Source organism: Ahaetulla prasina, chromosome 18 (genome assembly GCF_028640845.1).
Source record: "Ahaetulla prasina isolate Xishuangbanna chromosome 18, ASM2864084v1, whole genome shotgun sequence".
Taxonomy (NCBI): Eukaryota; Metazoa; Chordata; class Lepidosauria; order Squamata; family Colubridae; genus Ahaetulla; species Ahaetulla prasina.
The window spans coordinates 1038167-1159420 of NC_080556.1; the positions used below are offsets into that span (position 1 = coordinate 1038167).

General features: G+C 47.2%; 6 protein-coding genes across 10 annotated transcripts; 2 read left to right on the forward strand and 4 right to left on the reverse strand.

Annotated features, from left to right (window-relative positions):
• Positions 1 to 947: 947 nt before the first annotated feature.
• ICMT (isoprenylcysteine carboxyl methyltransferase) lies at positions 948 to 5599 on the forward strand. The gene is made up of 5 exons (XM_058161244.1): positions 948 to 1210; positions 2226 to 2314; positions 2889 to 3058; positions 3794 to 4011; positions 4650 to 5599. The coding sequence occupies exons 1-5, from the start codon at positions 998 to 1000 to the stop codon at positions 4830 to 4832; spliced, it is 873 nt and encodes a 290-aa protein (XP_058017227.1). The 5' UTR covers positions 948 to 997; the 3' UTR covers positions 4833 to 5599.
• A 1494-nt stretch (positions 5600 to 7093) lies between these two features.
• RNF207 (ring finger protein 207) lies at positions 7094 to 27527 on the reverse strand. 3 transcript variants are annotated; one of them, XM_058161243.1, is made up of 19 exons: positions 24332 to 27527; positions 17532 to 17660; positions 16113 to 16303; positions 15633 to 15762; positions 15113 to 15257; positions 14235 to 14316; positions 13618 to 13693; positions 12523 to 12648; positions 12386 to 12432; positions 11791 to 11863; positions 11565 to 11633; positions 11174 to 11242; positions 10615 to 10736; positions 10010 to 10202; positions 8850 to 9035; positions 8695 to 8746; positions 8458 to 8575; positions 7741 to 7830; positions 7094 to 7336 (listed from the first exon to the last, which is right to left on the reverse strand). In XM_058161243.1, the coding sequence occupies exons 3-19, from the start codon at positions 16301 to 16303 to the stop codon at positions 7144 to 7146; spliced, it is 1962 nt and encodes a 653-aa protein (XP_058017226.1). In that variant the 5' UTR covers positions 17532 to 17660; positions 24332 to 27527; the 3' UTR covers positions 7094 to 7143. The 3 variants fall into 3 exon arrangements, with proteins under 3 accessions (XP_058017226.1, XP_058017224.1, XP_058017225.1); XM_058161241.1 differs by having other exon boundaries at positions 7094 to 7339; XM_058161242.1 differs by lacking the exon at positions 24332 to 27527 and adding an exon at positions 17852 to 17929 and having other exon boundaries at positions 7094 to 7339.
• Positions 27528 to 27536: 9 nt separating this feature from the next.
• On the reverse strand, positions 27537 to 29385 carry HES2 (hes family bHLH transcription factor 2). Its single transcript, XM_058161437.1, has 4 exons — positions 29341 to 29385; positions 29132 to 29227; positions 28288 to 28381; positions 27537 to 27826 (listed from the first exon to the last, which is right to left on the reverse strand). Exons 1-4 carry the CDS (start codon positions 29383 to 29385, stop codon positions 27537 to 27539), a joined length of 525 nt encoding a protein of 174 aa, XP_058017420.1.
• Positions 29386 to 33156: 3771 nt separating this feature from the next.
• On the forward strand, positions 33157 to 68506 carry ESPN (espin). Its single transcript, XM_058161301.1, has 15 exons — positions 33157 to 33471; positions 35767 to 35960; positions 44932 to 45118; positions 45630 to 45812; positions 46786 to 46917; positions 50032 to 50239; positions 50908 to 51242; positions 53646 to 53668; positions 55319 to 55463; positions 56082 to 56268; positions 58925 to 59070; positions 60226 to 60492; positions 66525 to 66604; positions 66928 to 66939; positions 68359 to 68506. Exons 1-15 carry the CDS (start codon positions 33157 to 33159, stop codon positions 68504 to 68506), a joined length of 2562 nt encoding a protein of 853 aa, XP_058017284.1.
• Positions 68507 to 71870: 3364 nt separating this feature from the next.
• On the reverse strand, positions 71871 to 82798 carry TNFRSF25 (TNF receptor superfamily member 25). The gene is made up of 9 exons (XM_058161438.1): positions 82761 to 82798; positions 78443 to 78672; positions 76995 to 77102; positions 76382 to 76537; positions 76107 to 76188; positions 75933 to 75992; positions 74705 to 74745; positions 73689 to 73817; positions 71871 to 72484 (listed from the first exon to the last, which is right to left on the reverse strand). Exons 1-9 carry the CDS (start codon positions 82796 to 82798, stop codon positions 72132 to 72134), a joined length of 1197 nt encoding a protein of 398 aa, XP_058017421.1. The 3' UTR covers positions 71871 to 72131.
• Positions 82799 to 84268: 1470 nt separating this feature from the next.
• PLEKHG5 (pleckstrin homology and RhoGEF domain containing G5) lies at positions 84269 to 118068 on the reverse strand. Of its 3 annotated transcripts, none has more exons than XM_058161295.1 (22): positions 117681 to 118068; positions 113984 to 114060; positions 105399 to 105528; positions 104681 to 104783; positions 104432 to 104486; positions 103843 to 103934; positions 103066 to 103202; positions 102411 to 102574; positions 96478 to 96663; positions 95316 to 95492; positions 94510 to 94605; positions 94251 to 94301; positions 93997 to 94146; positions 93460 to 93570; positions 93132 to 93281; positions 91363 to 91500; positions 90470 to 90589; positions 89427 to 89559; positions 89000 to 89115; positions 88176 to 88369; positions 87215 to 88063; positions 84269 to 85900 (listed from the first exon to the last, which is right to left on the reverse strand). In XM_058161295.1, exons 1-22 carry the CDS (start codon positions 117811 to 117813, stop codon positions 85891 to 85893), a joined length of 3372 nt encoding a protein of 1123 aa, XP_058017278.1. In that variant the 5' UTR covers positions 117814 to 118068; the 3' UTR covers positions 84269 to 85890. The 3 variants fall into 3 exon arrangements, with proteins under 3 accessions (XP_058017278.1, XP_058017280.1, XP_058017281.1); XM_058161297.1 differs by lacking the exons at positions 113984 to 114060; positions 117681 to 118068 and adding exons at positions 105720 to 105889; positions 108612 to 108997; XM_058161298.1 differs by lacking the exons at positions 113984 to 114060; positions 117681 to 118068 and adding an exon at positions 108612 to 108846.
• Positions 118069 to 121254: the final 3186 nt, after the last annotated feature.

Genomic DNA, 121254 nt, shown 5'->3' on the forward strand with positions numbered 1-121254 from the left:
GGAAAGCACCTCCAGATTGCAAAAGGACTCCAACTCCCATGTGCTCCCGGCGTAGCCCCATGGGACTCAAAGCGCTGCGAGGGGGCTCGGAAGGAAACTCAGAAATAGCCCTTGGGCTGCTCTATTCTTTTCGTATCTCTATATTTTTCTTTATCCCTACTTTCCGTCTCTCCAGGAGCAGCTTGGATGAATGAATGCGGGGGCAGCTCTACCCTTTTCATATCTCTATGGTTCTGCTAACTCGCGGCGCTTGCGGGCGGGACAGGGAGGGCCGGCCACGCCCCGCTCGCGCGGGAAGTCTCGCGAGAGCGGGGCGGGGCGGGCCTCGGGCCGTCCGCCATGGCCGGCGAGCAGCGGAGGGCGGGCTGGCTCCGCGGGGCCGAGGCGCGCACCAGCCTGGCCGCCTTCCTGCTGGGCGGCTCCGTGGTGGCCGCCGTGCCGCTCCTGCTCCGGGCCGGCTTCCAAGGCCGAGCAGCGCTGGCCCTCCACGTCGCCGGCGCCAACGCGACGCTCCTATTGGCCTGGGGCCGAGCGCCGGGCGGGATGTACCAGGTGAGGGGCGGGGCTCCGCGAGGCCACGCCCCTGGTCCTTGGAGGGCAGGGCTTAGTGCAGCCAGTCTCCAGGCTGCCAAACACCGCACAACCGTCCAAACTTGCAGGAAAGCACCTCCAGATTGCAAAAGGACTCCAACTCCCATGTGCTCCCGGCGTAGCCCCATGGGACTCAAGGCGCTGCGAGTGGGCTAGGAAGGGAACTCAGAAATAGCCCTTGGGCTGCTCTATTCTTTTCGTATCTCTATATTTTTCTTTATCCCTACTTTCCGTCTCTCCAGGAGCAGCTTGGATGAATGAATGCGGGGGCAGCTCTATACTTTTCATATCTCTATGGTTCTGCTAACTCGCGGCGCTTGCGGGCGGGACAGGGAGGGCCGGCCACGCCCCGCTCGCGCGGGAAGTCTCGCGAGAGCGGGGCGGGGCGGGCCTCGGGCCGTCCGCCATGGCCGGCGAGCAGCGGAGGGCGGGCTGGCTCCGCGGGGCCGAGGCGCGCACCAGCCTGGCCGCCTTCCTGCTGGGCGGCTCCGTGGTGGCCGCCGTGCCGCTCCTGCTCCGGGCCGGCTTCCAAGGCCGAGCAGCGCTGGCCCTCCACGTCGCCGGCGCCAACGCGACGCTCCTATTGGCCTGGGGCCGAGCGCCGGGCGGGATGTACCAGGTGAGGGGCGGGGCTCCGCGAGGCCACGCCCCCTGGTCCTTGGAGGGGCGGGGCTTAGTGCATCTTGGCTGTTTTTTGCTTGAATGGATTATTTGCCTTGGAATGGGAGGGCGGGGTCTCCTGAGCATGTACAGAGATTCTTTTGACTCCAGGCTTCGCAACCCCCGCAAGGAATGGGTCAGAACCAAAATGGAGAGGGAGGGGTTTAGAGCATCTTTTTCTCTGCTGTTTCCTGCCTGAATGGATTATTTGCCTTGGAATGGGAGGGGGGGCTCCTGAGCATGTACAGAGGATTCTTTTCCAGACTTTGTAACTCCCACAAGGAGTGGGTCAGATCCAAAATGGGGAGGGAGGGGCTTAATTTTGGCTTAGTTTAACTCCCCGGGGGTTGGGCTAGATGACCTCGGTGGTCCCTTTCAAATATTCCAGTTTAGGATTCAGCTTGTTAAAAGGGATTCCTGCACTGGGGGAAGGTGGGGCTGGGCTAGATGACCTCACAGACCCCTTGTAAATGTTCTAGACTAGGATTCTCTTTTATGTTTTGGGGGATTCCTGCACTGGGCAGAGAGGGGTTGGGCTAGATGACCTCTGAGGTCCCTTCTAAATATGACTGTTTCTCACACTTAGCAACCGTTGCAGCATCCCTGCAATCACGTGATCAGATGCTTGGCAACTGTCTCATATTTGTGACGGCTGCGGTTGCCCTTGGGTCACAGCGATCCCTTTTTTGTATAATAATTGCAGTATTCATTTAAATGTGGCCAGAAAGGTCGCAAAAGTCCTTAACAACGTTGTCACTTTGCAATAGTAATGTTCAGCTCAATGGCAGTCATAAGTCAAGGACTGCCTGTACACATTGTAAGTCAAGGACTGTACAACTTGGCTAGACCAAAGAAGCCGAATCGCCTAATTTGAGGCACGTAGTGTTGACTTAATGCATCCTGTTTGCCTACAATCCTTCCCACCAGCTGCCTTAAGTAGCTCTACTGGTACCATAGCAGCCTCTTTCTTGCAGATAGCAATCCGGGCCTGTTTCCTGGGCTTTGCATTCGGCTGCGGCTTGCTGCTCAGCTTCAGACAGTCTTCATGGAAACATTTTGGCTGGTAAGAATAACCATTTTTGGGGACTAGGGGATTTGGGCAGGGAGCTGGATTATAAGATCTCCCTTCCAGCCCTAGGATTCTATAGTCTCTTTAAGATCCCTTTCTCTTTGAAACTTTCAAGTCTAGGATTGTAAATCGAGGACTATCTGTAATAAAAAAAATTACATTTGTGCTTATCTGTTACTGCAAACTGGTGTTATAAGCACAAGAAAACTTGAACCAAGTGGGTGTTTTAACATCCAAATAACAAAATGATCATTATGATTATCACCCAGGCTGTGTGGCTGGATAAGAGAACCCTCAAAGTGTCACAAATCGACACTAAACGAAACTGCCCTAGGTCGCCTTGCAACAAGAGTGGCGGCAAACAAATTTAATAAATAAACAAATAAATCACGTGATACTCAAACTAGATTTTAATAAAAGCTGGTTGATTAATTGCTGATCCTATTGTTGACAATACAGGAAAACCTGGCTGGATTTTTTGGGGCAGGGGGGGAGCGGATTTTCTTGAAGTTTAAAAGAGATTTATTTTCTCAATTGTGCTTCACTTTCTTTGCCTCCCTCTTTGCAGGTACATGTGTTCGTTGTCTCTATTCCATTATTCAGAATATTTGGTCACGGCAGTCAACAACCCCCGAAGCCTCTCTCTGGATTCCTTCCTGCTCAACCACAGTTTCGAATATAACGTGGCTGCTCTTTCCTCGTGGATCGAGTTCACCGTGGAAAAATTCATTTTCCCAGGTGGATACTTGGATTTATCATAATAGAGAGAGAGAGAGAGGCAGGCAGGCATGGTAGGTAGATAGATGATAGGTAGATGATAGATAGATAGATAGATAGATAGATAGATAGATAGATAGATAGATAGATAGATAGATAGATAGATGATAGATAGATAGATAGATAGATAGATAGATGATAGATAGATAGATAGATAGATAGATAGATAGATGAGAGATAGACAAACAGTGAGACAGTCATGGTAGGTAGGTAAACAGTCATGGTAGGTAGGTTAGAAGATAGATACAGGTGAGACAGACACAATCATGTTAGGTAGGTAGATAGACAGATGGATGGTAGGTAGATAAGTGGATGGATGCATCGTTGATAGATATGGTAGGTAGGTAGGTAGGTAGGTAGGTAGGTAGGTAGGTAGATAGATAGATAGATAGATAGATAGATAGATAGATAGATAGAGTTAGACAGACGGGTGGATGGTAGGTAGGTAGATGGAGGGATGGATGATAGATAAATAGAGACAGACAGACAAATGGTTGGTAGACAGACAGATAGATAGGATAGACAGATGACAGATGAGAGAGAGAGATACACACACCAGCAAGATAACAAAACGCTTTTCCTTTGTTTTCCAAATCAGCAAAGTCCTTTCTCTGCCGTTTGTAACTCTGAGCTGTCACTAAACAGACTCTTGTAAGTCGAGGCCCATTTTTTGAAACGCCCATCTCTGTTTTACAGAAATGAAGCAGGTGGCTTGGCTCAGCTCCGCCGGGCTGCTAATGGTCGTGTTGGGCGACTTCTTACGCAAAGCGGCCATGCTGACCGCTGGCTCGAATTTCAACCACATCGTCCAGAACGAGAAAGCGGAGTCGCACCGGCTGGTGACACGGGGTGTGTACGGCTGGTGTCGGCACCCTTCATACGTCGGGTGGTTCTCCTGGAGCATCGGAACTCAGGTAGGGTCAGATCGCCGTAAAAAAAATGGGATTTGTTTAACAAATTAATCGCAGGCGGTCCTCCACTTAACAGCTGTTCATTTAGTGACTGTCCGAAGTTACAACAATGTCAGGTTTCTGACGGATGCCCTAATTAAATCATGAGTCTCAGCCAAGCTTCAAAAGAAATCCAGTTATTTATTAGGAGCTTCATGTCGGCACATTCCCAAGTGAAGCCAGTGGGAAGCCAGCTGTGACCCTATGTAATTTACGCTCCAATCATGACCCTGTTTCACCCCTTCCCCCAGGGTGTGTCAGCAATCACATTCGCCAACAGAGCACTTTCTGTAAAGGTCACTCTCCTCGGCTGCTGTAGGTAACCCTGGGATACAGCCTTGAGAGAGATAAGCGTGGAATGTGCATCTATCTTTGACTGCTGTGTTATTTCACAGGTTTCCCATCCCCGTGGCCTATGACAACTCTAGAGCAGGCCCGGGATGCTTTGCGAGTTGAGAGGCCACATTGAAAAAAGTGACTTACGACCAATTTTCGCACTTATGACCGTTTCAACATCCCCTTGAGGATGCCAATCCAGAAGAGAATCCCCCCCCCCAAAAAAAACCCCACCATTTTTTCCTCTCATTTTTTCTCACTTTCAGGTACTTCTCTGCAACCCCGTCTGCCTGATCGGCTACACCCTGGTTTCCTGGCGTTTTTTCCGCGACCGGGTAGAAGAGGAAGAACGGGCCCTGATCCACTTTTTCGGAGAAGAATATTTAGCCTATAAGGAGAAGGTGCCCTCCGGACTCCCGTTTATCCATGGCTTCAAAATCGAACTTTGAGACACGAGACATCCCGTAACGCTGGCATGGGGTGGGGGGGCCTACATCCTGCCTCGGTTTTCGCTAAGCCTGGGGAAAATCCTCTGAGCACGTGCAGAGGGCTCAAAAAAGTCTAGAGCAGGGGTCTCCAACCTTGGCAACTTTAAGACTTGTGGATTTCAACTCCCAGAATTCCTCAGCCAGCTTTGCTTACTCTCTTGCAATCCCTTCCTCTGGAATCTCTCCACTTTGGAAGGTAAGAGAAAAAGAAACACACACACATCTGGCTGAGGAATTCTGGGAGTTGAAGTCCACAAGTCTTAAAGTTGCCAAGGTTGGAGACCCCCTGCTCTAGTGATTCCTTTTAAAAAAAAACAACTTTGTTGGAGGATTTACGGGGCTGCCTAGAGTTCTCCTGACCGAGCCATAAGTATTTTTTTTCTTTTTTTAAAAAAAAAGAAAATTTGCTATTCGTCACTTACATCTCGCCCCGAGTTCAAATCCCAGCTTAGATCAAAAGATTACTGAGGAAAAAAAATTCCTGCAGATTATATTTCCCTCCCCCCACAAAAAAAATCATGAAAATCTCAAATCTTTTCCCCTTTGCCCTTCTTACGGCCGTTTGACACTGTTTGAAACCTGATCTTAAAATCTTTTGTAAAAAATATATATATAAATTAGTTTTTATATAAGTTGTGAAATTCGCATCCGGCCGTTTGAAGCCTGATCTTAAAACTCTTTTGGGAAAATTATTAATTTTATAAGTTATAAAATTTGCATCCAGCTGACTTGCAGCATAAAATCTCTATTTTTTTCCCTTCCTCTAACCACCTGCAATAATTTTGGTCTCCCCCCCAAAAGAGAATTTTTTGTGGGGGGGAAAAGCAACTTTTGGGTTTTTTCCCCCATCACTTATGCAAAACTTTGATGGCAAATCTGATATACGTGTCGATTTCTACACCTGTTTCCTTCCTTGTTTTTTAAAAATTATATTATCGTTATTTTGGCTTTTTTTTTTTTTTTGACATTCCTTGCTGTTCCTGGAACCTCCGTTTCTCTTTTTTCCATTTTAATTTCATTTACTTGTCCATGTCAACTTTTCCGTAAAAGGCCACGGTGAATTTTTTTTCTAACTTTGCACAAACACAAGTTGGTAATAACCGAACGCACCTCCTTTTCTTCCTCAAAACTTTTCCTATGGCACAGTTCTGTTCTGGTTACAAACCAAAGATAAATTTATTACGTTTTTTGGGGGAGGGAGTTATTCTGTTCGTGGTGGTTATTATCGGGAGAGGAGTGGCGGCGGGGGCTTTAAAAGCTAGCAAAATTATCGCTTGGGTAGATTTTAGCGCAGTCTGTTGCAATAGAGTTTTTAATAGACACCCACTGTCTGTCTCTCTTAATGACGCCCGAGGTACGTTTGAAATGAAGAGAAACGGGGGTGGAGGCCTTTTTGTGTGATGGTGAAACTTGTAGGAGGAAGCAATTTTAAGATTTTTTCTTTAACTAAATCTAATTTTCGCTTTTTCACTTTCCTTTCTTCTTGTTGTTGGTTTTTTTCCCAGTCAGGTTGCAAGGATGACAAAAGCTAAAAGAAATAATTTTTTTTTAATGTCTTGCAACTGGAAAATGCCGGGTGGGAATTAGAAGCTCTCTTAACGAAGGAGATCAGGTCAGCCTTGCCTTGGGAAATCTTAATACCTTAATCCAAAAACACCAGGCTAATTTAATTTTAGCAGCGGAACCCAAGAGGTCAGGCGGATGGGGAGACCGGTTTTAAGACCCCACCGCCTGTAGATTTTCTAAATTGCAAAAATGATGTTTCGAAATCTTTTAAATTGCAAATTGTCGAGCAAGGCCAGGAAAAGGCCAGCAAGGGCCTCTGTGGCTCAGACTGGTAAGACAGTCTGTTATTAACAGCAGCTGCCTGCAATTACTGCAGGTTCTAGTCCCTCCAGGCCCAAGGTTGACTCAGCCTTCCATCCTTTATAAGGTAGGTAAAATGAGGACCCAGATTTTTGGGGGGGCAATAAGTTGACTTTGTATATAAATATACAAATAGAATGAAGACTATTGCTAACATAGTGTAAGCCACCCTGAGTCTTCGGAGAAGGGCGGGATATAAATGCAAATTTTTTTTAAAAATTGCTCCTAAAAGCTCCTAGAAGCACGAAGCTGATAACACCAGCCTGAAGATGACGAATGAGACTTCGTTGAAACGTCGCCAAGACACTTCCAATTTTATACAGGAGAAAACCCGAATAACCAAAGACCTACATAAATAGATATATATATATATATATATTTCCTCCAAAAGGAAAATTTTGCACCCTCAACGCAAAAGAAGCTGCGTCTCCAGGTCTCCTTCCTTGGTTAGACTTGCAGGGGCTCCGGTGGGCTCCGAGAGGGTCTCGGCCCTGGTTTTCAACTTGTTTTTGAAGCCCTCGGTGCTTTTCGGCTGCGGGTCCATGGCGGACGGGCCGAGCATCTGTGCTTCTGGCTTAGGTGCCCACTCTCTGCCGGTGCTACTGAGATTGTTCCGCAGAAAGGAGAAAAAAAGACGAGGCAAGAATCAAGCCAAAGATAGGTAGTCCTTGACTTACAACCGTTCGTTTAGTGACTGAAATTCAGGCGTTTGGGGAAACTGACCCGTATTTATGACGGCTGCAGTGTCCCCCACCTTTGGCGACCTTCTGACCAGCAAAGTCAAAGGAGGAAAGCCCAATTCGCTTAACGGCCGTGTTGCTAACTGAACGACCGCAGTGAATCGCTTAGCAACGGTGGTAAGATGGGGCCAAACTTGCCCCACAACTGTCTCGCTTAGCCATGGAAATTTCGGGCTCCGTGGTGGTCCTAAGTCGAGGACTACCTGTGTGTTTCAAATAAAGCACGGACAAGGTTCATGGATTCCCTCGGATCGATCGATTACCTGGGTGGAGCCTCGGCTGGGAGGGGTCCGTCTTCGTAGATTTTGAGCAGGCTCTCCAGCTGATCTGGTTTCTCTTTCCACTCCTGGAACCTGGGAAACGGAAGGGGGGGAGGTCCGAGTGAACCCCAGGGGAGCTTCCCACCGGCCCGGAAAAGACCCCCAAGAAGTCACAAAGACCACTGCACTTGGTTGCCCAGGGAATGAGTGGGTGGGATGGGTGCCACAAATGATGCGAAGGGGTGGGCGGGCATTCACAGTGGGGGCTCTGATCCTTCAATTAATGGAGAATGAGGGAGAGGGGGGAAGAATGAAAGAAAGAGGAAGGAAAGGAAAAGAACATAGAAAAAGATGAGAGAAAAAGAGATGGATGGATATATGCAGGAGGGAGGGAAGGGAAGAAAGGAAAGCAGAAGTAAGGGAAGGAGGAAAGAGATGGAGAGAAAAGGAGGAAAGGAAGGAGAGAAGGGAGGAAAGGAAAAAAGGAAGAGATGGGAGGAAAGGATGGAAGGAGAGAAGGGAAAGAACAGGAGGAAAGGAAATGAGAGAAGGAGGAAAGGAGAGAGGGGAGGAGAGAAGGAAGGAAGGAAGAGGGGAGGAAAGGATGGAAGGAGAAAGAAGGAAAGGAAGCACAAAGCAGACCACCAGCCATGGGCCAGGAGCTGAGTTGATTGATTGATTGATTGATCAACCCGGTGGGGGAGGGGTGGGTCTCCTCACCTGGGCTCCAGCCGCTGCTTGACCCTGGCGATGGAGCGGACATAGGGGGCGATCTGCTTGGTGATGGCCGTCAGGTAGCTGTTCTCCTGTCTCAGCTGCAGCAGGTCATGGAGCTGGGCTGGAGGAGAGAAGTTTCCTTCCTGAGGCTTTGCGCCCCCCCCCCACATCACCAACTCTGCACGTGCTCAGAGGAACCTCTGTCCAAGAGGAAGGTCTTGAGGTCGAGAGACCCCTCACCTTCGTAAATCTCTTGCTCGTTGGCCACCCGCTGGTAGGTTTCCTCCCAGGTCTGCGGCGAGAAGAAGAGAGAAAAGGGAAGGGAGAGAATTCAGCCAAGGCGGTGAGTTCGAGAGTTGCCACAAAAGGGAATTAAAGAGCCAGGGATGGAGTACCTCTTCAAACTCGGTCCGTCTCATTTCCACGGAGGAGAATTCGGACGCGATCTGGACGTCCATCTGGAGGGATTTCTGCAGGATTTCCCCCATGTTCTCCGTCTTGATGAGGGAGTGGTGTTTGGTGAGGTCGCGGTGGAGCTCCTGCACTTGGTCTTTCAAGCTCTGGATCTCGGTCTGTAGCGCCTGTCGAGGGACCACGGCGTGGGGAAAGGGCGGGAAAGGATGTGAAGCCAACCCGAGGCCCGCTAGAATTTTAATCTCTTATTTTAATTTAAAAACTCCCCAAGTTCGGCGCTCCGTCGCGGGAGGATTTCGAGACGAGCCGTTTGAGTGGGATCGTATAAAATCTTTTTTGTCTTAAGCAGCGGGTTGGACTAGATGACCTCCGAGGTCCCTTCCAGCCCTACAATCCTATGTGCTAAACTCTCAAGCCAGTTCTTGCTGGGAAGAACGTTTCAAAGATCCAATTTAACTAAAAAGCAGCCCTCAAATTCCACAAGAGGAATCCCTCTTTGGGATGTGACTCTACGTAGAATCCTACGTTATGAAACGTTATCCCGATATAATACAGGCAGTCCTCGACTTACAACCAACAATTTCCACAGCTGACCAAGCCAGTTGCTAAGTGAGTCAAGCCCAATCCTACAACCTTTTTTTTTTTTTTGTCACCGTTTGGTAGCGAATCACTCAAGTTGTTAAGTGAATCCCGTGGTCATTAAGCGAATCTGCTTCCTGCATTGTCTTCACTCATCGGGAGCTGGCTGGGAAGGTTGCAAATTGGTGATCATATCTCACACACACACACACACACACGAGATGCTACGACCATCATAAATACATGTCAATTGCCAAACACCTGAAATTTGGATCAGGTCATCATGGGGGTGCAACCGTCGTAAATGCGAGGACTGGCTCCAGGTCATTTTTCAGCACTGTGGTAACTTCGCTAAACAAATGGCCGTAAATTGAGGACTACTTCCATACTTTTCTTCACTTTTTGTACAGGGAGTCCTCAATTTAACGACTGCAATCGAACCTGCGATTGATCGTTCAGTCATCTTGACTGGTTTTACGGCCTTTCTTGCGGCGGTCGTTAAGCGAAGGAGGCAAAGACCCATCGAACGGAAGCGGGGTTTCCCCGGTCCCGCCATCCTTACCCGATACATGTTCTCGTAGTCCCGACAGTGGTCGGTGAAGGGCGACTCTCTCCCTTCGGCTAAAAGGACTTTGGTGCTGATGTATCGGTGCATCGTGGCCTTCCTTACCGGCGATCCAGCCAGGGGCATCTTTTCATGGGACGCCGAACAGCCGGCTACTAAGAGGGTCTTGGAGCCAGGACCCCCAGACATCCTAAAATGCAGAATCGGACACTTTAGACCGAATTTGGCAGGTTTTTTTTCCACCTCTTGACTCCTTCCCAAGTACCTGGGACAGGTAGACGGCTGGGGAATTCTGGGAGTTGAAGTCCAGCCATGGTTAAGAGGCCCTGAATTATCCCAACTCCACTAACTGGCTAACTTAGTCCTCCAAGCAAAAGAGATGATTGGAGAGAGCGGCTACCTAAGTCTTCTTAGTTTCGGGGCGGGGGGGGGGGGAACCTCCTTGCCACATAGACCCTCCCCCCCTACGACTTGAGTGGCTGCCACTGCTTCAGCCGGGTGCCTAGCTATCCAATAAGGAGGAAGCTGAGACGATGCAGTCAGGTCCAGTTGCTGCAATGGGCTAAGTGACCTCTAGGGTGCCCACTGAACAAGAGCCGTACATGTTGCTGTTGCTCAGGCCAGGTCCAATGGCTCCTGCGGTGCCCACCACAGACCGGCGTGGGGACAAGGGCAGTAGAGGCTCCAGGCAGTGGGCAAACTCAGCCCGGTATTCGCTGTTGATCTGGAATGGAAGGGAGGGAGGGAGGAAAAGAAAAGGGAAGAAGAGGGAGGGAGGAAAGAAAAAGGGAGGAAGGGAAAGGAAAGGAAAGAAGAGGGAGGGAGGGAGGGAGGAAAGAAAAAGAGAGGAAGGAAAAGGAAAGGAATGGAGGGAGAAAAGGAAGTGGAGGGAGGGAGGGAGGAAGAAAGGAAAGAAGGGAGGAAGGGAAGGAAGGGAGGAAGCAAAAGGAAGGAAAGAAGGAGGGATGAAAGAAGGAAAGAAAAGGGAGGAAGGAAAGAAGGAAAAGGAAGGAAGGAAAGAAGGAAAGAAAAGGGAGGAAGGAAAGAAAGAAAAGGGAGGGAGGGAGGATGAGAATTTTGCTCAGACAGGCCTGTTAGCTTACCTTCTCTCTCAATAAACCAATTATCAGGGTTTATCTGCAGTATCCAGGTTTATCTCACCTTGCTAGTTTGGGACGGTCTCAACCGATGGGGTTGTTTGACAATCCTTTGCAGGCGCTCCATGAGTTGCTGGAATCAAAAGCAACCCCTCAAATCACAAACCAGCCCCAACATTTATGCGGCTTAAGTGAGAAATTCGTTGAGTGAGTTTGCTTTCCCCCATTTTCACTCCCTTTATCTGGCCATTGTTGCTAAGTGAAATCGCTGCCTTTGTCTGAGTGAGTCACAGGGTTGTTAAGGGAATCCAGCTTCCCCCTCGACTTCGCTGGTCCGAAGGTCACAAAAGGAAATCACGTGACCCCGGGGACTCTGTCCCTTAAGCCTCTCGAAGCCCCGGGTTCAAGTCTCTGCATGTTTCCCGACCCTCCCAGGGAAGGGAAATTCGACTTACGTAGCCCAAATCCAGGAATTCGGCTTTGTTGGCCGAACTGAGAAACGCAGAACAGGTCACCAGGTGCACCTAAAGTCAGAAAATAGGCGCCGTTTGGAAAAAAGAAAAAAAAAAGGAAATTTAAGGGGTTGCAAAAGAGGGAAACGCAAGGGGGGCTTCCTTCCCCGGATATCTTGGTGCAAAGGGGGGAGGCTGGGGGGGGGGGGGGAAATTGGACTATCCTTACCTGGAGGGTTGGCAGCAGAGAAGCCAGGTGTGCCAGCTGCTCCTTAAAAGCTTTTTCCTTTTCTTCGTACTGGCTAGAAATGATTTTTTTTTTTTTTTAAAAAAGCCATTTTTCAGGCTGTTTTCTCTCAAAAAAGAGAGAGCTCTGCAGCAGAGAGCGAGAAGGAAGAGAAGCAGGGAAGGATAGAACGGGAAGGGGACACCGGGAGGTCATCCAGTCCAACCCCTCACCCTAACCCCCTGGTCCTTGCAGTTACAACGGTCGCAGCAAACCCCTGTGTTTGTGAGAATCGTTCAACGCTGCAGCAGTGCTGGAAAAAAGGGACTTGACGACCGGTCGCAAAAAAGGGGGGAACCACGTGACCCCGGGGGTGTGTGTTTCACTGCGACCGTCGTAAGTATGAGTCCATTGCTGAGCGTTTTGATCACAAGGATGCTGCAACGGCAATGGTCGTAAGTGTGAAAAATTGAAGTCTCCTTTTTTTTTTTTTACAGTCCCGCTGCCACTTCGGACGATCACTAAACAGGCGGTCGTAAGTGGAGGACTACCTCCGTAGAGGTCGCTGTCCGGTTCTCCCCGGGGCGCAAATCTTTACCTCTGCACAGCTTTTAGGAGAGTCTTCTTCCTCTCGGCCAGTTTCTCCTAGGAGAAGGAAACGGAAACGAGGAATTGGGCAGGACTGCCAGCCCTGCAGTGTCGGCCACAGGCGACCACAGGGGGGGGCCGCCTCACCTGCATGCTGCTGAAGAGGGCATTGATGGCCGATAACTCCTCGTCTGCGCTGTTCCGGACCTCTTCAATCATGGCTTTGAGGAGGACGATGGCCTCGCGGGTGGACGTCTGCAGCTCCTTCACCGCCTGCCAGGGACGGAACCGTGTGGGACTCGGCTGCCTTCAAAAGCTCCCCGCTCTGTAAGAACAACCTTCCCTGGGGAAGTTTTACGGGGAGCCAGGCTTTGCCAGCCATGGTTGGCTGACTCTCGAACCCGAGTCTTCTGGGTCCTGGCACCCGGAGTTGGCCCTTCGGAGGGGGCCAGGGTGAAGTTTGCAAAAAGGGCCCCGTTTGGGAAACTTTTTCTCGCAAGGGAGGGAAGCCCTGGCGATCACGGAGTGGGGGGAGGAAGGAAGGAAGGAGAAAGAGGGAGGAATGGAGAGAGAGAGGGTGAGAGAGAGGAGGGAAGGAAGGGAGGAAATAAAAGGGAGGAAAGAAGGAAGGAGAAAGAGGGAGGAAGGAATGGAGAGAGACAGGGAGGGAGGAGGGAAGGAAGGGAGGAAATAAACGGGAGGAAGGAAGGAAGGAGAAAGGGAGGGAGGAATGGAGAGAGAGTGGAAGAGAGGGAGGAAGGGGAGAGAAAGGGAGAAAAGAATGGAGAAAGGGAGGGAAGAAGGAAAAGACAAGAGTGGGAAGGAGGAGAGAACAATTGGAAAAGGAAGGAAAGGGGGAGAGAGGAAAGAGAAAAAGAAAATGAAGGAAGAAGAGGAAGGAAGGAAGCGAGGAAAAGTGAGGGAAGAAGGAAAATGGAAGGAAGGAAGAAAAGGGAAAAGGAAATGGAGGAAAGGAAAGTAAGAAGGAAGGAAGGAAGGAAAAATAGGGAGAAAGGAAGGAAGGAAAAACTAAGACATCCAATCGCTTTTCCACGTGTGGTCTCAGCATGGGCTAATCCCAGTTGTGCCACATCCTTCCCGCCCTCGCCAGAGGCTGGACTAGATGCTCTCCAAAGTCATCTCCACCCTCCGACTCTAAAACCTCAGAAACAGAGGCAGGAAGTTTGGCGAATAAAAGCCATTTTCAGCCCCAGAAATATTTCTTAAATCCTCCCTACTTACCATCACAGCCTGGTCCAGCTTCTCACAACCTCGCATGTAGGCCGTCTCGATATCGATGCAGTGAGCTCGGCTCTCCCTGGAAGAGAGTTTGGGGGTGGGGGGGCGGAAATAGAATTATGTGCTTTTTAGGTATTTTTTGGGTGGGCAGCACACTGCTCGCTGCTCGCTCTTTCTCTTAAAAGTCTCACAGATTTTTTTAAAAAATCTGAATATCAAGTGTCGGGAAGTTCCCCTGGCTAACTCTATACACTGTCAGGGCTTACAATTAAAATAGAAATCTTGGTTACAGTCGTAAGTCAAGGACTTCCTCTACAGGTTTCTAAATCTACATGATCCAAAATGATGGTTTTTTTTGTTTCCCTAATGGAACTGGAAAGACCTTCTATTTTTTAAATAGCAGAATATTATACCTGTTGTTTTGTACATGTTTAACAAATAAAATGAAATAAAATATTGGAGGTCTCAGTAATCCAATTACTTGCTCTAGCAGGAGACCCTATAGCCTTTCAGGCTGTCCATTAAAGTTTAAATTTAATTTAATTTTTATGAATTAAATTAAATCCGAATTAAATTTTAAAGCCCTTAAAATGCTTGATTCTGAAAAATTGCAAACTTACACAGGCATATCTCGAAAACAGTTAATGCAAAGCATGGATTTTTTCTCCGTAGAGAACATGATGTACAATTCCTTGTGGAGGGCTGGAAAAGAGAGAAAATGCAACAGAGGATTTATAATTCTGGGTTGCAGCTCCCTCCCCCCCCCAAAAAAAATTGTACTGTAAAATTGGAGCCTCAGAAAAGAAGAACCGAGTGTCAAATGAATTCTCGCTTTGGTTGCAAATTCAGATTCCATTTGAAGATCGTAGATGGAGGACGTGGGAAGCAAAATGTGAACATAATAAGGATGAATTATAAATTATAACAACTCCTGCCTTAGGCAAGGGGTTGGACTAGAAGACCTTCAAAGTTCCCTTCCACCAGCCCTATTTATGATTCTCATTCTATGATTCTACGATTCTTCAATTCTATGATTATGTTTTTATGATTCTACAACCCTATAATTCCATGATTTGAGATTCTATGATTCTACTATTCTGATTCTACAATTCTATGATTCTGATTCTGTAATTCTTACAATTTTATCATCCTACGATTTTACAATTCTATGATTCTGATTCTTATTATTCTACAATTCTATGATTCTGTAATTCTTACGATTTTATGATTCTATGATTTTACAGTTCTATGATTCTGAGTCTGTGAAGCTACGATTTTAAGATTCCATAATTCTACGATTCTACAATTTTACAATTCTGAATTTGATTCAGAGTCATGATTGTGACTCTACAATTCCAGGATTCCAATTCAATGATTCTACAGTTCTACAATTTTAGAATTCCTTTGGTTCTTTCCTGCTGCAAAGAAGTCGGGCTTGGCAGGATTTGGGGGCGAGGGTCAAGGGTCATGCATGAGAACGTAGCCTCTGAGCACGTACGGCATTTCTTATGGACCTCCTTTGCCCGTTTGCTCAGCGAGACAATCTCGTGGCGGGAGAACATCCTGGCCTTGTGGGTCTCGTCGCGGCACTTGGCACACAGCGGCTGGCTGCAAGTATTGCAGAAGTACATGGCGTCTAGCTCCTTCGGAAAGGGGATGATGGGTGTTGGAGGGGATGATGGGAGAGGAGGAGAGACAGGTGTGGTCAAAGGAGGCTGGAAAGGGGCTCTTGGAAGTAATTAGAGCAGCCACTGCTGCTAAGATAGACTGCTCCAGCACAGGGATCCTCTATTGCTGTGTCTCTCAAGCATAGCAATTTGAAAATGAGTGGACTTCAATTCCCAGAATTCCCCAGCTTGTATGGTTAGGGGGTTGGCCTAGATGACCCTCGGGGGGCCCTCATCACCCGCCACTCTACGATCCTGTAAGCCTGGTGGGTGAAACCCCTTATCCCTGCAAAATGCTTCCGGGTGGGACTTGCCCAATCTGGTTGGTGACCGGATCGCATCTCGTCTTACCTGCTTTGTGCTTTGCAGGTCACAATTCGCACACAGGACGCCTTCTTCGTAGTCTCCAGAGCTGTCCACTAGAAATTTGAGCAGCTGGTCTTCGGGAGGGAGCCCGTTCCCTTTCACGACGGACTGGTAGCTGCAAGGAAGACAAACCTGGCCTATCGTTACTCTAAAGTAAGATCTTTTCGGCTCAAGGAGGCTTATTTGCTGCTAACCGTGACAAACCATGATTAAATCCAGAGATGGTGGCAGTTTTCAAGAAGAACCTGGACAATCATTTACAGTCGTCCACTTATCGGAGCTCTCTAATATATTGAGTTTCGAGAAGCTCTTCCTATCTCCCTCCGCAGAAACCATGAGGGCTAGAAACATAGCTTTGCCAAATGTAGAAGGCGGGATCCTAGAGCGGGAAGGGGCCCTGGAGGTCATCTACTCCAACCCTACTGCCCGGTAAGGCGGTCACAAAGCCAGGGAGGCTGCTCTTACCCGCACAGGGGACATGCCAGACGGCTGTCGATGGCTCGTCCCCGCAGGCAGCTGGCACAGAAGTTGTGGTAACAATCCAGGAGGCAGGGGTGCTGGTACTGCTCGTGGCACAGGAAGCACACCAGCGGGTGGCAGTTGGCGTTGTCGAGTTCACACAGGTTCTCCAAGGGGGTGAAGATCCCACCCGACATCTGGAGACCGGGAGAAAAACACCGAATCGATTTTTCTGTCTAGCTGCGGAGACCTGTGTCACCCTGACATCTGCAGATTTATTTTATTTTATTTTTTTAATTTTATTATTTTATCTTGTTTTATTTGTTTTATTTTTGATTCATTATACAGTCATCGGGATATTAAACAGTTTATATTATTATTCTTATTATCTCCTGGGCTGAGAAATATCTGGGATTCACAAATGTTTTCTGTTATTTCGTTTGTAGTCTTTTGTGATGAAGTGCAGCTGTAAACTTGGCGTGTACCAGCGAAGGATTATCTCTGCAATTTGGCATCTCCCGCACAAACATAACCCCAGTTTATTTATAGCTGGTTGCAAAGGACAGGCATATTTATGGATTGCTTTTGTCTGTGAGGTTATTCTTCTTTGCCCCCATGGCTATTGGGGAACTTCATCCCTCTCTAAAAGGGGGATGTTGACTCCCCCTTTCTACTGATGGAAAAAATGGGGATTGGGAACACAAAACTCTTTCTAAATAAAATATTCGGATGGATTATTTCAAGAGTTTCCCTGTAAAATGTTCCAAATAAAAGTTTGCTCACTTTCATGGCGGTCTCTGCTGGCAGAATTCAGAAAGGGAAGGAGGAAGGGAGCAAGGAAGGAAGAAAGGGAGAGAAAGGGAGAGAAAGGGAGGGAGGGAGCAAGGAAGGAAGGAAGGAGAAAGGGAAGAAAGGAGAGAAAGGGAGGAAGGAAATAAGAGAGGGAAGAAAGAAGGAGAGAAAGGGAGGGAGGAAAGAAGGAAAAAGGAGAAATGACCAAAAAAAAAGACAAAGGGAGGGAGGAGAGAGGATAGAAGGAAGAGGAGGAAGAAGGGAGGGAGGAAAGAGGAATAGAAGAAGGGTTGGATAGAAAAGAAAGGAAGAGAGGAATGGAGGGAGGGAAGGAAGGAAGGAAGGACGCTCTTCCGTTTTTGCATTTTTAACATTGCAAATGCTAAAAGAAGATTTCCAAATCTTCCCCCCCCCCTCCCTTGGCCATACAGACCCTCCCTCAATTTCTCTGGGAATCATTTCTGGCATCAACCCAACATCTTGGCTGCCTGGAGTTATTTATAAAAACAACAATTAAAGGCAGGATAAAAATACTTTCCTCTCCTCTCAACCCAACTCCCACCGAGCCGTGCAGAGCTCAAAGCCAAGGAACCTTCTCTGCACCAGGGGGAAAAAAACGTCAAAACCACTTACTTTTCTTTTCCGCTTCTACCTCTTTTTCTGTGAATCCTCGCCCCCTTTTTCGTCCTTGGATCCAGGGGATTTTTCCCCCTCCTCACTTCTGTTCAAAAGCTCTGCGGCTTTTAGCTGGCCAGCCCAGCTCTGAAACAACAAATCAACATCTCTTGATTTTATTATAGTTATTATAATAAATTTATTATTATAGTTTGTTTGTTTGTTTTAAGGAAGATAAATTCTACTGGCTTAAGCCTGGAGGGCCAAAAATAATTTCCTCCCTTCCCGAATTTAAAAATTAAAAACCAGGCAGAGTTGAGAAAGGCAGTGTCCCACACCGACTGAGAAGGGGGGTGTTTTCTCCCCCCACTTGGAGGGCTTCCCAAGCCGTGTTTGGATCTCGGCCTCTGCTGTCACCAAAGCGGTTTTTAAAAGAAAGCCAAACCATTGGTGGGCTGGGCTGGCCAAGTTCCCCCCACCCCTCGGTCAAGGACCGTCCAAGGTCAGATCATGCAACGTTTGATCCCGGAAAGGCATTTGATTCCTTTTGGGTTTGAGAAGCCCTGCAGATGAGGAAGCTGAGCGTTGAAGCACGTAAGGCCACCCGATTCATCGGTTCGGTTTGAAAAAGATGGAGAGGGGGTCCCCCCAGAGGTCTTCTAGATTGACCCCAAAGGGTACACTGGCATGTGATATTTCCTTTGATGGGAGCCTATGAGCCAAGATTTCTGCCTTATACCTGTCTTGTCATCTCTCCTGTCTGTCTGTCTAATTTCTCTCTCTCTCCCCCTCCCTATTTCTATATCTTTCTATATATATCGATCTCTATCTTTCTCTCTCTCTCTCTGTCTATCTATCTTTCTATATATATCGATCTCTATCTTTCTCTCTCTCTCTCTATCTATCTAATTTTATTTAATATCTATCTAATATCTACCATCTATCTCTATCATCCATCCATCAATTTCTATTTATCATCTGTCTGTCTGTCTATCTATCTATCTACTATCATCTATCTATCCATCAATCAATTTCTGTTTATTATCTGTCTGTCTGTCATCTATCTATCATCTATCTATCATATATCATCTGTCTGTCTGTCTGTCTGTCTGTCTGTCTGTCTGTCTATCCTTAAGATTTATACTGACTGTTTCCCTATGACGATCATTAAGTGTTGTACCATATGATTCTTGACAAATGTATCTTGTCTTTTTATTTACACTGACAGCGTATGCACCAAAGACAAATTCCTTGTGTGTCCAATCACACTTGGCCAATAAAGAATTCTATTCTATTCTATTCTATTCTATTCTATTCTATTCTATTCTATTCTATTCTATTCTATCCATTCATCAATTTCTATTTATCCTGTCTGTCTGTCTGTCTATCTATCAGTCCATCTGTCCACCTTTCTATTTCTATTCTTCTGTGTATTATCATTTATCTATCCCTTTGAATCATCTGTATCTATTATCTATATCATCTTTTATTTATTTGAGAAGAAAGTGAGGTTCCCTCAAGGGCGAACCGTGGCCTTGATTGGAACCCAGGACTTGCTGAACCCCAAATGAACTAACTTTATCCCAGCTGAGATTTCCCCTTAACTTGATGGGGCTTTTCAGCGGCTTTTGTTTTTCTACTTTATTATTTTTATTTTTTCGTTCCTGTTTTTTGTGGGTCCTTTTGTAATTCTCTCTCTAATGTCTTGTAGTCTTCTTCTAATGTCCTTTGATTTTGTTTCTTCTTTCTGTTCTGGTTCTGTTCTGTATGTTATCACTAATCCTCTAATATAGCTAAAAAATTAGCTGTACCCCATACATTTTGTTAAAACGGGTCTTCTTTTCTGTACTTCTTTAAAGAAAAAAATCTCGTTCCCTTCCCAAGAATTGAACACATTCCTTTTCCTTTTAATATTTCTTGGTTCTGTGTCTATCTCAATGTTCTTTTTTGCCCCTTCCCTATATTTATTGGATTATGATCCGCCCAGTTACTTCTATTGTGCAAGGATGCAGTTCCTCCCGAGGGAAACTAGGGGTGACTTTCCCAAATGGTAAAGTGGCTTCCCTCCCCCTTCCCTTCCCCCCCCCCCCCCGCACCCCGGCACTTTCCTCTCTTCTCTACTCCCACCCACCCAGGCAAGGCCACAGCAGCAAGCCTGGCTTCTCTCCCGTTGCCAATTCCCACGTCTCGCGTCTTTGGCACACAAAAGCAGTGGGGATTGCCACACTCCCCCGAGACGGGCGGAGAAGTTGGAGGAAGCCCGGGATGACTCACAGCACCTGCTGGGCTGCAGCCAGATCGAAACTGGGAGCCGGCCCTTGCCCGCAGGGCTGAGGAGACGTTCTCGGGCTGCAGGGTGCATACCTCCTCCCGCCTCTGGTGGGAAGCAGCTGGCACCCAGGGCAGCCACTGGGTGGGGTGGGGTGGGGTGGGGAGCCCTGCATCCGGCTTTGGATGGGCGGTGGCTCTCAGGGGAGGGGAGGGGGGGAGGAGAAGGAAGGTTCACCCCTCCTGCATTGAAGGTTGGGCCAGTGCAAAAATACTTGTTTCTTTTCTTGCTTTGTGTTTGCACATTTTTATGTGCACTGAGAGCATATGCACCAAAGACAAATTCCTTGTGTGCCCAATCACACTTGGCCAATAAAGAATTCTTTCTTTCTTTCTTTCTTTCTTTCTTTCTTTCTTTCTTTCTTTTTCTTTCTTTCTTTCTTTCTTTCTTATCTATCTATCTTTCTATCTTTCTATCTATCTATCATCTAAATCTCTGCATTTTGTTTTCTTGTTTCAGTCAATTGGGGATGTCCATTCTCTTCTTTCATCTCACCCACTTTGTTCCATTCTTTTTTTATATTCCTTCACTCTGTACTCCCTTCCTTCTTCTATCCCTCTTCTCTTTCCTTATTTCATCTCTTTCCATCTATCCCCCTTCCCTCCTCCTTTCCTTGCTTCTTTTATTCCTTCCTTTCTTATTATTTCTTTTTTCCATCCTCTTTTTTCCCTTCCTTCTTCCTTCTTCCCTCTCTCCCTTTCTTTTTTATTTGTTTGTTTCAAGCCTCCCTCCCTCCCTTTCTTTTCTTTCTCTCTCTTTCTTTCTTTTTCTTTCAAGCCTTACTTTTTTTTTTTTTTCTTCCTTCTTTTTTTCTTCCTTCTCTTCCTTATTTCATCTCTTTCCATCTATCCCCTTCCTCCTCCTTTCCTTGCTTCTTTTATTCCTTCCTTTCTTATTATTTCTTCCATCCTCTTTTTCCTTCCTTCTTCCTTCTTCCCTCTCTCCTTTCTTTTTATTTGTTTGTTTCAAGCCTCCCTCCCTCCCTTTCTTTTCTTTCTCTCTCTTTCTTTCTTTTTCTTTCAAGCCTTACTTTCTTTTTTTTTTCTTCCTTCTTTTTTTTTTCTTCCTTCTCTCTTCCTTCTTTCCTTTTCCCTTCCTTCCTTCCTCTCTTCCTCCCTTCTGTCCTCCCTCCCTTCATTTGCTCTTTTTTATTCTTTCCATCCTTCCTTCCTTTCTTCCTCCCTCCCCTTCTTTTCTTCCATCTAGCCTTCCTTTCTCTTCTTACATTTAAACTCCAGCCTTCGTAGCTTTTTATTCCACTTTTGTGCACAAGATATTATTTCGGCGTTTCTTCCCCCATATCCCAATCCATCCTTCTGTTTGCAATTTCTCCCATCTTTTTCCCCCTGACACCACCAGCCCTGCGTGCTTCCCTTAACAACCGACCATGTTTTGTGCACCCTTTGGCTCAACGCGCTTCTAAAAACAGGCGAAACCCCTTCAAACCAGCCTGAATTTTTTTTCATTCTAAAGTTTCCAGCTGGAAAATCAGAATTGGAAAATCCCAAAAGGAGCGTGAAACCAACTTGTTTCCAGCTGGGATTTTTATTTTATTTTTATTTATTTTTTTGCTAATTTCAGAGAGCGAATTCAGACAAAAATGCAGGCAGGTGCAAGTGCCAATCTTCCTCCATTTTTTAATTCTCATTTGAAACTCACCCACCCACCCCAGGGACTTGCAAAATAACAACAACCCCCCCCCCACAAAAAAAAACAACCGCAGAGAAACTGTGCAAAGAATTCCTTGCACCCATTTCTGAGCTGTGGGTAAATCCCTTTTCCAAGCAGGATCCCGAGGCCTTGGATCGGGGCCCCATAACTCTCTCCCAGGAATGCCGAGCACATTGTTTGCCTGGGGCCACCTGAGAGAGGCCTCCGCCCAGCCCCACGGAGGGCAAAAAGGGCTGTTTTTCCCACGCTTTTCAAGCAGGAGCGCACGGCCGCCGGGTGCCAGGTTCCCCAGGGCTCGGAGGCCTCGCCCGGTCTCTGTAACCACTCAGCGAAACTGCTTATTCACCCCGCTGCGAGCCATGTGGGTGGCTGAGCTGAGCACGGGGTTTGCGTGGAACAAGTCCAGGCGACTGGCTGGCTTGCGTGTTGCGGCTCGGGCACGTGACTCGGTTTCCCCAAGGTCAGGGAAAAAAGCAAAACCACAAGGAGATGCTACCATCTTGGCTTGATTGATGTGAAAACACACAGAAGCGTCAAAGTGACCTTGGAGGGTTTTTTTAGCCCAACCCCCCCCCTTGCTCCAAGTTGGGGGCTGGACTAGATGACCTCCAGGACTCCACTCTAGGAACCTGCCTTCTACCTTTGGGGAAAGCTAAGTTTCTAGCCCTCATGGTTTCCAGAGAGATACGGAGATAGAATTTCTTGAAAGTCAGTATTAGCTATGATTAAACCACCATTAAACCATGTCCTGCTTCTTGGGGGGTAACAGGCCCCTCTGCAAAGCAGCCAAGATTTGTGTCTCGGTTCAGCAGCTCTGCCAAGTACAGGTAGTTCTCGACTTACAACTGTTCGGGTTTTTTTAATTTGAATTTAGCGGCCATTCGAAATTACACCGCCACAAAAAAGTGACTTGGGACCATTTTTCACACTTATGACCGTTGCAGCATCCCTACAGTCATGAGACACTTTGCAACTGACTCATATTTACAACGGTGGTCCTGGAGTCAAGTGATCCCATTTTGCAACTTTCTGACGAGAAAACTTTTAAAAAAATTTTTTTTACAACTTTTGCTTTCTTTAAAACTTAAGAGAAACTTTTTTAAAAACTTTTTAAAAACTTTTTATAAAAACTTTTTAAAAACTTTTTAAAAACTGTAAAACTTTACAAAATGGTTCCCTGGGAAGGTTCATGAAAATGCCAACCTTAAAAAAAAAAATCGCACAGTTTGTTTTTTTTTGTTCTTTGCTGAAAGGAGAAACTCGCTGCAGCCTGACAAGAAGGCTCAGGTATTTTCCTGGAGCTCCAGTGAAGAAAGAAGGAGGCGTCAACCGGAGGCCAACCGAGATTCTTCTCCCTGCCCTGCGGGGGTATCTAAGGCATCTTCCCCTTGGCAGATGGGCAGGTTCTCAGCAGCTGAAGAGAAACTCCTTCTTGTCTGCCTCGCCAGGTAGATCAGATAAGGGCAGCAGCCAGGAGTGGAAACCAGGTTTTGATTGGAAGGTTACATGGACAGAAAGCCTCAAAGTCCCTCTCTCCCCCCTCCCTCCCCCCTCGCCTTCACAGCCCAAGAAAGTAGGGAGGGTCCCTTCCGAGTCCCTCTGGATTTTTCTTTCTTTCTTTCTATCTATCTATCTATCTATCTATCTATCTATCTATCTATCTATCTATCTATCTATCTATCTATCATCTAACTATCCATTCACTGTTTACCCATCCATCCATCCACCCATCCATTCTCTTTCTCTCTCTATCTGTTGGTCTGTCTGTATCATCTATCCATCCATCCATCGTCTGTCTGTCTGTCTATCATCTATCTATCTATCACCTATTTATCCATCCATCCATTCTCTCTCTCTCTCTCTCTTTATCTATCTGTCTATTCTATCCATCTATCTCTGCCTGTATCTTCTATCTATCTATCTATCTATCTATCTATCTATCTATCTATCTATCTATCTATCTATCTTCTACATATCCATTTTTCTATATATCTATATTATATGTGTATCTATTTATCTATCTATATCTATCTTCTGTTTATCTATCCAGCCATCCATTCTCTCTCTCTCTCTCTCTCTATTTATTTATCTATCTTCATCATTATCTATCAATTTATCCATCCATCCATTCTCTTTCTCTATCCATCTATTCTATCCATCCGTCTATCTGTCTGTATCATCCATTGATCTATCTATCTATCTATCTATCTATCTATCTATCTATCTATCTATCTATCCATCCATCCATCCATCCATCCATCCATCATCTTTATATCATTATCTGTCTGTCATATCTATCTATCTATTATCTATCCATTATCCACCTGTCTGTCTGTCTGTCTATCTAACTATCTTTATCCATCCATCCATCCACCTCCCTCCCTTCCTCCCTCCCTCTCATTCTCTCTCTCCCCCTCTCATTCCCATTCCCTCCTTCTCTCTCTCTAAGGATCCTGATCTACAACGCCAAAGTCTCCTCTGGCCTCCAAACCCAGACGTGGCAAATTCCCCAAAATCAAAAATTGCCGCAGCCGAAAGGGCTTTTGCTCAAATCCCTGCCGAGTATCGCCACTTAAGCCCGGACCCTTCGGGGAGGGGGGGTGCTGAGAGCTTCTTTTTAACTTTTAATTTTCTAATCCTTTTCAACAGGTTCGGTTCCCTCCCTGCTGCCTTTCTGGATTTGAGAAATCTGTTTGCGTCAGCCCAGAGTTTCCAGCCAGTAATTAAAACAATTGTTGACTCTCTTCCCTGGCGCTCGATCTGGCGACAAATTTACATGAGGGGGGAAAAAAATATTTGCCGGGTGTTTTAATCTCACCTGTCATTTGGCTGCAGTCATCCCTCGGTGTCCCAGTTAAGAGGAACCGGATTTGCAGCTCCTAATTGGACGCTTGAAACTTCCCCTGGCTTTGGGTTCACCAGGTTGTCTAAACAGCATTTAAAATGAGCTGGGTCAGCCCCAAAAATTCACCCATGAAACTTTTGCAGGCTGTGAGTTCGAGACGATGGAAAAATCCCCCCCCCCAAAAAAATCAGATTTGAGCCTCAGGTGCCAAAGATCCGAACGGGCTCTCAGGGTGGAAGTGACGCTCCAATTTGTTTTATGTGTATTTAATACACATAATACACATTTATGTGTATTTAATATCAAGGTAGTCCTTGATTTACGGCCACGGTTTTAATCGTGTGACCACTAGGATGCAGCAACGATTGTAAATGTGAAAAGCAGTTCTTAGTCTCTTGTTTCAGAGCCGTTGTCATTTTGAATGGTCACTAAGTGAGCTGTTGTATGTCGAGGATTGTCTGTATTTCCTTAAGAACTTCTGAGAGCAGCCCAGGTGTGCTATTCAACACAGAGAGAGAGAGAGAGAGAAAGACAGAAAGACAGAAAGAGAGAGGCAGAGAAAGAGAGAGACAGAAGGAAAAAGAGAACAAAAGAGAAAGAGAAAAAGAGAAAGAGAGATGGAAAGAGAAAAAGAAAAACAGGGAAAGAGAGAGAGAGAGAAAGAAACAGAAAGAGAAAGAAAGAGAGAGAGAGAGAGAGAGAGAAAAGAGATGGAAAGAGAAAAAGAGAAAGACAGAAAGAAAGAGAAAGTCAGAGAAAGAGAGACAGAAGGAGAAAAAGAAAAACAGAGAAAGAAAGAGTGAGAAAAAGAAAGGCAGAGAAAGACAGAAAGAAAAAGAAAGAAAAAGAAAGATAAAAAGAGAGAGAGGTGGAGAGAAAGAGAAAAACAGAGAAAGAAAGAGAAAAATAAAGATAGAAAGAAGCAGAGACAGAAAGAGACAGAAAGAGAAAGAAAAAGAAAGATAAAAGGAGACAAAAAAGGAAAGAGAGAGAAAGAGAGAAAAAGAAAAAGAAAGACAGAACGAGAGAGGCATAAAAGAAAGAAAAAGAGACAGAAAACAGAGAAATGGAATGTGAGAAAGAGAAAGACGGGGGGGGGGGGTGCGGTTCTTCACCTGAGGCAATTAATTACCTGTCTGCTTTTGAAACCTCCCAAGTGAGCCATCAAAAAGCAATTACAGCCTGTTTCTAGAAAGAGGTGACGGCACACGGTATGCACAAGGAAGGCGGCGTCCGAAAATTCACAAAGCGCCTGCGGAACTGCCCGACACATGCTTGATAAATGGCTGACAGAAGTCCTGACAGCAGGGAAGCGATGGAGAGGGAGATACGTTGGGGTTTTTTGCTAAATGAATGGCTGTTTTTCCAAATTCTCTTTTTACTGTCTCTTTCTCTTTTCATCCATCTTTTTCTTTCTTTCTGTCTGTCTTTCTCTTTTTCTCATTCTCTCTCTCCTCTCTCGTTCTTTCTCTCTGTCTTCCTCTTTCTCTCTTTCCATCCCCTCGCTTCCGCTTCCCCTCTTTTTAAAAAACGTATGCCTCAAATTTATCCGTGCCTTAAATTTTCAATAAACATTTTCTTGTCTCTCTGCCCCCCCCCCCAAGATTAATCTCTAGGTTAATTCAGTTGAACTCTGATTTAGTGGCTTAAAGGAAGCAAAGCAAAAAACCAACGCACAGCAAAATTCCTTCTGTCTTTCATTTATGCTGAACAATTTCCCCACCCACCCCCAAAAAACCCCTATTAAAAACATGAAATCTGGCTAACTTCCAGCTGATTTCTCTCCTCTTCTCAACTTTTCAAAGTTTTTTTTTTTGTTGCTAAAGAATAATTGTGGGTGGATCATCAAAGCTTTTTGTGCAACGGGAATAAATGACATACAAAAGACGCGTTCAGAAGAGTTTTAAAACCCTCATTCAAAACTCATTTTTAGATATCCAAAAAAATGAATGGGAACCAATATTTTTAAGCATCATGTTCTCAGCAACACCTCCGTCTTCCCACTGGCTGAAAAATCAGATTTAAAGCAGTAAACAATTGACAAGGTTTTTTTTAATCAATTTAGACATTTTTATTGGGTATCAAAAATGTACTTATATATATATATATATATACAGAATTAAAGTGCTGTTCAGTCTTTTTGGCACGCACATGTGCCAATTGTTGTGCAAGTTACAAACCAGGGAGAACAAGACAGGGCAATCCTCAAATTACGACCACAGCTGGTGATCAGAATTTCAATTACTAAGCAAAGCTGCCGTTAAGGGGGTCCCACGCGATTTTATGGCCTTTTTGCCATGGTTCTTAAGCGCAGCTGTTAAGTGAACCACACGGTCGTTAAGCAAATCCGGCTTTGCTTGTCGGAAGCCGTTTGGGAAGATCGCTGGTTGACAAGGGCCTGTGATTTGATCACGTGACTGTGGGGTGTTTGGCAATGGTCATATATGCGAGGACTAGTTGCGAGTCACTTTTCTCAGTCACTTTGGTCACTAATGGAACGGTTGCAAGTCAAGGATTTCTTGTAATGCAGCACCCAGGGGGGTTTACTGGCCTGTAGCCCTCTTGTGTAGTAACCACAAAGGAGGTTTTGAGGTTGGGAGAGAGAGAGAGAGAGAGAAAGAGACAGAAAAAAGAGAAAAAGAGAAAGAGACAGGGAGAAAAAAGAGAGTGAAAGAACAGGAGAGGAAGAAAGAGAAAGAAAAAGTGAGAGAAAGAGGAATAAGACAAAAAGAATGACAGAAAGTGAGACAAAGAGAAAGAAAGAGAAAGAGGGAGAAAAGTGAAACAGAGAGAGAGAGAAAGGAGGGAGGGAGGCAGAGATTTCTGGCCCCAGGCAGGGAAGGTCAAAAGTGCCTGGATGTCAAATTATTTTCTCCCAGATTCCAATCTCAGAGTCTAAATGGAACAAAACACCAGATTTCCATGCGGAATTCAGTTAACCGCAAGAACTGACTGATAAGTTTTTGGTTTAAAAGAAAAAAATTGAGCGCAGTTAAAAGTGTCAAAAATATAGAGGAGTCTTAAGGCCGAACGGGAACTCAGAACGGGAACTCCTGCAGGGACGTACCAAACCGTCTTCCATACTCCTGGCACGTACAAATTGTTTTCGGGGGCGGGAGGAGAAGAGAGGAGATTATAAATAAGTCCCAAAGTGAGTAAGGTGAAGATTTTCCCCCCTTTACCAGGGTCTCCACAAAGGGGGAGGCTGTGCGGGCGGGGAGCACCCCCAAAAGTCTTCCTGGTGCCATTGGGCAGCAGGGCACAGGGGTGTCTCCGCCTGTTGCGTTGCGACCAAATCCTTTGTCGAGTGTGTGCAGTTGCGATGCCAACCACAATCTTTGAACGTCTGCTGGAGCCGGGCCAAGAGTTGGTTGCAAGCCTCTGGGCTCAGCAGGTTGTATTTCGGGATCAACGTCGCAAAGTGCGACAGGCAGGTGTGATACCCTTCGCAGTAGCTATCCACCGATCCTGTGGGAAGCAAAAATCTCAAATTATTCCCCGAGACTCCCCGATACAGCTAGTTCATTTAGTGACTGTTGGCACCGACAAGAGTGGCTTAGAGCCGTTAAGTGAATCACTGCAGTTCTTAAATTAGTCACATGGTTGTTAAGCGAATCCCCACAGATTTTGCTTCTCGGAAGGTCGCAAAAAGGGATCACGTGACCCCGGGACAATGCGACTGTCATAAGTCCATGCCAGTTGCCAAGCCTCTGTTTTGATCACGGATGCTGCAACGGTCGTAAGTGTGAAAAATGGCCCTAAGTTTCTTCAAGGCCATTATAACTTCGAACCGTCACTAAACGAATGTAAGTCTATGATGGCCTGTACAACATCCGAGGTTGAGGGATCGCCCTGCTAAACTGTTGATTTTCAAACGTTCCTTCTGTCAACACAAGGACACACAATTGTGCAACCCTTGTCACACTCACCGGGAAGCGTGCCGCAAGACGTGGGCAGGTCCTTGAGGAACTGGACCGTCATCTCCAAAATATCGGCTTTCTCTAGTTTCGAATAGCAGGAATTCTGGAGCGGAATAGAGATTTTTGTGGTTGATTTTGAGGCGCGAAAAAAGATGCAAAATTACACAGGCCACAAATATGTTGCCAAGAAGCCCCTGCAGGGAACGGGAGGGTTGGGGACTTAGCATAAGAGTTGTATGCAAGCTCGCACTACAGGTAGTCCTTGGCTTAGGACCACAATGGAGCCCAAGATTTCTGTCGCTGAGCGAGACAATTAAGTCAGTTCTGCTCCATTTTAAGACCTCTCTTGCCACAGCTGTTAAAGTGAATCCCTTAACAGCAGCAGGCCCTTGATGCCCTCTGAGCTTGGGGCTTTTCTTCATGACCCAACTAGGGAACAACATCAGGGCTAGAAGGGAGGGGGGTTTGCTCTTGGTTGATATGCAGCTCCTGCTGGCCCTGATGATGTTCCCTAGTTGGGTCATGAAATGTCTGCGAGAAAACAACTAAGCTCATTGAGCATGAGGACCCCGCAGTCCTGCTCTCCAGAAGCCCCCCCTTCCCTTCTAGCACTGATGATGTTCCCTAGTTGGGTCATGAAACGTCTGTGAGAACACACCCCGCCTAGCTCAGAGATCCCCCCCATTTCAACCCTGAGGTGCAAATATTCTCCTCTGTTGTTCATCTTAGTCATGTCAAAGCACTCTGCCCCTCTCGGATCCCAGGGGCGGGGAGGGAAGGGCCCCCACAATTTTTTCCCACCAGCCAGGGGGTCCTGGAGGGTCTGGCGTGGGGAGGGGGCGTCGCCACTCACGTCTTTGCCCACCAGGGGAAGGATGAGCGTCTTGAGTTGGCCAAGACTGCAGTTGATGCGCGCTCGGCGGCGTTTCTCCATCAGGGGCTTCAGGCTCTGTAGGGGTGGGGGAGAGAGGAGAGAGGAGGGGTTAGTCCGACGGCTGGACCCCGGGCCCGGTCAGGGGAAGGTGCAAGGGACGCGGCTGGGCCTCCCCCGCTCCGGCTCACCTTCCGCAGCTCGGAAGCTTCCCCGCTTTTCCTTCCAGGACTCATCCCGCCTGTAACGCACAACAGCCCGACGGCGCGGCGGCAGAAGCGGCTACTAGCTCTGCCCCGCCCGGCGGGGGCCTTTTATACCCTCCTTGCCCCGCCCACTTGGAATGCCGGGCCCTCCTCGCCCCGCCCCTTAAGGGCCAGTGCCGCCTGGCCCGCGGAACTCGCCGCCACTTTTGCCAAGCCGGACTGGCTGGCGCTGGGTGGCCCCGGTTATTGGCTGCCCGCTGAGTGCCGGGCCAGATCGGTTGGCCAGGTTGGGAGATGGCCACAGGGAGGGTGGTCTTTCCCCTTCAAGGGGAGGGCGGGGCGAGGAAATGGAAGAGAAATCTGAAATAACATCGAGGAAGAGGGAAGGAAAAAAAATGGGAAGAAAGATATGGAAATAATATATATATATATATATTCCTTTCCTCCCTTCCATCTATCCTCTCCCCCTTTTTATATATAATATGTATGTAATTTTATATATACTTTTTATATATAATTTATATGTAATTCTGATGTTCTCTACAGCAGTAAAGGTAAGTTCCCCTCGCACCTATGTGCTAGTCGTTCCTGACTCTAGGGGGCGGTGCTCGTCTCCGTTTCAAAGCCGAAGAGCCAGCGCTCTCCGAAGACGTCTCCGTTGTCATGTGGCCGGCATGACTCAACGCCAAAGGCGCACGGAACGCTGTTCCTTTCCCACCAAAGGTGGTCCCTATTTTTCTACTTGCATTTTTTACCTGCTTTCGAACTGCTAGGTTGGCAGAAGCTGAGACAAGTCACGGGAGCTCACCCCGTTACGCGGCCCTAGGGATTCGAACCGCTGAAGTGCCGGCCTTTCCATCGACAAGCTCAGCGTCTTAGCCACTGAGCCACCGCATCCCTTCCCTACAGCAGTTATAAATAACCAAAATCTCCTGATAGACACAGACAGACACCCCCCCCCAACCCTCCACACACACACGGCCCCCAACATTTTAGCTTGAGATGCTGCTTTGGGTCTCGGAGGGGCCATTAATATATTTTAAAAAAACCCGCCCCAAGCAGGCTTCACCCCAGCGGCTTAGGGCGGAGCTCCAGCTGTCTCAGCCGCGCGTCTTCAGCACCCTGGAGAGCGGCCGGGAAAGGCGCCACGCGGCGGGGCGAACACTCCTCTTTTCTCCCCCCTCCTCAAATAAATCCCTTGTGTATGTTGTTGACAAGTTGTAGCGGATGCCACAACGGCCTACCCAGCTGCCACGAAACAAGCTGGACCAAAAGACACACAATTTCCCAAACGCAGGTTCGCTTTAACTAGAGACACGCTGCAGGTACGTTTAATGAACCTAAGAATTATTGCATAAATATATGTACTTAGTGAATGAATAAAAATTCAGAAGAATCGGCCTGGGATGGGAGACCACAGGGAAAGTCCAAAAGAACTAGACGAGGAGGGGGGGGGGAGGCTGATAATCAGCTGCACATCTTGTCTGCTGACCCTGGGTTCAAATACAGGAGTTGAAGAGCAAAACAGCAAGCTAGGCTCAAGGTCTTCACTTCCCCCTTCCCACAATTGAGCTGTCATTGTGGTCTGGAGGCTGAGAATTTTTCCTCCTCCCCCCCCCCTCGGAGCTGGGATCGTTGAGGGAGGGTCTTTTGTGCTGTAGAGACCCTTCGGACCATCAAGCTCCAGAGAGCGTCCTCTGTCGCACGTGCTACAGCCAAGCCTTCTGTTGCTCCAACGGCCTTTTTCACAACTGGTAGTGGGCACGAGTGGGCACAGCTGCCGGGGTGCGTGTGTGTCTTAAAGACAATGCAAATGACTGCCAGTCTCTATCAACAAAGCTGGGTCGGGGGTCTGGAGGCTAAACCGTACGAAGAAGAGTTGCAGGACCTGAGTTTGTGTAGTCTAACAAAGAGAAGGACTAGCGGTGATATGATAGCCTTTTCCAATATTTGAGGGCTGCCCCAAAGAAGAGGGGGTCCCTCTGCTCTCCAAAGCCCCTGAAGGCAAGACAAGAAGTAATGGGTGGAAACCAATCAAGGAGAGAAGCAACCTGGAACCTAGGAGGAATTTTCCGACAGTAAGAAAAATTAATCAGAAGTTGTGGGTGCTCCATCGCGGACGGTTTTCAAGAAGACTGGACAGCCATTTGTCTGGAGGCGGTCTAGGGTCTCCTGCTTGAGCAGGGGGCTCGACTAGAAGACCTCCAAAGTCCCTTCCAGCCTTGGGATTCTATGAATTGTGACTGGAACTGTCTCGGTACAAATAACTGAAGCGGCTAACTTGGGTGTTCTTAAGAGGCTGGGCATAAATATTTAACTGTTCTTTAAGTTTATTTTCTAGGCCCTACCTGATTTTTGCAAACCTCCTCCCCTACTTCTTAACAGTGCCCACCCACGCAATTTGAAAGGGAGGGGGCGTGTCTCTTAAAAACTTTTTAATTGCAAAAATAACGGAAGCAGCCGAACTGTTGAGCATGGGGGCTTTTAATAGATGGTCTTTAGCGCCACCTTGTGGTCCAAACGAAGTATTGAAGCTTCCCTAAAAGATCCCCTTACTGGATCTTCTGCAGATCAGAAAAATATTCCTTTTCTTCCTTCACCCAAGAGAGAAAGGGGAAAAAAACGAGGGGTCCTTTCATTCTGGATCTTGTTGTTTTGGAGAGACCTGGCTCCAATTGCGCATTTTCTCTAAACTTGGAGAAGGGTGGACTTCAACTCCCAGAATTCCCTGGATGATTAGTTTATGAGAAGGTTTTAAGCCCAAGTTTACATTATATGAGATAAAACTAATAAATTAATAATAAGGTAAAATAAAAGAACGAAGTGAGATGAAATGAAATAAAGCATAATATAAATATAATATAATATAATATAATAATAATAATAATAATATAAATTATTAAATTAAATAATTAACTAAGTTTCACTTCATGTCCAATTTTGCAAGTTGGGTTTTGTGGTCCTCCCAAGGATTGGTAAGAGATTGGGGAGGGGGTGACAGTATCACAACTTCCCAGAATCCATCTCTATGGGCTGGCATCATCAGCCCCTTTTAACTAAGCCAAGATTAAACCATTTTGCCTTATTATTCTTGCAACGGTCTGTTGGGTGTCCTCCCCCCCTCCGCTTTCTTTCTTGTCCGCGGTTCCAATTTCTCCCTCCTCTTTACTGCCGTGAGGAGTCTGGGAGTTGAAGTCCATGCATGGTGTCTGGAGAATTCTGGGACTTGTAGTCCTTGCATGTTGGCTAGGGAATTCTGGGAGTTGAAGTCCACCTATTTTAAAGCAAACCAGCTTGGGGGTAGGGGGGGGGGGAACGCTGCCCAAAGGCACAACAATTTGCCACGTTTCCTCTCGGAGTCCCTTTCCACCTCCCTCTTCATTCCTGCCCTGCATCTCCGCTTGGTCCCCTTTCCCTCCCTCCTCTCCTCCTCCTCCTCCTCCTCCTCCCTTCCCCAAGCAGTTCCATCCCCTCCTGCGACCCCAGGACCACTTGCAAGGGTGCAAGGGCACCCTCGGAATCAGCATTTTTCGATCCAGCTGCCCCCGAAGGAGTGCGCTCTGTGCATGCTCAGAGGCCGGGCCACCCAGGTGCTGAAGGACAGCTCCCGGAGCTTGCGCTAGGAGTCGGAGCTGGCATACAGGAGGAGGGAGGCGCCGGGGGTGGGTGGGAGAAACCCCCCCTCAAGGCCAAGGAGGGGCGTGGCTTCCCTCTAGGGGGCGGGGCCAGATTCCCCCCTCCCCTCCCTCCCTCCCTCCGGCCGAAGCTCCCGCAGAGCCGGCCGGGCGCCAGGCGAGCGCTATGGCCGGGGAGCGGGCACTACTCGCGGCTCGCCAGGGCGATTTGGAGGCGCTGAAGGCGCTGCTGCCTCCGGCGGCCGAGCGGGGGGTCCCGCTGCTGCCCCCCGCCGCCCCCCGGGACCCCCTGGGCGCCTCGCCCGTCCACCACGCCGCCCGCGCCGGGAAACTGCGCTGCTTGCGCTACCTGGTGGAGGATGCCGCGCTGGATGCGCAGGGGCGGGCGCGCAACGGGGCCACCCCGGCCCACGACGCCGCCGCCACCGGCCACCTGGCCTGCCTGCAGTGGCTGCTCGGGCCCGGCGGCTGCCACGTCCAGGTGAGCCTCTGAGCACGGGCAGAGAGCGGGAGGGGAGGCAGGATCGCGAGGGGGGGACCCCAAGAACCGAAACGGCCGGGTCTCTTTCTTGTTTCCCCCCCCCCCTCTGCCCACCCGGCTTGCATGGGGTGGCTGCCCGGTCCGAGTCCAGGTTAGCCTCTGAGCACGTACAGAGGACGGAGAGCGAAGCGAAGAGGCGGGATCGTGGTGAGATCGCGGGCGCGGGCGCTTCAGGCTGAGGGGGACCCCCAAGGGGGGAAGTGGGGGGGTCTTTTTCTCCACCTGCGGGGTGGCTGTTGGACTTCGGTTCAGGTGAGCCTCTGAGGTCGTGCAGAGGGCAGGAAACGAGGCGGAGGGTCAGGACGGTTGCGGATGAGCGGAGGGGGGGCGTCTTTCCCTCGTTTGCCCTTCCGCCCACCCGCGGTGTCTGCACCGGCTGCCCCACCCGGGTCCAGGTGAGCCTCTGAGCACGTGCAGAGGGCAGCCAGGGAGGCGGGGCAAGAGAGGGGTCGCGTCTGCTTCAGCCCCCATAGCGGGACACTGGGGTCTCTACCCGGACAGGCCGGGAAACGGGGATTCTCCCTCCCGCGTGACTTGTACGAAGGTTGGCGAGAAAAGACCCGTGTTGGATTCACACAATCTCTAACCCCGACTCTGATCGGAAGACACGGGGAGACCCCGGCCAGATTCCCACAACACTTTGAGAACCGCATTGTGGCGTAACTCGCATGTGGGGCCGGTTCAACCTTGGGGCACCGGAGTGGAAAGAAGAGTGAAGAAGCCAGAACTATTATTTCTCCCCACCCCAAAAAAATGTAGCCTATTGTAGAAGGTAAGGGGACCTTAGAGATCATCTAGTCCAGCCCCTCCACTGGGCCGTTTGTAGTCCAGCTTGCTGTGAAATCCAGCCATGGCTTCCGTCCGCTTGGTGCCAGCCTAACTTTTTAACCTCTGTGTTCATTGGACACTATCTCTGAGCATGTGCAGAGTGGGAGTTGCCTGAGCTAAGACAGCAAACCTGATATTTTAAAGTTTTGGTTTTTTTTAACTGGAGCGTTTCTCATCCCATGTCATTCATTGCTTGTCGGAAACGGGACAAAACTGGTGAAATGAATTGGATTTGCCCAATTTTTCAGTAAACCATCTTTAAACCAGATCCTGGTTTAATTTAATGCAGGGTCGAAATCCAGTTACCCCTTCAGGTTTCCCAACATATTTTTGTGTAGTTTTCCAATCTTTTATTTTATTATTCATTTGGTTGCTTTCTTTTTTCTTTTCTTTTCTTTTACTTTAATTTATTTTTTTAACAAAAAAATAAATTAAAGAGTTGGAAGGAACCTTGGAGGTCCTCAAGTCCAACCCTCTGCTCAATTTTATTTTAAAAAATTAGTTTATTTTATTTTAGTTTAATTTAGTTGCTTCCTCTGACTTCCACAAGTCTTTGCTTTCCAAATTTCAGAAAACAACAACAACAAAGAATGAATTAGCTAAAACTTCCTTGCAAGACTTTCCCAACGTCTAACAAGCTTGTTTTGACGGCTTCCATTCACACAACCTTTTAACACTAAATTAAAGCGAGGTTGGGCAGTTGGTGTGTAAGTTGGTGGCCATTCTGGCCATTGATTTTGCTGGTTGGAAGGTCACAAAAGGGGATGGGATACTGCAACAGTCATATATGCAAGTCCATTGCCAAGCCCCCGAATTTGGATCAGTTGACCACTGTGATGGTCGTAAGTGTGAAAAACGGTCCTTAATTTTCCCCCTTTTTTCCCAGCAGTGCTGTAACTTTGAACGGACACTAAGCAAATGGTTGTAAGTCAAGGACTGCCAATATAGGCAAAAATGTCTTTTGCAATTGAGTGGCTGTTTCAGGTGTCAAGCATGACCCAAGTTTTGCTAAATCTCTCTGCCTTCCTTCTTTCCTCCCTTCCTTCCTTCCCTTTTCTCATCCATCCCTCTGTCCTTTCCTCTCTCCTTCCTTTCCTTCCTTCATTTCCTTCCTTCCTTCCCTTTTCTCATTCATCCCACTTTTTCTCCTTCCTTCCTTCCTTCCTTCCCTTTTCCCATCCATCCCTCTTTCCTTCTTTCCCCTCTCCTTTTCCTTCCTTCCTTCCTTCTTTCCTTCCTTCCTTCCCTCCCTTCCTCCTCTTTCCCATCCATCCCTCTTTCCTTCTTTCCCATCTCTCTCTCTCCTTCCTTCCTTCCTTCTTTCCTTTCCTTTCCTTGTCGTGCGTGGCCCACATTTTGCTAAATCGCCTCGGAGTTGTGACGGTCTCGCCATGTCCGTTCTTGCAGGATGCAGATCATTCGGGGGCTACCGTCCTGCACCTGGCGGCCCGCTTCGGCCACCACGACGTCATCGACTGGCTCTTGCGCTTCGGGGGCGGCGACCCGCTGGTGCCCACCGAGACGGGCGCGCTGCCCGTCCATTACGCTGCCACCAAAGGAGATTTCCCTTCCCTGCAGCTGATCCTCGGACACTGTCCCAGGTAAGGGACCACCTCGCTGGGTCGGCGTTACTTTCCCAACACGGAGTTGAGCGTGTGGTTGTTAAAAAGTGAAGCCTCACAGGTAGTCCTTGAGTTACGACCACCACAGAACCCCAAATTTCCTTCACTAAGTGAGGCGGAGGTTGTGTCATTTGCCCTGTTTTACGACCTTTTTTTTGACACCGTTAAGCGAACCGCTGCCGTTCTTAAATGAGTCGCTCGGGCGTTAAGTGAACCCGGCTTCCCCCTTGAAGGTCGCGAAAGTGGATCACGTGACTCTGGGATGCTACGACCGTCATAAATATGAGTCAGCTGCCAAGAGTCTGAATTTTCATCACGTGACCACGGGGATGCTGCGACGGTCATAAGTGGGAAACACGGTCATAAGTCACTTTTTTTTTTGGCTGTTGTAACTTTCAACGGTCATTAAACGAACTTTTGTAAGTCAAGGACCGCCTGTATCTATTTTATTTTGGTTTTTTATTTATTTTGTTTGATTATTTTGTTTCAGATTTGGTTTTATTTTATTCCTCTATTAATTATGATAGTTTTTGCCTCGTCGTTGGTGGGTTTCCTAACACCGGGGGGGGAGGAGGGGGGGGCTTTTTAAAATCTTTCCGAGAGTTGAAAATTTTGTCCCCCTTTGAAAACCTTTTGGCCCCAGTTGGTAAGTGAATCAGTGCAGTTAAATCAGGAACACGGTTGTTAAATGAATCGACTTTGCTGGTCTCAAGGTCACAAAAGTGGATCACGTGATACTGCAACCGTCATAAGTACATGCCAGTTGCCAAGCCTCTGAATTCTGGTCACGTGACCCCCGGGAATTTGGTTCAGCAGGGGGTCCAATTCTATGATTCTGAGACAGATGGATAAGATACAGGACAGAAGGATGGATGGATGAACGGAAGGAAGGAGGGAGGGAGGGAGAGAAGGAAGGAAGATTAGAGGAAGCAAGGAAGATTAGAAGAAGGAAGGAAGGAAGGAAGGAAGGAGAAAGGGAAAAGGGACATTCCCAAGGAGGGAAAGTGGGAGATAGGGAAGGGAAGGGAAGGAAGGAAGGAAGGAAGATTAGAAGAAGGAAGAAAGGAGAGGACATTAAAGGAGTGAAAGAGGGAGGAGAGGGGAGGGTGGGAGGGAGGAGGGAGGGAGGAAGAAAGGAGGGAGGAGAAGTAAGATTTGAGGAAGGAAGGAAGATTAGAAGAAGGAAGGAAGGAGAAAGGGAGGGAAGGAAAAGGGACATTAAAGGAGGGAAAGAGGGAGGGAGGGAGGGAGGAGGAGGAGAAGGAAGGAAGATTAGAGGAAGCAAGGAAGATTAGAAGAAGGAAGGAAGGAAGGAAGGAAGGAGAAAGGGAAAAGGGACATTCCCAAGGAGGGAAAGTGGGAGATAGGGAAGGGAAGGGAAGGAAGGAAGGAAGGAAGATTAGAAGAAGGAAGAAAGGAGAGGACATTAAAGGAGTGAAAGAGGGAGGAGAGGGGAGGGTGGGAGGAGGGAGGGAGGGAGGAAGAAAGGAGGGAGAGAAGTAAGATTTGAGGAAGGAAGGAAGATTAGAAGAAGGAAGGAAGGAGAAAGGGAGGGAAGGAAAAGGGACATTAAAGGAGGGAAAGAGGGAGGGAGGGGAGGGAGGGAGGGAGGGAGAAGGAAGGAAGGAAGGAAGGAAGGAAGGAAGGAAGGAAGGAAGGAAGGAAGGAAGGAAGGAACCAGGAGTTGTGGCTGCTCCATCACTGGAGGTCTTCAAAAGAAGACTGGGCAACCATTTGTCCAGAATGGTCTGGGGGTCTCTTGCTTGAGCAGGGGGTTGGACTAGAAGACCTCCAAGGTCCCTTCCAGCTCTCTGATTATGGATTCTTTCTGACGCATGATTCAATGTGTTATGTTGTCACGATTGTTTATTTATTTATTTTTATTTATTTATTTTGTCAATCACATATAAGATAACAGGTAAAAATATAAACATAATTTGGATACATGAAAAGAGTAAGTAAAAAAAGGAATGTCAGGACAGGGACGGTAGGCAAGCAGGTGCGCTTATGCACACCTATCATGTACCTGTTGGCACCCGGGCAGAAAATGCATCTCCAGATTTCACCATGCGAAAGAGGGTTAGGCTAACCGCCATGTCCTTTGTGCAAAGGAAGTTAGGTTAGGCCAGGGGCTCTGCAAACCACGTTAAGTGCTGGCCAAGTGAGGCCTTTTACACCCAGCCTCAAGGACTGGCCCCGTGCCTCAGTGTCCCCATTGCAGAAAGCCACGTCCGTCCGTTGGTGTCAAGCTGCAACCCCCCCCCCCCCCGCAAAAGGATGTCACAAGCGCCCCGGCCACAATCCTGGCTTGGTTTTGCCCCCTATCCTATCCTGGTTTGTCCATCGTGGCTAGAATTGTCTCTCCTTGGTCCGGCTTGTTTTTGGCATCTTTGACAGCTTTATGGCGGGGGAGGGAGGGGCGCAGGGGAGGGGGGGGGCTTCGGAGATGGAAATAGAGCCCCCGGGGCTTTGCAAAGAGCTGATAACACAGCCGCCTTTGTGTCTGCCTGCGGTCTTATGTAAAGGGATTGTGTGCCAGGCAGGGGCCGGAGGACAGCCAAAATTTGGGTGGGCGGGGAAGGTGGGGGGAGGGCGGCTGGGGAGGGGGGAGGCCTGGGGGAGGGAGATTGAGGGCTCTTCTCCCTGGGAGGAGGGCGAGAGAAGTCTGAGCGCCTGTTTTCCTGGGAGGGTGGAGGTGTGTGTGTGTGTGTGTGTGTGTTGGCCACCGGCCACCTTGGGAGGGTGTGTAAGCTGTCATGTGGGTGTCTTGAGAGACACACAATGTCCTTCCTTCCTTCTCTTTTATCGTCCATCCCTCTTTCCTTCTTTCTCCTCTCTCTCTCCTTCTTTCCTTCTCTTTTCTTTCTCATCCATCCCTCTTTTCTGGTTTTCTCTATCTCTCTCTTTCCTTCCTTCCTTCCTTCCCTTTTCTCATCCATCCCTCTTTTCTGGTTTTCTCTATCTCTCTCTTTCCTTCCTTCCTTCCTTCCTTCCTTCCTTCCTTCCTTCCTTCCTTCCTTCCTTCCCTTTTCTCATCCATCCCTCTTCCCTTACCTCTCTCTCCTTCCTTTCCTTCCTTCTTTCCTTTCCTCCCTTCTCTTTCTCATCCATCCCTCTTTCATTCTTTCCCCTCTCTCTCCTTCTTTCCTTCTCTTTTCTTTCTTTATCTTTTCTTTTCTGGTTTTCTCTATCTCTTTCCTTCCTTCCGTCCTTCCCCCCCTCCCTCCTCCTCCCTCCTCCTCCCTCCCTTCCTTTTCTTTCTCAGACATCCCTCTTTTTTTCTTTCCTCTCTATCTCTTCTCTGCCTCCCTGCCTCCATTCTTTCTTCTTTCCTTCCTTCCTTCCCTCCTTCCTTCCTCTCTCTCTCTTTCTCTCTCTGCCTCCTTCCTTGCCTGCCTGATATATATAATCCATAAATCCAGTTCAATCCCCCCTCTGCGCAGCAACCCAACTCAAAGCGGAATGCAAGTCGTGGAAGGGAACTGAGAGGCCATCTAGCCCAACCCCCGCCCCCTCTGCCCAGGAAAAAAGATCACCAGCGTAGCTTTTCCAGCCAAAGTCCATCCAGTCTCTGCTATATACCTTCCTTAAAATTAAACTCCAGCCGAAGAGCTAATATAAAATCACTCCGGCTGGAAAAATAGGTCAGCGGGATCCTTTGGAATTGCACAAGTACAGTACGTAACAGATTAGAAGGTTTTTAATCTCATTTTCCACGGCGAGCCGGTGTGGTTAGACCACAAATAGCCTTCGGAGCGAAGACACAGCTCCTCGGAAGGGTAATTAAAACCTGCCGGATCCCTTATTCCTGCCAGCCAGAAACCGGCTTTTTTTGAAAAAAAAATAACAGCAACGCAAGGTGTCTTTCAAACTTTGCAGCATGCAAAGTCCAGTCTGCATGCAACAGAAATATCATATTTAACCAAGGGCTCAATCTGCAGAATTAATTTTGGGGACGATGGCTTGGTTTTTGCTCTTGATGGAGAGTTGGGAAGCCAAGCCTCTAAAAATAAATAAATAAAAAAATCAGAAATTTTGGGGCGGCGTTAAAAACAAGCTTCCCTCCCACCTCAAAATGCTAAGCAGCTTTTCAAAAATCTCCGAGAAAAACCAACAAAAGGAGAAAATGAGAGCTGCAAAAATTATTTGGGCTGGTTCTGCCATTCGCTTTGTAAATATTTTGCAATTGTGCCCCCCCAAAAACCCAAAATTTGCTGCAGTTTTCCTTTTTTATGACTGTCATCTTTCTTGGCTGGAGGGCTGAGTCAATCCAGAATGCGACGTATACAGTTAGTCCTCTACTTATGATCACAAGTGGTAGTTTTGGGACTCGTGTCCGATTTTACACCTTTTTTGCCGTAATGGTTAAGGGTGAATTGCTGCTATCGTTAAATGAACCTGGATTCCCCATTGCTTCTCACAAGGTCGTTAAAGGGGGAATCCCCTGACCCCGGGGACATTTTGCAACCGTCGTAAATACATACCGGGCGGTTTCCAATTTTGATCACATGATTGCAACCATCATAACTGCAAGGACTTTAAAAAAACAAAGGGTCATAAGTTGAGGACTTCCCGCATCGATGCCCAAGATCTTTAAATTTAGGGCAAGGTCTCTAAGGGACGTTAAGCAGCCAAGCAAATTTTCTCCCTTTTTCTCCAAATGTCTACATCCTTCGCATCTCTCTCTCGCTCTTTTTTTTTCTCGTAGGAGATCTGAGGATTATGTCCGTTCAAAATCCGGCAAGAATTTGTAAGACCTTGATAAGATTAGCGAATTTATTGGCACGCCATTCTGCCGCGGTTCAAACTATCTTGGTTTGAAATGTTTGCAAGTTTTAGGATCGAGGGATCCAGGTTAGGTCGGTTTGCTTATCTCGTCTTCGCTGGGACCTCAAATAAATACTATTTAAGAAAAAAATAAATTAATTAAATAGGTAGATAGTGCTAAACTTACCAGAGTTCATTTAGGGATTGTTTGGAGTTACAACAACAGAGATAAAAGTGACTTAAGACCATTTTTCAAACACTGGAAGTTTTAAAGAAGATTTTGGATAACCATTTTGTCTGAAGTGGTGTAGGGGTTTCCTGCCTGGGCAGGGGGTTGGACTAGAAGACCGCCAAGGTCTCTTCCAACTCTATTCTATTCTATTCTATTCTATTCTATTCTATTCTATTCTATTCTATTCTATTCTATTCTATTCTATTCTATTCTATTCCACATTTTCTCTTCTCTTCTTCTCTTCCCTTCCCTTCCCTTCCCTTCCATTAGGGTTAGGATTAGAATTAGGGTTAGGGTATTCTATTCTATTCTATTCTATTCTATTCTATTCTATTCTATTCTATTCTATTCTATTCTATTCCATTCCATTCCATTTATTCTATTCCACATTTTCTCTTCTCTTCTTCTCTTCCCTTCCCTTCCCTTCCCTTCCATTAGGGTTAGGATTAGGATTAGAATTAGAATTAGGGTTAGGGTATTCTATTCTATTCTATTCTATTCTATTCTATTCTATTCTATTCTATTCTATTCTATTCTATTCTATACTATTCTATATTCTATATTTTCTATTCTATTCTATATTCTATATTTTCTATTCTATTCTATTTTTTATATTCTATTCTATATTCTATACTCTATATTGTATATTTTATATTCTATTTTATATTCTATTCTATTCTATTCTATTCTATTCTATTCTATTCTATTCTATATTTTATATTCTATTCTATTCTATTCTATTCTATTCTATTCTATTCTATTCTATTCTATTCTATTCTATTCATCTGTTAATTAGACATAACCAATTCCTGCAACCTTTCTTTGGCTATTTTATGCTCTAATTTGAATTTTTCAGAATTATTATTATTATTTTTTTGGTGACCATAAACCAACATGGCTCCGTTCCTCCCATGTTTTTGCCTGTCTTAGTTAACATGAATTATTTACAGCCAGGCAAGAACTATCTTTCAGCGCACCTCCCCTCCCACCCCCACCCCAGTGACAGCTTGATCCCGGACTCGGTTACCGGTTATTGCAACCAGATCCCTCCAAGACTGCCAAGAAACACGGATGGTGGTTTAATCCAAGGAAGGTTTAGCTAAGACAAACCGCTTTCGATTCGCCTTCACTTCTTGGTTTATTCTATGAGTTTAAGTATTATGTAATACTATATATCATTGTATTTTATCCTATAACTATCGTATTTTACCCTACTCTCATTTTAAATTGTTTGTTTAGAATTTTATTGGTAATATGTGTTTGAACCTGTACATTGATATGGCCCTATTCAGTCTAATCAATAAACATATATAATATATATATGTATAATTATATAAATTTAATTATGGATAGGGGTGCAAAAATCTTCCCTTATCTAAAAGAGTTGCAGGTGGTCCTTGACTTGCAACAGTTCGTTTAGTGAGCGTTTGAAGTTAGAACAGCTTTGAAAAAAAGTGAATGGAATAGAATAAACAGAGTCGGAAGGGGCCTTGGAGGTCTTCTAGTCCAACCCCCTGCTCAGGCAGGAAACTCTACACCATTTCAGACAATCGTCCAATCTCTTCTTTAAAAATCCAAGTGTTGGAGCATTCACAACTTCTAGTGGCCAGTTGTTCCACGGGTTAATTGTTCTCAATGTCAGGAAATTCCAGGTTGCTTCTCTCTTTGGTTAGTTCAGGCCATTGATTGAATTAGATGATTATAGGATCGTTTTTCAGACTTACGACCGTTGCAGCATTCCTCGTGGTCACGTGATCAAATTTCAAAGGCTTAGCAACTGGCATGGACTTATGTCGGTTGCAACCTCCCGGGGTCACGTGATCTCCTTTGGCGACCTTCAGACCAGCAAAGTTGATTCATTTAACAACCGTGTGTTCCTGACTTAACTGCGCCGATTCACTTACCCATCGGGGCTGAAAGGTCATGAAATTGGGGGGGGGGTGGAGCAAAACTCAGCGGACAACCGCCTCCCTTAGCCGCAGAAATGTTGCGCCCAACAGCCGTCATAAGTCAAGGACTACCAGCACAATAGAACTCAGAGATTTCACTTGCTTCTCTACGTCAAGCGTTTAGGCGGCTGGACTGGATGCTTTTCGAAACCCCGCTTCCTAAGCGTCACACCATCCTGGCCTTTCACTGGAAACGTGCCTTGGGTTCGGGGGTTGGACTAGATGACCTCCAAGGCGCCCCTTTCCATCTCTCAACATCCTTGACTGCATTTTCTGCCTTCCGGCCGGCCTGGTAGCCATTAAAAATAATCTTTTATTTAAACTCACCAAATCTGCCCGGTGGGGGGGAGGCAGGACCACCCGGGGGTGGTGGGAGGAGGGAAGTGGGGGGAGGAGGGAGAGAGAGACCACCAGGTGTTCCATTGTCCCTGCCTGCTTTTTTTATCGCTGTGTCCTTTTCTGTGTCCCAGTAGCTAATCTGCAGCCTGGCACAATAGCAGCTGCCTGGAGGGATCTGATTTACGACGAAGCCCGCCTCACCAAGCGACGGCCAGATGGTCTGTCTCCTCGGCCCAGATAGTCCTTATCGCTGCCTTTGCAGCTTCCTGGGCGAGGGGGGGGGGTTTCTTCCCCCCCCAACCTGGAACGCCCACCCCTCTGCCCAGAGGAGCGAAGGACGGAAACGCCTGGGAAGAGATTTGCCCTTGCCAGGTGGTCCTCGAGTTACGACCGTCGCCTGTTGCGCCCAAACTTTCCGTGGCAAAGCGAGACAGCTTCTCAGTGAGTTTAGGAGCGGATGGAAAGAGAATAAGGTTGCATAGAACCCGGCATCTCCGAGAGATGCCAATCAATTATTAAAAAGCCCGGCTGAGTTTTTCTTACGTTGCCTTTCTGAAATATTCAAGAGGTTTTTAATTGGGCATTTACAGAGAATTAAAATCGGCAGAGGGCATCCGAGCCACGTGCGAATCCGGATTTTTTCGGGGTTAGAAAAATGAAACTTTCCAGCAATATTAACGCAGGGAAATTCTCTGCTCAATTCCAGATACGTTTGGTTAGAATATTTACGCGTTGCAGGAGGTCCTTGGGTTACGACCACCATGAAACTTCGCTGTTGCTAAGTGAGACATTTATGAAGTGAATTTGGTCCCCTGTTTTCGACCTTTCTTGCCACCGCTGTTAAATGAATCACTGCGGTTGGTAAGTTAGTACAATTGATGGTGGAAAGGCTTAACGATCTGAATGGGGCGGTATCTGTTACGGTCGTTTGTTGAGGACTATCTGCATCGTCTAGCCAGGAAAAATGATTTATTTAATTGGAAGAAAAGGAGGAAGAAAAAAAGAGGGGAGAAAACTCTAGTGGAAAAATGAATTTTTTTTCCCAGTTCTTCGTCAAGATTTGATTACAGATAGTCCCCGACTTACAACAGTTTGCTTGTTTCACGCTTAACGACCGTAACAGCATTCCCCAGGGCCACACGATACCCCTTAAGCGACCTTTGGACCAGCAAAGTCAATGGGGGAAGCTGGATTCGCTTAACGACCGTGTTTAAGAACATTTAAGAATGGCAGCGATTCACTTAATGACAGTCCTAAGCCACTTTTGTGGGTGCCGTTGTGGCTTCAAACGATCCCTTAATGAATTGTTGGAAATCGAGGACTGGGGAGTATTGGGGAGTCGGGGAATCATTTGAGTGATTCCCTTAACAACGGTGCCAAGAAAGGTCTTTAAACGGGGCAACCCATCACTTTAAAAAAAATGCCTCGCTTAGCGACAGAAACGTTGGGCTCAACTGCGGTTGTAGGTCGAGGATCCCCCGTGATTGATTTGATCATTTTTCCAAAAAAAAAAAAAAAAAGGAACTTATTAAACAGAGTCAACAGATTAGAGTTGGAAGGGACCCTGTAGGTCATCTAGTCCAACCCGCTGCCCAGCAACTTGACGGTTTGAATTTGGAAAATCCGAATTGTTTTTCTTTCTTTTTTTCCCCTTTCTTTCCAGTTCGGTCAACGCCCAAACCAAGAACGGTGCCACCCCGCTGTATTTAGCCTGCCAAGAGGGTCACTTGGAGATTGTCCAGTATTTGGTCAAGGAGTGTAAGGCTGACCCTCACCTACGCGCCAACGATGGCATGACGCCCCTCCACGCCGCGGCTCAGATGGGCCACAACACCGTCATTGTCTGGCTGGTGAGCACGGGAGGGGAGGGGAGAGGCATCGTGTGTGTGTGTGTGTGTGTGAGGAATCTTTCCTTACCGTCGTTCACAAACACACGCAGACCCCATGGAGGTAGTCCTTGACTTACGACCGTTCATTTAGCGACCGTCCAAAGCACCGAAAAAGGATCCGTTGTTTTTTTTTTACCTACCTTGTTCATGCAACCAAAATTCAGACAGTTTGGCTGCTGTCTCGTATTTACGACGGTCGCAGCGTCCACGGGGGGAGGGGGTCACCTGACCTCCCTTTGGTGACCTTCTGACAAGCCAGGTTCGCTGAACGACCGTGTCGCTAATCACGGCGGCCGCTCGCCCAGCAACCGCAGCACGAAGGGCCGTTAAAAGCGGAGAGAAACTCACTCGGCCGATGTCTCGCTTAGCGGCGGAAATTTCAGGGCACCCCGCTGTGGTCGTAAGTCGAGGGCTCCCGGTCTTGATCATTTATTTATTTTCATTTTTTTCATTTATCCTGCTGGCTACGCAGATGAGTTTCACCGATGTGAACCTGTCGGAGCAGGACGAAGACGGGGCCACGCCGATGCATTTCGCGGCCAGCCGGGGCCACGCCAAAGTCCTGAGTTGGCTGCTCTTGCACGGAGGGGAGATCGTGGTGGACCAGTGGGGGGGAACCCCCTTGCACGACGCCGCGGAGAACGGGGAGCTGGAGGTGAGAGAAGATTGGTCGGTGGGGGGGATCGCCTCTTGGTGCCCTTTCCCTTGGGAGGAAGGAAGAATTGGAGGCAGCAGCGAGGGAAGGAAGTGCTGGGTTCGGTTCAGCTCAGGGGGAGGCCCTTGTGAGTGTCCCTGCTGGGCCTTAGGAGTGGGAGAACTATAGAAAGATTGGAAGGACCCCAGAGGTCATCAAGTCCAACCCCTGGCTGGGGGAGGAAATCCAAATTAAAATATAGGAGTCTAGAAGAAAAGAGTCGAAAGGGGCCATAGAGGTTGTGTAGTCCGATTCCCTGCCTGGAGGAGGAACACGGAAACCTAAGGCTGGAAGGGATACCACGGGAGGTCATCCAGTCCAACCCCCTGCCCGGTGAACGAATCCAAATTGAAATACAGAAGCCTAAAATGGAAAGGTTGAGAGGGGCTTCAGAGGTTATCCAGCTCAACCGCCCCCCCCGCTTGTGTCGTAATCTCAATGGAAATATAGGAGTCTGGAACAGAAGGGTTGAGAGGGGCCTCAGAGGTCATTCAGTCTAACCCCCTGCCTGGTGAAGGAATCCAAATTGAAATGTACACAACTGGAAGGGTTGAGAGGGACCTCGGAGGTCATCTAACCTAACCCCCTGCCCAATGAAGGAATCCAAATTAAAATATACAACTGGAAAGGTTGAGAGGGGCCTTGGAGGGCATCTAGTCTAGTCCCACCCCCTGCTGGGATATCACAATCCAAACTGAAATTCTAGATTCTACACCCAAATTAAACGAAGGAAGCCTGAAACGGAAGGCTTGAGAAGGTCCTCAGAGGTCATCCAGCCCAACCCGCTGCCTGGTGGGAGGAATCTCAGTCAAAATATAGACGCCTAGAATGAGTGGGAGGGAAGGGGGACCACCGAGGTCATCTAGTTCAACCCCCCAGCTTCCCCTCTCCGCTCATCCACATCCTCTTCTCTCCCACCCACCCCCCATCACAGTGCTGTCAGATCCTCGTGGTTAACGGCGTTGACCTCGGCCTCCGCGACCGAGACGGCTGCACCGCCGCGGACCTTGCCGACTACAACGGCCACTCGCAATGCGCCAAGTACCTGCGGACGGTGGAGAACATGGTGCAGAGGCGTGGCGGGGAGGGTGGCTTAGCCTTGCCAATGTAGGGGGGGAGCATGAAAAGGGGCTGGGATGACTATCGGGGCTCCTAAGGGACATCTAGAGGGCTTCAACCTTGCCTCGGATTTATCCTTTCATCCCACCACGCCTCTTAGTCTTACGACTGTAATCGGGACCAAAAAAACTTCAGCGGTTCCAGTCTTTAAGTGAGGCACCCCTGATTTTAAAACCTTGTTTTGCCATGGTCGTTCAGCGAATCCAGATTCCTGTCTGTCTATCTGTCTGTCTGTCTATCATCTATCATGTCTCTATCATCTGTCTACCTATCATACATTAATTATCTCTCATGTCTCTCTATCTATATCTATCTATCATATATTTTCTGTCTATCTAAGCTAGATAGAAAGAGAGAGTGAGCAATATGATAGATAGATAGAAAGATAGATAGATAGATAGATAGATAGATAGATAGATAGATAGATAGATAGATAGATAATAGATGGAGAGAGAGAGGGAGGGATGGAGGGATAGATAATAGATGGAGAGAGAGAGGGAGGGATGGAGGGATAGATAGATGGGATAGAGGAATAGATGATAGATGAATGGTAGATAGATAGATAGATAGATAGATAGATAGATAGATAGATAGATAGATAGATACAAATAGACAGACAGACAGATATAGAGATATGAAACAGAGAGAGAGAGAGAGATGCTATTTGCATTATTGTATTATTTTTTTCTCTGTTTTCCATTTAATTTTTGGTTTGTTGCATTGCTTTTTAATCTTTTTGTTCTTGTATATATTTTTATGTGTTTTCTATTTCTGTAATGGCACCGATTGTTAACATTTCCATTCCTCCTTCATTTCTTCCTTTCTCCTCCTTTCCTTTCTTCTCCTCGCTCCTCTTTCTGTTCTGTTTACGTTCTGCCCTTGTTCTTTTCCCCCTCCTCTTTTCTCTGTCCTTTTTCCCTGTTTTTTTAAAAAAACTCACATCTTTCCTGTCTCCATTCTTCATTTACTTTCTCCTCTTATGACTGTCCTGTTTTTTCTTCCTCTCTTTTTCTGTTTCTCCTGATATTTCCCCCCCCTTCTTTCCTTCCCTCTGTTTCCTCCTCCCCTCCCTCTCCTGTTGCATTTAAAAACTCCAGAAAAATAACTATCGCCACAATTTTAAAAAACCACCGGTCTTCCACAGAAGCTGGGACAAGGCCACTGATGCCCTGGTCACTTACAAGGAATCCGTGGTACGTGCCACGTCTGTGGCTTCCTTCCGTGCATCTATCTATCTATCTATCTATCTATCTATCTATCTATCTATCTATCTATCTATCTATCTATCTATCTATATCTCTCTGTCTATCTATCTATCTATCTATCATCTATCTATCTATCTATCTAATTTTTCATATCTATCTATCTATCTATCTATCTATCTATCTATCTATCTATCTATCTATCTATCTATCTATCTAATTTTTCATATCTATCTATCTATCTATCTATCTATCTATCTATCTATCTATCTATCTATCTAATTTTTCATATCTATCTATCATCTATCTCTATCTATCTATCTATCATTTATCTATCATCTCTCTCTGTGTCTGTCTATCTATCTATCTATCATCTATATCTATCATGTCTATATTTATCTATCTGTCATCTATCATTATTTATCTATCACATCCGTGGCTTCCTTCCGTGCAAATGTTGCTTTGCAGACCAAAGGCATTGATCCTGGCTCACCTAAAGCGAACCGACGAAATTTCTTTGTCTTTTTAAATTTAATTTTAAATTTTGCATGGGTGATTTCTTTATTTTTTCTCGCCCGTTCCCATGCCGGCTGGCAGTCTGCATCTCCCATTTTCAGGTGTTTCTGGCCCGTTTATTTCAAGGGTGGGGGGAGAGAAATGTGCTTTTTGAAAGCTCTCCAATGCCAGGGGGAATTCACCGGCTGCTGGTTACCCAGGGCACCGGGTGTAAATCCTACCAGGGTGGCTGTGATGTCGCGCAGCCCCCAGGGAGGTAAATAAACCTGTTATTTTACGCTGGATGTTGGTTGAGCTTTGGGCTGCGACAGAAGGAGAGAAGCTCTTTTCCCCCAGCATCATGGGCAACGTAAGAAGGGTCCCTGGGTGGGTGGGAGCCCTTTTAAGGGGGTGCGATCTGCAGGAACGACTTGGGGGGCCGAGGTGGCAATTTCATAGGCACCCATCCTCTTCTTGCTTTAAATCCGGAAGGGAACCTGGCTTGTCTCCAGAAATTGTGGCTGCTTTATCACTGGAGGTTTTTAAGAAGAGACTGGACAGCCATTGGTCCTTAATGGTCTGGGGTCTCCTGCTTGAGCAGGGGGTTGGACTAGAAGACCTCCAAGGTCCCTTCCAGCTCTATGATTCTTAGAGAGATAAGATACATGATAGATAGAGAGAAGGGAGGGAGGGAGGAAAGAAGGAGGGGAGGGAAGGAGGGAGGGAGGGAGGGAGGAAGGAAGGAAGGAAGGAAGGAAGGACAAAATGTAACAGATAGAAACTAATCAAGGAGAAACGCAATCTAGAATTAAGGAGAAATTTCCTGACACTGAGAACAATTAACCAGTGGAACAGCTTGCCACTAGAAATTGTGGGTGCTCTATCATTGGAGGTCTTCAAGAAGAGTTTGGACCAGAATGATCTACGGTCTCCTGCTTGAGCTGTGGGTTGGATTATAACAGCTCAGTGAAGAATCCAGACCAAAATAGAAGATCTTAGAAGGAAAGGGATCCAGGGGGCCATCTACTCCAACCCCCTGCTCAGTGTAAAGGACCCAGGCCAAGGCACGGAATCTTAGAAGGGAAGGGATCTGGGAGGCCATCTAGTCCAACCCCCTACAGAGTTCCGAGTCCGGCAAAAACGGACATCCACATGTCCCTTCTATGCGGGGGCTACAAATTCCTCACTCAACTCGTTGAAAAGATTCTTTGAACGAAAACCCTGAACCCTGAAAATTGGATGGGGTGGGGGACGGACAAAAAGTCCAGGATGAGTTTAACAATCATTTCCTGGGAGGTTCTGGGTTCGAGTGAAGCCACCTCCTACTTCCTGAATGGATCCCTTAACGCCTCGTCTCCCCACAGAGTGTGGAGCACCGAGTGTTGTCCCGAGACCCCTCGGCCGACACAGAACTCAAACAGCCAGATTCCGGCTTGTCCTCTCCCCACACCACCGTCTCAGCCCCCCAGACCCATTTCGACATGGGGTCTCCGAGCAGCATCTTCTCCAACTACGATTCCTCGCACTCGAGTCAGTCCAGCACGGGGGAGAAGAGGAATTACACAGGGCCGCGTAAGCAACCGTCGGGGAACCGCCGCTTCCATGCTCAGCCACCAAGATCTGATGGCTGGCACGACTGGCGTCGCTTCCAGAGCGTGAGACAGATGACTTGTGACGTAAATCGCTGGGTGGTGCCCTTTCCAATCGATCTTACAGAATGTCTTCCGAAATTGCAAGAAGTGGGGAGAGCGAACCTTGCTCTTTAAGGAACGGTTGGCATACTGTCCTGTCTCTGTGCATCTGTAGGTTCCCTAACCACCACCACCCGGTGCTCTGCCAGTGCAGGCTGGGAATGAGGGGTGTTGTAGTCCAGCTAGGGCACCCACTTGGGAAAAAGTTGGCGTGGTTTTGGGAGTCCTGGCTCAGTGACTCTTTAAAGCAGCAGGCCTCATTCTGTGAAGTCAGCCAAGGAGACTTCCGCTTGTTATAAAGCAGAGCTCCCACGAGCATGTGCAGAGTGCCTTTTAGAAATGAGATCTTGGGGGAGGGGGAGAGAAAAAGGCAAGTTCTTACAAAACGTGGTGGGATTTTCCCCACGAAGCAAATGCAACTGGCCAGGACAGTCCCACACCCTTCGAAACAACAGACCGTCATCCAACTGTTACAGATCGTTTGCAAGCTGCTCTACCGGTTGAATATCAATCAACTCTTTTGTTGTTGTTGTTGTTGTGTTGTTCCAGGGGTCCCCGAAACTGCGCTCACCAATATGCAGACCTATATGGACATGCTAAATCCAGAGCTGGCCCCGGGTCCCGCAAAGACAGGGAGGCAAACTTCTCCGCCCCCACCTCCCAATTTCCCGGCGCCTTCTCCCCCTTCCCGCCCCCAGGGCCTCCCCCCACCGCCAGGCTACCCGGCGCCGAACCCCCCCGAAATGCCGCACACCGCAGAGATTTACGTCCAAGCCAAAAATAACCTTCGACATGTGGACAGTGAAACCCTCAAACAAGAGGTAAGGGATTTAAGGGGAGGGTGGGAGGGGCTTAGATGCCCCAGGGGGATTCTGGGACTTGAAGTCATTCCCCACCCACCCTGTTTTCAAGCTGCCATGTTTGAGAAACATGTCCTTGACTTACGACCAAAAACTGAGTGTTGTGACCCAGGCCCAAGTAGGTGATAGGAAACTCAGTCAGTGTAAAAACGAACAAACTTTATTAGAACAGCTGAGAATTACTTCATTCTCAGCGTAGTTCAACTAAATTAAAGCAAATTCCTCCCAACGCAAATTCCTCAGTCCTATCACCAACCTTGGTCCAATTAGGCAAACTGCCAAAGGTCTTTCATGGGCAAAAGTTCAGAAGATACAGATACAAAATAAATGCAAGAAGCCAAAGCTATCAAAGAGCCCAAGAGCCATTGCTGGTCTTTTAAGCCTTATGGGAGGGGCCAATCATCTCTTGGCCCTACTCCTGAGTTGTCCTCTCTGCTTGAGCTGCTCTTGCCTTCTGGCAGCTCTTCTCATGCGTGTATTAGGAACAGGCTCCTCCTCTTCCTCTGCCTCACTACTGTCAGCCTCGGGAGGCTCCGGAGTCTGCACATCACTCCCCAATGGCCCATCTCTGCCTCCGACGCAAAGAGCCCTCATCCAGGCCTTCCCCAGCCTCCAGGACTGGCCCACGCTCTTCCTCAGCCTCATCGCTGCCCGACTCCGCTGCCAACTCTGCAGGCTGCTGGCGGACCACAACCCTGAGCCTGAATTTTTTGTTACTAAGCGGGACAGCTGTTAAGTGAGTCTTCCACCATTTTAGACCTTTCCTGCCACCGTTGTTAAGTGAATCACTGCCATAGTTAGGAACACCGTCGTTGAAGTGAATCGGGCTTCCCAGTTGACTTTGCAAAAGGGGATCATATGACCCCGGGATGCTGCGACCATCATAAATGTGGGTTGGTTGTCAAGAGTCTTAAATTTTGGCCTGCAACGGTCGTAAGTGTGGAAAACGGTCATAAGTCCCTGTTTTCAGGGCCACGGTAACGAAACCATCACTAAACAGACAGTTGTAAGTCGCTGAGGTGCCCTGCCTTGAGGTTGGACAGCTCCGAGTTGTACGAAAGCAAAGAGACCGGACAGGCATCGGTCTGGAATGGATCTCCTGCTTGAGCAGGGGGTTGGACTAGATGACCTCCAAGGTCCTTGTGATTCTGTAATGCCAGATCAACGAATCAGTGGTTTCCTCCAGAAATTGTGGGTGCTCCATCGTTGGGAGGTTTTCGAGAAGGGACCGGACAGCCACGGCACAGAACGGTATGGGGTCTCTTGCTTGAGCAGTGGGTTGGTCTAGATGACCTCTGGGATTCCTTCCAATTCTGGGATTCTGTTAAACTAGGAAAATCCTTGGTTTTTTTTTAAAGAATTCAGCCTTCCTTCGGTCTGTCTGTCTGTCTGTCCGTCCAGCCCTGTTTGCAACTTTGCCAACTTTCATACTATTTTACGCCGGGGTAAAAAAAAGAACCTGGGGTGGACTTTGTATTTTGATATTTTTTTTCTCGCGCGTGTGACGCTCTCACCGTCCCAACGCCGGAGTGGTGAAGCTGGACTTTGCTTGGGTGTGCAAGCAAGCCAGACTCGCCCAGAATCCGAACCCAGATTTCTTTGGGGTCAAAAAGAGGGGAAGTGGGGGGGGGGGATCCAGAATTCCCCTCCTGCGAAAATCCTTTGGGATTTTCCCACGGCTTGGCAGAGACAAACAGACAGAGAGACAGACAGACAGGTGCACGCTAGAGATCCCACGGGGCTGCCATTGGTCCTCCCGTCCAGGTGATGTCACGGGGAGGGGGGTTTGCAGTGGAGGGGTGTTGCTAATGGACTCGAAGGTCCCTGTAACCAGAGAGGCCGGCTCACCTGTCTCAGGTGTGCCATAGGCAGGTATCAGGTGCCTTCTGGCTTTCAAGGCAGCTGAAAAGCAGCTCAGAGAGGCACGTCGCTCTCCTGCCCAGGTAAGAAAACCTGCAACAGTAGAATTATTCATATTTTTTTTAAGGAAAAAAAATACATATTTTCTTTCTGGCTCGCTCAGGTGAGACGAGGAGGATCGGTGATGCAAAAGAGATGCAAACTTTTGAAAACAAAGCAGAAGCGAGCCAGGAAAAATACATATATATATATATTTTTTTAAAAAAAGGTCTTGGAGGCTTTTTTTAGAGCTTTGCCTGGGATTAGAACGAGAGTTAAAGAAAAACATTTTTGTGGCATCAGGAACAGAATCGGGCAGGGATGATGTGCGAGAATGGAAGTGCAAAATAATTCGCAAATAAAGAAAATTGCCAAATGGGTCGATTGATCGACCCTTTTCAACTGATCTGGGGAAAATAGGGAGGGAAGAACGCATTGGTGGGATTTGAAAAGGAGTTTTTTTTTTAATATATATATATATAATCCACTTTTTGTGCTTTGCCAAGTTTTTTTTTTTAACGTGGGCAGTCTGAGTTTCTTTTGCAAAAAAAAGGAGAGAGAGAGAGAGGAAAAACGGAGCGTAGAAGGGATGGAGACGGAAGGCTGCTTGCAAATGGAAAAATGGCAGCTCAAAAGACAATGAATTTTTATTTGGTTTTATTTTATTTGGCATGGTTTTCCCAGCAAAGGCTGCCGAATGGAGAATGAGTGTGCAAACTCCCACTGTTTCACTATTGGTCACTATTATTACAACTAGTCTTCAACTTACAACCGTCCGTTTCAGCGGCACTGAAAAAAAGCGACTTAGGTTCTCACACATACGACCGCCGTAGGTTCCCCATTGGTCACGTGATCAGAATCCGCCCGCTTGGCAACGGACTCATATTTATGACGGTCGCAGAGTCCCGGGGTCACGCGATCCTCTTTTGCAAAACCTGCGGACCAGCAAAGCCAATGGAGGAAGCCCGATTCGCTTAACAACCGGGGCAAGAGAGGTCGCAAAATGGAGCAAAGCTCGCTTAACAACTTAGCAATGGAAATTTCGGCCTCGACGGTTGGTCATAAGTCAAGGACGGCCTGTAAATAGCTTTGGACCCAAACAACGGGACAACTTGGGAGACAGGTGGACTTCAACTCCCAGAATTCCCCCCACAGCGTTTTGGTGGGAAATGATGCCTAGTGGTCAAAGCTGTAGTGGATTCCTACGCTGGACGGGGGGGGCTGGTGTGTCTCTGCGTGAATTATGTGGGGTTTTCGGCCCCTGGGTGGCAGGGCTGCAAAGGAGAATAAGTGACAAGGCCCTGGGCCTCGGTGCGAATTGTGCTGAAAAGACAAAAATGAGCAAATCCAGGGCAGAAAAATTGCCTTCTGATAAACAGAAGGTGGAATTTGGCCCTGCGTGTGGAGAGAAAGGACAATCCCAGCTAGGCTGTAAACGTTTTTTCTAATAACACTTTACATATAGTTGTAGAGAGACTGAGGGAAAGAGAGAAATTGAGAGAGAGACAGAGAAAGATGAGAGAGAGAGAGAGAGAGAGAGGGAGGGATGGATTTTGTATAGGATTATAAACTACAGAAGGGCGAAGAGAAAAACAAAAGGAGGAAAAATATGAAAAGATAAAAAGTGGAAAACAGTACAAGGCAGGCAGGCAGGGAAGGACAGAAGGAACGGGGAGGGAGGGAAAGAAAGAGGGAGGGAGGGAGGCCGGGAAGGAGGGAAGGAAGGAAGGAAGGAAGGGGGAGGAGGAAAGAAAGAAAAGAGGGAGGAGGAAGGAAAGAAAGAAAAGGAAGGAAGGAAGGAAGGAAGGAAGGAAGAGGAAGGAAGGAAGGAAGGAAGGAAGGTAGAGGGAGGGAAGGGAGGGAAAGAAAGAAAAAAGAGGGAGGAAGGGAAAGAAAGAAAGAAAAAGGAAGGAAGGAAGGAAGAGGGAAGGAAGGGAGGTGGAGTTAAGGAAAGAAAGAAAGAGGGAGGGAGGGAGGGAAGGAAGGAAGGGGGAGAGAAGCAGGGAAGGAAGGAAGGAAGGAAGGAAGGAAGGAAGGAAGGAAGGAAGGAAGGAAGGAAGGAAGGAAGGAAGGAAGGAAGGAAAATATAAAATGTGTCCAAAAAATGTCATTTGGTGCAAATCTTTGCCAACTGCCAAAGTGGGTTTCCCTCCCGGCATCCGGGATCCAACTTAACAATTTATTTATTTTTAGCTCACCTGCCAACAACTGCAACGGACGGATTCCAGCAGGAGATCCAGAAGATTCAGCAAACAGCCGAGTACGGGGGATTACTACAAACGTCTGGATAACGGCGGAGGTGGAGAGCAGAACAGGAGAACATCCAGGATGGCCCATAGTGAGGAGGTGAGAATCTGAGGTTTTTTGGGGGGGGATCCAGTGAGGACTGCGGATGGGGGGCCCAGGAGATCTGCAGAACCAGAGCGGATCCCAGTTCTCCACTGGAGTTTTTCTTCAAGCTGGCAAAGCTGCAATCTAGGCCACGGTTAGATAAGAGGCAGCTGAGCCCACAGATAGAAAAGGGACACAGGAAGCATCTCAGAAGGGACCCTCCCTAGTTTCTTAGGCTGTAAAGAGGGGGAAGAAATATAGTTGGTGTGAATGGCCTTGGGAGACAGGAGGAAGAGACACAGACTACATAATAGTTAGACAGAGGCAGCTGAGCCCCCCAGAAGGAAAAGGGTGTGTGTGGGGGGATTAGGGTTGGGGTTGGGGGGGAAGCACCTCAGAAGGGACCCTCCCTAGTTTCTTAGGCTGTAAACACGAGGGCGGAGAAAGGCAACTTTCAGAGTTGTGAGATTCTCTCAACGCAACCTCACATTAAAGTCATAACTAGTACTTCCGAGCGTGCGTCTACTCAGGACTACCTCGCAGGGCTGATAGCAGGATATATGCGTTTTGGGTGGGGAGGGTCCTTTTCATTGCTGAACTTTTCTTTTCATGACCCCACCCCCACCCTCTCAGGCTTCGCTTCTCTCCAGCGAGAAAGTGCACAATGGAAGCGCAGCGGAGAAGACGCCCACCGGAGAGGCCCCTCCGCCCCCTCCACCCCTCCCCGAGGGGGGCTGCTCCCCGCCTCCCCCTCCTCCCCTGCCTGTGGAGCACACACCCCCCTCAACCAGCCAGCGAAGGTCCTCTTCTTCCACCGGAAGTAAGTTTTTTTTTTCCTTTCGGACCCCCCCCCCTCAAAATTTGCGTTCCCCTTGTGCTATCTTAGAAGCAGTCCTGGGTGCAAATTCAGCCACGAAAAGTCCTGCACTCGCAACTCATTCGTTTGGTGAAAGTTTGAAGTTTCACCAGCTCTCGGGGGGAAAAAGTGACTTATGACCTCTCCTCGCCCTTACGACCATTGCAGCATCCCTGGGTCAAATTCTGCCCAGCCCCCCCGTGTCTTTCGGTATGTCAGGTAGACTGCTCCTCCTAAGAAAGAGGCGGGTGATAGATTTGGTTTTCCGTCTTTTGGTTTTGGGGGCAGGTGGTTTCCAGGAACAGAACAAAGAAAATGTCTGTGGGTTTTTTTAGACTGGCTGAGTCATCTTTCTAGGGGGTTTTTCCCCCTTCTCTCTCTTTTTCGCCAAGCAGTCTTGATATGCAAAAACCAGAGAAATTGTTGATGAAGGTCATTATAAGTTTCATTTTCTCAAAAAAACAACCTGTTGGCCAAACCAGAAAACTTACCATGTATTTAAGGTAAAAAACATGAAAACTTTTTTCTTCCTTTCTTTTCCTTTCTTTCTTTTTCTTTCTTTCTTTTTCTTTCCTTCCTTATTTCATTCTTCCTTCCTTCCTTCCTTCCTTCCTTCCCTTCTTCTTTGTTTTTCTTGTTTACTTTCTTTCTCTCCCTCCCTCATCTATTTTCTTTCCTTCCTTCCTTCCTTCCTTCTCTTCCTCCTTTTTTCTTTCTTTTTTCTTTGTCTTTCTTTCTTTCTTTCTTCTTTCCTTCCTTCCTTTCTTCACCCTCCTCCTCCTCCTTTCTTTCTTTCTTCGTTTTGTTTACTTTTTCTTTCTTTCCTTCTTCCCTTCCTTTCTCCTTTTCTTCCTTCCTTTTTTTTTACTTTCTCCCTCCCTCCCTCCCTCTCTCCCTTCCTTTTTTTCTTTCTTTCCCTCTTCCCTCCCTCCTTTCATTGAGCCAGAACCTCCAATCCTGGGTGCCCTTCCTGCTTTCCACCCAAACATTTTTCTCTTCTTTCTCCACCCAGGAGAAATTCACTCAGAGCTCTTTTCTGAGCGTGCTCAGCCAAGGGCCTCGCGTGACATTGTTTTGTTCCCCGGAGCTTCCTGGAGGTCCCAGCTTGGCTGGCATCCCTGCCGTGTGCCAATTAGCCCTGGCATCCAGCCTCGGTTGGCATCTCTTAATGGCATCTCATTTTCCCAAAGTGGACTGTTAATGCCTTCACTCTTTTTGACTTCTGCTGTTTTGAACCTCTCCACCTAGGAGGTTTCGACGCTTGCCGGTATCCAGAGATCTTCTCCCTGCAACAGAGCCCAGGAGGATGGGCTTTGTTGCACTTCCTTGGCAAGCCCAAAACTTGCCATTATAAATGGAGAAATATTTCCCCCACCCTCCTAGGAAGGGTTAGATGTTCTCTCTGATTCATTTTTTCTCTTTCATCATTTCTTTCCTTTCCTTTTCGTTTGCTTTTTTTTTTTTTTTATTCATTTCTGCCTCGATTATGTTTTTTTTACAAATAACTCAAGGTGGCAAACATATCCAACGCCTCTTCCGCTTCTTGTTTTCCCCACCACCACAACAACCCTGCGAGGCGGGCTGGGCTGAGAGAGAGGCCCAGAGTCACCCAGCCGGCTTTCATGCCTAAAGTGGGACTAGAACTCCTAGTCTCGGAATAGAATAGAATAGAATAGGATAATAAAATTTAAAATAGAATAGAATAGAATAGAATAGAATAGAATAGAATAGAATAGAATAGAATAGAATAGAATAGAATAGAGTAGGAACAGAGAAATAGAATAGAATATAGAATATAGAATGAACAGAACAGAACAGAACAGAACAGAATAGAATATTGGAAGGGACCTTGGAGGTCTTCTAGTCCAACCCCCTGCTCAGGCAGGAAACCCTCCTATCCCATTGATTGATTTAAAGTCACCCAGCTGGCTACAGAATGGAAATTGAATTCTTGGGAACTTGCTTTTGAACTTTGCATCCCTGACAGGCTGATTTTCCAACTTCCCTGCAGATCCTGAATCAGTCCAATGCAGACAAAGGTTTCTGATTTGCATAGGTGCCAAAAACAAAACAAAAAAGGTTTAAAATTTGCATTGTTTCCCAGCTGGACCAGCCAGCCTGCCTTGCTTTTAAATTCCGTGTTATTGTTTTAGGGAAATACATCTTTGGCCCTTGAGACAGCCACAGCCCAGCAGCAGAAAAGCAGATTTTCCAATTCTATTCTATTCTTATTTTCTATATTTTCTATTATTCTATTCTATTCTTATTTTCTATATTCTATTCTATTCTTATTATTTTCTGTTCTATTTTCTATTCTATTCTATTCATTATTTATTTTATATATTTTTTAAAAATTTATTTTAGTCTATTTTTATTTTTATTTTTTTCTATACCTGCCCATCTCAGCAAACGACTCCGGGCAACTCAACATTCAGAAGCATATATTGCAATTAAAATCTTTAAAACGCTTAAAAGCAATGAAAACAATAATTTGCATTGCGCAGCCGGTTTTCTGCAGTTTGCCTTCCATTTCCGCCATGCTCCTTCCCGTTTCTTTCCCCGCGCCCTTCCAAAGTGCCCTGATGCCAACCACGGCTCCCTCTCTTCTCCTGCCCCACAGGCACCAAATCTTTTAACATGATGTCCCCAACGGCTGACAATTCGGAGCTGCTAGCCGAAATCAAAGCCGGGAAGAGTTTGAAGCCAACCCCTCAGAGTAAGGGATTCACCACCATCTTCTCCGGCTCTGGCCAAGTGGGCACCAACGTAAGTTCTGCCTGGAAATTGAGTCCTTCTTCATCCGGTCTGTTTTTATTTCTCATCCTTGAGCCTGGAGTACAAATAATTCCTGATTTAGAATCCCTCGTTTAGTGACTATTCAAAGTTACCTGGCTTCCATGGCTAAGGCAGGAAGGTGTTAGTTATATTTGCCACCTTATTTGTAAAAATAACTAAAGGCAGGTTAAGGTATAAATGAATGAGTGAATGAATGAATAAGTGAATGAATGAAAGGAAAGAAGGAAGGAAGGAAGGAAGGAAGGAAGGAAGGAAGGAAGGAAGGAAGGAGAGAGAGAGAGAGAGGGAAAGACAATAAGCCAGAAAAAAAGAAAGAAAGACAATAAACCTGAAAGAAAAAAGAAAGAAGGAAGGAAGGAAGGAAAGAAGGGCCTCTGTGGCTCAGACTGGTAAGACAGTCTGTTATTAACAGCAGCTGCTTGCAATTACTGCAGGTTCTAGTCCCACCAGGCCCAAGGTTGACTCAGCCTTCCATCCTTTATAAGGTAGGTAAAATGAGGACCCAGATTGTTGGGGACAATAAGTTGACTTTGTATATAATATACAAATAGGATGAAGACTATTGCTTGACACAGTGTAAGCTGCCCCGAGTCTTCGGAGAAGGGCGGGATATAAATGCAAATTAAAAAAAGAAAGAAAGAAAGAAAGATAATAAAACAAAGAAAAAAAGGAAGGAAGGAAGACAATAAGAAAGAAAGAAAAAAGGAAGGAAGGAAGGAAGGAAAGAATGAAAGAAAGAAAGGAAAAGAAAGACAATAAGACAGAAAGAAAAAAGGGAAGGAAGGAAGGAAGACAATAAGAAAGAAAGAAAAAGAAAGACAATAAGACAGAAAGAAAAAAGAACGAAGGAAGGAAGGAAGGATGGAAAGAAAGAAAGAAAGAAAGAAAAGAAAATATCAAGCACCCAAATTGTAGTCACATGACTTCAGAGAGAAACTGGGCAGCCATCAGAACTTCATATCCATGTCAAAAGTTCCTCCTAGGTAGGCCCCTCCTAAACTCCAGGCACTAAGTGAGCAGCCGTAAGTGGGGGGCTACTTTTAAAGATAGAAGCTAGAATTATTTCCAAGCGCTGGCTTTGGGCGACGCCTCCCAGCCCTCCTCTTTTTCCTTCTTCTTCAATAGGTTGATTTCCCTACAGCTTCCTCGTCTCCCGCAGAGACGCCAACGCCCCCCTCTACTCCCGAGGAAGCCTCTGGATTCAGAGCGTCCGGCTCGCCCAAGCCGGAGATCAACGGTTCTATGATCCCTTTCGGGACGGGCCACGCGGACCTGGAGGGCCTGATCCCCACGCACGATGAGCAGGCGAGGCCCATCCCAGAGTGGAAACGACAAGTGATGCTGCGTAAGCTACAGCTGAAGATCCAGGAAGAGGAAGAGCAGAGGCGCAAGGTAAACGGCTCGGACACGGGGCAGTCGCTCAGCATGGCGTGATGGTGTGCTGTGGTCCCATTTCCGTGGTGTGTGTGGAACCTCAGTCTGGGCCCCAAGAAAAACACAAATCTAGATCTTGTCTTACAAGCAAATGGCCCAGGAGGAACCCGTGGAGGGTCAAGAACAGCTGGTTCCCGTGGCCAGACTGTTGAGTCCTCTAACATACACTCGTCTCCTGCTGGTTCTGCGGGGTCCTTTGGTGGTCTCTGAGCTTGGGGGTTTTCTTGCAGACGTTTAATTACCCAGCTAGGTATCTCCATCAGTGCTAGAAGGGAGTGGGGTTTGCAGAGAGGAGGAAGAAGAAGAGGAAGAGGAGGAGGAGGAAGAGAGGGAGGAGGAAGAGGAGGAGGAGTTCTGTAGGGTCCTTGGTGTTCTCTGAGCTTGGTTGTTTTCTTGCAGACGATTCATTATCAGACGATCAACTCTGAAGCTCATTACCCAGCTAGGTAATATCATCAGTGCTAGAAGGGAGCGGGGTTTGCAGAGAGGAGGAGGGAGAGGAGGAGGAGGAGGAGAAGGACGACGACTGTAGGGTGATTGGTGTTCTCTGAGCTTAGTTGTTTTCTTGCAGACAATTCATTACCCAGCTAGGTGACGCCATCAGTGCTAGAAGGGAGTGGGGTTTGAAAGGGGGGAGGAGGAGGAAGAGGAGGAGGAGGGCTGTAGGGTCATTAGTTGTTCTCTGAGCTTGGTTGTTTTCTTGCAGGCATTTCATGACCCAATTAGGTAACATCCTCAGTGTTAGAACTGAGTGGGGTTTGCAGGGAGAAGGAGAACTGAAGGCTCCTTGGTGTTCTCTGAGATTGGCAAGCTCTGTGGCACCATAATGAAGATTCACAGTCCGCAATATTTAGAGAAAGTGGGATCCTTCCTTCTGACTCGTCTCTAGTTTGCTTGCGGTGCTACGGCGTATTCTCTGCATGGCTGTGTGTGCTGACCTGGTGTGACCAACTCTGAAGCTCATTTAACCTGCACTATGGGCCAAGCGAGGACTGGTTTGCCCTGCGGCAGTGGTTGTTGCGGTGAAAACGTCTGCCGCAGATATTCGGCGACTTCCAAAATCTTTCCCACCAGATTACCGATTCGATCTGTGCCTCCGAAAGCTCCCTTCAACTCCTTGCTGCCGGATACTGCAGGAATTAAATGCCTTACATGACCGCTTCATGGTGTAACGTGTGAATGCTTCTCGCGGCACCTGCCATTAATGCCGTGGTGTCCTTGCGTGGTTGTCTTGCATGCCTGTCCACCCGAGCGGACAAATATTGGTCTTTCTCTCCCAACACGGCCGTCCAGTTTTCCACCCACCTTCTCCTGGCAGGCTTGTCTCACCGCACGGAGTTTTTAGCCAACCGCTCCGTTCTCATTACACCACGAAGTAACATGTAAGGCGAAGAGGGTGTGCAGAACGTGGATGATATAGTGGCCCGTCCTGAGGGACCCTCCTCGCCCTCTGGGTTGTGCTTTCTTTTTGTCTTGCGTAGCTACGATCTGGGAATTGCTACCCCCAGGAAGGCTGGCGGTATTCCCATGCTCACAATGCCATATTGGGACCTTTCGGGGAACTGATGACCGAAGACGACATCCTTCGTATCGAGAAGCAGATCCAGAACCTTCAAGTCGTGCACAAGGTGCAGAAAGTCGAGACCGAACTGGAACACTTGGAACAGGAGCTGCAGCAGCTGCTGCCTGTCTCGGCTGCCTTAGCGAAGGAACACTTCACCGTCAACCCCAAGTGCATGCACGGCCGGGCGGAGGACCTCCCGGGCTGGTGCAACAAGATCTCCATTCTCTTGAAAAGCATGTCCATCCTGCTGGCCACCCTGGGCGGCAAAGCCACCAGCCTGGCTGAAATGGTAACCTCCGAAGCATTGGCGCAGAAGAGCGAAGATGCCCAGGCGCTCCCTTCCGCAGCTCCAACGTTCAAAGACGGCCCGAGCCACATAGCCCGTTCTCAGTCCTTCAGTTGCACCAGGGAGGAGGTGGAGAAGGAGATCATGCAGTGGGGGGTGTCGGTGAAGAATCTGAAGGCCAATTATGAGGTCCATGTGCAGGCGCAGCTGATCAGCGAAGCAACCAACCGGGTGTACAGAAGGAAGCGTTCTCTGCCGGTGGGAACAGCCCAGTTCGCTCTCGGACGTGAGCCCATTTTGGAAGAAGACTACGTCATGGGCCTGGAGCCATTCACTGTCCTGGAAGATGAGGAAGCCTCCATCGGTGGTCTGGAACCCCCCATTCAGCTGTCCCAGGCGCCTCTTCTGTACGAGGTGGCACCCAGCCCATTCTCCAGAGGAGACTCCTTCGCAGAAACCATGTTCAGCCCTGACCACATGACGAGGAGCCTCCCGGTGCAGACGGACCTGAGTTGCATCCAAGACTACATCGACCTGAGAAAGGAACGGATTGTCTACCTTTTCCTGGAGCACTGGAAGAGGTGGACCTTCACCGATTCGAGCAGGCAGGGCCAGCCAAGGAGGATGAGGGAGATGTCAGATCCCGATTTGGAGGCAGACGACCAAGCGTACAACCGTTCTGCGTTGACAGTCTCAGAGCCGAAACCCAGCGAGGACCACCAACTCTTGTACTTCATGAAGCAGCGTCAAGTGGTGGGCAAGCTGCTCACCCACTGGAGAAGTATCATCAGCCAGGTTCCTACCAGACAGATCCGCCGCCTGAGCCATGTCAACATTTTCTACTGGCCCGAACATTTTTTGCCGCATGTCAATGGCTCACCGGTGGAGTACGATAGCCTCACCTTGGACCTCTTCATGCTAGGTTACTTCCAGCTGCTGGAGATGGACATGAGCCGGGAGGAACGCAAGTTTCGCCACTTGCTCTGCTACGAGATGTTCGACCATCTGGGCAGCCACAGCTGGGACCTCATCCGCCACTTTCACAAAGTGGTGATGGAGGAAGTGGAGGCTGGGAAGCGGGATTGGCTGGATGGCTTTGAGGACCTCAAGCAGAGGTTCTTCAGAGACAACTTGGTGTTGGACCATGGGACCACACCCAGTGTGTATGTCCCGGCCGAAACCCTACATTCTCCCCCTATTCTCTCCCACCAGGAATCCTCTCAGTCCTTGATCAGTAGCGCCCAAGAGCCCACGTCCGTTGGAGACGAGCTAGCTGTTGTCCCAGCTCTAAAGAGTAGGAAGAATTCCATCCAGCTCATTTCAGAGCTTGGAGAATTCAACAACGATGACATTTGCCGCTATATAGACCGTAGCTTCTCGTTTTGGAAAGAGAAGGAGGCCGAGATGTTTGACATCTGAGGGCCCAGCTTTCTGGGTGGTTGGAGAACGTATTTGCAGAAGATAGCTTCTTAAACACGGATCTGTTCAATCTAGAACCGATCCTTCATCAATCCAGAAAGTGACTTTAATTACACTCCCAAATAACCTTGGTAAGACGGTGAGGTTCTCCTAGCTAGGACTTTGGCTGGTCTTGGTGGACCAAGCGAATGGACCACAGTTGAGTTCCCTCAAGATCTGCTGCACCCGATTCTGAGATCAACAAAGAACACCACTACCAAGTTCCAAGTTGCAGCCCTGAACGGAACTCACGCTTCATCTTTGTGGATGTGCTCCTTGCACATACACTGACAGCCACACCCAGGCAGAACTCGTGTGGGACCTTTGGGCAAGTGGAAAAAAAGCTACCATAATCCACTTTGCTACCCAACTCTGAGTAGAAGGAAAAACAAATAGAAGAGCTGAATTGTACAAGGACGCTTAGTTATTGGTGGGGCGCACAATTTGGGGATCAAGAAAGTTTGAAGCAGATAAAGGCATAATCAGACAGGGAGGGTGTTTAGGCCCAAACCAGACCCCGTATCTAGTTTTTTGTTTTAAATCCATTTATGCCAGATGCGCAACACACTCAGTCCCCAACCAAGCAGGATCCCTTGTACCTTAGCCATGTTGTGCAGATTCAACACATGGGATTAATGTGTAGTGCGTAGAGTGTGTACGGACAAGCTTCCACAGGATAGCTTTGTGCACCGTGATGCCAAATGACATCAGGCCTTGTCCACGTAGTTTGCGTGACGATCATGTGTTCCACGCAACATCATTCAGACGTCGCGGTAGAGTTCTACCAAGTGATTTGGCAGCGAATGGGGTGGTTTGAGAGTTGACACGTCAATGTCATTTATTTCAGAAATATTGATTATACTTCCCATAATAGTTCCATCAATTCTTTTCCCAACCCTCACAGAGAAGGATGCAAGGATCCTGAAACAATTTACTTTGCGACAATTTTAATGCAGAGAGAAAAATTGGCATCTGTTTGCCCCCCGAGTGTGCAATTTGTTGGCGTGTTCTCCTATCCTGGCCACAGTGCGATGGCTCCTTTTTCGTGTGTTATTATGCAAGTTTTTTCTAATTAGTTTCTTATGATTATCGTCACTTACTGCTAAAAATAGGGGAATAACCTCAATTAAATTGGGAAACTGGCTTCATTTTGATGAAAATTTGCTCCCCACCCCCTGAAGTTTGTCTGAAGAAATAAAATATGTTGTGTGCAAAAAAATGGGCATTTTTTTTGTCATTGCAGAGAGAGACAAAAGAGCTAAAATGCATCAGGATATTCTCATTTCTACACCCCGTGTTTGTTTAGACTTTAAAAATCTTTATCCTACCCTCCATTCAACAATTGAAGAGCCAAACCCTGTGTAAAAATAATCAGAATAATTAATTTTTGACTCTGCCTTCCAAACACAATGGAAGCGAATTTTAGTGGCATGGATTCTCAACATTTTAAAAGTCTTTTTATTCAGGGGTAAAAAGTGAACGAATTAAAAAAAGCATTTCTTTTTTGTCTAACCTTGAGCCTCAGTGAAATCGATAGCTTTATGTCCAGCGGGAATTTTAATTTCATGTACCATTGTATCGGATCATTGTACGGCGAAGTGTTAAAAGTACCCAACATTTGAAGTATTTTTAAAGTGAAAAAGGAGTCCAACTTGCTTTAAAATAGCATTTTACAACCTTGGCAATTTTAAGAGGTGTGGACTTCAACTCCCAGAATTCCCCAGCTCACAGATCCATCCGGTTTTATGATCTTTTTATATGGTGGTTGTTTAACAAACCCTGCAATTGTTAGGCGAACCCATGATTTGTTAGGATGTGTCTGAATTTTGATCACCTGACCATGGAGAGCTTGCAATGGTCGTAAGTGTGCAAAATGGCTATAAGTCACTTTTGCGGTGCAGTTGTAACTTTTGCTTTTGCAGAATAGCACAGCTGGAAGGGACCTGGGGAGATCTTCTAGTCCAACTCACCTGCTCGATGCAAAGGGGATGTGTATTAGCTAGAAAATCCACGTAACTCAAAAACGAGTCACACCCTGAAAAAGTTGCAGAACGAGCTACGGATAAATAAGAATAAAAACAGATTTGGGTTACCCCACGCTCTCGGCCACGCCAAGAAATTTATTCCCACCCCATCTTCCTCTAAAAAGAAATCCTTCACCGGTAGAGAGAGAGAGACTCTCTACACAGGTAGTCCTCGACTTACGACAACAATGGGGGCCGGAATTTCCCCACCTGTGACTTCCACTACCAGTTTGCCCAAACCGGTCCAAACCTGCAAACTCTGGTTGCAACGTTTGCCCAGATTTGACCATGGGGACGGTAAGTGACGTTTTCCAGGGCTGTTGTAAAGGTTGGTAAATGAATGATTATAAGTCAAGGATTACCTGTATTTTATTGAGATTGGTTATAAGAAGAGAAGAAGCCTAATTGAGCTGAATTTCACCCCCTTATACTTCTGCAGAGCAGGGAGGTGTTTTTCTGAATCGCCTCCAGAATGTTTTCATTTTCTCTGGACTTAAAAAAAAACGTTTCCTCCCTTTTTCATTGACTGAAAGGGCCTTGCATATGTCCGGCAAGGTCCCCGCTCTCCTTTCCAGATCTCCCCTTCTTCTTTTCTCAACGCCTTCCTACTCGGTGGGTCTTGATTCTTCTTCTTCCTTGCTTCATCTTGTCTCTCCAGGAAAGAGAAGACGAGGCGCGTCTGGCTGGCATGCCAGCTTGGAGAAGAGACATTTTCCGGAAAAAGATGGAAGAGGAGAGGTAAGAATTCGATAGAAGGGAAGAATTTGTAGCTCGGGGTTGAACTCGGAGGTCCTTGGTCTTCTCCGGGCTTGGTGGTTTGCCCTGCAGATGTTTCACAACCCAACTAAGTTACATCATTAGGGATGGAAGGTAGTGGTGTTGGAGGAGGAGGAGGAGGAGGAAGAAGAAGAAGAGGAGGAGGAGGAGAACCTGCAGGCTCCTTGGTCCCCTCTGAGCTTGGTGGTTTTCTTGTAAATGTTTCATTACCCAGCTAGGTAACATCCTCAGTATTAGAAGGAAGTAGGGTTTGCAGAAAGGAGGAGGAGGAGGAGGAGGAGGAGGAGACAGAGGAGGTGGACTCCTTATATAATATATTGATATATTATCATCAATTGTGTTGTAAATGTTGTACCTTGATGAACGTATCTTTTCTTTTATGTACACTGAGAGCATATGCACCAAGACAAATTCCTTGTGTGTCCAATCACACTTGGCCAATAAAATTCTATTCTATTCTATTCTATTCTATTCTATTCTTAGTCCCCTCTGAGCTTGATGGTTTCCTTGCAGACGTCTTATGACCCAACTAAGTAACATCATCAGTATTAGAAGGAAGTAGGGTTTGCAGAAAGGAGGAGGAGGAGGAGGAGGAGGAGGAGGAGACAGAGGAGGCGGACTCCTTGGTCCCCTCTGAGCTTGATGGTTTCCTTGCAGACGTCTTATGACCCAACTAAGTAACATCATCAATATTAGAAGGAAGTAGGGTTTGCAGAAAGGAGGAGGAGAAGGAGGAGGAGGAGGAGACAGAGGAGGCTGACTCCTTGGTCCCCTCTGAGCTTGATGGTTTCCTTGCAGATGTCTTATGACCCAACTAGGTAACAGTTTTGCTTTCTTCCAAAACTGATCCGGGAGAAACAAGAAGTGTGCGATTGTTGTTCCCGCGTTTTGCGATAGCATCAAACCTATCAGTCTGTTCCGCGTGGTGTGAAATCACACAAGGCACTTCTGCTTTTCAAGACTAACCTGTCTGTTGTGGTTTGTGTCTTTCTTTTGCAGGTTGCAAAAACGGTGAGTCTCGGTGACGCGGCTGAATTGTTTTGGTTTGCGTGCCCGTTTTCTCTCTGCATAAGGCGTCTGGAGTCCCTGGACCCATCAGGCACAGCCTTGGGCTGAATAGGACGTGGATACAGACGAAAGAGTGTTCGAGGGTGGGAAAACATCACCGCTGGATGGGAAGAAGTTAAAACAGGGCCAGAGTCACCTTGTAGGGGTGATGGGTGCATTAAAAATTCAATTATATATTTATATATGCATATACACACACATATATTTAATTATACATTATATATATGTAGGTCTTTGGTTATTTGGGTTTTCACTACAACGGTCGTAAGGGTGAAAAACGGCCCCAAGTTTCCTTTTTTCAGGACTGTTGTAACTTTGAACGGCCACTAAACGGACCGTTGTAAGTCTAGGACTATTTGCTTTTATTGTGATAGATTAAAAATAAATAAAACCAGGAGCTTTGGGATGTTGCTAACTCTATCGGCCTCTAATTTCTTTTCTTTTTTAATAAAGTTTTATGAATGTTCTACTATTACATGCTTAATAAACATTGTGTTCTCGGGGTTGTTTGGTTTGCTTAACAATGCAAATTATATTCCTAATTTTTTCCCCCCTTTTTCCCCCAGCCGTTGATAAAATAAATTCCATGCTTGGTAGCTTCTTTCTATTTAATCTTCTGTTTCTTCCCCTCGTTTCTTTTCCGACAGACGGGAGGAAGAAAAACTGCGACAGATCGAGGAAGAGAAGGAGAAGGAACAAGCGGAAAAACTAAAGACTCTCGGCTTTGACGAGAACAAACTGACGCCGTGGCAAAGGCAGATTATCCTCAAAAAAGGAGACATGGCGAAATATTAACCCTTCTCCAAGCTTTGGGGTGAGGGGGACATGCCTGTTTCGATCCCGGAGCCTGGCGGCTGCGGGAGAAGCAGAAATTCGTGTTTCCTGATTTGCAGTCTCCAGATCTTCTGCGCTCGTCACCCAGGGTCTCTCCCTCTCGATCCCTCGTTTTGTTAAATTTCTATTTGTTCGATCCCAAATCCATTTTTGGGATCTCTCCCTGTCGATCCCCTCGTTTTGCAAAATGTCCATCAACCCAAACTCAAGATCCTTTCAGCATCTCTCCCTCTCAATCCCTCATTTATCTAAATTTCTTTGTTCGAATGCCGGGTTATTTTTTGTCCGTCCAATACAAGCGACTTTAATCGTCCAACTGCAGAGGGTGGGATTTAATTTTAAACCAACATCTGGTCTGTTCCGAAGATCAACCCTGTCTTAAAAGCAAATTCTGGAAAAAGTAAAAGACAAATTGGCGAATGCCCCAAATTTTCTGTAGCTGGCACTGCTGAGCCAATGCTGGTGAGGTCACTGCAAGTAGTCCTGGACTTACAACCATTCATTTAGTGGCTGTTCGAAGTGACACTGAAAAAAAGTGATTTAGGATCATTTTTCACACTTACGTCCTTTGGTCATGTGATCAAAATTCAAAAGCTTGCAACTGGCATGGACCCAGGACAGTTGCGTTGTCCTGGAAGGTGACGCGATTCCCCTTTTGCGACCTGACCAGCGAAGCCAATGGGGAAGCCAGGTTCGGTTTAACAACTGGGTTACTAACTAAACAACGGCAGGGATTCACTGTGGCAAGCAAGGTCGTAAAACGGGGCAAAACTCCCTTCACAACCGTCTCGCTTAGCAACCGAAATTTCAGGCTCAATTTGCGGTCGTAAGTCGAGGACTACCTGCATGTAAAGCTGACTTCCTGGAAACATCTGCCTTTAAACCAAGATTTGTTTGCATGCAAAGCACGGCTTAACCACGATACAATAGCCTGCCTTAATTCATCACAATTCTTAATTGTGAAAATCCAGGCACCTTGCAGATCAAAGAATTCACAGGTGGGACCAGCAAATGTTTTAAAGTTTATTATTATTATTATTATTATTAAGTGCGTGAGGAGGCACTCCCAAAAGGCTGGAGTTACACACACACACACATACACACACATACATATATGTTATATACATACATACATACATACATACATACATACATACATATATAAATACCGTTTCCCCAAAAATAGGACCCAACCGGAAAATGAATCCTAGCATGATTTTTCAGGAGGCTCGTAATATAAGCCCTTCTCCCAAAATAAGCCCCAGTTAAGATTGTCAGCCAGATGGATGCATTTAGTACCGTATTTTCCCCAAAATTTATTTATTTATTAAATTTTTAAGTTAATAAGACCTAACTGGAAAATAAGCCCTAATGCATCTTTTGGAGCAAAAATTAATATACCACCCAGTCTTATTTTCGGGGAAACACGGTATATAAATAAACTTTTGATCCTTTAAAGAATGAACTGGCCCCAATTCGTAGAATCGTTGCAAACATTGCAATTCCTGAATGAGAAATACTTTGCAAATTGACTGAGGGTGGCAAAAGTTCATAAAAAAATAAAATAAAATAAAAAACAGGGCCGTCCTAAAGGAAAGAATTTGATCTTATAAGAAGCACTTTAGTGTCTGTTTAACAACCTGCAGCCCATCAACTCATCCATTCAGAGAAATTTCCTGATTGGATTTTTCAAAGTCCGCAACAAGGACAGTGATGCTAATGTCCTGAAATAATTTTTTTTTAAAAAATCCAGAACGATACAGGCAATCCTTCACTTATGACTGTTCACTTAGTGACCACTCGAAGCTAACAACGGCGCTGAAAAACAGGACTTACAACCGTTTTTCACACGCTCCCCGTGGTCACGTGGACAAAATTCAGACCCCTGGCAGCCAGCTCGGATTGATGAAGGTCTCAGTGTCCTGAAGTGGGAGGGGTGGGTGTCACGTCATCCCATTTTGCGACCATTTGGCCAGCAAAGTCAAGGAAGGAGCTGGATTCACTTAATGACCGTATTATTAACTGAATGACTGCGGCAGGGATCTACCTTCACAACTGTCTCGCTTAGCAGCGGAAATTTGGTGCTCCCTTGTGGTTGTAGGTCGAGGATTACCTGTAGTCAAAGCTACGTTTGACTTGAAAGCAGTTCCCATTTAAACTATGGCAGAGAGATCAGCAGTGGCCCCCAAAAAACACTTTGCGAAATTGTATTGCCAAATTTCAATTCCACGGGAATCGGCGGGCGGGGGGCTGTCACGGATTTGGGGCGCATTCTGTAAGTTAGTTTATTTGAGGTCCCTCGGTGGAAAAAGTTTTGCCCTGCGATGCAGCGTTTCACCCAGTGAGCCACAACAGAAAGGTTACAAACATTTTAGTCCTATAGAGATAAACAGGCCCATCATTTTCTCTGCAACTTTTCGGAAAATTAGCATTGTGCCCCTTCTGCAGATGGGTAGACTGAGGCCAGTCTGAAGGCCAATCTTTGTCTAAAAAATTTCTGGCGATTCGCAGTAAGAAAAAAACGGTTCTCCAGAATATCGTTGCCTTGTCCGCCTGAAGGACAGATTAAACGTTTATTTAAAAAGCGACATATAATGTCTACTACACCTGCTGCAGTGCCTGAACCCTCCAGAGCGAGCAAGTCTCGAAACCTCATCACAACAGCCCTGTGAGGTAGGCTTGTTAAGCTTGTCGAATGTGAGCCAGCGGGGTTGTCACAGGGAATCAAGGAATACAGATTCACATTTAGAATGGTTCTACGTTGGGAATTACTTGCATTCTGGCATTCAGAACAGAAATACCGTAATAAAATTCAAGTAATACCTCGAATTAGCTAGCGTTATATCGGACTGATCTGTCTCAACGGCAATGCTGATTCTATTTGTTAGGCAAAACAAGATTGTTCGCTCTGCCAGTAAGATAGTGAGTTGCCCACCGGCAGGCAAAATGTTTTTGATGGCTCGGTCGATATCGGTAGCGCGTTGCCCACTGTCCGCTCGTATTTTCCCTTCACAAGGAGAGCTATGGGGTATCATTTGCACAGAAGACGAACGAGCAAGTTGTGAACGAGGCCGAGGGTTCAAGCAACTGGGAACCGTCCATTGGAGTTCGGTCCCGAGCATTTCCAGCTTGGAGCCGTACGTCAGCAACGCTACGCTCGTGGGTCTAGGACAACTCACCACAACCAACTCGCTGCGGAAAAATTCCCCCCCCGCAGGATAACTTAACGCAATAAATGTTATCCGCCACTGTTTCTTCGACATAATTTCTATTTTGCCCATTACCACAAAAATGGAAATAATGTTGAAGAAATAGTGGCGGGTAACATTTATTGTGTTGAGTTATCCTGCGTAGAATTTTCCCGCGGTGACTTGTTCTGCGGCGGGTTTTCTGCACTAAGTTGTCCCGCAGTGAGTTGGCTACAGCAAGATGACCGTGGCGAGTTGGTTGTGGTGAGTGGAGTGCGGCAAGTTGGCTGCGGCGAGATGGTCATAGCCGCACGAGTTGTCCCATTCCGCCGGTCGTACACCGACTCGACCGCGACGTATCTCCCCGTACGAGGACAGCCCCCAGTTCACCGTCAGCCTTACGAGTTGCGCCACAGATGCTCCACCTGCAGCTTCTCCCTCAGTTCCTGGGCGCAGCCGCCCAACTGCATGGCCTCCAGGGTATCCAAAATGGCCTCCAAAGAGGCGCCCCGCTGCTGACACCAGCGTTTCAACATCTCGTACTGCTGCTCACGGAACTGAGAGTGCTCCAGTTCCACCAGCTCGATTTCACCGTCCTGCAGCCCCAGGCCCCTCACAAACTCTTTCCACCGTCGGACGGGCACGGCGTTGATGACGGTGTAGAGATTCCGCCCTTGTTGCAGCGAGCGGGATGGCGGGGGCCCTTTGTCCATCAGCAAGACTGTCTCGGGAAGGGAGGAGACGGGACTGCCTGGAAAACAGCAAGGAATCAGTGCCACTGGCTTACGGAACTGGGGACCCCAGTTTAACACCCCCAATATGAGTCCCTCCGGACGGGTTGGATTACAGAACCCATCAGGCTGGCAGAAGGATGACGGAGGCAGGGTGGGCTGTAAGCCATGAACACTATTTGATCTCCGCTAGCGAAGTCAGGAGCGTTGCATTCTCAAGAGCAACAGGAAGTGCAAAATAGGTAATCCTCAACTTACAAGAATTTGTTTAATTTTTGTTGTTGTTGTTTAATTACTCTGTAATCCCTTATGGGGTGGAGTCTGGGCAGTTGAATGGAGCTGAGGGTTTACTGGCCGGATGCCTTGCCTGTCACCAGTGCAGAGTTTTGTTTGGCAGATACATTTCTCATTGTGCCCAGAGAGAAAACTATCTGCCTCTACCTAGGATCGAACTCACAGCCTCCTGATTGCGAGGGGAGAGCATTTGCCTCTAGGCCACCGCACCACTCGGGCAAGCATTTGTTTAATGACCATTCGAAATGAGAACAGCACTGGAAAAAAAAAAGCCACTTAGGGTCGTTTTTCATACTTAATGACCGTTTTGATCCTCAGGTGATCAAAATTCGGATGCATGGCCACCGACTCGTATTTATGACAGTCGCAGTGTGATTCCCTTTTTGGGACTTTCTGACCGGCAAAGTCAAGTGGGGGGGGGAAGACATATGCTTTGCACTTAACTTGCAGCGATTCGCTTAGCAACCGTGGCAAGAGAGGTCGTAAAATAAGGCAACATTCCCTTATTATTATTATTATTATTATTTACATTTATACCCCGCCCTTCTCCGAAGACTCAGGGCGGCTTACACTGTGTTAAGCAATAGTCTTCATCCTATTTGTATATTATATACAAAGTCAACTTTTATTGCCCCCAACAATCTGGGTCCTCATTTTACCTACCTTATAAAGGATGGAAGGCTGAGTCAACCTGGGGCCTGGTGGGACTTGAACCTGCAATAATTGCAGGCAGCTGTTGTTAATAACAGACTGTTTTTTTAGCAGTCTAGGCCACTCACTTAGCAACTGTCTCGCTTAGAATAAAATCTAAAATAGAGTAAAATCTAAAATGAAACAAAGGCAATGCTGGGGGAGGTCAGTCGGCGGTCGTAAGTGGAAGACTACCTGTAGTGAATAAACAGCAGAACGACAATTGAAAAAAAAAATTACCAAAATGGGGTTTGCTAATGTAGCTATTTGCAGCAGGAATCGACTTCGGAACAGAAGTAATTTTCCTCTTCTTAAAATAGAGAACCAGGGCTCCAGCCAACATGGAAATACACCCACAGGCACCTACGGCTGAGACCAGAAGAAGAGCAAAATAAAGCAAAAATCAATATTTTTCAGATTTTCCAGGAGCAATGGGTCAGCCGATCCACGCCGTATTTGGAGTTGGCTTCTCTGCATAAACGCAGAAAAATTAAATATCAGATCGATTATGCAAACGTGTGTGGGTTGGTTTTTTTTCAAAGCTTGCAAGCCCCCCGGTGTTAAAATGTGTCTCGTTTCATCTTATGAAATTAAAATGAAATAAAACCGAAAGGCAAGGCAATACCACGAAACGAACGTCTAAAATAAAATTCTAAAATAAGATGAAAGTCCAAAGCAAAATAAAAGAAATATATGAAAAGTAAAAATCTAAAATAAAATAAAAAAAAAATAATGTAAAACAAAAAATAAAAAAAAATAAACATGGAAAGGAAAAGTCTAAACTAAGAAGCTAAAGTGAAAGAAAGTAAAAATCTAAAATAAAATAAATATCTGAAATAAAACAAAAGTCTAAAATGAAATAAAATGAGAATCTAACCTAAAGCAAAAATCTAAAGTAAAATAAATATCTAAAATAAAATAGAAATCTAAAATAAAGTAAAAATCTAAGCTAAAATCAAATAAAAATCTATACGAAAAGGAATTAAAAATTTGAACTAGAATGAAATGAAAACCTAAATTAAAATAAAACTGTAAAATAAAATACAGTAAAAACCTAACATTTGAAGGTGTTTTTCAGCTTCAAAGTCTTACCTTTGTCTCTGGGATCTCCTGGTGGTGTCCCATCCCAACCAGACAAATTCGCCTAGGCCTTACCACCCAAAAGCCCTGAATCTCGGCTCTCTTCCTACCTCCGTCAACCACGACTTCAGCGTGCCACAAATGGGAGCAAACAAATAATCACCGAGACCACGTACCGATTTTACAGACCATGTTGCACTGCTCGTTTTTGGAGATGCTAGGAGAGGAAATGGAAATTTAGAAAAAGTAGCATTGCTTTTCAATGGGATGAAGGGGACGGGGTGCGAATCCTACCACACACATTGGGTTGAAGACGGGATTTGCATCCCGGAAAGAATTCAGAGGTTCGCAGGCGGTCCTCGACTTATGACCACAATCGGGAACCAAAACTCCCGTCGCTAAGCGATTAGGCACTTCAATGAGCCGGCCTTAATTTTTACATTGTTTTTTCTGCTCCGGTTGCTAAGTGAATCATCGAGTTTGTTAAGTGAATCCTGCGGTGTTTAAATGAATCACCTGCTTAGCAACTGACTCGTATTTACGACGGTTGCAATTTCCCAGGATCACGTGATTCCCCCTTTGGTAATCTTGTGACGAGCCAAGTCGAGGGGAAAATTCACTTAACGACCGTGTTCTTCCCTTAACAGCTGCAGGGATTCACTGAACAACGGAGGCAAGAGAGGCCGTAAGATGGGGACAAAACTCACTTGATCACTGTCTCGTTTAGCAACGGAGATTTTCGGCTCAATTGTGGTCGTACGGCGGGGACCATCTCTAGTAAAATTTAGTAAATTCGTAAATTTGCAGCTTGAGAGCCAGGCATTTAAGCAATGATTCCTCAAGGCTGGGGGGACCTTGGGGGCTGAGGGAGTTTGGGGGCTGAGGGAGATTGGGGGTCTCGGGAGATGGGGCTGAGGAGACTGGAGATTGGGGTTCTGAGGAAGATCGGGGCTGAAGGAGACTGGGGGCTTTGGGGAAGATTGGGGTTCTGAGGAGATTGGGGTCTGGGGAGATTGGGGGTCTGGGGAAGATGGGGTGGAGGGACTTTGGGGGGCTCGGAAAGATTGGGTGTCTGGGGGAGATTGGGGTGTCTGGGGGAGATTGGGGGTCTCGGGAGATGGGGCTGAGGAGACTGGAGAGATTGGGGTTCTGAGGAAGATCGGGGCTGAAGGAGACTGGGGGCTTTGGGGAAGATTGGGGTTCTGAGGAGATTGGGGTCTGGGGAGATTGGGGTCTGGGGAAGATGGGGTGGAGGGACTTTGGGGGCTCGGAAAGATTGGGTGTCTGGGGAGATTGGGGGGCTGAGGGAGATGGGGGTTCTGAGGGAGATTGGGTGTCTGGGGGAGATTGGGGTGTCTGGGGGAGATTGGGGGTCTGAGGGAGATGGGGGGGCTGTATATTTACCTGGTAGTCAGGCTATCAGGAGCCATCGTGGGGGTGAAAACTTCGATTATGCTTTGTGGTCTTTCTCCAAATAAAATAAATACATTATTAATAAATAAAATACATTATTCTGAGCTCGGGGCACCCTAACTCTTTCCTCTCCCCACCCCAAACTGGCTGGGGGGGAGAGCTTACGTCGGACACGGCCCGCAGGTCTCTCCAGATTCGCAGAAGCCGGCAAAGCAGGATCCGCATTCGGCGTCGGTGTCTCGACGACCTTAAAATATTAAAAAGTTCGGCTTCATTTCTAGCCGCTTTCCCTTAACAACCTGGTTATTCAAGGCAGGGATTCGTTTTAACGACCGTATCAAGGAAGGTTTGCCTATATCTCTAATAATCGTTAAATAATTATTATTATTTTTAAAATCTGAAAAAAAAATCTAAAATTAACGCCGTCCGCATGTACTTACAGGCCTGCAGCGTCTCCCTGCCCAGAAAGCTGCAGTTGGTGCATTTCTTGCAGCTTAATAGATTGGGGACGTTCAGTTCGTCGAAATAGCCTTCCGCGCAACCACACTCGGTGTCCTGGTTGTCTCTGCACTCCCGCACCGAAATTGTGTTAGTGCCTGCAAAACAAAGCATTTTTCGATGGGCGAAAACCTAATCACTAGTGGGATCCAACCGGTTCGGGGCGAACCAGTGGTTGCCACCTGCAATCCCGTCCTACATTGCTGTGTTTTTACCCTGCACACGTGTGTGGGCAGCGCGCGCAAACGAATTGCCTTGTTTTGTGATGCCGCACGCATGTGCAGATGGCGGCAAAGCAAGCATGTATGTGAAGCCCACCTCTGCTCCTAATAACTGTGGGCAGTGGGTGGACGTTGTATTGGGGAGGGGGGGGCGTTTGGAGCCAGTTTCCCAAAATCCCCCTCCGCCTTGCATCGGGTCCGATTTGGCATGCGCGCACATGGACACAAACACACCTTTGGGTGCAAAGTTTGGAAAAACTGAACACTCTCTCCTGCCAATCGCCCCCCACCCCCGTCCCCACCCAGCCCCCCTCCGTCCACGCTCCGTTCTCACCTGTGCAAGATTTGCACTCTGAACAGTTATCACTGTCGTAGTGGTACTTTCCTATGGGGCAGGGGACGGGTTTCGCCGCGCTATCGGCAGGCCTGGAGGAGGAGGGTCCTTGCAGGGGGGAAAAGGGGACAAAGAGCCAGTGAGAAAGATGTTTTTTCTTTTTCTGGAACGGTTGCAGTGAGTAATGCCTATGTTAAAGAGTTTGAAGGTTGTTCTGTCCATCTTTCTATCTATCTATCTTCCCTTCCTTCCTTGCTTGCTTCTTTCATTTCCTTCCTCTTTCCTTCCCTCCATCTGTATGTATGTATGTATGTGTCTGTCTTTCTGTCTGTCTGTCTATCTATCTATCTATCTATCTATCTATCTATCTATCTATCTATCTATCTATCTATCTATCTATCTATCTATCTATCTATCTATCTATCTATCTTATCTCTCTCTCTCCCTCCCTCAACAACTGGAGAAAAAACAATGGCTACCAACCTGCCTTCCATTGAGGACCTATATACTGCACGAGTCAAAAAGAGGGCTGTGAAAATATCTACACACTCCTCACATCCTAGACATAAACTGTTTCAACTCCTACCCTCAAAACGACGCTATAGAGCACTGCACACCTGAACAACTAGACACAAGGACAGTTTTTTTCCGAACGCCATCACTCTGCTAAACAAATAATTCCCACAACACTGTCAAACTATTCATTAAATCTGAACTATAATTAATCTTCTCATCGTTCCCATCACCCATCTCCTTCCACTTATGACTGTATTAACAAAACTTTGTTGCTTGTATCCTTACGATTTATATTGATATTGTTTCCTGATTGCTTATTTGTACCCTATGACTATCATTAAGTGTTGTACCTTATGATTCTTGATGAAGGTATCTTTTATTTTATGTACACTGATAGCATATGCACCAAAGACAAATTCCTTGTGTGTCCAATCACACTTGGCCAATAAAAAATTCTATTCTATTCTATTCTATTCTATTCTATTCTATTCTATTCTATTCTATTCTATTCTATTCTATTCTATTCTATTCTAATTTACTCTGAGAGCTTATGCACCAAGACAAATTCCTTGTGTTTCCAATCACACTTGGCCCATAAAAAAAAATTCTATTCTATTCTATCTATCTTTTTATCCCACCTTCATTTTTACAAATAACTTAAGGTAGCAAACCTATCCAACATACATTCCTCCTCCTATTTTCTCCATAACAACAACCTTGTAAGGTTGGGTTGAGCTGAGAGAGAGAAAAAGAGGAACTGGCCCAAAGTCACCCAGCCAGCTTTCATAGCTAAGGAAGGACTTAGAACTCACAGTCTCCCGCACTCAGCTGACATTCATTTTCATGGACTCTTGTTGAAACAGAACTCAGAGATCATCTAGCCCAACCATGTTTTGTTTAATGGGGTTGGGGGTGGGAATCACATGACTTACCAGGGTTGCTATGATTTTCTGATCCTATGGATCTCAAGCTTTTTTTCCTCCTAAAAGCCGATCCTTCCACTTCTCGGAATATCTTCCTGGCATCCTTCACGCCATCCAGGACTTGCGACCCAGCCGAGAAAAGCAGCAAACTCACCAGAAAGATCTGGTAAAAGGAAAGGAGGGGGAGATGAGGAATCCTGCCTCGGGTTCGGGGTTGGACTAGATGACCTTTAGGGTTCCTTCGAAACCGTCACAATTCCACGAGACGGGAAAGAGGCAGACAGTAATTTTTCTGGCCAAAAAAGAGATGGTTGGAGATTTGTCTAGACCAGCGTTCTCAATTGTAGCAACTCTTAAGATGAACGAACTTCAACTCCCAGAATTCCCTACTCGGCTGACTGAGGGATTCTGGGAACTGAAGTCCACCCATCTTTAGAGTTGCCAAGGTTGATAAATACAAGGTAATCCTTGACTTTAAACCACAACGGAGCCCCAAATTTCCATGGCAAAGCGACACCTTTCTGAAGCGGCTTTTGCGCCCCGTTTTACGGCTTCCCTGGCCACAATCGTTAAGCGAACCATTGCGGTTGCTAAGTGAATCACACCACGGTGAAGAATAACAATCAGCAACCCAACCCATTTTCGCCGTGAGCTAAAAACATACTTATTTATTCAAGCGGGACTGGCTTAATAGTTTTATTAAATTTTAATTGGGGTTTTATTGTTTTAGGGTTTTAAATTTTTTCATTTTTAATGTCGGCCTTTTTGTAATATGCTCTGTTTTAAATTTTTTAATTGTATATACATTGAGTTTTTATCTTTTGGCTGTACACCGCCCTGAGTCCTTCGGGAGAAGGGCGGCATAAAAATTTAATAAATAATAATAATAATAATAATAATAATCCGGCCCTGGTGATTCATTGTTTGTTTGTTTTTTCAATCTTGCTTCCAATTCTATGGCGGTTATTGGGCTATTTAACATTTTTTTTTGCTCTTCTGTAGTTCTATTCATTTTTGTTGCCTCTATGTAGGGTTCGACTTTATCTTCTGCTATATATTCCTGGTTATATAACTTTGAAAAGAAGCTTTGTGTTATTCTCAACTGCGTCCGTCATTTTAAGAGGAAGCAAACGCTGCAACCATTGCAACGTCCCCATGATTACACGGTTAACGTCCAGAAGCTTGGCAACTGTCTCGTATTTATGACGGTCACAGCATCCGGGGTGTGTGTGTGTCACAAGATCTCCTTTTGCGACAAGCATACAAAAAATGGGTAGTGCATGAAAGAAAATGATAGGTATGATGGAATATATACAGAAATAAGGGACAATGGGACAAAAAAATATAATTTAAGGATAAAAAGTAATTAAAAAGTAATAATTAAAGGAAAACGAGAAAGGGAAAAATGTAAATAATAAGAGGAATACCGAAACAAAGCTGATGTAAAGAAGGAATATAAGTTTTATGTTAGTGTTTGTTATGTCTTGTTTTGTTGTTGTTGTTAAAAGATTTTTAAAAAATTAAAAAATGACAGACGCAATCAAAGGTCATTCAATTTGGCACGATCACGTGAGGAGGACCCACTTAAAGACCTGCATGGCTTACGGTCGTTACGTCGAGGACTCCCTACCTTTCCAATGAACTCCACTTCAAACAAAGACCGTTTTGTACCTCGCCGAGAATACTTGCCTCTTTATCCATGCGTCTCCCCAAAATTGCCCGCCTTCCAACTTCTTCTTCCTTTCTAGATTTCTTTTATCGAGACCTTTCTGGAGAAGACAAAAAACCAAGACGCGACAAATAAGGACCCTCCCTCCCCATCCCAAAAACAGGTGCTCCTCATCTTACAACATCTCAGGTTTATTTTTTTTTAGACCCTCGTTTCTTGTGTTCCTCGAGGGTGCCTGCCCGTCTTGCCACGAGACAAATATGTTTCCGTTTGGTTTCACTCTTGCCCTTTCGGTCAGACCCGGTTTGCTCCTCACCACAATAAACACCTGTCGACCTGAACTTCGACTGCATTTTTAAAAAAGAACCCAGTAGGATATAAAATGAGCCACACACACACAAAAAAAATGTTTAAAAGGATGCGTTCTTGCCAGGAAAATTCGGAGCAATTTCGGTAAAGCGGAAACTTTTAGTTGGAGCCGCTCAGGACAAAAAAAACAAAAACCCAGCTGATATTCAGATTTGGTCTTTTTTTCCTTTCTTTCTTCATCCCTCCCCGTCATTTTTCCTTCAGCGCTAGGCATTCAGAAGCGTCAACCTACTTTTCTAACATCACACCAAGAATTCAGAGTTTTTAGAAGACATTTTCCCCCCCCTATACCTGCCCCACCCATCGCTCTGAGCAAGTTTCTAGAGCTATTCGCCCTGCATCAAAGCTGACATCCTATTTCCAAAATAGATTACCCCCTAGGAGCAGCAGCGTGGGCCCTGCCCTAGGAGATTCTTATCGTGGGTACAGTCAGCTCCAGATTAAATCTACTTCCTTTCCCGAAAGACGATCTCCTCCCTCCCCCCCCCTTTTAACCCTTTCCCGCTCAGAAAGGAGGAGGGGAGCACTTTGCACATGCTTGCACATGCTCTCCTGCATGGAACCCAGAGTCTTGTTTTTGCACTTAAACGATCTTCACCTGTTTGCCGGTAGGACAATCCAGGCCTATCTCACTCTGCAAACATTTGAAGGGCATGAAGTGCAAAAAAAAAAGAGCAAAAAAGCAGCAAAAACATGAGGACTAGCATCTTGGCCAGGATTGACGTGGCAGGTCTCCCCATCTGTTACAAACTCCTCATCTCCAATCTCAGGCTGGGACTTGAAATGCCTCCGATAGTTCTTTTTTTTTAAAAAAGAGAATAGGATAGTTTCAAATCTCGGCTGCATTAATCCAGATGACCACCAGGGGGCCAACGGATACCACTTCGATGGCCCTCTAGGGGCCCTCGGTGGAATTGCAACTCCATTCTTGCAACCCTAGGGGAGAAAAGCTAATATTAGGGCACCCAGGTGGCCGTTTGAGGCCTATGCATTAACAACGGCACACACACGCACATAATAATTGTGCGTACAAGCACAACCTACTGCAGGAATAAAATACGCAAGCCTTTTACAGGAACTACATTTAACTGAGGTGGGACAAACCAGAGAACCTCAAAAACAAGGTTAAGATTATGTGTCGCTTAACAACCTGGTTGTTGAAATTAAACTGCCTCTCAGGTTGTCAAAAGACCTTGACACGTGTGTGTGTGTGTTTGTGTGTGTGTGTTTGTGTGTGATCAAATATCTCCAGCTTCCTGACGTTCAATTATCCAACCATGGTAGTTCTCCATCTTTGGTGGCTTGAGAGAAACAGGACTGTCCCTTCTCTTGGAAGGGTTACTGGCTGCCTTGCATGCTACAAAGGGCTGGGCTAGATGATCCTTGGGTGTCCCTTCCAGTTGCACTGTCTTGATTCCCAGTTCTCTGTCCTGCTTCCACTTCACAAGATGTTTGCTTCCTTTGCAAAAAAACCCAAAGTTTTCAGAAAAGGTGGTGCCCTTTAAATATCACTCTCTGTGCACTTATTAAAAGCACCAGAATTCTCCCATGGTGAAAAAAAGAAGTTTTAAAAAGTTTTTAAAGATTCTTAAAAACTTTTAAAAGTTTTTTTTTTTAAAAAAAAGGGTTTTAAAAACGTCTTTAAAGAGTTTTAAATAGTTTTTAAAGATTCTTTAAAACTTTCAAAGTTTTTTTTTTTTAAAAAGCAATTTTTAAAACCTTTTCCCAAGGTATTTTAAGATTTTTTAAGCGTTTTTTTTTAAAAATGGTTTAAAAAGTTTTTTTAAAAAGGTTTTAAAGGTTCTTTAAAAGTTTTAAAAGTTTCAAGTTTAGTTTTAAAGTATTTTTAAAACAGTTTTGAAAGACGGTTTTAAAGTTTTCTTTTTCATTTCAAGTTTTAAAAAAAAAAAGGTATTGGAAAAAGTTCTTACCGACATTTTTAAGAGTGGTTGGTTTTCCGATTCTTTTTCAAAGGAGGAAAGACCCCCCCCCTCCCCAATTAAATTGGGACAGATGGGGAAAACAGGGAAGAAACTCAAACCAATGCTGGAGCCCACCCCATCACTAAGACTCCCCATTCTCAGGGCTCCAGTTAGAACGAGGCAGAAAACCAGAGGCCCCTTTGCGAGAATCAAAGCAAGAAGTGACAGCAAACTCTCACTTACCTGTATGAATGAAGAGAGTTGAGACTTGGCTTCATCAACCCTGTGCCTCGTTCAGAATTAACCCGGCAGTTTCCCCGTCTGCGTAAATGACGTTTTGCAAAATCGGACACCTGCTGGTACTTACCACAGCAGCTGATGCATGAAGAGACCCCCACCGCGCATCGCTCGCATTAAACGTTCAGCCACCACCAGCACCCAAAGGGCTCGGGAAACCAGCCCCCCCTACACCTCCCCCCCCCAAGCCGTGTGCCCTAGATGTCTTCGAAGGAAAGTGAATAGCAACCCACAGAGGCAACCTTTCAGGTCTGTATGGCAGGAAGGAAATGCAATTTTTTTAAAAAAAAAAAGAACCAAAAAAATAAAATAAAATAAATGAAAAGTGTAAGCTCTTTTTTTCAAGCCGAGGGATCCAGCAGGAAATTTTTAAAAAAGTTGGGGGAAGAGCAAGAGAGAGAGAGAAAGAGAGAGAGAGAGAGAGAAAATAATAATTAAAAAAAAACCTTAAGGGTTGGGTGAGGTTGATAAAAATTTCATTCCTTCCTCTCTTTTCAATTTTCTTGAAGATCGAATTCAGGGTGGAAAAAAAAAATTCGGCTGCTTTTAAGGGTTCCAGAGGAAGATTAATAAAAAAAATAGTTACGATTGCCGGAGTTTTTTGTTGTTGTTGTTTTGAGAATGTGATTTGGTGAACTTTGCCGAAGAGTGAGCTTATTTCTCGAAAAAAAAGGGAATGAGAAGAGGGGGAAAAAAACACACACACACCGCCTTTTATGCAAATAGATCAAAGGCTCGGTTTGCAACGCGGCTGAAAGACAAGATGGGAAATTATGAGCGAAGGAGGCAGTGACTGACGCACAGGGCTTAGGGGGGGGGGTTTTCCCCTCCCTCGTAGAAAAAGAGGGGGGCAGTACGGCGATCACCCCAGATAACCGTGGTTAAAAAGAGGCACCGGATTGGCATCTATGGTTATGGGCCGTCCTCGGCTTACGACCAAAACTGGGAGCACAATTCCCATCCTAAGCAAGTGTTTGTTAAACAAGACGCATCCAATTATCCTTTTTTTTTGCCACCGTCATTAAGTGAATCGACTCAGTTGTTAAGTGAATCAGACAGTCATTAAATGAAGCCCGCCTTCCCCATTGGCTTTGCTCGTTAGAAGGTCGCCAAAGGGGAATCACATGACCTCGGAACACTGCGACCGTCGTAAATATGAGCGGGTTGCCAAGAGTCTGAATTTGGCTCACATGATCCCAGCGAAGCTGCGACGGTCATTAAGTGTGAACAGTGGCCCTAAGTCGGCTTTTTTTCAGTGCCGTTGTAACCTCGGTCACTAAATGAATGGTCGGCGGTCGAGGAAAGCCAGTCCCATAGCAATGAAAGTCCACCAAAGGAAACAGGCGAGGCCCCATCTGCAAAAACTCACGCCGATTTGTGTTTCGTATCCATATCTTGGTTTGTGGAGCAAGCCGCCATGGGCTGCATTTCCCACCCTAGTCCAGCAAGCAATGATGGTTTGCTGTCGCACCCAAAACTAGCAACAACACCCCCCACACATCCCTCCTCCACAATTCCGCCCCAGGACAGGAAAAAAAATTCGTAAGATTTAATCGGCCTTTAATGGGGGGGGGGGAACCAATTACGCCAAGCAACCACATTTGCAAAAAGAAAAAGAGGGGGGTGCCAAAATCAAGACCACCCCCTCCCCACAGCGTCTCTGGGGAGGGCAGCCACAAAAGCCACGGTAGGAAAGAAACTGAACTAGTTACACCACCATCCCTTCTCCTGCCCCATTGAAAAACGGGGGCCGATAGGGGACGGGGCCCGCGAGAATACAAGCGTAATAAATAAGCAAGGTTATAAGCCAACGCAAAACGCAACACACCCCGGTTTTAAAAGGGAGGGGGGAGGTTGCAAGGGAAAAAAATGCATCGTTTCGGAGTTACGTCCAGTGGCTGATATATTTGGGGGGTGGGTTTTGCTTCCACCGTCCGAGCGGGGCCCCAATTTAGTTTTTCGTCCATGGAAGAAGTCGGCCTTGGAATCAAACAAGGACAATTGTCATTGGAAGGGCCACCAGCGTCCCCGACAGAAGGGGGGGGGAGGCAGAGGGGCGCCGACGTCCCGAAAGATGACCTCGATCTCGCAATTCGACTCAACAGGCTGCTCTTCCATTTTTCCTTCTTCCGCAAAAACCTGGCAGAAACTTCACCCTTTCCGTTACCGTCCACTTTCCCGATCCTCGGATCCCTTTCGTTATCCTTCTTCGCTCGTTTCCCTTCTCCGACCTTCCGGTTCTTTCTCCTTTCTTTCTTCCTTGCTTGATTTCCGAAAAACAGCCCAACCTCGGCTTGACCCCGGTTCCTTCCCGGTCTCAGGATGCTGGGGTTGGACTAGATGATCTCTACGTTTGTTCTGTACAACGCTTTTCTTGCTGTTGTGTGCACCTCCTTGGCAGGGAAAAAAACACTCCCAAGGCGGGGCGGGGTGGGGGGGAAGGAGGAGTCTTTATTTTTTCTCCTGCTGGATGGGAAGACCCCATACCGCAACGGGAGCAAGGGTGGGGGGTGTGTCATACCCACTGCCCAGGCAGAATAATCAAGGCTGGAAAGTCCCCACCCACCCTCCGATCCTTCTTGGTGCTCCACTGTGCATGGCACGGACCGAGCTCGGATGAGCAAAATTTAGGTCAACTGGAAAGTGGTCGATTTGGGGAGGGGGGGGGGACAACGGCTGATGGGGCCTACGTCCAAGAGGGAGTAACAAGGCTCAATTCCTGATATGGGGAGATTTGGGGTAACGAGGGAGCCTTAGTTAGAGGGAGGAAAAGCCGAGCGAAAAAAACAACGGAGAAAACATCGCACGGGGAGCCACTGGAATGATCCATCTTCATCCTTTGTGTCCAGAGAGGAAAATTGAACGAGGAGGAATGAACAGTGCAAAAGGTAAAACTTGGGCTTCAAATTTGAAATTTCTGGGAAGCTGTTGCTGGGGCAGGGGGGGGGGCCCACCCTCCGGGCCCCCCACTTTTCCTTTGTGTGTCATGTCCTCGGGCCAAGGCCGCACAGTGGCCGCAAACACATCGATTGGAAGCGAGCACGCACGAACAGAGAAATGGTACCCGTTTGGGATGCTGTGCTCTGTCCTTGTGCCCACCCCTTTGGGGTGGCTGGGTGGTCTTGATGCCCACGGAGGATGGGTGGGACCGCAGAACCGGACCTCTGTCTTTGCACTCGGTTCTCTTCTCCCGACGCTTCTCATACCTCCCTGCAAGAGACGAGAATACGGGATATTACAGGTAGTTCTTGACTAGCCATCATTCATTTAGCGAACGAAGTTACAGTGGTACTGAAGAAAGTGACTTGTGACCAATTTTCACACTCACGACCATTTCAGGCTGACGACACCGCAGGTCATGTTAAGCAAGACAGTTGTTAAGTGAGCTTTGCTCCATTTTACGGGCCTTTCTTGCCACCATTAAGTGAATCCCTGCAGCCGTTAGAAGGTCGTCAGAAGGTCTCAAAAGGGGATCACGTGACCCCCCCCTTTTGCTGCGAGCATCATAAATATGAGTCGGTCGACAAGGGTCTGAATGTGGATCACAGGAGCGCAGGGATGCGGCAACGGTCGTAAGCGTGAAAACCGGTCATAAGTCACTTTTTTGTTGTTGTCGCTTCAGTCACTAAACCAATGTTTGTTAGCAGAGAACGTTTGTTAGAGAACAGAATACAGAATAGCCTTGCAACTTTGAACGGTCGCTAAACGAATTGTTGTAAGTCATGAACTATGTATAAAGAAGAATTAATTCATCAGGGTTGTTGTGGTCTGCCAGCAGCCTGCGGAGCTGGCAATGGAGTCGGACAGCGATGAGGCTGAGGAAGAACATGGGCCAGTCCTGGAGGCTGGGGAAGGCCCGGATGAGGGCTCTGCGTCGGAGGCAGAGATAGGGCCAGGGCTATTGGGGAGTGATGTGCGGACTCCGGAGCCTCCAGAGACCAATAGTAGTGAGGCAGAGGAACAGGAGGAGCCTGTTCCTAATGCACGCATGAGAAGAGCTGCCAGAAGGCAAGAGCAGCTCAAGCAAAGAGGACGACTCGGGAGTAAGGCCAGGAGATGATTGGCCCCTCCCATAAGGCTTAAAACAGACCAGCAATGGCGTTTGGGCTTTGCCGGAAAACAACATTGATCGCTTCGTCTTCTTGCATTTATTTTTGTATCGGTGTCTTCTGAACTTTTGCCCATGAAAGGCCTTTGGCAGTTTGCCTAATTGGATCAAGGTTTGCGATAGGACTGAGGAATTTGAATTGGGAGGAATTCGTTTTAATTTGAGTTGAACGACGCTGGGATTGAAGTCATTCTCAGCTGTTCAAATAAAGGTTTTTTTTCATGGACTGAGTTTCCTACTACCTACTGGGTCCTGGGTCACAACAGGGGTATGTTTCCTGCCTGACTATCCTCCAAGGCTGATAGCACCACAATTCAGCATCCTCTCTCCCCCCCCCCCGCACATCCGAGAACAGCCCAGGAGTCCCCTAGCCCGGCTCAAAGTCCCTCCACCACCCTCCCGCCACCCATACTTACGAGGCCGTAAGCGTGGAGTTGAGCAGCAATGTGGTGTGGAGCCGGTACAGCTGGCCCAGAGTCAACTTCCGGTGCTGAATCGCCGGCGGGTCGGAAAACGCCTGCTGCGCCTCCGACAGCTCCTCGCTCGCAGGCTCCTCATCCGGCCAGCATGGCGACGGCGGTCCGCTCGTGACGGCGACCACCAACCCTGGAGAGACGCAGATCCCCGGCGAGGACATCTCCTCCGCTTCAGAGAGTTCGGAAACGCTGCTGTTATTGCTGCTGCTGCTAAAGACCCTGCAGAGGGGCTGGACTTGGGGCTCCTGCATGGAGGGACACCCGGACAGCGTGACGGGAGGAGAAAGTTCGGACAAACTTTGACTCTGGATGAGGAACAGCGAGGGCGATAGCACCTGCGCGAGGTTGGCTTCCGATTTGGACTTCAGCACCTTAGTCTTGGCGGGGAGGAGCTGGACGGGGGTCTGCCGACGCAGTTTTGGGGACCCAGTCTTGGCGACATCCTCCTCCTCTTCTTCCTCCTCCTCCTCCTCCTCGGAAGCCACCGTACCCCCCTGCGGCAGCGGGGGCTCCACCAGTTCGTGTAGCGAGCCGAGCGAGAGGGTCCCGTAGGCGCTGTCGAAAGACGAGCAGCTGCAGGGGCTGGGTTCCGGTTTCGACAAGGGTCCGGGGGTGTCGGGGAGCGGGTCTCCCACCTCCAAGGAGGGCGTGGCGGAATTGGGGAGGGGGCCGATGCTCAATTCCTCCGCTGTGGGGAGGAACTGGCTCCCGTCGAAGGAAGGCGGAAGGAATTCCTCGCCGGTCTCAGCCGCGATCACCGAGATGGTGTCGGTGGAGCCGTCGGAGAGGCTGCAAACCAAGGGAGGAAGTTGGGTGAGGGTCATCTTGCAAGCTGGGTGAGGATCCCCTCCAGTGACGTTTTTAAACACCCACCTCCACCCCCCACCCCCCAGGGACTTACCACTGCTGGGAGTCCAAGCTGCTGGTGCTTTTCCGGAGGGTGGGAGGAGAACTGGCTTCCGAGGAGTCCCTGGTGCCTTCCTGCTCCCCTTCTACTTCCTCCTCCTCTTCCTCTTCCACCTTGGCTTCCTCCGCGACCTGAGGAAGCCGCTGGTTGCGTTGGAGCTCCTGCAGACGCAGCTGCTGCAGCTTATTCTGTGGGAGGGACAGCAGAGCAGGGTCACCAAGATAAGACTTTCTCGGGATAAGGGAGATCGTCTGGTCCCGGAGCCAACGGGTGGATTGGCTCCAGAAGGGAACAGAGGACAGGAAATAAGAGCGTTGAACGGGGGTGGGTGGGGTGGGTGCTCTTGGAAGGAATTTTGGAAGAAAAAAAAAACAAGAACAAGAAAAAAAAGATTTATATAGCCTAATGTATACAGAGGGAGGGAGGGAGTGAGCGAGGGAGGGAGGAAGGAAAGAAGGAAAGAAGGGAGGAAAGGAGGAAGGAAAGAAAGGAGGGAGGGAGGGAGGGAGGAAAGAAGGAAGGAGGAGGAAGGACGGAGGAAAGATCAGAAAAGGAAGGAAGGAAGGAAAGAGGAGGGAGGAAAGAAGGAAGGAAGGAGAAAAAAAGAAAGAGGAGGGAGGGAGGGAGGGAGGAAGAAAAAAGGAAAGAAGGGAGGGAAGGAAGGAAGAAAGAAGAAAAAAGGAAAGGAGGGAGGGAGGATTGTATTATGCTAATGAGAGTTCAGCTAGAGAGGATGTTCTGTGCATCCATGTTAAGACTTTTTATTGTTTTGTTCTGACCTCCCTGGGAAAGAGCCTCCAGAGCCCAGCAGTGCCTACCTGGGCGTTACAGACAGCCTCCACCCAGCTCCGGCACAGCGACTGCCCGCTGGTCTGGAAAGTATAGGCACACACGGCGCTGCCAAACTCATTCAGGTAGATCAACAGGAAGGATCCTTGGGGCGGGAACGGACAAAAAAAAAAAAGAAACCCAAAAAGCTTTAAAAAAAACCCCCCAAACTACAGGCAGTCCCCAACTTACAACCTGTGGCAGGAAAGGTCACAACATGGGGCAAAACTCGCTTAATAGCTGCCTCGCTTAACAAACGTAAATTCTGGGGCACAATTGTGATCGTAAGTCGAGGACGACCGGGGATCAGGATCTCTAATGCGACGAATTAAGAAAAGTTTTTTAAAGTTGGGGATTTCGATGGGGAGCCCGGGAGAGCCTTAGTGTGCCACGTGTGTGTGTGTGTGTGTGTTTTACCTGGATCCCTGAGCGCCCGACACACCAGCTTGTCGATGAGGAGGGGCTGACGGACGACTCGGGTGCGTTCGGCCTTCTTGGCCGGCTTGGTGATGAGGAAGAGGTCGGTGAAGAGGAAGCAGTAGACGTCCATCTGGCCAGAGGGAGAGAGAGCCAAGAGGGGGGTGAGAAGCAGGCGGGGAGGGGGATCTCCTGCCCTGGAGACCCCAGAAGAGGGACAGGAGACCGGTGGGTTTGGGGATGCCTGTGGATGGAAGGATGGATGGGAGGGAGGGTGGGAAGGAGGAAGGAAAAGAAAGGGGAGGGAAGGGAGGAAGGAAATAGGAATGAATGAAAGAAATATAGCAAGGAGGGACAGAGGGAGGAAAGGAGGAAGAAAGAGGGAAGGAAGGAAGGAAGGATCAGAAAGGAGAGGGAGGGAAGGAGGAAAGGAAGAAAGAGGAAAGGAGGGAGAGAGGAATAAGAAAAAGAAAGAAAAGAAAGAATCAGAAAAGAGAGGGAGGGAGAAAAGAAAGAAAGGAAGAAAGGAGGAAGGAGGGAGGGAGGAAAGAATAAGAAACGAAGGAAGGAAGGAAGGATCAGAATGGAGAGGGAGAAAGAGAGGAAGGAAGGAAGAAAGAAATAGGAAGGAATGAAAAATATATAGAAAGGAAGGACGGAGGGAGGGAAGGAAGAAGGAGAAAGAGGGAGGGAAGGAGGAAGGGAGGAAAAGAAAGAAAGAAAGAAAGAAAGAAAGAAAGAAAGAAAGAAAGAAAGAAAGAAAGAAAGAAAGAAAGAAAGAAAGAGAGAGGAAGAAAGGAGGGACTGACAAGAAAATGCCAACCAGAGCTAAATTATGCATTTGTGACTTTCTCTGGAAGGGAGAGAAGTTTGGGACATTTGGAGACTTGACATGTTCCGATCATCCCCGCAAGCAGAAAGCTAGCACACTTATCCCTTCCCACAACCCCTCCTTTCTCCCGTCGGCCCCAAAGCTGAGCCAGCGCCCCCCACCCCCTCACCCAGGCTCTTTGCCAGCCCCCCAACCCTTTTCGAGGACCCACCTTGCTGTCTCGGCCTTCCCTCATCTTGAGGGGTCCCTCCAGCAGCAGCTGTCGCGTCTCCTCTCGGGACGTCCCAGGGATCGGGCCCGTCAGATCCAGGCGCTGAAACTCCTTCAAGATCTGGTGGGGGGGGGAGGAGAGGAAGCAAAGATGGGGGGTCATTTTTGGCCTTGAACCCCAAAAGCACCGTTTGGAAACAAGAAGCAAAAACAAACACAAACTGAGTTGGGTTGAGCTTAACCATGGTTAGTTTCAAGCCGGATCTTGGCTTCTCCTCCCACTGAGATGGTTCCATATACACGTAGTCCTTGATTTATAACTAGTTCTAATCTCGCCTTGGGCAAGAAAGCCAATTGGGTGACTTTGGGCCAATCACCAGGCGATTGAGAGTTCTAGTTCCTCTTTAATCATGAAAGCTGGGTGACTTGGGACCAATCACACCAGGAGACGGTGAGTTCTAGTCCCTCTTTAGGCACGAAATTTGACTGGGTGACTAGAACTCCCAGTCAACTAGGAGACTGGGAGTTATAGTCTCGAATTAGGCACGAAAGCCAGCTGGGTGACTTGGGGCCAGTCTGCCAGGAGACTGGGAGTTCTAGTCCCGATTTAAGAATAAAAGCCAGCTAGGTGACTTTGGGCCACTCACTAGGAGACTGGGAATTCTAGTCTAGCCTTGGGCGTGAAAACCAAGTAGGTGACTTTGGGCCAATCACCAGGCGAGTGGGAGTTATAATTCCTCTTTAACCATGAACGCTAGTTGGGTGACTTTGGGCCAATCACCAGGAGACGGTGAGTTCTAGTCACTCCTAGGCAGTCCATCATAAATCGAGGACTACCTGTGTAAGAGCTTTGGGGCTCTTACACGGATGCCCCGCCCCCGATCCCCGCCTCACCTTGTCCACTTCGTCGGTGCTGCCCTCCACCACCTCGTAGGCGTCGATGCGGTTGACGGTGGTGGCCAGGCGCTGCTGCTCCTGGTGGTGACGCATCCGGGAGTTGACGTGGTTGATGAACTGCTCCACCGCGTTGATCTGCGGAGGAAAGAAGCACACAGATATCACTTCTCGCTGAGTTTCTGTCAGAGTTTAGGCAGCGTAACCAAGTATTACGAGATAAACCCAGGTGCAAAACACAGCACGCAGCACAGAGCCTTTAAGGTAGACTGTGACGGAACATGGAAGCTCTACTGAGCCTTCGGGATTGATCGGCAGGTAGCTGGAAGGGCGGGAAACCGAGCCCACTTTTCAAACGACGTTTCCCTGATGTTCTTGCTCTAGTTTCTTTTTCATTTCATTTCATTATTTTATTTTAATTTGTATCCCGCTTTTTTTTTTTTTTTAAAAAAAAGGTTTTACAAATAACTCAAGGTGGTGAAAGTATACAATGCTCCCTCTTTGGTCTATTTTCCCCACAACAACAACAACAACCCTGTGAGGTGGGCTGGGCTCAGAGACATTGGCCCAAAGTCACCCAATTGGCCTTCATGCCTAAACGAGACTAGAATTCCCAATCCTGATGATTGGGCCAAAGTCACCCAGTTTCAACTCCCTCCGAAATATCCATTGCTGTTGCTTAATTGCATTTGGCCTCTTCAATTTTTCCATCTCGGAAAAGTTCGGAGTACAAAACTGCCAAAAACAGAAGGTGTTTTTTGCCCGTTGAAGGCAAAGAGGATAGAAGAAGTTTAAAAAAAAAATAATAATAATAATAAAATCGACCCACTCTCAGAATTGGTGGCCAGTGGCAGGAAGTTCCCTAGGTTAACTCGGAGCGGTGAGAAAATCCAGGTCCCCCCCCCCTTTCTGAATTCCCATTGGTGGACCTTCCATTTTAACCGAGATAGTCAGCTTATCGAAGGACATTAAGGCTTTTTCGTCTTTTCCTTATCTGTCCCTCACCAAAAAGAAAAGAGATTAAAAAGAGTTTTGAGCACAGATTATCTTCTCCCTTATCTTATTTATTTATCTTATTTCCGGGTAAGAGGAGGTGGCCCTGTCAGCGGGTGGGCGGGTTGCAAAAAAATTCAGACTTTTTCTATTAAACTGCCCAGCCTAGTTTGGCTTTCGCAAGACACACTTCTCGGCTGTGGGAAATGCGGGTTACAGAATCACAGAGTTGGAAGGGACTCGCGAGGTCATCCAGCCCAAACCCCCCAACCCCCCCCCCCCCCCGTTCAGGCAGGACACCCTACACAATCCAGGCCAAATGGCTGTCTGGTCTCTTCTTGAAAACTTCCAGTGATGAAGCATCCACAAGGCAAGCCGTTCCTTTGATTAATTGATCTGGGATGACAGAATAAAGAGTCGGAAGGGGCCTCAGAGGTCATCCAGTCCTGCCCCCTGCTCAAGCAGCTGACCCGATTGCCGTTTCAGACAAACGGCCGTCCAGTTTGTTTTTGAAAACCTCCAGGAATGGAGCACTCACAAACTTTTGGAGGCAAGCTGTTCCTCTGATTAATTGATCCGGGATTGAAGAATCACAGAGTTGGAAGGGACCCTAGAGGTCATCTAACCCAACCCCCTGCTCGCACAGGAGACCTTGTACCTGATCCACTCTGATCCTTGGGCTTGCTTGCCTTGCCCGACCGGGTGAGTTTTGGACCTGCCCATCCATCCCCTCAACTCTCTAGCCATCATCTGGGAACTCGGTTTAATCCGCTTACCATGCCGATGATGGCTTCTCGCGCCTCGGGGTCCTCGGTCTTCTTCAACACAGACTTCAGGAGCAGAGGGTACTTGGTCAGGCGCTGGTGTGGCTTCACCAACATGTCGCTCAGCTTCAGACGGTTGCATTGTTTGTGTTTCTCGGCCCACTGCGAGAGAAAGGGATTATAAGAGAATAGTCACCAACGGGGCCACCGAAGAGAAGACCCCGCCAGTTCGGAGTCCTGAAACGGGGGCAGATCCTCTGCTGCATTGGGGTCCTAAGTCAAGGACTTTCTGTACTGGCCCCGGGGGGCGTGGGGGACATCCAGCCTCGCCACTCCTTACCGTCACATAGAGGCGGAAAAGTTCGTTTTGTCGCAGCAAATTCCTCATGTATTCCATGCAAGCTTCCTCTTCCATACAGTAGCGGATGTAAGGCTGGAAATGGGAGCCGAACTGCAGGGGAGGGGAGAGAGACCCAGAGTTAACCATGGTTTAGGGAGGCGGTCAGAAGCTGGGATTATCTAGCATTGGCCGAGCGCCCAGTGGGCACCTGACTGGGCTGTCTCTCGTCTCTTCTCTGCTGCTATATAAATACTTTGATCTGGGGTCCTTGGTGGTCTCCGAGCTTGGAGGTTTTCTTGCCGTCGTCTCGTGACCCAACTAGGTAGCATCATCAGTGCTCAGAAGGGAGAAAGGGTTTGCTCTCTGTTTGTACTGACTCTTCTCTTCCATAGGCTCAACATCCACTTCCAAGCTCAACTCCAAATGCGGAGGTCCTCTGAGCATACTGTAAGGGCCTGCAAGACCCTATACCCCACCATCCACCCACCCGCCCATCCACCCACTCAAGCAGCCCTCTTTCCTCCATCCCCCCCTCACCGTCTTAAAGCCCTCGGATAAATCGGTGGGGTCCAGCAAGTTTTGGCTCCTCCGGGCCTTCTCCAAAATGGGGGCCATGACAGTCCTCCAGAGGGTGCGATGAACCCGGATAATTTCTTGAATGTTGCTGAAAAGACGCTCGGCTTCCACCTGAAATCATTCAATTAAAATTTAATTTAAATTGGAAATGTGACTTTGAGCCGCCTGTTTCCCAGCTGAGTTTTTAATGGGGGGTGGGGGGGTGGGGGCCTTACCTCGCACAAGAGACCCGAATCCTGCAAATTTAAAAGACAGCACAAGAAGAGCTGCGGAGAGAAAGAAAGAAAGAAAAAAATAAACGTATTCATCCGTTAGAAGTGTTTCTCCAACTTAGCAACGGTTAAGGTCTGTGGACTTCAATTCCCAGAATTCCCCAGCCAGCCACACAGCTTTAAATGGCTGGAATGGAGAAAAGCTGTGGTAAGATTTGCACCAGGCACCGGAAAGGTTATAGAGGAATAACTCTGGACTTACATCCGTGATGACTTTCAGTTTCTTGATGTAAGACGCTTCGGTGTGCAGCAACTCCCAGATCGCTTCCTGCTGGTGACACTGACGTCGCGTCAAGGCCTGGAAACAAAACACGATTAGATTTAATTTTAGTCGTAGGAAAAAAAAGGAAAGGAAAGGAAAGGAAAGGAAGGAAGGAAGGAAGGAAGGAAGGAAGGAAGAAGGGAAGGAAGGAAGAGGGAGGGAAGGATCAGAGAGAGAGACAGGAAGGAAGGAGAGAAAGAAGAAGGAAGAAAGGAAGGAAGGAAGGAAGGGGGAAGGAAGGAAGGAGGGAAGGAGGGATCAGAGAGAGAGAGACAGGAAGGAAGGAGAGAAAGAGAAGAAAGAAAGGAAGGAAGGAAGGAAGGAGGGATCAGAGAGAGAGAGACAGGAAGGAAGGAGAGAAAGAGGAAGAAAGAAAGAAAGAAAGGAAGGAAGGAAGGAAGAAAGAAAGAAAGAAAGGAAGGAAGGAAGGAAGGAAGGAGGGAAGGGAGGGATCAGAGAGAGAGAGACAGGAAGGAAGGAGAGAAAGAGGAAGAAAGAAAGAAAGGAAGGAAGGAAGGAAGGAAGAAAGAAAGGAAGGAAGGAAGGAAGGAAGGAAGGAAGGAAGGAAGGGGGGAAGGGAGGGATCAGAGAGAGAGAGACAGGAAGGAGGAAAAGAAAGGAGGGAAGAAGAAGAAAGAAAGGAAGGAAGGAAGGAAGAGGGAGGGATCAGAGAGAGAGACAGGAAGGAAAGAGAGAGAGGAAGAAAGGAAGGAAGGAAGAAAAGAAAAGAAAAAAGAAAAGCCCACCTCGGTGTCCTGGATAATCTGCTGCCAGCTCTCCTCCATCCGCAGGCCGGCCTCGTCCTCCTCCTCTCCGTCCTCCCAGGAGTCCTGGTCGAAGCGCAGCTGGTCGGGCAGCCGGGGGAGGCCGAAGAGGCTGTAGGACTGCAGCTTGCTCTCCAGCTGCTCCATCTTGTCCAGCTCCTGCAGGGGGGGAGGGAGGGGCTGAGAGCGAGAAGGCCACACTGGGGAAGGGATGCAGGGATGGAGGGATGCAGGGCGGGAAAAAGAAAGGGAGGGAGGAAGGGAGGAAAGAAGGAAGGAGGAAAAGAAAGGAGGGAGGCAGGAAGGAAAAGGGTAGGGAAGGAAGAAAGGGAGGAAAGAGGAAAAGAAGGGAGGGAAGAAGGAAGGAAAAGGGTAGGGAAGGAAGAAAGGGAGGATGGGAGCATAGGAAGAAGGAAGGAAAAGGGGAGGGAGGGAAGAAAGGAAGGAAAGAGGAAAAGAAGGAAGGAGGAAGGAAAAGGGTAGGAAGGAAGAAAGGGAGGATGGGAGCATAGGAAGAAGGAAGGAAGGGAGGGAGGGAAGAAAGGAAGGAAAGAGGAAAAGAAGGGAGGGAAGAAGGAAGGAAAAGGGTAGGGAAGGAAGAAAGGGAGGATGGGAGCATAGGAAGAAGGAAGGAAAAGGGGAGGGAGGGAAGAAAGGAAGGAAGGAGGAAAAGAGGGGGGGGAGGGAGGAAGGAAAAGGGTAGGGAAGGAAGAAAGGGAGCATAGGAGGAAGGAAGGAAAAGGGGAGGGAGGAAAGGAAGAAAGGGAGGAGGAAAAGAAGGGAGGGAGGAAGGAAAAGGATAGGGAAGGAAGGAAAGAAGGGAGGGAGGAAGGAAATTCCCTTCACCTAGAAATTTAATTCCTTTTCCCTTATATTCCCCCGCTCCTCTTTGCCTAATTCCCTTCTCTCCTCTCCCTCCCTTCCCTCCAAAAAGCCCAAAGGACCCAATTCCTCCTGCCTCCAACCGCCCTGATAGACTGCTCCTGCACAGGGAGGCTCTATCTCAGGGAAGGGCGGGGGGGGGAAGACCCAGGCAACCACCTTCCAGAAAGAGATCAAAATCCTCTTTTTTTGGGGGGGGGGGCCAGCGGAATAAACTTGGGGTGCAGGCTGGCAATAAAGCGGGGGGGGGGGGGGGGCGCACCCTGGCGAACGAGCTGGAACTGTTTCCCGACCCGAAGAAACCGCTGAAGCGGCTGGGCCCTCGGTTCTTCCGCGTGTCCGGCCCGTTGGGGACCGGCGAGGGGGCTGCGGGAGGCAAAAGGTCCGGATTTTGGATCCTGGCATCACCAAGAAATTCATTCATGTTCTTCCTCTGACGCCCAGGGCCCTGCAAAGGGGAAGGGGAGAAAGAATTGAGTGGGGGGATCAGAGCAGACAGATTGGGGAGGGGCACAGGAGGGGAAGAGACTCCAAAAATGGCCATTAAAAACAAAAACAAAAAAAATCAAATTTCCAATCTGGGTAGCTACATCTCTTGCAAACCAGAGCTGAGAAGCTCAAACCATCATTGTTGGTTTGTTGTTTGGATGCTGGGGGGGGAAAGGCCCCCCCTCCTTTGCTAAGCCGTCCTTTCAACCCACGATGATGGCTAGTGTGTTACAGCTTCAAAGCTAGACACCCCTCCAAAGTGGAACATGTGTAGTTTTTCTGCATCTTAGTTTTTTATTAATTAATGTGACATATATTTTTTTCCGCTCTCGGTTGGTTGATTGTAAAGGAAGAACAAATAAAAAGAATTTTAAAAAAGGAATAATTGTAATACATTTGTGCAAAGCTTCTTTAAAAAGGAAACATACTGAAAGTGTCTTTATAAAAAAAAAGTGTAAAAGGAAACACACAACAGAAAAAGAATATAATATTGTTGTGTTACAATTCTGCCTATACTTATCTAATGTAAATATTATTCAAGTACAAACAAATTTGTTTCTTTAAAAAATATATCCTTACAACAGTTACAATTCTGCCTATAACTTATCTAATGTAAATATTATTCAAGTACACAGGAATTTGTGTCTAAAAAAATAATATTGTTATAACAGTTACAATTCTGTCTATATTTATCTAATTTAAATTTTACTCAAGTACATAAACATTTGTTTCAAAAAAGATATATTACACATAATAGAATTCATATATATTTATCTAATGTAAATTTTATTCAAGTACAAACCCATTTGTTCCTAAAAATATCTACCTATCTATCTATCTATCTATCTATCTATCTATCTATCTATCTATCTATCTATCTATCTATCTATCTATCAGTATCTATCATATCTATCGATCTATCATTTATCTATCTATCTATCTATCTATCTATCTATCTATCTATCTATCTATCTATCTATTTATCATCTCTATCCATCTCTATCATCTATCTATCCATCCATCTATCTATCATCTCTATCTATATATCTCTATCATCTTATCTATCTATCTATCTATCTATCTATCTATCTATCTATCTATCTATCTATCTATCTAGCATCTATCTACCTACCTACCTAGCTATAACATCATAACATTTATATCTATTTATATATCCATTTCATATAAATACATTTACAAATATATAACCTACTTAGATATTTAACAAGTTAAATAAACGATACTGTTTTTCAATCTCAAAATTTTGAGACGTGAGGACTTCAACCCCCAGAATTCCCCAACTAGATTATAAAGACTTCCGTTCCCAGAATTCCCCAGCCAGAATGCAAGAACCTCAATTCCCATCATTCCCCAGCCAGCGCGTGTGGACTTCAACTCCCAGAATTCCTCTCTCTTATATAGGATCAACTTTAATTTCAACCATCCTTCCAAGCAGAAGACCAAGAGGAGAAAGAGGATACAATGCAAGATTCTCCTTGCAGAGCTAGCTTTCTACATGCAGGGTTCCCAGCCATCTTGCAGGGAAGTTTCCTGCTGCCCGTGTTCCGGCCTCTGAATTTTTTTGGGTTGATATTTGTTTGCTTCCCACATCAAAAAAACAGGGTGTGCCCCTTCGGTTTTGCTCCTTCGACAAATTTACACAGCTAAGTTTATTTTAAGCCTGGATCAATACAATGGCGGCACCGAACGCAGGAGCAGAGCGAAAAAGGGGAAATATAAAATTATAAAGTTATAGAGATGAAGTCCTCTCCAGAAAAAAAATTCCCTTTATTTCCAAGGCAAAAAACGTTTACGGGGAGTCCTTGCCTTACGACCACAAGTGAGACTGAAGTTTCTGCTGCTAAGCGAGACCATTGTGTACGTGAGTTTTGGGAACTTTCTTGCCACGGTTGCTAAGCAAATCACTATAAGTTAGGTACACGGTTGTTAAGTGAATCCGGCTTTCCTGTTGACTTTGCTCGTCCGAATTTTGATCACGTGACCATGGGGATGCTGCAACGGTCGTAAGTGTGGGGTTGGATTAGAAGACCTCAAAGGCCTCTTCCAACTCTGTTCTCCTGTATTCTGAACTCCAAAGACTCGAAGAACCATAAAGTGATAAAACCGACAGGTTGAAAGTTGTAAAACCATCCACGTTTATCTGAAGAACCATAAAGCAAACGGAACAAACTGTGCCCTCTGACACAAATGAAGAAAATAAAAATAACCTATGGGCTCAGAGAGAGAGAGAAAGAAAGAGAAGGGGGAAAAACTCAGAACGGAGGGCGGTTGCTTTGGCTCAAAAGAGAGCAATCACTCAAGGAAACGTACAAAAATCCGGGTTTGGAGGGGACCACAAAATAAAAAAAAATTTTTTAAATGTTTTAATCAGCTTGAGTTTTATAATTTTAAAACCATTTGATGTGACTTTTAAACTTTATTATTTATTTATTTATTTATTTAATCGTATTTATATACCGCCCTATCTCCCAAGGGACTCAGGGCGGTTTACAGGCACTAAAAACAGATAAATAGAATATAAATACAATATAAAACATTTAAAAAACTTATTCTAAAGCCCGTCCAATTAAAAATAGAAATAAAACCCAATTTAAAACCCAAAATTTAAAATCTAGCTCAGGCAGGCAGGCCCCCAAACTTGGTTGAAAAATGGGTGGATGAATGAATGAATGACAAGGAAGGAAGGAAGGAAGGAAATGAAAGAGAGAAGAGGAGAGGAGAAGAGAGGAGGAAAGGAAGAGAAAGAAAGAAAGAAAGAAAGAAAGAAAGAAAGAAAGAAAGAAAGAAAGAAAGAAAGAAAGAAAGAAAGAAAGAAAGGGGAAGGATGGAAGGAGGGAGGAAGAAAATGAAAGAGGAGAGAGAGAAGAGGAGGAAAGGAAGAGAAGAAAGAAAGAAAGGAAGGATGGAAGGAGGGAGGAAGAAAATGAAAGAGGAGAGGAGAGAAGAGAGGAGGAAAGGAAGGAAGGTGGGAAGGACGGAGGGAAGGAGGGGGGAAGGAAATGAAAGAGAAGAGGAGAAGAGAGCAAAGGAAGGAAGAAGAAAAAGGAAGAAGGAAAGAAAGGAAAGAAAGAAAATAAGAAAGAAAGAAAGGTGGGAGGGAGGGAGGAAGAAAGGAAGGAAGGAAGGAAAATGAGGAATAAATAAATAAATACTGAAACCATCCCAGTGATGAATTATCGATCACTTCAGGAGGTCCTTATTAGCAATATACACATTTTTCCTTTTTATCTGTAATCTTGGAGGTCTCAGTGCAGCACAGGTCTAATTCACCTCCCCACAACAGCCCTGTGAGGTAGACCAGGCTGACATTACACCACTAACACCAGGCCACCGTGCCGAAGGAGACGGGACCCATCAGCTGTTTCACATCCGCAACCCACCAGACAACCACAATTCAATTTCCCAAACTTCAGCCGGTCCTGCAAATTGAAAACTTGGCCGTGATCAATAAAAGACACTCTTTATTTTCTTTAAAACGAGGCCTTAATTCTCGACGCTTCCTCCTGCCAACAAAAAGTAGGAGATTGCAATTTGCACCGGGTTCAAAAGGTGCTTTGGAAGGCAAAGCAAGCCAAATTTGACTCATTCCTGATTTTGATTTTTTTTAAAAAAAAGGACCCGGGTCAGCACACGTAAGTTGGATTCACACAACGCCTGTGATCAGCTCTTTGAAAAACCCACAAGCCACATTCCCTGTGTCATGCAAAGCTGGTTTAATGTCGGTTAACTTTGTAGCAACTTCACAACACTCTGGGGGCAGAAAGGGTTCTGCTGCACTAAGCAAACTCACGTTTCCGATCTCTTTTAGGCCTAACCGGTGCAAAAAGTACAGACTTACATACTGTTTGGGTGTCCAAGATGCTGGCTGACCCTGCGGATCGTCCCGGGCCAGACAATCTTGTCCCTCGGGCTCTCTTTGACCAGCTTCTTCTGCACCGTGGCAAAAATCCCTGCTTGGTTTTGCTAGCCGGGAAGGAACTCCAGATATCTCGGATTGAGAATTATACTGCTGTATTCGAGCGGCGACAAACCCCGGTGCGACGGTCAGCTTTCGGCCGAAGGGCTCGTCCAGTAGATGTTGGAAACGGGCATAATGCAGCAGCGGCCACTCGCTGTGGGTCGGAAGATCCCACCTTCTCCACTTGGGACCGAACATGGCTGGGTCCTCTAATCCCGCATGATTTTCGAAGAAGGGATTTGTTTTTCCCGCGTCCAAACAGCGGAGAGCAAATGGTCTTTTGGAGAGTTTGCACCTTTGGAACCCGAGACGTCGCAGCTCTGAATCCGAACTCAGCCGAGGGGGAGAATTCAAAAGATCTTAAGTGGGGAGGATGATGGGTCTTAGCAGCCTCGTTTCACCCAAAAAGGCATCCGATAGAGTAGAGTGACTCGGCTGCAAAGCTACGAGAAGCTCACCTCGCAAAGGCTCGGTCGATGCCGGCTGAGTACAGATTTTCAAACGGGCACTAGGCTGGCAAGGTGTTGGCACTTCCTGGTTCTTGGGGGAACCAGGTAGGGTGGAGAGTTTGTAATCGACTCCAAAGGTCGGGCTCTGCCCATCAATCACTCAAAAGAATTTATTTGCTGCCCAAATATTAGGAACCAAACAACTCACCTAAGAGGCAACAAGAAGTAACTTCTGAATTTATTTTTTTCTCTTGCACTAGATTGTGATTTTTGTCCTTTTGGCTTGAATCGCAAATAATCGGAAGCCGTTTAAGCAGGGGTGAAATTACAAATCAAATCAAATATACGTTGAAAATAAAATAAAATTTAAACTCAAAATAAAATCAAACAAATTAAAAAATCAAAATGAAATATACAATAAAAATCAAATCAAATTTAAATTCAAAATAAAATAATAACACCTCTCTCGTGTTGAACTCTGGGACCCACCCATCCATTTTAGTAATCCTAAGGAAGTGAGTTGTCATGACTTTCTTTTAACCTCCTGGCTCAGGTTTTCAATTCAGGGGATCTCCTGTTGGTCTTCCATCCCGGCATTAAACAACTTCCCGCCAGTTTTCCAGGATCAGTCAAAGTTGGTTGTGTGCTGCCACCTGCTGGCTGGCGGTGATAAATAACAGGCATAAAAAGCGACCTTCCTTTCTCGTCGGAGAGGAGTGGTTCCATCCTGGCTTGTTCAGTACAAAGGTTTTCCTTTCAGGCAGAAGCAAAGTTCAACCAAAGTATACAAATGCAATAAATAAAATAAATAAATAAAAACCAGTGCGTCCATTTCTCGCACGTTTGCTGAAGGGACAGTCGCAAATCGAGGACTACCTCTACGGCTCACCCTCACTGCTCCCTTCCCAATGACGCTAAACAGATTACCGCAACTCATGGTTTCTCTCCCACCACCTTGAGATTGCCCAGTTTGGGACCAACTGAAACACGATCTAGTCAGTTTCACCGCACTGGTGGAAATTTCCAGCTTGTTTTTTTCCTCGCTGGTCGAGCAATTTCTTAACCGTGGCAACTTGAACTGGACTTCTAACTCCTGAAATGTTTGATAGATCTCCCCATCGGAGGCATTCTCCACCCCGGCCCGAGAAGGGAACAACATCCAGACAAGGTAGTCCATTCCCCAGTCCTGAACGCAGCTCCTTCTCCCTGACAAGTCAGTCCCTGATCCGCCTGCTTCTGGAGACGGGGAGGCCACCCCACACCTGTCCCGCAACTCACCCCGGCGTCCGTACTCTCCCGGCGAAGCGATATTTGCTCCAGTCGATCCAAAGATGGGGTGGCGAGGAAGGAGGGGCTGATGCCCGCTGGGCGCAGGATGGGCAAACTCAGGGATTTGCTGTCTTTCCCCCCATCTTCCACCTTGAGGTCGTTTCCTGGTTTGGCTGAAACAGAGGAAAAAGAAAACTTGGTTTATGTTAGGAAAGCCGCTTCCTAACGGCCTACTTGAGGGTAGCTGCAAATATGGGTATATTATCCTACTCGGTTCTCCAAGCGGGTGCCCTACGGATCTGTCCCAGGTGGAATTATTCAATATTGTGGTGCCGTTGAAACTGACTAGATCACATTTCTGCTTGGGCGAAAACTGGTAAACAATGAGACAGCGGGAGAGAAATGATGATTGACAGTCCTTGATAACAACCCTCTGGTCAGAAATGGGCTGTCAATCCATCGTTTCTCTCCCACCGTCTCTGGATATTTTCTGGGTTTTTTTGGGGGGGCGGGGGCAAACAGTAACATGATCTAGTCAGTTTTTGTAGAGCAAAGTCTCTGGCTGGGGAATTCTGGGGGTTGAAGTCCACCCTAAGTGACCCATCGTAAGTCCAAAGGACAACCTGTCGTAAGGTTAAGCTCGCGGATCGAATCCCGGTGTTACCTTTCACCCGCAGGTAATGTCCTCCAAAGCGATAGGCTTCAAAGTTGAGCGACAGTGGGGTATTGGACTGGTCCAAATAAATGTTTACTTTTGACAGATCGATGCCTTTCCTTTCGAAGACCGGGAGCAACACCTCCCTGGATTGTCCCAAGAGGAAAAAAAACAGGCAGAAATTCAACAGGGGGCAGCGTTTGACGGACAGATATCTGCCCCCAAAGAATATCAGACTCAAAACTCCCGTGTGAAAACATGCCCTTTTCATTTATTCTTATTTTAAATGTATTAATTTTTATGTATTGCTCATTTATGAAGTCATCGATGCATATTTTTAATCCATGATCAATTAACGGATTAGAGTCATTTCAATATGAGATGGGCAGCAAAGGCGTTTAATAAATATTTTATTTTATTTAGGAAAGGTACAGGCAGTCCTCGACTTAACGACCGCCACTGGGGCCAGAATTTTCGTTCTGCTAAACGAAGTCAAATTTCTTGAGCAAATCGCATCTGATTTTGCCTGTCGGGAGGTCACCAAAGGGGCTCGCTGCGACCGTCGTAAATGCGAGTCGGTTGCCAACTGCCTGAATTTTGATCCCGTGACCATGGGGATGTCACAACGGCCAAAAAGTGTGAAAAATGGTGCCAACTTCCTTTTTGTTCAGTGCCGCTGTAAGTTCGGTCACTAAACGAACCGTCGTACGTCAAGGACTACCTATGGAATCATTTGGAAATATTTGATGGGGCAGCAGACAATTACAACACGGAAACCGTTCTCACCCTAAAGACTTCTTCTTCATGGCTGGGGCGATCTCGGTTTCGACGTCCACGTTCAAATCAAATTTCAGAGTGAAATATTCCCTGCTGGGATCCTGCAGAAGAAATACAACTTTTTTTTTTAAGTTGATAAGTTGGGTTTTTAATGTATTTTTTTTAAAGATGTCTTACAGAGATTCATTTAGCACAGTGTTTTGCAAACGTGGCCCCTTTAAGACGGGTGGACTTCAACTCCCAGAATTCCCCAGCTGTCTGGCTGGGGAATTCTGGGAATTGAAGTCCACCTATGTTAAAGTGTCCCACTTTGACAAACAAAGCGCGGAATTAAACTTAAAGCGATCTGCTTTTTTATCGGCGGCTCGGAAGCCGAAAGATTCCCCTGCCCTTCTGTCTGAGAGGTGACAGACATCACAGGAGGAATAGGTTTGAGCAGGGGGGGTTGGACTGGATGACCTCTGAGGGACCCTATCGACTTGACAATCCTGTGAGAGCTGCAGCTTGGCCTTTGGATCCCATTCAAAAGTTTGCTAAAGGGTTGAGGACTATTCTATACAGACTCTGGATAGAAGCAAGGTGCGACCGACAGCCTTACGTCCGTATGTCTCCTGGTTCCTTTCTTGGCCTTCCGAGCTAAATTTCGTTTTTCTCTGCAAGAAACAAGGAAGAAAACGGAATTGGGGTTACAACACAGCGTCTCTGCCCAACTGACTGTTCTTCCTAAAACACGATCTTTCCATTCCTTCTGAAAGCTAGCTCTCCAGGAAATGAGATCGGTCGACCCTGAGGAACTAGCTTTCTGAAGTGCGGGGATGTTTGCCGAATGGCTCTTCCCTACACTCACCCTCTCCCGTCAATCAGCGGTTCGTCATCCTCTTCCACATCATAGGCCGGGCTAGTGCGTGGAGGGCAGGACCGGGTGGAGACGTTACGCGCCAGGATAGACCCTGAAGATAAGAGTGATGGGCCGGTTAATCCCTGCTTTGGGACTCGGAGTCCCTTTCACACGTTACTCTTCTCTCCGAGAGATTCCCTATCTGGCCACATTTCTTTTGACTCTCTTATTTTATTCCTAAAAGGCTTCAGATGCCACGAACAGCGGCTCGCTTCTTCCGAGGCATGGGCAGAATTCTGCATCGGGTGCAAATCCTGAATCGTACAGATTGGCATCTCTACATCAGCGCTTCTCAACCTTGACTACCTTAAGATGGGTGGGCTTCAACTCCCAGAATTATCCCTGTTGATAATGCATTCCCTTTCCTTATTCTCTTGTAATCCCTTCCTCTGCAATCTCTCTGCTCTAGGGAGTAGGAGATAGAAAACGGGAATGGCTAGCTGGGGAATTCTGGAAGTTGAGGTCCATCCATCTGAAAGCAGGCAAGGTTCATTTATGCGTTGAATTTATTTGCTGCCTGTCTCGTAAATTAATGATGGCCGGATTGGTGGCACCCCGCTGCTCTCTGCTGTCACTTAAAATCAATTATTTGACAAATCAATAAATAAAGAGTGCTGTGGGTGAGAACCAGGCCCAGCTCTGGCCCAGCAAGGCCTCCGGTGGTCACCTGGAGGCGGAAGGTCGAAGCGGATATGTCGGTCAAAGTGCATCGCCCCGTGGATCTGCCCGTCGCACTCCTCGCACAAGTGCAGGGGGCTGTGGTGGCTGAGCTGCTCACATCTGGCGTGGTGACACACCTGGGGAGGGGGGGCAGAGAGGAGAGGAGAGAAGGGAAGATGGCGGTTTACGAATTATAATCCTCCCGGAGTGGGAGGACGACCGGCTTATTTTTAGACCCCTTTCCAAGTTAAGGAAAAGTTAGTTATAGAAATTCGGTCAATGGATCTGTTTGGTTGATAGCCCAAGGGGGGGGGGGGGCTTCACATACTGTAGCAACCGGTCATCCACGGATGGGTACGGCGTCACAAAACACGGCAATTCGTTCACACGTGCCATCCGCACATCTGTGCAGCGTCAAAATTACAGTGATAGAGGACGGGATTGCACCCGCAGTTCGCCACTACCGGTTCAAGCGAACCGGTCTGAACCGCCACTGGTCTATAGGGATAAACAGAGCAAGGCTTCTGAAGGGTATTCAAATGAAGGAAGAGGCATTCTCTCGCATCTATCAGAAGAAAGAAGAATTGATCTTGCACAGAAGCGAACGGAGGCATTCTCTCGCAGACATTAGAAGCAGGAGAAATTATTTCGTGTTTTGTAGGCATGAAAAGGAAGAGGCATTCTCTCGCAGACATAAAAAAGGAAATTTTTCTCGCAGAAAAGGGAAAGGAGAGACATTCCCTTGCAGACATCCGAAGGAGAAACGATCTTGCCGATGGGCGAAGGAGGCAAAATAAAACTGCCGGCTAGCGAAGCAAGAGGCATTCTCTCTCGCAAGCAAAGGAAGGGCACCTGTGAAGGAAGAGGCTTCCCCCCGTGTTCAAATAAAGGAAGCCCTCCCTTGCATACAAGTCAAGGAAGAGGCATCTTCTGGCAGAGCTCCATCCATCGACTGCGCCGCTCTTGAGAACTCAGCTCCAACCCCTCGTCTTTTCCACTACTTAGAAAGCACCCCCATAAGCTGGGAGGAACCTCAGAGGCCATCTAGTTCATCCCCGTGCTCAGCGCAGAGCCTCCTCCAGGATTTGAAGCGGCTGTGTCCCAATTTGTGGGGTTTGTGAGTTTGATTCCCACCCACCCCAATCCCTTCGCTTCACCCAGCTCTCTCTGATCCGACCCTCGACACCTACGACCTTTGTAACTGCACCCCCGAGGCCTTTCGTTGGAGGTCATCCTCGACTTAATGACAGCAATTATGGAGCCCAATATTTTGGATGTTAAACGAGACGATTGTTAAGTGAGCTTTGCCCCATTTTACGACCGCAGTTAAAGTTAGTAACGTGGTCTTTAAGCGAATCTGGCTTGACTTTGCCTGTCAGGAGGTTGCAAAATGGGACCCCGGGAACACTGCGACCGTCATAAATACGAATCAGTTGCCCAGCGTCCGAATTTCGATCACACCACTGTGAAGCTTCTACAGCCAACTGTTCAGTGTGAAAAATGGTCGTCCGTTAGTTTTCAAGATCCATTTAAACAACAGTTTTGACAAATTTAACAACTGCAGTGAATTCCCTTAACAACTGCGTCAAGAAAGGCCGTGAAATGGGGGCGAAACCCACTCAAGAAATGTTTCACATAGCAACAGAAATCTTGGGCTCAGTTGTGGTCGTAAGTCGAGGACTGCCAGTAAATAAAGTAATATAAAATATGCCATGCTCAAGATATATTTTTGGCTACATTTTAATACAAAATAAAACATAGCATAGCATAGCATAGCGGAATGGAACGGAATGGAGAACGTAACGTAACGTAACGTAACGTAACGTAACGTAACGTAACGTAACGTAACGTAACGTAACGTAACGTAACATAACATAACATAAGATAAGATAAGATAAGATAAGATAAGATAAGATAAGATAAGATAAGATAAGATAAGATAACATAACATAACATAACATAACATAACATTAGCACAACACAACACAACACAAAACGCAAGGCCAAAACACTTTGGCCAAATTTCTATGGATATCCTCAATCATTCTCAGCACCTTTTGCCAAAATTCCTCCATAATTTCCCCCCCCCCACTTTCAAAATTCAGTTTTTCCCAGCCAATCCAGATCAGACAGCCCCCCCCACACACCAATTTGGAAACTTAAAAAGACCCCCCCCCCTCAAACGGAGCACGCCTGTCAAATTTGAAACAAAATCTGAATTCTTGGTTGATCCTCCAATTTTGATTTTTAATTTTTTTGTTTTTTTTTCCGACCGGCTGCTTTTCCTTCGGAAAGAGATTTTTCAAACCAGCCTGGGCAGAATTCCCAAATCCCATTCTAACAGAAAGAAGGAGGGGGTGTCTGCTCTCTTTAGTTGCCAATCAAATCTGAATTCTCTCTCTCTCTCTCTCTCACACACACACAGAGACACTGGGCTTTAACCCTGTTGAGCAAAGGCTGGATGGAGGACACCCCTGGCTCTCCAACCTGCCCAGACAACCTCCGGTGGGTGACGCTGCTTTCCTTCCTCCCTGCCACCTTCAAAGACCCCTCTATCCCCCTCCTCATTTCAAACCCAATCCATGCACAGAAAAAAAATGGGAGGGGGGAGAAGGGGTTGAGAGATAGATTGAGGTGCCCAGAAAGAGAGCCCCCCCTTCTCAGCACCCCAAAAACTCCCCGATCTGCTCTCTTGTGAGCCTTTAACCCGCGTTCCCCCTCCCCCCGACGCCCTGACCCGCGATAGGTGCAAGGGAGCCCCCTCTCCCCTACCCCTGCCCGGCTTCCTCCGCTGGCTCCCCAACCTCTCCTGCCAGCCTTTGGTGACGCTGCCTTCCTTCCTGCCTGCCAGCCATCTAACCCCCCCCTCCCCATTTCAAAACCCCATCCATGCACAGGAAAATCCGGGTTTATTTGGGGGGGGAGACAGCGGGGTTCAGAACAGAGACGCCCCCCTGTCTCAGGACCCCCCAAAACTCCCCGATCTGCTTCCTTGCGAGTTCTGAATGGCTTCGCTCCAGCTAACCCGCGTTCCCCCGACGCGCCTGATCTTGGAAGACCCCCCGTCCTCCTCCTCCCCACGACCCCCTCTAGGCCCTCCGCCACCCTTTCTCTGCCCCCCCCCACTCCCGGCTTTCAGCGCCGGCGAGGCTGGCAGGCCGCGGGCAGGCGAACAAAGGGCCGGAGGGGAGGCGGAAAGCAAGCAGCCCCCGAGACTCACCTGGCCCGGCAAAGAAGCGGCGGAGCTTGGCAAGGGGCGCGCGCGGGCGCAGCGCTCCGGCTGGGGCGGCTGCAACCCTCGGGGCTGCCCGGGGCTTGACTCAGCGCCGGCAACCGGTGGAGGAGGCAGCCAGGAAGGGCAGCCCACAGCTGAGCCAGACGGGATCTCCGCTTGCTTTGCCTGCCCGAGCTTGCCACCGTCTCTGGCCGGGTGCCTTAATCGCACCCGGCCCTCCTTGCTGCGTTTTTACGCGCCGGCTTGCTGGCGGCGGCTGCTGCTGCTGTCTCTGGTGCTCCCCCAGCGGCCGGCTTGCGAAGCCCCCCTCCCCCTGGCTGGCATGCAAAGGATGGGGAGGGCGAGGGGGGGGAGGCTGGAAGCTTGGCTCCGGGGCTTAGCAGGGATTTTAGCTGGGGCGGCGGGAGAAGGGGGAGAAGCTTCCGGAGGCAGCTGGAGAGGCTAGCTGGCCGTGGGGAGGCGCTGCGCAATCGTGCCAGCTACAGCTGGTGTGGGTGGGGGGGGGAGACCGTCTGGACTGTGCCCTTGCAAGCCAAGGCTGGGCTGGGGTGGGGGGCACTTAGAGCTGGAGAAAGCCAACCCCCCAGGGGGATTTTCTTTCCCCCCCCCCACCCGCCTCGCCAGCAAGCGAGTGTCGCTTTGCATTCACACAAAACGAACGCTGCCCAACACGCCCAAGGAGACAGGCTTGGGCAGCGAGTGGGAAATTGGGGAGGGGAGGGGGGACCACCACAAGGTGGGGAATTGCAGGACTCCCCGCCCCCGGACCAGGTTTGGAGGGAGGCGCGGGGGGGGGGAGGATTATAGAGAAATGAGACAGAGAGAGAAAAATGAATTTTCTCTCTCTCTTCTAAAGTTGGTTTTAAAAAGATATTTTAGGGGGGGTGTTGGTGTTTTGTTTTGTGTTTTGGAATAGGTTGTAGGGTTTTGCTTAGATTTTTTTAAAACGTATTTTTTAGATTTTTTAAAAGGTTTTTTTAAAGGTTTCTTTAAAAGGCAGGTTTTAGATTTGTTTTGAGAAGATGGTTTCTTTTAGGTTTTTGTAAAAGATACAGATTAAAAAGTATTTTTTAATTATTAAAAATTATTAAAAAGATTTAAAAGTATTTAAAAGATAAGTAGAGTTGGGAACGACTAGCACATATGTGCAAGGGGAACCTTTGCCTTTAAAAGATACAGGTGGTTCTCGACTTCATTTAGTGACCGTTCAACGTTAACGACGGTGCTGGAAAAAGGCCTGTTTTTCACACTTAATGACCGTCACAGCATTCTCCACCGTCACGTAATCAACTGACTCAGATTTATGACGGTTGCAGAAACCAGGAGACGGTGAATTATAGTTCTATAACTCGGGCACGAAAGTATCCCTGTGGTCACGGGATGCAAATTTGGAGGCTTGGCAACTGGTTTCGCAGTTATGACCGTCGCTGTGTGTCCCAAGGTCACGTGATCCCCTTGTGCGACCTTCTGACCAGCAAGACTCACTTAATGACCATGGTGAGAAAGATCGCAAAATGGGGCAAAACTTGCTCAACAAGGGTCTCGCTTAACAACAGCAATCTTGGGCTCAGTTGGTGGTCATGAGTCGAGGACTAGCTTGTATTTAAGAAGCCCAGCCCTGTGAATCCAGGGAACAGCCGGGATGAGTAAATCTGATAAAAGCTCAGAACAGTGACTCATGCAGAGGGTCGACAGACACTCCCATCCTGGGAAGCCTGCAGGAGCATGCTCAGTCTACACCTAGCCGCCTCTGTTGTTCTTTGTTGCCACGGCAACGTTCAAAGTGGTGGGGGGGCTGTAAAGAAACAGCTGTCAAGGGCTCAGAGATTTTCCCACAATCCTTTGCGCCTGGAGATGCCAGCGCTCTGAGCACACAGTGCCACCTGTGGGTGCCAGGAGGGAAACGCAGCTCTGCGTCATCATGATGCCGTGAACTTATTATCATGGTGGTAAATGATATGACCCGAAGACAGATGGACCCTGGGAGAGAGGAGAAGAGATGGACGGCCTGGTAAGAATCAGTGGAGCCCAAGGCTGGGTAATAGAAGGGGGAGGGGAGAAATTCAGAGGGGACCCTCCCTAGTTTCTCAAAGTGGGAGAATTGTACTTTCAGACTGGCAAGGTTCTTGCAGTAAGCGGGGAAAGGCCTTGGGAGACCAGGAAAATAGAGACCCAGCCAAGGGAATGGTCAGATAACAGTCAGCTGAGCCTGCAGCTGGATAATGGGTGGAGAAAGAGACTCGCAGGGGACTCTCCCTAGTTTCTCAGGCTGTAAAGGAGACGGTGGGATAATTGTACTTTCAGGCTTGCAAGGTTCTTGGCAGGCTAGGTGACAAGGATCTTGGGAGACGAGAAAAAGAGACCCAGCCAAGGGAATGATTAGATAACAGTCAGCTGAGCCTGCACCTGAATAATAGGTGACTCAGAAGAGATAATAATAAAAGAATAATAAAAGAGACTCAGAAGGGACCCTCCCTAGTTTCTCAGACTGTAAAAGAGACCGCGGGAGAATTGTACTTTCAGGCTTGCAAGAATTCTTGTAGAGGTGGTTGAGAAGGACCTTGGGAGATGAGACAAAGAGACACAGCCAAGGGAACGGTCAGGTACGAGACCACATAGCCTGCACCCAGATATTGGAAGGGGTAAGAAGGGACCCTCCCTAGTTTCTCAGGCTGTAAAGGAGACCGCGGGAGGATTGTACTTTCAGGCTTGCAAGAATTCTTGTAGAGGTGGTTGAGAAGGACCTTGGGAGATGAGACAAAGAGACACAGCCAAGGGAACGGTCAGGTACGAGACCACATAGCCTGCACCCAGATATTGGAAGGGGTAAGAAGCTCAGAAGGGACCCTCCCTAGTTTCTCAGGCTGTAAAGGAGACCGTGGGAGGATTGTACTTTCAGGCTTGCAAGGTTCTTGTAGGGGTGGGTGAGAAGGACCTTGGGAGATGAGACAAAGGAACTGGTCAGATAAGAGATTCCATAACCTGCCCCTGGATATTGGAAGCGGCAAGAAGCTCAGAAGGGACCTTCCCTAATTTCTCAGGCTGCAAAGGAGAGAGGGAGAGGATTGTACTTTCAAACTTGCAAGGTTCTTGTCCTGGTCCGTGGGAAAGACCTTTGGAGACAGGGAAAAGAGGCAAACAGCCACTGCACAGCCCCGTTATTAACTTAACGGCTGCAGCGATTCACTTAACAACCCGTGGCCAGCAAGGTCATAAAATGGAGCGAGGCTCACTTAACAACTGTTTCGTTTAGCAGCAGAAACTCCACTGTGGTCACAAGTCGAGGACGACCCGCTGCTAAACAAATGGTCGTAAGCCAAGGAGTGCCTCGTCTTCAACCGAAGGCTCCTTAGTGGGGGCAGACAACCCACAAAGCACCATCAGGTTAGGCAACCAACCGCAGAGATCAGAAGGAAATATAGATAACCGAATTAGAATAGAATAGAATAGAATTTTTATTGGCCAAGTGTGATTGGACACACAAGGAATTTGTCTTGGTGCATCTGCTCTCAGTGTACATAGAATAGAATAGAATAGAATAGAATAGAATAGAATAGAATAGAATAATAAATATGGAATGAAATGGAATGGAACGGAGTGGAATAGAATAGAATAGAATAGAATAGAATAGAATAGAATAGAATAGAATAGAATAGAATAGAATAGAATAGAATAGAATTTTATTGGCCAAGTGTGATTGGACACACAAGGAATTTGTCTTGGTGCAGATGCTCTCAGTGTACATAAAAGAAAAGATACCTTCATCAAGATACAACATTTACAACACAATTGATGGTCAATATATCAATATAAATCATAAGGATTGCCAGCAACAAGTTATAGTCATACAGTCATAAGTGGAAAGAGATTGGTGATGGGAACTATGAAACGATTAATAGTAGTGCAGATTCAGTAAATAGTCTGACAGTGTTGATGGAATTATTTGTGTAGCAGAGTGATGGCCTTCGGGAAAAAACTGTTCTTGTGTCTAGTTGTTCTGGTGTGCAGTGCTCTATAGCGTCGTTTTGAGGGTAGGAGTTGAAACAGTTTATGTCCAGGATGCGAGGGATCTGCAAATATTTTCACGGCCCTCTTCTTAATAAACAATTAATAAACAATTAGCAAGTAACTTGTAATTCATAAATAAATGCCAGTCAATAAAAGAGGAGGGAAGGGGAAATTATGAGCCAAAGCGATGTTTTTAAAGCAGGGGGGGGGGAAAACAGAAGCGAGGACTGGAAAGGACTTAAAAGCGTCACCCCCCAAATTTAAGAAAAGCCACCCCCCTCCCCCCAAACTTCAACTGATTCTTCATCCAGGGAGAATCAAAATGCAGGGTTTATTTTTTTTTTTACGGGAACAGGCAATTGGATTAAAGCCGGAGAAGAGACAGTCTCCCCGCGGCTAATTTGCAGGCAGACACACAAATTACGTTCTGGCGGCAGAATCCGCCAGGAAAATTGTGGGTATCAGCGCTGCGCCCGGGTCTGGCCGAGGGAAGGACTGGCGCGCAGCCAATTCACACATTACGAGAGAGGGCTGACCCGGGTCGGACCTCTGCATTTTGGCAGGAAGTCTGCAGACCAAGCCGGGGAATTGTCGCTTTTGAGGAATGCTGAACATGCCGCCACGTCCCTTAGGAGAGCAAGATGGGCCCTGACTGGGGAGGATGGGCGGGGTGTGTGTGTGTAGAAAATCACCCCAAGGAATAGAGCAGGGACCGCTCAACCACTGGAATGATGCACTTAAGAACGGCAGAGGGAAAAGGTCGTAAAACGGGGGAAAGCTCACTTTACAAAGGCTTCGCTTTTCGGCAGTGTAACTTTTGAGCTCGGTCGTAACCTGAAGGCCACTCCTGTTGAGTTCTTCCATGCTGCAAATTGGAAATACCCCATGTCTCAATTTGGGGTGTGTGTGTTAGAATTGACAGGATAGCATCTTCCAGTATTTGGGGGGGGGGGCTGCCCCAAAGAAGAAGTGGGGGGGTCCACTTATTTTCCAAAGCACCGAAGAAGGTAGGACAAGAAACAACGGATGGAAACTCATCAAGGAGAGAAGCAACCTGGAACTTCCTGATAGTCAGGACAATTAACCCGTGGAACTGCTGGCCACCAGAAGCTGTGAATGCTCCATTTACTGGAGGCTTTTAAGGAGAGACTGGGCAGCCATTAGTAGGGTTTCCTGCTCAAGCAGGGGGTTGGACTAGAAGACCTCCGAGGTCCCTTCCAACTCTGTGATTCTGTATTCTGCAGTCGTTGACTTTGTGGCACGCACTCAGGTTTAGAATACCGATGGACCTATCTGGCCAGGATAGATCCCAAAGCCCATGGGGCACTGCTGGTGGGCAGGGGGATTACCTTGACGGCCCTCTGGTTCTCAGCACAGCTGGGATTTTGGCACTGAGGGACAGTCTCCTCTACTACGGCTTCTTCATCTGAAATTAAAAAGAGAAGAGGAAGGCACGGTTTAATCGGTCTGAGACAGTTGGTCTCCGCAGACACAGGGAGTCCTCAACTTACGGCCACAACTGGGCCCCAAATTTCTGCTGCTAAGCGAGACCGTTAAATTGAGTTTTCCTCCATTTTGCGAGGGAAAGAGAAAAAAGGAGAAAGAGATGGATAGATAGAGACAAAGAGGGAGAGAAAGAGGGGAAAGAAGGAGAGAGAGAGAAGGAGAGAAAGAAGGGAGAGAAGGAGAAAGATGGAAAGAAAGAGATGGAGAGAGAGATCAGAAAGGAGGGAGAGATAAAGAGAGGGAGGGAGGGAAGGAAGGAGAGAGATGGAGAAAGGGAGGGAAGGTGAGAAGGGGAGAGATGGAGAGAAAGAAGGAGAGAGAGGTGATAAAGGAGGGAGGGAGATGAGAGAGAGAGAAGGAGGGAGGGAGAGAGAGGTGGAGAAAGAGAGAGAGTCAGGCTGCCTACGCTTCCAAATTTTTCTGGCCAGACCCCCCCCCCCCTTCAGACAAAGGCCCCTCTGTCTCCTTGTCTGTCCTCAAGCACTTAGTGACAACCTCGCTATTGGCCAAACGGCTGGGCAAAATTATTTCTGCCCGACAATCTATTAGGAATAACAAGGAAAGTGGAAATGGGCAGTTTTTCAGCCAAGAAAAAGACCACCGAATGAGGAAATCCAGTTGCAACACTGGGATAAACTGGGGGACAATAGGAGAGGTGGAGGGGGTGGGGGTGAGAAAGATCCCTAAATTGTAGCCAACGGTGTGGTGGATTATGTGTGCGTTGCTTCTCAGTATCGTTTTTTTAAAAACACCATTGAGGTCATCTAGCCCAGCCCCGTCAGAATATGATCCCGTATCATATCACACAAGTGTGTGAATGCGGCCACAAGCACCGGGTACAAAACACAAGCAGAGTAGGGCGACTTTGCAGTTGTACTGAGCAGAAAAAAGCTAAGTTAATTTGTTTTTTTCGATAGACAAAGATGGATGGATCTTTGCACAAGGACGGGTTTTTTTTAAAACTGAAATTCACAGGTCAATTTCCTCAGATGTGGTCAATTTCCTCAAACCAGTTTCCCCAACTTTTTTAACAGAGGCGAGTCAATTTCACTGTCTCTTCCTATCAGTTTCACAATTCCAAGTGTATACACATAGCCTTACAACCACTGCTTTGTCACTCACCTGGTTTTCTTGCCTAAGGCGGGACTAGAACTCCCTGTCCCCTGGTGGTTGGCTCAAAGTCACCCAGCTGATTTCATGCCTTAGATGGAACTAGAACTCACCATCTCCTGGTTTCTAGCCTGATGCTTTTAACCATCAGTTCAGACCAGCCATATTAATAGAATAGAATAGAATTATTTATTGGCCAAGTGTGATTGCACACACAAGGAATTTGTCTTGGTGCATATATTCTCAGTGTAAATAGAATAGAATAGAATAGAATAGAATAGAATAGAATAGAATAGAATAGAATAGAATAGAATAGAATAGAATAGGAATTTTTTAATTGGCCAAGTGTGATTAGACACACAAGGAATTTGTCTTGCTGCATACATTCTCAGTGTACATAAAAGAAAAGATCATTAAGGTACAACAATTAATGATAATCATAGGGTACAAATAAGCAATTAGGAACCAATCAATATCAATATAAATCATAAGGATACCAGCAACAAAGATACAGTCATAAGTGGAAAGAGATTGGTGATGGGAACGATGAGATGATTAATAGTAGTGCAGATTTAGTAAATAATTTGACAGTGTTGAGGGAATTATTTGTTTAGCAGAGTGATGGCCTTCGGGAAAAAACTCTTCTTGTGTCTAGTTGTTCTGGTGTGCTCTATAGTGTCATTTTGAGGGTAGGAGTTGAAACAGTTTATGTCCAGGATGCGAGGGGTCAGTAAATATTTTCACAGCCCTCTTTTTGATTCAGGTCCTCAATGGAAGGCCGGTTGGTAGCAATTATTTTTTCTGCAGTTCTAATTATCCTCTGAAGTCTGTGTCTTTCTTGTTGGGTTGCAGAACCAAACCAGATAGTTACAGAGGTGCAGATGACAGACTCAATAATTCCTCTGTAGAACTGGATCAGCAGCTCCTTGGGCAGGTTGAGCTTTAAATGCATTATTAAGTCAGTCAAGGACCCCCCTGTACGGTCGGTCGTAAGTCAAGGACCCCTTCATAAGCCCCTGCAGACGAAACACTGGCTTCATCTCACAACTGCGTCTCTTCTTTGTCGAAAAACCAGAATCTCTTAAAGGTTTCGCATTTCAACCCTCCCACAACCCGGATCGCATAATTACGCCATTATGCCTTCCTCGGAGGAGGAGAATATAATGTTGTAAAACAGAAACAGCCTCCCAGCTGGGCCAAAATGCACGAGGGGGGGTGGGTGGCCGTCCCGTTCTTTTCATCTCCCCCCCACCCCGCCTTCCGACGCAGACCCAAGCAACAAAAGAGGTTTTGTGATGCCAGCATTTGGAGCGGAGCACCAAACGTACAGACTTCTACAGAATTGGGGGGGGGAACCTCAGAGGTCATCTAGACTGACCCCCCCCCCCGTTCGGGCAGGAGAGCCTATCACGAGAGAAGCGTTTTGCACTCTCCCATTGGTCAGCGAGGGAGACCAGACGTTGGCTTGGGAACAGTCCCAGCAAGGTAGGGTGAACGTCTGCAAGGTTGCCTTGGAAACGCTTGCAAGCGCCCTGCGGCCATCTTGACTTTTTTGACCTCTCCTCCCCCCAGCAAGGATATTCCAGCCTCTTTTCCAAACCCTGCAAGAATTAGACAATTGTGCGCAAAAAAATCCCCCAAAACCCCACACAATTCTCACGATGAATAACCTTGCCCGATGGGATTTCTTCCCGCACTGCCGGTCGTCCTCGACTTACAACGGTTCGCTTAGTGACCACTGGAAGTTACAGCGGCACTTGAGAAAAAGGGACTTTAGGGCCGTTTTTCACGTTTACGACCGTGGCGGCATCTCCCATGGCCACGCGAGCAAAATTCGGACGCTGGACAACGTAAGTGGGCCGCGTCACTTTTTTCAACGCCGTTGTAACTTTGAACGGTCACTAAACGAATGGTTGTAAATCAAGGACAGTCTGTAGTCCCGTCCCATCCTTTCTTCCAACCCTGAAGAAGAAACTGAAAAGCCATTTGTCCGGAATGATCTAGGGCTAGCTTGTACTTGAGCAGGGGGTTGGACTAGATGACCCCCAAGGTCCCTTCCTACGCCGTTATTCCAGTGGAAGGGCTTGCCTCCAGAAGTTGTGGCTGCTCCATCCTGGGAGCTTTTAAGAAGAAACTGGACAGCCATTTGTAGGCTCTCCTGCTCAAGCAGGGGGTTGGACTAGATGATCTCCCCCCCACCCCAAGGTCTCATCCTACTCTGCCATTCTGTAATCGTCGATCAATTCACCAGTGGAATGGCCTTCTTCCAGAGGTTGGGAGAGCTCCGTCCCTGGAGGTTTCCAAGAAGAGATTGGACAAGCGTTTGTCTGGCATGGGAGAGGGTCTCCTGCTTGAGCGGGGGGTTGGACTAGAAGACCTCCAGGGGCCCTTCCAACTCTTGTCATTCTATCCGTCTCCCGCCTGACTTACCTTCCAGATCCTGGGCAATGTTGAGCGTCGAGCACCAGGAGAACTTTTCCACCATGTTTGCCTCCAGATCCATCAAATCGGGGGGCAGCGCCTCCAACTCGTAAGCCCCCCTCTTCTTCCAGTAGAGAAACATCTCGGAGCAGCCGAAGGAAGGAGGCTCCGACTTTATCCCCACGTTTGTTTTCTCCTTCGCGATCGGCCGAAGCGGCTTCCTTGCTAACCGCTTAGGTGGGCCGCCCCCCCCACCCAAAGCCGAGACACCCCCCCCCTCTCAACGGGGCTGTGCCAAAGAGCCCGTTTTTGGGGGGTACAAGGAGCCCCTTCAGCCCCTGCAAGCCGAAGTTTTCTGGGAACCGAGTCGGACTCGCGAAGAAACCCAAGCAATGCTCGTCAACTTTGTCTGGACAAAGAGTCCTTTTCTTTCGCCTCCTACGGACATCGTCCATCCTTCATGAAAGGGAACTCAAGCCCGAGACAAGACGGACAGACGGAGGGTGGGTGGGTGGGTGGGTGGGTGGGTTGGGGGTTTGGGAGACCGACCGGATGGGGAAGGCCTGATCTCTGCCCCCCACCCCCCGCCCCGAGGAGAGGAGAGGGCAAGCCACGTTCCTTTGATGGGAGTTTGCACAACAACCCACCATGGGTTGACTTCCCGTGCTGGGTTAAAACAGATTAAACCAGCATACAAGCCAGCATACGAACTGACGACTTCAGAACGACGGGCAAATCCGAGAAAAAAAGACAGTCCTCGACTTAACGACCGCGGTTGGCAGCAGGACCCCCAGGCTGCTAAACACCGACAGCTAAACGAGCTAACAGTGATTTTACGACGGTTTTTCGCTAGGGCTGCTAAACGAATGGCTGCGGTTGTTAAGTGAATCACGTGGCTTCTCCACTGACTCTGCTTGTCCGAAGGTCGCAAAACGGGACACTGTCACCTGACCCCCCCCCCCGGGACACTGCAACCGTCATAAGTATGAGTCAGCTGCCAAACATCTGAATTTGGAGCACGTGTCCCGTGTGGATGCGACGACGGTTGTAAGGGCAAAAAACTGGTCAGTGCCTTGTAATTTTGGTTGGTCACTAAAGGAACTGTCGTAAATTGAGGATTACCTGAACAACTTAAGTTATAATTTTTTTAATCTTTGGAAAAAGCAGTCTGGGTGTTCCTTGGTTGTGCGATTCGATCCACTCCTAGCAAGAGAATTTCGCCCTCCGGATTCACCCCCGTTTACGCCCGACCTCGCACGAGACGCGCCGTATATCGGACGAAGCGAGCAGCCGCCCGTGAAATCGGGAGATTTTGGAATCGGTCTGGTGGGCCGGAAAAAATCAGAGCGGGCTATCGCTGAATTTTTGTCATTGTGGACTCTGCTCTCCTGCACCATCAAACCTGAGGAATTTCAGCTGGTGGACAGAGAGGAGGACGGGATAAATATCTCCAGGTCGGGTAAAAGGAGCCAGGGAAGAAACCAGGAGACGGTGAGTTCTAGTTCTGCTTTAGGTGTTAAAGGAGGCTGGGTGACTTTGAGCCAATCACCAGGAGACGGTGAGTTCTAGTTCAGCTTTAGGCGTTAAAGATGGCTGGGTGACTTTGGGCCAATCACCAGGAGACTGGGAGTTCTAGTTCTGCAATGGGTATTAAAGCTGGCGGGGTGACTTTGGGCCAATCACCAGGAGACAGTGAGTTCTAGTTCTGCTTTAGGCGTTAAAGGCAGCTGGGTGACTTTGGGCCAATAAGCAGGAGATGGTGAGTTATAGTTCTGCAATCGGTATTAAAGCCGACTGCATGACTTGGGCCAATCTAGGAGGGAGGGAGTTCTAGTTCCGCCTTAGGCATTAAAAGCACGTGAGTGAGTTTGTGCCAATCACCAGGAGACGGCGAGTTCTAGTTCCTCAATAGGTATGAAAGCTGACTGGTGACTTTGGCCAATCACCAGGAGACGCAACCGAGGGGCTATCCATGATGTCGTCCCACCCAGGAATGAAGCTGGGGAGGGGGCTGCGTCACAGGACCCAGAGGGACTAGGGAAGCTATTGAGCAGCCCCTCCAGCACCAGGAATGCCTTCTGGGATTAATTCCTCCAGATCTGGCTCATGTTCAACCTAAATTTTGCTGTTTCTGCTTAATGTTTGTTTTCTTTGCTTCGGGGCAGGCGGCCGGCCGCTGGACGTAATCCTTTTTTCCGATGATGGAGAGAATAAAAGGGATTATACATTTAAAAAAAAAAAAAACCAGCGTGGCGCTATTGTCCTGGGCGGCACACACAGAACCCACAACCTTGTGGCCTCCTTAACAAGCACAATTTAGCAGCCGATCGCACAAGTGTGGGGGGGGGATGTGTGTGCTGGGGGAAAAAAAGTGCAAATCCCGTAAAACGAACACACTTCTTGGCTGGAATTCACCCTCGGCCACCCTCGAAACCCGAGGGTGCCAAAGAGGGGTTACCTCTCTCTTTCGGGGTACAAGAATCCCTCTGCATTTATTTGCACCTCGGTTGTACCGTGGGGTTCAAAAACACAGGCGGTCCTCGATTTCCGACAATGGAAACCTTTTGTCACTAAGCGAGGTGGTGAAAGGAATCACGCGGTTTTGTGGACTCTTTCTCGCCGGGGTGGCCAAGTAAATTGCAGGTTGTTAAGTGGATCATTCAGTTGTTCAGCGAATTGGCTTCCCCCCCTGCGATCACACAACCGTTGGGAGTCTGCAACCATCGTAAATTCATGCCAGGTGTTAAAGTGATTGAATTATGACCGTTTGGTGACACGTCGCAAATGCGAGGACTGATTGTTAAGTCCCTTTTTTCAGCGGCGTTGTAACTTCAGTCGGTCACTAAGCGAATGGTTGTTAACATCGAGGTAGGCTGCAAACTGTCTCACTTAACAAGTGGAACAGATCCCGAAAGGCAGATTAGCAAATTAAAACCATTTAATGTTGATTTGGACAAACCAAAGACTGAAATATTTACATTTTCGGGAGGAGAGATTAAAAAGGATGCAAGAATTACGTGTCGCTAAAATAAAATAACATTTTTAAATCCTATTTTAAATACTTTTAAATCCTTCCCCAGTTCGATAAAATACAATAATAAGATTGTTAAAAGAGGGTTTCGAAGTTTTAATCTTTTTTTGCTGCTCGTTTAGTGACCGTTCAAAGTTGTGACACTGAAAAAATGTGACTCATGACCGTTTTTCAAACTTACAACCGTTGTACCATCCCCATGGTCACGGGTTCAAAATTTGGATGCTTGGCAACTGACTTGTATTAGGACGGGCACAGTGTCCTGGGGTCATATGACTCCCTTTTGCGACCTTCTGACAAAGCAAAGTCAATGGGGAAACCAGATTCATTTAACAACCACATTTCTAATTTAACCTGTGGTGATTCACTTAACAACGGTGACAAGAATGGTCGCAAAATGGGGGAAACGACAAATGTCTTGAAATTTTGGGCTCCACTGTTGTCGTTAAGTCGAGGACTGCCGGTATATCAGTCTTCAATTAGGGGGTATAATATGTGTATATGTATTTGTGTCCTTTTTAAATGCACATTTTTTAACCTGTTTGTTTGTTT

Excerpts from the sequence above, each read along its gene's own strand:
- TNFRSF25 (XM_058161438.1), bottom strand. The coding sequence starts at position 82,798 with ATGCGCGGTGGGGGTCTCTTCATGCATCAGCTGCTGTG. Across the intron at positions 77,103-78,442 it reads AGAAAATCATAGCAACCCTG|GACCCTCCTCCTCCAGGCCT; the intron begins GTAAGTCATGTG and ends CCCCCCTGCAAG. Across the intron at positions 76,538-76,994 it reads AGAGTGCAAATCTTGCACAG|GCACTAACACAATTTCGGTG; the intron begins GTGAGAACGGAG and ends TTTGTTTTGCAG.
- RNF207 (XM_058161241.1), bottom strand. The coding sequence starts at position 16,303 with ATGTCGGGTGGGATCTTCACCCCCTTGGAGAACCTGTGTGAACTCGAC. Across the intron at positions 11,864-12,385 it reads CTCCTAAAAGCTGTGCAGAG|CCAGTACGAAGAAAAGGAAA; the intron begins GTAAAGATTTGC and ends AATCATTTCTAG. Across the intron at positions 11,243-11,564 it reads AATTCCTGGATTTGGGCTAC|CAACTCATGGAGCGCCTGCA; the intron begins GTAAGTCGAATT and ends TTTTGATTCCAG.
- ICMT (XM_058161244.1), top strand. The coding sequence starts at position 998 with ATGGCCGGCGAGCAGCGGAGGGCGGGCTGGCTCCGCGGGGCCGAGGCG. Across the intron at positions 1,211-2,225 it reads CGCCGGGCGGGATGTACCAG|ATAGCAATCCGGGCCTGTTT; the intron begins GTGAGGGGCGGG and ends TCTTTCTTGCAG. Across the intron at positions 4,012-4,649 it reads CCTGGAGCATCGGAACTCAG|GTACTTCTCTGCAACCCCGT; the intron begins GTAGGGTCAGAT and ends TCTCACTTTCAG.
- HES2 (XM_058161437.1), bottom strand. The coding sequence starts at position 29,385 with ATGAGTCCTGGAAGGAAAAGCGGGGAAGCTTCCGAGCTGCGGAAG. Across the intron at positions 29,228-29,340 it reads AAGCTTCCGAGCTGCGGAAG|AGCCTGAAGCCCCTGATGGA; the intron begins GTGAGCCGGAGC and ends CCACCCCTACAG. Across the intron at positions 27,827-28,287 it reads GTCTTGCGGCACGCTTCCCG|GATCGGTGGATAGCTACTGC; the intron begins GTGAGTGTGACA and ends TGCTTCCCACAG.
- ESPN (XM_058161301.1), top strand. The coding sequence starts at position 33,157 with ATGGCCGGGGAGCGGGCACTACTCGCGGCTCGCCAGGGCGATTTGGAG. Across the intron at positions 45,119-45,629 it reads ACACCGTCATTGTCTGGCTG|ATGAGTTTCACCGATGTGAA; the intron begins GTGAGCACGGGA and ends CTGGCTACGCAG. Across the intron at positions 60,493-66,524 it reads AGGAAGAGCAGAGGCGCAAG|GAAAGAGAAGACGAGGCGCG; the intron begins GTAAACGGCTCG and ends TTGTCTCTCCAG.
- PLEKHG5 (XM_058161295.1), bottom strand. The coding sequence starts at position 117,813 with ATGTTTCTCTACTGGAAGAAGAGGGGGGCTTACGAGTTGGAGGCGCTG. Across the intron at positions 95,493-96,477 it reads GTTCCAGCTCGTTCGCCAGG|GAGCTGGACAAGATGGAGCA; the intron begins GTGCGCCCCCCC and ends CCCCCCCTGCAG. Across the intron at positions 90,590-91,362 it reads GCACCGACGAAGTGGACAAG|ATCTTGAAGGAGTTTCAGCG; the intron begins GTGAGGCGGGGA and ends CCCCCCCACCAG.